We start from the raw sequence: 144,179 nt of genomic DNA, 5'->3' as shown, positions 1-144,179 counted from the left end.
GCATTAGTCATCACGAAAGCCTAGTCACTGAGCTAACAGACACCTATTTAGGGTTGCAATTAAATCAAACTAAATCAAGTTTTTATGAGGTTAGGCTTGACTCTATGAGTTAGTTACAAGACTTGAGTCTCGGCTCTTAACCTCAAGCTTGAACACGAGAGCCTCCTGGCTAGCTTGAGCTTTGCCTTGACAAGCTTCTAACAAGCTGAGCATTGGCTCGAGCTCGAACTCCTCATAATTATTTTTTAAAGACATGATAAATTGATATGTAAATAATTAATAACAATTTCAAATTATAATAAATATAATATTGTTGACCATGCAAACAAGAAAATAAAATTATTTATCTAGTTATTTTTAAAAAACTTGTTTACTAGTCTCTAATCAAGTTTATTAATTTTTATAAAACTCTAATCGAACATGTTCACGAATTTTAAAAATCCGACCTTTACTGATCCTAAATTCAATTCATTTACACATCAAACATCAAACATCAAAGTTCAACTTAAATTTAAATCGTTTATCTTAACAAACGAATTCCAAAAAGAAAAAGATTTTGTCAAGTAGAACATCAAGTCACTCGCAAATAGCTTGGTTCAATTTGCCACCTTACACCTCTGTCCAAGTTAAAACAGATTTATTGATGATAATTTTTGGGGTCACCAAGTCCATTAGGCTTTTTCTTAAGCTTTACTTAGGACAAAATTAGTAATAAAATATAGTGAAAATTTTCCCTTTTTTTAGTATAAGAAAGGACGGAAAGTAATGGAAAAAGCTACGAGAATACATAAAATAAAATTTGTTAAATAGAAAATGACAATTGTACACTCATAATAGATATACATAAAATATTTATATTTAATTTTTTATATAAATATTGAGATTGTTTTTGTTCGCGCACAACAACAAAACTTTTAATCCCGTTCGAGGACAATAAAAATAAAAATTGTGATTACATCTATATTTATTTTATTGTATTATTAATATGTCTAGCAAACAATATGAATTACTTATTTAATTCATCATCTCAATTACATACTATTTATTAGTGTTCCTTACTTAAGCGTCAAAGACTAAATCGAAGATTCGACTTGTAATATCTCGTATCGAGTAATAAGAAGGATTAAAATAACTTATTTTGATGGGTCTATACAAACTTCTCAAGGGGTCACCCATCCTTGAGTTTTTTCAATTCAAGCATCAGAGAATTTTTTGTTTACATTCAGCTCAAAAAATATTAAGTTAATGTTCTTTCATTTTTTATTTATTCTCGATATATACTACCATTTTCTAGACTCTTGAGAAATTACACGACCTCACCCCTTCTTACAGGCATTTCCATCAAAACAAATTTCGATGATCGATTTCAATTATTGTCAAAAACAAATAGTAGTCTATTGTTAAATTAAAAGAAAAAAAGCTGGATGTGAACATTAAATAATTTAAAATTAAAAATATAATTAACATTTATTAAGATAACGTTTGTTAAAATGAATAAAATAAGATTAAAATATTTTTCAGAGTAAGTTATAGAATACTTGAGCATTAGAGACTAAATCAGATATCTAACCCCATCTCTTCTTACTGATATTTTTGTCCAGACAAATTTCGATAATCGATTTTAATTATTATTTTAAATGAATAAAATAATATTAAAATATATTTTTCGAATCAAGATATGAAATACTTAAACATTAGAGACTAAATCAGAGATCCAATCTCAATCTCATCTTCTTACTGATATTTTTTGTCTGGCTAAATTTTGATGATCGAGTTCAATCATTGTTTTATAAGTGTTTTTTCACTTGGATGAATCTGCGGAAAGCAGAGTTTCCCTCCCAGAAGTGGTTCGTTTCTTCCCAATTCAACTGGACCCTCTGATTAGATGGCTTTAATTGTAGAAGGACACCTTCTCTTAAGATCTCTCAGATCCATTGCTTTGTTGCCGGTATATGAAACTGATGTTTAGTTCTTAAACTATTCCCATCGAGTGCGACTGTTGATGTTGCCACTTACCCTTCGCAATCACCGACAGGAAGTTTCAATCCCAAATCAATTGTTAACGTTTGTTAATGCTTAATTTGTGGTACCATCGAAAGCAACGTTAATTGTAAGTAGAAGCACCTAATTAGTGTCCCATAGGTCAAAATAAAGAACATGTTTAATGCCTTTCAGAGTAGTTTATATGATAATTTCCATTTCTTATTGTCAGCATGAGATCAGGGATTTGAATTTTCTAACGTTGTTTAATACGACACTTCTCTGTTATTTCTTGTGTATCAAACAATTAAAGGAAAACGCTTAATATCTTGTTAAAAATATTACTTTTAATATAATCATCAGCTTAAACTTATCAACTTTAAGATAAATTAATCATGCATCATTTGAACTTAAAAGCTTTTGATGTGGACACCCATTGAATTTTATATTTTGGCGGATTAATTTTTAAATTTTCTGAAATTAGTCACGATATATTCTAAACCCTAAACTCTTAATTACTAATAATATTAAGTAAATTGATCATATACCCCTTAAATTTTAAGTTTTTTTGGCCTAAACACCCTCTAAACTTGAAAGGGTGTCCGGGACAAAATCTCAAAATTTAAAGGGTATACAATCAATTTATTTAGGCTCAGTTTGTTTGCATAAAAGTGTTTTTTTTAGGGAAAACAGTTTTCAAAGAAAATAATTTTCATAATAGATTTTTTTTGAATTTTTTTTTCTATGATATGACAAAAGACATAAATATATGAAAGTCTAAAATTCATATAGTTAACCCCATGTAGTGGGATAAAGGCTGGATATATTGTTATTTTTTCTATTATTTGTCTATAATCTAAAAATTTTATTAGAAAATTATTTCTAATGTTGACATTTGCTGTGACTAAACAAAAAGAGAGACAGAATCAAAGAAAGAGCTAGATGAAGAGAGAAAGATTAAAGAGAGAGTGTTGGAGAAAAAGCCAAACAACAACGACAACACATACGCAAAAGGTGACATAGATGGTGATGCAAACGATGAGCTAAAGTAGGTGTATGGCAATGTTGAATTAGAATTTTGAAAAACAATTCCAATTCCAATAGGAAGTCATTTTTTCCAAATTACCCATCTTTAAAAGGTTGGTTTTATTTGGAAGTATTTTAAATTATCTTGTATGTTTTTCTCCTTCTAAACATTGGAAAGTAAGAAAAATGTTTTCTTGTAAAATATTCTCTCTTAAATAAATAGAATTTTAATATCGTTAGAAATTGAATCTTAATATCGTTAGAAACTGAGGACTGTCATATTTAATCTTTAAAAGTTTAAAGATTGATTGAAAGAATTTTAAAATTTAAGAGGTGCTCGAGTTAAAAATTCAAAATTTATGAATATATAATTAATTTACCTTAAATTTTATGGTATTAAATTAGGAGTACTTGTGAATTTGTGGAGACACTAAAATCGATCCAAATCAAAATAAATGAGTTATGAAAGGTAAAATTGTCCTAAGTTTTTTATTCAACCTTGTAAAAATATAAAAATGTTCAAACTTCTCCTTTTTATAGCTTTAAGGAGGAGAATTTCTAATTTTTCTTTTATAGTTTGGATTTTCCAATGAATTTGCAATATATATTTTTGTTGGTATTTATAATTATTTAAAAAATACCTTTTAATATGACCATAAAAATCTTAAATCTATACCTACTATGATTATACTCAATTTCTAGACTCATCTAATTCTCTCTTGTTATTGAATTAATTCTAACTCCAAACTATCCTTAACTAAAAAACGCCATAAATGAAACCATCTAAATAACAAATAATAACTCTTAAACTCACAAAATCTTCAAAATAATAAATTCAATTTACACCAACCATTAGCTACCACATCAAATGCTCATAAATTCACAAGTCAGAGCGGTAGTATAGATAGTTAATTAAAAATGTTTAGAAATTTGTGATATTGAGATCATGAGTTCAATTATGTCTCCATATAAGATTATATAATCATTTGTTTTTATTTTAAAGACTAAACTATTTACGATGAACTTGTTCATATATTTAAGTCGTGATCAAGACGAACTGTAAATTTTAAAGAAAATAGAATAGTATGACTCAAAAATCATATGTGATGATGACTCTTTGAGTTTTTCACATTAAAAAAAATTACCCACTATGGTCAAGGGCATATCTAACATTGTTCAGTGTTGCTTGCATGATAACGTGGGGCGCACACGCACATAATTACACAACCCACACGTTGTGTTGGGTCCATTTCTTCTATGCCCATCTATCCTTTTCTTGCACCCTTCAGTGCATCCTCTCCCCGGCCAATGATGAAACCAAACTGGGCATTCCTTTAGGTGTAGGGTTTATTATGGGGCAAAAAATCCCTTTTCATGACATTTAGATAACTTTGTTAAGATGGTCATTTTATTTTAATTAATTTGTTAAATATTTAAATAATTGAATCTTATAAATTTAATAAAATCTCAAGAATAGGCGAAAGACGATATATTTGTATTTATCATTAAATAAAATTTTATATAATTTGATTTGACATTGAACGACGATCATGAATAAGAATCTCAGATCAATACTAATATTGGACCGTAAAATTTTCTTCTCACTACTAGTTAGACAGACAATCATTCAATGGGACAAATATGCAACACATAAGGTGTAAAAAAAATCATAATTCAAAATTATTATTTAAAATAATAGAGAGAGAGGAGATAATAGAAAATAAAATATTTATTTAACAACTCTCCCATTATATGTTAAGGGGGTGTTTGTTAATCAATATATGAGCTAGAAAAATCAAGATATGAGATGCATTCCGGACTTCTATAATTTTCAACATGTTTGTTAAGCTTATTTAATCATTCTTGGAAAAATCATTAATGATTTCTTATCTTGATATTTCAAGATATGCTTATCTCTCCCCCCCTTAGGATAAATATATTTTGATCTTTATAGATAAGAAAAAAATGACATTTGTGTTCTTTAGTGCATTTTAAAAAATTTAACAAATAACTTGATAAAAATCTTGTAATACTTCTCAACTTTATCTTGACCATTTCATATTTTGATCTGAAAACGATTTTGGATTTATCTTGATATTCCTTTATCTTGCTTATTTTAACAAACGCTGCCTAATTAAATAATGACTTAACTCTCTCTTAAGCCATAAGTAAGTTTTAAAAAATTGATTCACAAATTCTAATAATAATTAGTAAATCGATTCACACATTCTAATAATAATTAGTTAGACAACTATCAATAATAGACGTCGCGTACGTTTCTTATAAAATAATTGATCATATTATTAATTTATTTTTAATAAAATAAAATTATTAATTATTAATAATAATTCACACAAAAATATTTTCAACATAATCTACCCGAGCAATTGGGTCACGCCACTTCATAACAAAAAATGTGAAATAATTGTTAAAATCAACGTCAATTTTGAGTTCCAGTGGTTCTTAATCGACAGGCCGTTGGCATGGATTAGGAGCTCTAATCATCCCCTTTTCTCGCGATCTTCGTTGAAGTGCGGATTATCAGAAGTCATCACTTTCCTTGAAAGGACAATTTACACGTCCCTTTCATTCGGTGCTGTAATTCCGGAAGGGGTTTTTAGTAATTTAACAATCGAGAAAAGTTGCTGGGGCTGTATCTCATCTCATCTCATCTCATGCAGCGGATAACTTTATCTTTACGTCCTGATCTCCTCCCGTGTAACCCACGATATTATAAAGCGAGCGCGAGTATTTTATTACTTTAAATTTTTCCATGATATTTACAAATTACAGCTCTGCTGACGTGGAAAAGGAATTTCAGACACAGGTTGTGTGGGTATTCCAACAACTTAGAGGGGCAGTTTGGGAAACATTAGAAAGTGCATGCAGGTGGAAGCTCTTTGTCAAAGGGGTGGCACGTGGGTTACCTCGGAAAAGCTACAAGTCAAACTCCCAATTCAAATTCAAATTCATTTTCGTTTATTTATAATGTTTAAATATTTTTAATTAATAATATATAATTATTTGAATATTTAAAATAATATATAATTATTATATTTTATTTAAAAATAAAATACACTAAACGGGACACTCGTTAATATAACTTAATTTTTAATTATAATAAGTGATGTAACCTATTGGGAATTTTTGATAGGATTTGTGTGTAATTTGTCATAAAATTTAAAGCGCACTCTAATAAATAATTAAGAAGTCAAAATAAACATATAATTAATTCCTCTAAAAATAACATAAAATCAGTAAATTAATTTTTAAATAATGTTCACTTATATTCCGGCGTAGGAAAGAGCCGTTCGTCTTGAAGACAGCCGAACAGACATTCAAGGCTTCGACGGCTTTAGTGAATTTTAATATTTAATAATAAATTTTAATATTTAAAATTTAATAATTTATATCAATAACACAAGTTATTACATTATTAGTCACCTTCTAGAGTCTGTTAACTTATTAAGTTACTTTATTTTATTAATTTAAAATATTTTAAAATTTTAAAATAAAGTATAATAGGAATATATATACACGTGTATGTATAGAGTAATACAATAGGTGGATTAGTAGAGGGGGAGAGAGAGAGAGAGAGCGGAGGAGGGCAGAGTCGTCATTTCGGTATGGGCGAGATCTCACTTTTTGGGTGGTGCCTGTGAAAGGATTGAACACAGTAAGAAATTGAATTGAACACACACACAGTGATCTCTAGAGAGAGAGAGAGAGAGAGAGAGAATCATCTGGATTTTCTGCAAGTACATTTCTCTTTTCGCTGCCGGTTCGAGCCATTCGGGGGTTTGGAGAGGAGAGCAGAGCGATGGAGAGAACCACTCCGGTGAGGAAGCCTCACACATCCACCGCAGATCTTCTCACATGGTCCGAAACGCCTCCGGCCACCGCCTCCGCCGCCCGCTCCTCCGCACCCCGTTCACACCAGGTTTTCCATCTCATGGAGCTTTGATTTCGCCTTTTTTTTCTCCTCGGAAAATGTTTACAGTATATTGACTTGAGGTTTCGGTGGGATTTTACTTCGATTTCATTCTTCTTCTTGTTTCCCTTTGCGGTTTTTGCGGATAAATGTCTCAGCCATCGGATGGGGTCAGCAGAGTGGTCTTCGGAGGCCAGGTTACCGATGAGGAATTTGAGAGTTTAAACAAAAGGTGAGAGATCGTTCCAAGCTGATGAGATGAAAAACTAAAACAATTCGTTTGGAAGATGTGTGTGTGTGTGTGTGTATATATATATATTTATGCCTGCTCCTAATTTTTCTTAAAATTCATGAGTCAATGAATGCCTTCTTCGGTAAAGTTTCTTTGGAAAATTTGTCTATTTGTTTTGTTTGCTGGTTTTGGGCTCTTATGTGTTTTGTCTGCACGCCCTCAAGGTTTTCACAATGTTCACTTTTGGTTTTCCTATTTATCTTTATAGTACATTTTCTTCAGTTCGGAGATTTTGCACTTTTTCAGTGATCTCGCTCTCTGTATCTGGTGCCGGCCTAAAATTTCTGATCTATGGGGTTGGGTTTGGATGCCCAGATCTTCTGTTTGCCCCTCCGTATGTGGTATAATGTGGTTTCTTTCCTACGAGTTCACTTGATGGGAAGTGAAATACTTTCTTTAGTATAGATGTCTTGGTTGGTTGGTTCTACATCAAAATTGGTAGTATTTTATGTTCCTTAAGTCCTAGTTTTTTTCTAGATCGACCCATTGAGGGGATTGGAGAACGTATTTTTGTAATCCAATTTACTTGTCTAACTTAATTTGTCTTGGATATCCAGGGTGACGGATGAACCTTCCCATTGGCAGGGTTTGGTCTATGTCCCCCTTATGATTCATAAACGTGAACTCATAATTAGAGTTAGTGACTCAAGTCAAGAGTAATGGTTTTAGTTATTATGAGAAAGGCAGGGGCGGAGCATGACATGTCATCATGGGGGCCAAAGAGCTCATTTATAAATACAACTATATTCATTCATACGTTTTTAGCATAGTCTCAACCAAAATACAGTGCTTAAGGTAAAAACAAAAAACAGAAAATGTTTGTGCTTGTTATTTGTACGAAACTATTACACTTACTCTTTCTTTAGTGTTAGATATTGGGGGTCATTCTTACAAAAACTATAAATAAATTCTAAATGCCACGTGAAAATCCATGGTAAGAAAAAATTTTGACAGATAGGGGGCACGACGAACCCCCCCCCCCCCCCCCCCCCGGTGGGGCCCATCCCAACACCATCCACCATTGGACAAGGGGGCGTTGCACTTTCTGATGGGCAAAACTATTCACTTTACAGTATATTGAGTGAAATCAAACGATTTATTTCATATTCTGATTTTCAGGGTAGATTTTTTGATGGATATCTAAGTTATTTTTTGTTCTCTTTTTCCTAACACACTTAAAGTTCTTTTAAAAAAAAAATTTCCCATGGGTAAGACAAAAAACAGGACAAACTGTCAAATTTTTGGGTTGCTCTTGAGGTTTTGAAGAAGAATGATCATTATTTAGCCATGTCTGGACATTAAGCTTTCTAATTATCTGAAAACTATTTTACATAACCTAATCTTCTTAATCCATCCAAACTGAAAGTGAGTAACTTCTAAAGTTTTCATATTTTTCATTTAATTTTGTGGTGGTATCTGGTCTCCCTAATAGTTCAGGTGGCACAATCAAACCTTCTGATATGTCCATCTACTGCTTTTGTATGGCCATTTATACACAAAAGTATGAGGTGGAGATGTAATAGTTCAGGTGGCACATTCTTCTTCTGCAAATTTATTCTCTTTCTTCTTCATTCTTCTCAATTTTATTGGTGTTCTACATCACAAGAGTTGAGGTACTCAAAGTGAACCATCATCATCATAAAGCAAATAAGAGTAATGTATACTACATTTGGAATCATCATAATAGGAGATAGGATATGTTACCTTATACAGGTCATAATAAGCGTAGGGATAACTGTTCTAACCATACCTCTCAGATGGACTACAAGTGAAAGTTTGGCCCTTTTTTGCCTAGTATACCATCCTCATATGCTAAGTCACAATTACGGTGTTTCTAACAATAGGGGTTTTGGAAACTTGATTACTAGTTGTTCACCATTAACTTTCATTACGAGGAACAATAGAAAATAAATAAGAAGGTAGTAGAAGAAAACGAATTTCAGATTATTAACCACTAAGAATCTAACCATGAGGTAACTAGAGGAATTGTTATAGCAGTTAAGGAAATCCAAAGGATGCTCGGAAAGAAGCCTACCAAGAAATTAAAGAATCTCATGATGTTTTTCTGAAGGAATTCCTAAACCACCTTCCCTGTTTGCCTGTTCCTCATCATTCTGTAGATGGTGTCTCATGAGTAATCCTTCCTACTTTGCCTCATTATATAAGGGACTTGTTGAACATTTTGAGTTTTATAAAGCAATCAACAAACTATGGGCTAGTTCACAATGTTTAAATGTTGAGGATATTATTACATATAAATATCATTCTGCTTCTCTCACTGAACTTCTTGTTGGTCCCTTCTATTATTCTTAACAAACTCCAGTCCTATTACAATTACTTTTCTGTTATGCACTCAAATATAAAATTGGCATTGATGACAGCACGAATTCCAGTGATGTGGATCTAGAGCAGTCAGTAGGGTGGCAACAAAAAGCCATCCAACCAATTTCTTTATAATTGGATCATTGAGCAGTAAGGACCACCAGACTGAGGGCGAGTTTTTTCTCCATCAGGGGAGAATGATAGGACATTGTTGATTTTAATTTAGCTAATTTTGGTTTAATTTATCATAGATTATTTTGGTTTTAGAGTTATATTTTGTTTGGATTTTAGATTCTTACATTATTCTTTGGTTAGGTTTTTATCTTCTATCATGGTTTCATTAATTATGTTTCAGTTAGGATTAGATTTCCGCCTATATGCAGGTGTACAAATGCATTCTTAAAGTCACTCCCTAATTGCTCTCTCTCTCTCTCTCTCACACACAGAGAGAGAGAGAGAGAGAGAGAGAGAGCTTTTGCTTCTCCTTTTCTTCTTCAATCTTTCTTTATTTTCACGCTATTTTGCGTCAAGACAATAGGTAGATGGTTTGACACTAAAGGAGTTTACATTTATGTTTGGCTGTGTTTAGAAGATCTGGCTGTTTCTTTTCTGTGTATCAAGATATGATAAAATCTGTAAGGTAAAAATTGAATTGCTTAAGAAATTCAGACCATGTGATTTGTCGTATGTTCAGATGAAATTTTCCCTAGGGATTTTGTATTTCTAGTTTCATTCATCAAGTAGTAATTGATCAATTGAGTCCTTTTCGTTTGTATGGGTTGCTGCTGAAACAGTTAGCTTTACAACATTCCAGGAAACCTTGTTCAGAGTATAAACTAAAGGAGATCACTGGTAGCTCCATTTTTGTAGCTGAAGCAGGAAATGATACACTAGAATCTGATAGTGCTACTCTAAGTAACAAAACTGGATTACGTATGTACCAGGTATGGAAAAAATTTTCACTGTTGGAAATTTACACATTATGGAATCTCAGTCGTCAATTTAGTATATGAACCATGTAGTACATCATAATTCACTATTTATATTTCTAATGGTTGCCTGTGATCAGCAAGCTGTTGCTGGAATCAGCCATATCTCTTTTGGTGAAGAAGAAACTGTTTCTCCCAAGAAACCTATCACACTGCCTGAGGTGGCAAAACAGCGTGAATTGAGTGGGAATCTTTTAAGCGAGTCTGAGGCAAGGTTGAAGAAGCAACTCTCGGATGCAAAATGTAAGGAGCTTAGTGGCCACAATATCTTTGCTCCCCCTCCTGAAATTCAACCTCGACCATTGGCTGCTCAAGCATTGGCATTAAGAGAAAGCATTGAAATTGGAGAACCTGCACAGCGTAATGTGCACACATCTGTCAAAGTTTCTAATGTAAGTGAATTGTGCAGGTGCACAAATGCACACTTTCTTATTTTTTTTGGTTACAGGATATTTAGTCCTTCAGCCAATTACTCCCTCGAGTCTGGAGACAGGGTTTGGTAGGGGCCATCATTCCACCAAGTGAAAGTAAACCTTGTGGACTGATGGCTGGCCATGAGGAGTGTGGGAAGGTTTAAACCTTCAGCCTCATGCTTAGCATGGGGTGTTGGTCACCACTTGGGACACCATTGGTGGTTAAATGCACATTTTTCTTCTGTCCATTTGTTATAGGTGGCAGTAATTCTGAGGTTCACCATGGGAAAATTACAAACACCCAGTGAGAAATGACCAAAAGAAGGTGATGAAAATAGAGGAAAACAAAAGAATAATTTGAGGAGTAGGAAAGAAAGAAAAGAGTTAGAGAAGAGGAAGATGTTATAATCCAAAGGAGGAGAAAAGAGGAGATTCATAACTAATATTTTGTGTATTAATCAATCTTATAAAAACTAAAAAAAATCTTTAGATAGTGAGTTGTTTATAACTCACATGAACCTGCTAAAATTATGAATTCAATTATGACAGGAGTAGGAAAGAAAGAAAGGAATTAGGGAAGAGGAAGATGTTATAATCCAAAGGAGGAGAAAAGAGGATATTCATAACTAATATTTTGTGTATTAATCAATCTTATAAAAACTAAAAAAATGTTTAGATAGTGAGTTGTTTCTAACCCCTGAAGTTCTTAAATAAATAAAATTCTAAAATAATTTGAAATCTTCTTCTGCATCATTTCAGCAAGCTAGTGTTTATAGACTGGAGATACATAGTAACTGATGCCAAACATGGATTGACCTGATTCACTTTAATTTTAAAGTAATATACTTGTATGCTTATGTCTGAGTGTGTAGTTTGATTGGCCATATTTACGTCACAACAATCAATCTTTACTAGGCATGCTGCTACCATTGTATTAGTAGGGATTAAAGATCATGATCTCTTTTGCAGCATATACTTCTTTTATATGCTTGTTTTTTTTTTATTTATTTTTCTCCCCATGTTTTATCTGACACAACTTTAACTTTTTAACTAATTCATAGCCTGCTGGAGGTCAGAGCAGTGTCGTGTTTAGTGAAGAACCTGTGACCAAGACAGCAAAGAAGATTCATAACCAGAAATTTGCAGAGCTGACTGGGAATGATATTTTCAAGGGGGATGCTCCTCCAACATCTGCTGAGAAACCTTTGAGTTCAGCAAAGCTTCGGGAAATGAGTGGCAGTGATATTTTTGCTGACGGGAAGGTGGAGGCTCGAGACTACTTTGGTGGAGTTCGTAAGCCTCCTGGTGGCGGCAGCAGCATTGCATTGGTGTAACCTGTTAGGTCTAACTCAATGACTTCGCATATTATACCTCTCCATCTGGTTTTATCTTATTTAGGAGAATAGTTCTCCTACCATTTGACCTTGTGGGTTTTGTTGTTGTAGGTTTTAACATGTCAACCGGAGCTATGGACTCTCGGCTAATTGGTTTGTATGTCCATAAATCTGTCTTTTCTGGGGGTTTGTCTTACCTATTGGGCTCATTTTATATTATGTTGCTTGGGAAGCTCATTAAGTGTTACCTGTTGCACATTTGAACTAGACATAATGATAAATTGTTCTGTGATTTGCAATCTAGTGGCATCATATATTTCATTCGAATCTTCAAGAGACTAACACACACTGGGTAATCAGCCAATTGATTAGATCCTTGGCTTGTTTCAACTTGCATTGTTAAGCTCCATCATTTGATGGAATATCATGGAGATATGCTTGAATGCTGGACAGAGAGCTTATTGATAACATCCTAGGAAAAATATATTTAATAATAATTGTGTCTGGGATGTGGTTTATATATTATTGAAAATGCATACGACCATAATTTAGGTGGTGTTCTCGTTATGTTTTAGTTTTGAATTTTGAGTTTTGAATTCATTTTGAGTTTTGTGTTTTGAGTGTCTATTTTGAGATTTTTGAAAACGCATTTTTTTTTTGTTATTCTGAAAAATTATTTTTTAAAACAGAAAATTAGAAAACGTGTTTATTTTAAAATTTTGTAAAATACTATTTTATGATATTTTATTTAAAAAATTTCATTTAAAGTAATTTATATCAGTTATAATAAATTATAAATTCAAAAAAAAAAAGAAATAAAAAATCAAATTTACTATTCAAAGAAGAAGTAAAATGAAAATTAGGCATCAAAATAAATTTAGTATTAAAATGAAAAATGAATACAGAGAATATGAGGAGCAGAAGGAAGATGAAGATCGGTGAAGGGAGCTGCGATTCGAATGACAGCAGTGGTTGGGGTGGTCGGTCGACGGCAGTAAGCGACGGCTAAGGTTGTCGAGCGATGGCGGTGGGCGGTGGCGAGCGCGATGGTTGGTCGTTCGACAGTCGAACAGAGAGGAGACAGTGATGTTAGACGCGATGCAATGGGAGCGACGGTGGGCGATCGACTGAGCTCGTACGGTTGGTGGCGGGCATAGTCGACGGCGGTGGTAGCAGTGGTAGTGGCGGATGCGGTTGATGACGATGGCAGAGGCGGTGTTGTGTTTTCGCTTTTGCGATTTTGAGTGTTTTGGAGAGAACTCGAAGAAGAGAGGAAAGAGAGAGAAGAGATGGGGTCTACCAGCGACGGAGATGGCGGCTTTCGACGATGGTGGGTGAGGTCGATGGAGATGGCAGCGTGCAGTGTTTGGTCGAGGCTTGAGAGAGAGAGAGAGACGAGATGCGAGATTGGAGGTTGGGGGTGAGGCGCTGTGTGCGATTGTGCGTTTTCCGTGTTTTGATTTTTTGTTTGTGTTTTCACAGAAAATGCCCAAAACAACAAAATGTTGTTTTAGGTTTTCTTTACAAATTTTTTCTTTATTTTCGAAATTGTGTTTTTAAAAACAGAAAAGAGAACATGTTTTCAATGTTTTAAAAAACTGAAAATTTAAAACGGGTTAAAAACGGCAAAGAGAATAGGCCCTTATCTTTTCTTTTCTTTTTGGGTAACATTGCCTCTATTTGAAAAGATAAATAACGGCTAACCCTTGAATTGACACGTGGTCAGCCACCTCTAGTAGTTTTTTTTTTTTTTTTTTTTTTTAATACAAAGGAGGCGTGGACGGGGAGAAGCTATTTTTAAGAATTTAACAATCATTTCCTCGTCTACTGATGCTTGGGTAAATAAAGGTGAAGGTAAGGTTAAGAATGGTTATTGTTAGTTTGAAAGAAGATAAATATATTTTAAAATTGAGTTAACATGTGTAGTACAATGCATTAAAATATTTAAATTATCCCTTCACCCTCTGTTGAACCTTGTCGATCGACTTCAACCCCTCATAGTTGCTATCGACGTCAGTCCCCCACAATCGCCCTCGTAGTTGCAGTCATCGTCTTTGCCATGGTCTTTCTTTTTCTCCCGTAGCGATCGTTCATTTGATCGGTTCGTCTTCTCTGATTGACAAACTCCTGCAATTGAAGCAGAAAGACGGTTGGAGGCACCGCAAATCCGACTGTCAGTCTTTTTTTTGTCAGTTGACCTCTTGCTTTGGCTTCTCAGTCGGTGGTGCTTTTTACATCCTCTCATTTTTTGCAACTTCATTGCTGCTAGCAGCCTTGGTTGCCAGTAGTTGTCCACCGACTACACTTAATAGGAAGCTTTGCCTCCATTGGCCACTCAGCATGCTCGTTGCAAGCCGTACCTTCATGCTCACTGCAAGTTGCAAGCTAGAGGCTTCTTGTAGTCGCCATCAGAGAAGAAGAGCAACGATGGTGGAGACGGCCGGTCATGGCGAAGAAAAAGGATGACGGCAGAGACAGCTGGTCATGGTGAAGAAGAAGGACCATGGCAGAGATGAACGATCAGAGGCATCTTCGATCTTCTCTATCAACCGATCTCTTGCACACGTGTGAGGGGTAATTTAAACATTTCGACGAGTGAGCGTGTTACACATTCTAACTGAATTGTGTGATTGATTCTAAAATGCATAATTTAAGTACAATGATAAAAATATGTATTTGACCTAAATTTTAGAAAATAAATACATTTTTTCTCCCCATTGTAAGAAAATCATATTCAATGATTTTGCAACATAAAGACGCACAAAAAGAAACACATAGTTTAAATTTCCCCTTCTTCTAAATGATGTTAACAAACAAAAGGGAAAAGTAAATTATGTACACACGCAAACTCCATATAATATATAAACCGCATACCAAAAATAAGTGTGGTTAGGCGTGGGGTTACCTAACATCCCAAACACAATTGTTGCTAATGCTAGGAATATATGTATCACCAACAATTAATATTTTCTACCAACATTATATTTCATCTCCACTTGATGATGTGGGAAATGATATACTCTCTCATCCAATCACGTAACTCCAATTAAGGTGCTTATAGTAACAGTAGATGAGTGTAAACACATCTGACCTTAAAATAACCATTTTCTCTCTTTGGTTTTGGCCTTAGCGCTGGCGATTCTTCTCACCTCCCACTATATATATATATATATATATATATTTGACTCAAATTCGGAATCCAGGTTGCTAGTTTGCAAGTTCGAGACCAACCCCATGGGTTGGTCCATGGTTGAGGTTCAACATTAATGGTTCAATCTTTGAAGTTGTCGATGGTGGTGGCCGACTTTTTATTTTCTATTTATTTAATAATTACATAGATAAGGACAAAGTGATACTTAGAACAATTTCAACGAGAGTTGCCATTCGAGGTGTCATCTGCGTAATTGTCAAAATGGCATCCCGAAATACAAAATGTCCATTCCAACGGGAGTGACATATGAAGTTGCAAAATGATAAATTCCCTCCCCTTATACCATTTTTACAACTCCTAGAGAGAGAAAAATAGAGATTGCATTTGCTAATCAAAAATCCAACGACTATATTTTGTATTATATATATATATATACATGAAATAGTGGAGGGGAGACAGAGCAAGAGAGAACGAAAGACAGAAAGCGAGGGCGAGCAGTGCTAAGCGATAAGAACAACAAGGCGAGGGTGAGGGGGCGAGCTGTGAAAGATAAGAGAGAAAAAGGAGAGGCACAAAAGGGAGAAATGAAGTTTTTGTAGAAAAGCAAAAAGTTATATATAGTCAATTATATATATATATAATTGTTTTTATTTTAATTAATTGATAGAATTTATTTTAATTGATAATTTGAATTTAAAATTTAATAAAAAAATATTAAAATATTAAAATGACACTTCTATTTTTAGCATATGCCATTGGAGTAAATTTATCTTTTAAATATGCTATAATACTATTTAAAATTATAAATAGATATTTTAACATCCCAAAATAGCACTCCCTAGAGATGCTCTTAGTGAATAAAGTTACCCAAAATTATTATTATTTTCAAAGTTACAAGAGTTTTTTTTTAATCTTTTTAATAAACATAAGAGGTGATGGGTGTAATTTACTTTTATAGTTGACTTTAACAAAGTAGCACTCAAGTAGGACTCGTGTGCCATTCATCTACTATCATTAAGCTATCTCTAACACAATTTCTTATTTTACTTTTTATTTTATTATAAATAATTTATTTTCTATTCTGATTTTACTTTAAAAATTATGATTATTTCAACTACGACTCCATATTCTCTGCTCTATTTACCTCCATATTTTATTTATTTATTAATAAATTTCAATTTCACTTATTTTACCTTACTTATAATTCTAACTACTATAAAAATTTATTATTTATTTTATAATTTAATAAAATATAAAATAATCAAATATACACATATATAAAATTAATAATCAAATACACATACACAAAATCAATAATAAAGTACACAAAATAATCAAATACGCAAATACACAATATCACTATCCAATACAAAACCATTAAAAAAATAAACGCAAAATCACAAACCACACGTTTTGCATGAAGAAGACGCTGTTGTTTCGTTCTGCTCGTCGTCGCAGCAGCTTCCGCTGGTTGCTGCCGCCGCCAAATCTAGAGATAATTGCCTGGATCTGCTCTTTGTTGCCGCCCACTTTTGTTATCTGCATCTTGTTTTCGTTGGATCTGCTCGTCATCACGTCTGTAACTTATCTTTTCCAACTGAGTTTGTTTTCCGTCACGTCTGATTGGGATTTATCTTCCGGCATTGAGATGGCGCTTGAGATGCCCAAGCTTGGCGTAAACTAGTTAAATATACCCATTTTATTTTCTAAGAAAACAGGAGTTAGACGAGTCAACGTGAGAGTGAATCACTTCCCACATCGGTTGGATATGAAATATTATGTGAATAGATAATACCATCAGAAATGTTTCTTGTCGGCAATTGGGTTTGGGATGTGAAACACACCGGCAAACGACTTGTTGCCCACACGGTCGGCCCCCGGGGGAGTGGGTCAGCAGAGGGTCGACGCCCACAACAAACACAATCGCTTTTTGGAAGAGGTTTTTGAATTATAGTGTTTCCACGTGTTTGTAATCTGCTTTTTCTTTTTCCTGCTTCCATTTGGAATCAAAAGTTAAACACTTCTATTGTCTATTTATTTTATTTTTATATCTCTATGTCGTTGAACTCTTGAATTTGTCCACTCCAATTGAAGATGAAATATTACATTAATGATAATATTTAATGGGTAATTTACACTTTAATACAATTATTATACTTGGGTTGTAAGTTAATCACGCCTAATTAATTGCAATTGCTTTAGGGGTGTGGTTTCTGGATTATGGAAACAAAAATTAGGGCTTTGTGTGAGATTGCCTCCATTTGGAAACCGAAGTTAAGGTTTTGTGTCTATTTCTTCTAATGTATCTCTAATGACTCTTGACCACTAGTCATTTTTTTTAAGTTGTATAATTATGGAGGATAGAGAAATGGAGAAGTGATGGTTTGATCAATTAAGGTTATTATGATTTTTAAAGGTGTAGGGAAACTTTATATTTTTTTCTCATCTTTATAGGCGTCAAGTATAATTTATTTTTATACTTAACGCTTATAACTTATTTTTAGTCTCTGGGACACATATCAAGTGGTGGGATCATGATAAGTTGGGATTCGTACTAATAGGTTATGAATTCGACTCCTTATTTTACGTAATAAGGCAAAGTCTCCATTTGCGATTTATCTCTTTTGTCGAAATCGAAAGTACAAACGGCGGGACACTGTGCAATGACAATAATTCCAAGTATAATTTATCTTAATCTTCAATTTTAACTATGAAGTGGCACAAGAGCTGAAGTACTCAAGATGACATCGTTCTATTAGTATTGTATGCCTAATGAAAATGTCATATTCTTTAGAAAAATATGAGTTGAATGATAGGATGCAAGAGTATCTATTCTCATATGGATAGTTAGAGATCAAGTATTATTTGTATAGATAATATTCTATACAAATTATAGTTAAGACATTGTTATTGTTGGCGAAGCATTCCACTAATGCATTGACCTAGTTGCGTGGCCAATGTGATTCACCGCCCTAAGCCAAAATATCTAGCGGAATGTCTCTCTAACAAAATCTTTTTCTTATACTTAATAACAATTGTGTTTGAGACATGATTTTATCATGACTACCCACAATTGCTTTTGAGATACCATTTGTGGATTATGGAGTTTGCAAGTGTCCATAATTTACTTTTTTTTTTTTTTCATGTGACGACATTGCTTTCATTTGGAATGAGAAAGGAAGGTTTTGTGTCTAGTTCTTTCAATGTACCATTGTCTCTTTGATTTTGTTAATTCTTTTTTTTTTCTTTTTTAATATAGATGAGAGAAGAGGGATAGATTAAAATTTAGAAGTCATTTTCACATGGTAGAAAATGATGCTTTGGTCAATAAAATCAAGGGAGGTTATTGCTATTTTAAAATAAAATATGGATATTTTTTTATTTTTTCACCAAATTTTAGAGGTGTTAAGTATAATTTATCTTTATTTTTAATTACCAATTTTAAGGAGTTTATTATAGTTTTAACTATTGTACTTTGACATTTTTTCATGTGTCAACTCATACTTTTCACTATTCCAATTACACCTATAGAATTTCATTTTTAAATCAATTTAATTTCTATAATTTGACATAAAAATAGTGTGATATGTATTTTGTATAAAATAATAATTACAATTATTTTAAGATAAAGATTTCTATCCTACCTTTCTTGATTATAATTACAAAAACAATACAAAATTTACTTGGGGCAGCGAACTACAATTGTTGGCTATGTTGCATGAAAACACCTCATAGGTGCTGTTTCTCTATTTCCAAAACATTTTGAAAACGTATCTGATTCTCATTTCGGACCCTATTTATATTTATTTTTTTATAAAAAAGTCTATTTTCACATTTTCGTTTCCTATCGGAAACGTTTTTCGTTTCCGTTTTCGTGCAACATAGATTGTTGGACACCACCATGGACAAGATACCGTGTTTAGCAACATAAATATACACACAAAAAACAAGAAAATAGCCATAATTTCTATTTCCAAATGGAGACAATTTTACCAAATGGAAAAAAATAAATAAATTATGGAAACCTAAAAATGCATAATTGTTAAACTATATCTCAAAATCAATTGTGATTCGTCATGATTACCTCACATCCCAAACACAATTATTATCAAGTGTAATTTGACATGGATATTATCCAATTCATGTTTCCTTTCATCTCCAACTGATGTGGGAACTGATATATTGAATTATCAAATATATTTTTATTTTTTTACAGAATAAAAAGGGTCATTCTCACTAGTCTATCTCAAAGTCTGATTTCTTGAAGAGATCTACAATGATCTTAGATGGGAAATTCCAATTTAGTGCCACTTGAACAATCATTTCCTCATAACATGCGACAAGTGATCGTTTAGTCAATAAAATTAAGGGCAAGGATGGTTATTGTCATTTGCGAAGAAAATAGACATATATTTTGTCTTTTCACTTTTTTCACCACATATTAGAGGTGATAGATGTAATTTTACTTTAATTTTTTAACTACGATTGCGCAGCTCTAAAGTGGGAGTTTTGTGTGTTATTCATCTACTGTCATTGTAGGTCTTCTGGGGATGTCAAAATTTGAGGTAACAAGTGAGATGCACCCCCTTTATTCTATAGAAAAATAGGAGTTACATGATATATCATTTGCCACATTGATTGAAGATAAAATATTAAATTAATAGGTAATATCTAAGGAGAAATTACACTTTTAAAAGAATTTAGTTTGGGTTGTAAGTTAATCACACCACAATTGCTTTTGGGATGTGGTTTTTAGATTATGGAAACAAAAACCAAGGCTTTGTGCAAGATTGCCTCCATTTTGTCTATTTCTTCCAATGTACCTCTAAGTTGTTGAACCCTTGAATTTGTTTGTGGTGGGGTCTGACAATGGCTCTCAACCCCTAGTAATTGATAGGTTTGAATTGAGTTATTTAAAAATTAGTTTGAAAACTTAAAATATTCTTTAAAACAAATAAGAATATAATGCACGTGAGGATATTGAAATACTAGCAATGATAAACAAATCAAATAACACAAACAAGAGAAGTACACAAATGATTTATAGTGGTTCGCTTTAAACCAAATGTAATCCACTATCTTAATTCCTCAATAAGAATTTTATAAACCAAACTATTATAACTTCCTACTCGAACCCAAGTAGGCTCTCTAGTCCAAGATTAGGAATTACAACCTTCTACTTAAACCAAGTAGATCATCTAACTACACAAGTTAGGAGAAACAAGAAATGTATAATAGAGGTTCTAAGAGTATACACTCTTAGTTATAATGTCTCTCAAAATAAGATATAAAAGCTTGAAACTAATTTTACAATATGATACACAAAGTCTTGTTAAAAAAATAAAGCTCAAACACAATGGAGAAGATGAATAAATTTTGCAAGCTTACTTCACTTCATTTCCATCCATTAGCCTCTTCAAGATCATCATTAATTTGTATTTATAAGCATTCTACAAACTTCAATAAAAAACTAGCCGTTTAAAGCCATTAAAAATTGAAAAACTAATTGTTGGAGGCTTTCAGTGACAAAAACGGTTGACAGACAAATAGTATTGGTCTATTGGTTAGTTAAAATTTTAAAATCGGTCGACAGATTAGTGAAAACGGTCTACAATTTCATTGCAAAGGTTCTACCGATCGACAAATCAAAGAAAATAGTCAACGAATGAGAACAAACGGTCAACAAATCATTATATATATTAATTTGCGCATATAAAAAATAAAGAGGTTTATAGGTGGAGTGGTTCCTTGTTTTTACGAAAGTGTTTTGTGAGTACTGGAACGAGCATTCAAGATTTGGGGCTAACACTTTGCATAATCATTTTTCTTTCTGGCTTTTAAACAATTTTGGTATAATATTTTCCATCAAATAAAAATATAATATTTCAAATGACATCAAATAATTTTTCATAAGATCTTTGGCATTAAATTTACAAAAAAATAATTCACATTCAATCATTTTTTAAATCTATTAAAAACATAATATTTTCAAATGTCATTAAGAAATTTATCATAAGATATTTTAATATTAAATTTAATTTTCTTTCAACGATTTTGGTCAAACAAAATATTTCAATTGTTATCAAGAGACTTATAATAAGATATTGATAAAATTATTATTATACTTAATTTATCACATAAAAATAATTTGAAACACTAAGTTAATAATCATAAAAAAATAACTTCATCATCAAGGGCAATTATTTTTCACCATTAAATTACAATTGAAATTTTGTCATTAAAAGATTTTCATCATTAAAATTATGTTAAAGGCAAAAACATCAACTATCAAGAACATACATGGTCTTTTGTTTTTAAAATATTTTGTTTTATTTATCCAATGATTCAAAATCAATTTGTAAAAATTATTTAAGAAATTTTTTTAATTCTTAATACTTGTTTTTGCTAATATCCAACTAATATAGAAAATCATAAATCATTTTTGATTTAACAATCCATTTGAAATTAATTTTTGCTTGAAAACAATAGTGACTTAGGGACTAAATTGATTTTATTTTTCATCATCAAAACCAAACACAAGAATAAAATATCAGTAATTTTTTGTAGCTATAGATGATAAAAGAGCAGGAGAAAAAATGAATTTTTAAAAATTTAACAATAATTTCAGATAGTAGGAGAAGTAATCGTTAGATCAATAAAGTTAAAAGAGGTTATTACTATTTTATAGATACAAAGATACTTTACATTTTTTTTCATTTTATAGAAAAAAAGTAAATTATGAAAACCTGAAAAAACATGATCATTACAAATTAGGTGTGATTACCTCACATCCTAAACACAATTGTTATCGAGTGTAATTTGACATGGATTTTATCTATTCATCTGGAGATAAAATATTAATTTAATAGGTAATATCTAAGGGGAATTTACACTTTTAAAACAATTCAATTTGGGTTGTAAGTTAAATCACACCACAATTGCTTTTGGGATGTGATTTATAGATTATGGAAACAAAAACTAAGGTGGTGTTCTCTTTGTGTTTTAATTTTTAGTTTTGAGTTTTGAATTCATTTTCAGTTTTGTGTTTTGAGTGTCTGTTTTGAAAATTTTAAAAACCCGTTCTTTTTGTCATTCTGAAAATTATTTCTCAAAATAGAAAACTAAAAAACGCGTTTACTTTAAAATTTTGTAAAATGTTATTTTATGATATTTTATTTAAAAAAATTGATTCAAAGTAAATTATAAATATTTATTAATAAGTTATAAATTTAATTTAAAAAATTTAAAATATAATATTAGAGATAACTAATAATTTAATCATATATAATGTATTAAAATTACAAAATACTTCCTAAAATTATTTTTAATTTGACTCAACTATTCATTTCATAATAAATTTCTTTTATCAATAAATTGAAATTATCTACAGATTTAGATTATCACAACATAAATATTAAAAAAAATTATAAATCATAAAAGTTAAGGAAGGAAGAATGGCAGAGGTCGTGTGAGGCGATGAATGAATGAAGAAATGGCAGAGGCGATGAGGGAAGGAAGAAATGGCAAAGGGCGGTGGCTGTGGCGGGCGTGGACGGCGGATCTGGGCGTGGCGGTGGCGGGCGTGGATGATGGATCTGGATGAGGCGGTGAAGGAAGGAAGAAATGGCAGAGGCGGTTGCGGAAGGAAGAAAAGGCAAAGGTGGTGGCGGAATGAAGAAATGGCAGAGGGCGATGGCGATGGCAATGGCGTGGACGGCGGATCTGGGCGTGGCGGTGGCGGGCGTGGATGGCAGTGGCGACCGAGCTTGAAGAGAAAGCGAAGGGAGATGAGAGTTGGAAGAGAAGAGGCCGAGCTTGAAGAGAAGGAGAAGAGAGAAGAGAGCTGGAAGAGAAGAGGACCGAGAGGCGTTTTCTGTGTTTTGGAATTTTTCGCTGGTTTTCACTGAAAACGGCCAAAACGCGATTTTGCTGTTTTGAGTTTTGTGTGTAAATTTTTTTTGTGTTTTGAAAAATACATTTTTGAGAATGGGTAAGTAAACGCATTTTGGGTGTTTTGAAAAATCGAAAACAGAAAACGGCTCGAAAACAACAAAGAGAATAGGCCCTAAGGCTTTGTGCAAGATTGCCTCCATTTGGAAATAGAAATTAAGGTTTTTTTTGTCTGTTTCCTTCAGTGTATCTCTAAGTTGTTGAACCCCCCCTTGAATTTGTCCATATGGGTCTGACAATGGCTCTCAACCACTAGCAATTTTTTTTATAGAAAGTAATGTTTCTTCCAGTGTATCACAAATCAATATTTTGTACTTAGTCAAACCTGAACCCAAACAAAAATCCATCGAGAAAACAACGCCCAAGGCTCAACGCTGGCTGCTAGTAATCTACTAGACAGCTGGACTAAAGGGTCAAAATTTGATGTGCATGCGGCTATGATTTCTTGTGTCTGAAGGGGCAGGTCAAGATTTGGGCGGCTGTTGTTGTGAAATTCCTGCCTCGTTCTCAAACGTGCCTTCATGCTTTGGTTATGTCTCCGATCCAACTTTCCCATAAGAGATAGACTCCTATTTTTTGATATTGATCGAGCTTGTCCTCTTGAGTAAGGAGCGGAGGAAACTGTGCAGCATTTATTCTTCCATTGCCATATTAGCTCGACAGTTTGGGCGTATATTAAGATTTGGTTAGGCATCTCCAGATCCATTTCTACGATTCCTAGTGCTCTCAAGTGAATGAAAAAGGAAGCCAGAGATTCCTCTTGGTTAAGCAAGACAAAGAAGATTGCTCTTGATAGCATAATTTATCAGTTTTGGGCAGCCCGAAACTGTTTAATTTAAGATTAAAATCTTTATATATAAAATAATGTTTATTATGTATCCCTATATTTTAATATAATTTAAAGCTCTTGCTTTAGGTTTGTAGCCTTTGAATTCTCTCCATATTTCTCTGGGTATGTCCAGTATGTTCAGTGACTATTTGTACATTTTGAACTTATATACATATTTATCGATTTGACCAAAAAAAGAAATACATCCGAGAGAAACTCAACTCAAACGGGGTATTATGGACAAAAGCCACCCTAAAAAGTACAGGCCACTTCAAGCGTTGAAGTCAGGAATGGGTGAAATTAGAACAGGCCATTGATTTGATGGAGAGTTTTATTTAGTTATCCTGCTAGAAATAATTTTAATTTTATGTTTAAACGTTTGAGAAGAAAATAATTATTTAGAACATTTTATAAGAGTTAACACGGATCCAGTTCATGGCACAAAACTGGCCAGCGAAAAACGAATGGAATTTTTCATGAACCGTGGCCGGATTGCCAAACCTGTTGAATCGGTTAAGGTTTTATTGTTTATTTTATTTTATTTTTAAATATAAAAAATTTAATATATATCTTCTAGTTGAATACTATCTATTATCTTGTTAACACATAAATAGCTTTGCTGATTTTTGTTGAATACCATCCATCATAATATACTGCAAATCCATTCAGACTTGGTACCTTACTAAGCTGCCTTCTAAAATTAATATATATATATATATATTTTATGAACCAAGTATTCGAGCTTCGCCTGAAACCGACTAATCCTAGAAAGAGCGACTTTCTCCCCTTATTGAAGAGCGACTTTCTCCCCTTATTTGCCTTAGGATTAAATTTAAATACGATCACAATCTATACACACTTCAAGTGAACTTTCAAAAAACTACCCTTCCTGTAAATCCTACCTTTACCATGTGCAGACAAGACCCCAAGAAGAGTGATACAGTGCACCATAACCATGCTTCTTCGTGAGTGACTTGCCTTCTAACTTTACGTTCTAACTTTATTGTTACCTTTCAACTAATACTGTCTTTCAATAATAATTCCATCTTCTAAGACGCCACAAGATACTAACCTTTGATACTCCTGTTATTCTCCTTCTGTTTTATCACTGTGCCACACGCAGGCCTTCTAATATTTACTCCTCCATATAGTGGGCTCAATTGGAGAACCCCTAGAGTAGGAGTTCAAACATATCACTACCACAATAGAGCGGGCATTGTAATGTAAACAGACAAGATTAGGTTTTACTTCTCAATTTGAGAAAGGCCTTGCTAAATCTTTTTTGTCAAGCGGAGAGTTGGAGCAGTCCAAAGATCAATAATACCATGAGATTTAAGCATAAACAGGAACAGAATTCACGATGCAGCAAATAAATAGTCTTTATTTCCCCGAATGATAAGAAGTTCAGAGATACAAGTTGTAGATTCAGCACAAAGACAATCCAACAAGAAATTATAGTCAATAACCTACCTTAAAATTTTGTGCAAACACGTTAGAGGGAAAGCAAAGTAAAGAGAGAAGGATTCAAGTAATTGGCCTATAAAAGCAAATCAAGCAATGCCTGCATATGTTAAAGCGAACTCCAGTGAAAGAATAAACAGTGCTTATTTCGCTGATGGAATTGAAACATACCGAATACTATTGGATGGATTACCATTAATGCAAACTCGATTGAAATTTCCAGTAACAAATAATCACTACAAATTGCATATGATATAAGGTACTAGAAAAATCCAAGTGTAAATTGACCAGAGGCATCAAAATCTACATGAAGCTCAAAAGTTATATGGCAACAGGAAGGACAAAGAAATGGATGCAACTGGAAAAAAAAATACCTTTTCAGAGCAATGCAAATGACTATTTGAGACAGAAAACATAAAAAATCAGGATCTGCAGCACGTGCTGGAAGCAAATGAAACAATGAACAGCTACTGCAGCCAGCTGCACCACAGCTACCATTATCAAGCATCACTTATCAACACGAAAAATAGTAAGACCAGGTTCAACAGTTATCAGCAAGAGGTGCAGCAACAACCGATGTATGAGGGATCGGCTATCACTTCATATCTACAATCACGACCTCACGTGCTGTAACAATATGCAACTAGCATCAGCTTAAGAGCATAAGACTGTTGCATGTGCCAAATTGTATTTCACACATCCTACAGTAATAGGGTAATAATTAACAGCCAAGTCTGAATGTTGTGGGGACTAACCAAACAACAAAATAATAATATCCAACCATTTCAGTCATGTCCAACCTTATGGTACAATATCCCGCCAAGCAAAGGTTATAATATTATGATCGGCAATACAGTCTATCCGGTCCAGCAGTTTAGCTGCATCAGCTACATGTTAAGGCATGTGAACAGCAACCATCTTGTAAGCCATAACAGCTACTACAACTGCCTTCCGGACCCAAAATTTGCAAGTCAGCAAAAATAAGAAGCGACAGTCCAAGTCAAAAGTCAAAATCCCAATGAGGCTTTAATAGCATGCAAGTTTAACCCTTACCACCGATGACAGCATCACAGAAAATTCATAAACACATTGTACTTTGCAACCGCAAAAAATGATATCAACCAACCGCAAAGTAAAGACAGCATCAACAGCTGCTACATCATCGCCCAGTAATCCACATTCACTCTTCTCGAACACAATATAGACAGCCAGTACATGGTCCATCACAAGGAAAAAAATGTTATCTGAGTTGATTCTACCAGCAAGCATACAAAATGAGATGGCAAGAGCAAAGCAATATCACACAGTTACCCCATAAAGATAGTGCAATAGTATCATCAAAGTTAAGCAGGCATCAAGTACAACATCAAAGCAAACAACCTTAAAGATCAGCCAGGGGAAATCAGTTCTAGCATCCAATAACTTTATAATAACAGTCAAAATCCCAAGATATTCTCTCCAGAACAGTTGCAACTAAACACAGTACGATGAGCAGGAACTCTAGCTGAGGATCCACCATATCATATGTCTGCTCCTTTACTCCTACAACACAGAAATTGCAATTACCAGTTAAGTAACAAACTTCTGGATGTACTTGACCATATTAGGGAGATTTATTACTCACATCAGCATCAGAACGTGGAGAGGGGCTCCGGGAATCAGCAGGTCTGCCTTGCGGCGAAATATCTTTGGGACTATGTGAACGTTCTTCACCATTGCGAGAATCAGGACTCCGATTCCTAGATGGAGGTGTCCTACGTGGAGAGGGGCTCCTCTGAGGACTGGGGCTACGACGAGCAGGGGAGGCACTTCAGAGTACACACAAGGCATCAGACAATAGCTCTTAAAAACACAGCATCAAAGCAATATGAGAAACAAGATACCTTCCATAAGACCGACTTGGACTGCGCCTCTCATCATCATACCTCGCTCTCCCACGGTCTTTGCGATAATCAGGACTTACACTGCGGCTCCTACTCCGATGACGATAATCTCTTTCCCTTCCACGCTGCCGGTCACGGTCATACTTACCCCTACTTCTGCTGCGACTTCTCCTCCTGTAATCTTTGTCTTTGTATTCATCCCTATACCTGAAAGGATCTCAAAGAAAAAGACATATGATATAAAAACATGATTGTATCATGTAAATGTATAAAATACTCCAGTATATGTTATTAAAAATATCCAAAAAAGAAATGCATATAACAGAATAGCAAATAGATTAGAAAATGAGGTACCATTCACCCTGCATAGTAATAGCAAAAGTACATCAAACCCCTTTTAACTTCAACAAATCATACATTTTAAAACTGTAAAGTTCACAGTAAACTCAAATTGCCAATAAGGTTTAACAAATCAAATGAATCAACATATCCATTCTAATTTTCACGTCTGGTTCTTCTCATTTCAAATATTTCCATTTCAGCACTCGTAACTGATCTCACTATGTATATTCTCTACCATCATTGTAAAACCCAACCAAATTCCCAAGTCAATTTCATATTGATACATAAATAATTTCCTTTGGACATTACAATAGTCACCCACTGTCACCTTTTCCACCAGCCCACAAGCCCCCTGAAGGTCCAATTAAGTCCTGTGTCTTTATTCAATGAAGCTATGATGATATATTACTCAGAGAAGCTCCATTTACCCCTCACAGGTCCAAATTTTATAGCCTGAAATCATCATTGTGGAATAGAAAACTCCAATTCAATCCCCAAGGACCTATGCCTATCACAATTTAAGAAACTTCAGACATTACAGATTTCTGATGCGCTGCTCCATGGAAGGGACAATGTTGGTAATGGCAGGAGCAATGGTCCGATGTAAAGATTGCCAGCTAGGTACTTGTATCCTAAACTTACTGGTATAGATACAAGTAGGACAATCTGAAACAAGTGTCAAACACAGCATTTGGCATGTCTTAGTTTTTTTTAATCCTAAATTGCTTTACCTTGAAATTAATGCTTATAAAAGCACTTTCATACAGGTGATTCTCACAACAGCAAAAAAATTACAGCAATGTCAGACAAGCACATTATCTAGAGAACACCAAAATAGAAATTGAAAAGGGGAAGCCAATTTTCAATTTTCTTGTTGACTAGATATAGAGAAAAAGCAATTTAGGAATAAAAAAAAAAAACTATGTGCCCTCCCTTGATGGGGCAATCAAGTGGGAATGGGGACATTTGTTAAGACAGCAATAGAAACCTAGATGAGGAAGGGTGGGCTGTGAACTGAGACCAAAACCAGGGTTACAAGGCTACTTGCAGTAATAGGTGCTTTTTTTCACAACAAATGTGTTGTCCATCTTCAATTTGAATCCTGGTACATGCAAAAAAATATAATTCAAGTGTATCCGACACGTGCTGGAAGCACCCGTATTACAAGTTCTTCACAACTTTCAGGGAGATAAAGACTTAAACACTCCAAGTTCAATGTTTTCCCAGTGGAACTTCACTGCATAAAGATAAAGATGACAAAACTGAAATATCCAACACTAATGAAATTAAGATCGGAAAAAAGAGGAATCACTCTTCCCTACATACCTATCAGGATCACAGTACACTAGGGGCAGTGCTATGGGGTTGGGGACAAGGTACCTAAATATCTCATTATGATGGACAACACGAAAGGATAGGCTTAATCAATAGTCTACTTGGGGTCGTGGTATGTTTTGAACATTTACATGGGTGTACTAAATTTATACCAACCAAATTATATATGCCGTTTCTTAATAAAAGTTGATACTTCTATTGATGTTCTAAAATTATCCTTGTGATCTTTGTCCTCAATGTTTGTGTTGTGGTCATCGAGTTCTTTTTGTATGCTATCATAATTTTTTTTTAATTAATTGCACTAAAATTAACATTTTTTAGCAAAAGAGTTGCTCAAAACTTGTCCACAGTAACAACTCATTAATGTAATTGAAAAAAACTTGCTTATTATAATAGCAAAAATTACAGAAGTTCTCAATTCTTGCTATAATAGGTAATTACAAAAAAATTGCTTCAAGATAATAGCAGTTATTTGTTCCCTATTCACTTTCTTTTGGTTCTCTTTTGCAACTAATAAATGCAATTTGAAATTTCCGTGTTGTGTCATGAAGCAAATCTTTTACCTATTAAAGCAAGAATTGGAAAAGAAAGTGAACAGGAAACCAGTGACAGAGAAGAATCATTAAACAAAAACAGAAATTGCAAGAATTACAGAATAGTCGCCGAAGGTAGTTGCCTGCCTCCAACGACACTGTCTGTGAAAACAAGTAGCCGGAGGTACTGCACATGTGCCCGCACATGCAACTTGTTTACCAGCGCATGAGGTCAAAAGCAAACAGTTGCCAGCACAGGAAGTGTCCGACAAACCTCCAGCCACCACCCACAAGTTTGCCTCTCTCCAATCTATGTGAATATGCTTCCATATTGACCCGGAAAAAAAAAGAAAAGAAAAGAAAAGATTCTACAATGACAAATCAACCTAAAACCTTTCAAAAGTCAAGCTGAAACTCTGGATCGCCACTTTCAGCAAAGTTTAGTTTGCAATCCAGAGTGACCCAGGTCATTTTCAACCCATAAATTGGGACGTTCAACTCAATTCACAGTTGCAGGGGTGGTACTGCAACCCTGACATCTATCTGAGAACCAATCTCTCTCAGTACGAGATACTTTTTGACAGCTATAATTGTGCTGTAAACTATTATGTAGGCTTTTCCCACCGTACTATGAGATATCCATGGAATAATTATGGAGGGCCAAGACCATGCTAGAAATGTTCAGATGATGGCTACTTTTGGTGTAGTAGTCATCTATAATACTCAGCAGTATGGATAAATCAATACTAAGTAGTTACAGCAGTGTTGGACCACTGGGATGGGATCTAGACCCCCAATAGAAAATAAGTGATGAAAGCAAAATTTTCCATACCTTGGTCGAGGACTCCGGCTTCTTGACCTACCTTTTGACCTTGATACGGGCTCTAGTATTCTCCCTTTATGACTGAAAACAAAGCCGTGGAAGTTGGTCAAACAGTTGCAACAAGAAAAAAATAGTCAAGCAAAAACTAAAATTCCAGAAACATTTAATATTGGGCTAGAGGATGCTAATGAGAATCTTCCATATCACAAAAAACATAAACATACACGCCAGAAAAAATAGCACATAGGATAAGAATCAATCCCATGCTGAGTAGGCTGTTAATGAAATCAATAAATCCACTACAACATGATCCTTGCCAAATTAAAATACATATTAATGGATTAGTGCAAAATGTTTAGCAACTAGAACCATGTCCCAAAAATCAAGTAAAAACAAAACAATTCCACGATTTCAATCAAGAAATAAAACAACACAGCAGAATAGGATACTCACATTCGTTCAGCATTAGGTCCATACTTAGCAAATTGAACCATTATCTCTCTGCCATCAACAACTCTCCCTGACAAAGTAATATAAACGCCACTTCACAACTTCAGAACTTACCAAACGAGTACTTCCGGTTACAAAAGGGGATAGCAATGTTTTCAGACTCCGAATTACAAGTCGAGAACTCACCATCTAGCTTTTCGACCGCCTTCTGAGCTTCGTCGGCATACTTGTACCGAACAAACGCAAAACCACGCGAATCACCAGTCCTAAATTTAATGCATCACACGATAGCCAACTCTTCAGGACAAGTGCAACAAACTCATTAAAAAAATTGTGCAAACATTTAAATACGCGTTCGAGCGAGAGAAAATTAAACCTCCGGTCTCTCGGGATGAAGACATCGACCACCTTGCCATACTTCTCGAAGAGGGGGAACAAATCATCTGCAGTGGTTCCTATTCATGAAAACAAAAGAAATTCAGACACTAGAAAAATCGAGAAAACAATCAACGCAAAATGAAACTAAAGGTTCTGAAGGATATTACGGAAAGTGATGTTGAGAACGAGGAGCGAATAGGTGTCTCTGATGTCTGGAGGACCAGATCTTCCGAAGTGCGACATCTTCTCCAGATTCTTCCTCTCAGCGAGCGAGAGAGAGACAGAGGGCCGGCTAGGGTTTGGGCTAGGGTTGAGAAATAGGAACTCAAGTTGGGGATATATCTTGTTATAAGGAATGCTCTTCCTTTGCCCTTAAGTTAATTAACAGATTTCCAGTTTTGCCCCTTGTCACCGTCTTTTTAAGTGGACAAAATTCTAGTTTAGCCCTTTCAATTTGGAAAAATGTCACTGCGGAATAGATAACATATTGGATTCAAGAATAAAAAAGAAAATTTTGAATTTATTAGAATACATTTGAAAAGCATTTTGTTTTAAGAAATTCCATTTAGGTCTAATGGAATGGGCAGAACGACTATATGGTTTAGGCATAAGTCAAACTCCTTTAAAAGATTTTGTATTGATTCAATTTTCAAATTGAATAATAAGATCTTTTTGAAAACTATATAAATAGATTAAAACGGTTTTCTTATGTTATTTTTATTTTGGCTAAAGTAAGACAAAACTTATTCTTTTTTAATGGCTCTCTTTTGTTTTTTCGCATATCTATTTTGTCTTTCGTGCAAAATCTAGCATTTCAATCTCGATATATTATCCATATAAACTTTTATATAAAGCAATGTTTGAAAAGCCCTAACCCCAAACACTAGGTATATTCCAATAAATTTTGAATTTTTCATATTCTTAGAAATAAAAAATTATATAAAATAAAAAACATAAAAGTAAATTGGAAAGAATACCTTTGAAAATTGGTGAAATTGCAAAATATCTTTGATAGTTTGATAAATAAGAATAACCACCTCTACTATTAAATAAAGAGGTAAAATAATTAATTTATTTTCACGTTCTCTTATTTTTTATTTAATTGAAAAATAAAAATAAAAATAAAATAACAAAATAATCCATGTTAGCATAGAACACACTGAGATCATAGTCACCTAAAGATGAATATAGTAGTTTTCATGCCAACGTACGATAAATCCAAAAGCTAGAAAAAAAAAAGAAATAGGAAATAGGAAAAAAAATAAAAACTTACCAACAATCTAGTTCAAACCTAGATGATATGAGTTTGATGGAATCCATGCATATACGGTGACCATATATAGATAGAAAAAGAAAGAGAAAAAAATAAAAATATATAATTGAATTCCATAATGCCTTGATGGGATTAAGCATTTGGATTGTATGGACATTTTTTTACCTTGATAATATAAACAAATCTAACAATTCTCTCCTTTCTCAAATTATTTTTATTTTTTTATCTCATTTAAAATAATTGTTTTTAAAAATTTTGATATATTACTTGGATATACTATTTGTAATTAAAATATCTTTTATGTAATCTAAAAATATTATTATTCACAACCAAAAGATATATATTTGTATAATAATTAGAATCTATTTGATTAAAGGGGCAAATTATTTTTTTGATAATTAATTTACGTTAATTTAACATACCAAATACGGGGTTGGCATAACACTCTAGGTTATACCTTTTTTATTAATGTAGTAGTTGTTAATCAAGATATAGATCGAAAAAGATAAAATATGGAACGCATTTAAAACTTTTGTCCTTTTTAATGTATTTATTAAACTTATCTGATAACTCTTGAAAAATAAGTCACATAACTTTTTATCTGACATTTTTCAGATATGTTTATCTCTCCGCTTCCAAATAAACATATTTTATACCTTACAGATAATAAAAAATATAACATGTCTTCCAATGTACGTATTTCAAAAAATTTAATAAATAATTTAATAAAAATTTTATGATACTTTCCAAACTTATCTTAATCATTCTATATCTTGGTTTAAAAAATATTTTAATATTATTTTGATACAATATTATTTTATTTATTTTAACAAACACTACCTAAACTTGAAACAATATTATTTAATTTTATCACTCTTTTATCCCATGATTAACTTTATCTCGTTAGTATTTAATTTGGATAGCAAACGAACCATTATAGTCTAATGATAATGCTTATCAAGTATATTGTTCTTTCTACTTGGCTCTAGCCATTTGCAAAAAGATTATATATGGTTTAGATTAAAAAAATCATAACAAACAAACATTAGAACACTATTAACCAAATGATTGCAAAACACTAAGGATGCTTTAGATTAATCAAGAACAACTAAACATAGCAAAATCCCTTAATTAAAAATCACAATAAATTATTTATCTACAACAAAACACTGTCAACTTTGCTTGTTCAATAAGTACTATATCTCTTCCACTTCAAATCTTGGTAGAATTCAATATATGTGAACACTTGAAAATGTGGTGAAAAAAAAAGATATATTCGACTTTTTAATCTCACTTTTACTTTTTTTTTCTCTCTCAGTTCAAGCCTTGGTAGTCGTGCAACATTAGAAGAAAGAAAATAATTTTTTTTCTTCTTTTCTTTTTGATAATTAGCTACAATTATATAATTTATATATATTTTCTTAGAACATACGGGATGAAAGGAGTTTGTTGTATCTTGGGAGGAGAACACCATAATATCTGGTTCAAGAAGAGGCATTTCTACTCTTAGAACAGTGCATCAGCATAAACAATTTGACCCTTCTATAAACAAAGTCATATATAGTAACCAATCATTAATTCTTGATACCATTAAAAAAAAAATTGATGGTTGGCTAATGCAAGCCTCTTTATATTTGAAAAAGTTTAATCAATTTGACACTTCCTGAAATATAAAATAAAATATGATAAAATTATTTAAAAATAATTTTTTTCTTTACGAAAAAACTTTTCGTTATCAATCAAACAACATAACATGGAAAGAAAGACCATTAATAATTATAAAGATGGAAGCAACTTTGCCTTATATTTATAACAGAAAACTAAAATTTCCCATGATTTTGTAATCTATATATCTATCTCTCTATATATATTAAGGCTGATTCTAACATCTTGATGAATATTTCACTTTTCTAATTTTATAGTAATAAGTGAATATTATAGATTTTTCCTAAATTAGTATTAGATTTTTCTAATTTTATGGTGATTTATAGATTTTTAAATTATTTGTAATTTAATCACTATTATTTTATTAATTAACTATATGTACATCCTTTGAATGTAGTTAGGTGCACACATTAAATCTATCTAATCTAATCTAATAATATTATTAAACTTAATAATTTTTTATTCCACTTAAACTTTACACATCCAATAAATATTTCGTATTCATAAATATTTATTATTATTAAAGTAAGCTGCTATAACCATTTGAATGATTTATACAAAGTATACCACCACCTGCTTAATCACCTCCCACATATTCTCAAGCCTAGACTTTTGCCACAACTCTTTCGTTTCTTTTGAACAATTTTTTCTCCAATTTTCTTGATTTCTTAGTGCAGAATAACTATATGTAAATAATAAACCTGTATTCACTCAGACCACCATACGTGAATAACAAACCTGGGGTCATTCAAGTCACGCAAATATAAGTAACAATGTTATCATTTGTTAGAACATATTTTATTATTCATCTATGAGACAAGACAGAGCTCAGTGTATTGATCCAAATATAAGAAACCTGGACATAACTCATTTGGATTCTAAGAGTTGGTGTAAATTGATCCTTCACGTTTTGCATAAGATGATAACATAATCTGTAAAAAATCATATGTTCTGTTAAACAAAATTATACTTTTTTCCATGAAGATTTAAGGATACATGGCTGCAAGAGAACAACATATATAGAGCAGTTTATATATATAGATAAATAGAAAATACTATATAATGATCCAACCATTTATTTCTGATAGTTTTTCACCAATTTTTTTTAATGTGAATAACCTGGTTATATAAAAATAAAAATATACCACCAGCATAAAATCCACAACATTTGGAATTTAGCCTAACTCATTTGTTTTATTGTTTTCCTTCATTTTTATTCTACAATCTTCTTGGGCCATCTAATGTTTGTGTTTCGTTATTCTTTAAAAAAAAAAAATACATAGACAATTATTTAATTAGAATTTAACCTAATTGATTTGTGTTATGCGATTACGGTTTGTATACATGAAGAAAATGAAGAGCTATCCGGGTAAACGAGCTGAAGCCGCTGCAAATGCAAAGAAGAAAATGATGACGATGGCCCCATGGGCGTAGTACGGTTGATTTTTAGGTAACAAATTGTATTTAAGAATGCAGATTCGAGTCATGACAGTCACAAAGTAAGAATTTCACCATTTTGTGAGGGTGAGTGCAATTTTGTTCACCCCCTTTAACGGGGTGAACATAACTTCCAGCACTTTGAGGGTTAAAAATAACAGAGGGGTAGTATTTTGATTTGCACTTGGGGCTGTCCTTTTATTACTTTTAACCCCAAAGTGCTAGGGGTTATGTTCAACCCCGTTAAAGGGGTTGAACAAAATCGCACTCTGTAGGAGTGGCTCCTTGTGGGTACCATACATTGTGTCTCTTATTCGGTGCACTGTAGTGTATCATGATTAACCTTTCTCACGTGTGTGAAGCAGTGTGTAAGGGGCTCTTAAGATGAATGATTTTACCTTTTGCACTCAAGAGTAAGGACGTTGGTATGAAACTGAGAATATATTATAAAAGTATTTTTACATTGGTCCTAGATATCCATTCCTTGATAGAAAGGATTATATATAGATTTCTACCAAAGGAGAAATTCAAGCGTGATAAAGAAGGCTACGAAATTGATATTAGTTGCTAAGAAGAAGAAATTCAATGCATTAATCTCATGCCTAGAATATGTATCAAATGCTAGGGAAACAAATGTGGGTTCCCGTATAAGTGTACAAATACTACAAATCGAAAAAGCTCTAGACTCTCCAGTTGCATCAGATTGCCCATTAGTGTTCAGTCGTTTCAATATGGTATTTGAAGATGCATAATCATATTTGTTCCAAATTGATAAGAATTGTTTATTGAATTTACTTTTACCAAACATTCTATTTTTTGTTTGTTTAGAAATAAGTATTGCTAAATTTTGTCATACAGTCGTTGTTAGCTCCCGAATTTTCCCGCTAGCATAAGAAATTCGAGAAAAATGTCCATTCAAAATGCATACAGATGCAAAAATACTCAAAATTGTCAAAAATTTCTTTTCATTTTCATATTTACTCTTTATCAATAGGAGCCATAAAAAAAAAATATTTACATCATTATCATCTCGGGTTTACCACTCATATATTTTCAAAATAAAAGGGCACTATGACTTAAAATACAAAATAAAACCCTCTACTCATGCTTTCAAAATTACACTTACAGATCTTGAGGCTGAAACATCTCTATACACAGCTAACTAGAACTTATCCCAAATATCTATCTTCCTCTTTTCTGGAATGACAAACGAAACAAAATGAGCCACAAGGCTTAGCAAGTATATGGCAAATGGAATCATCAATAGATCGATATATGAAGGCATGAATAACTTAGAACCAAAAGAAAATCGCTACATGACATATAGACATCGACTAAGTTCATGCCTTTTACGTTTGACAACAACAACCTCACAGAAATACCATTTCTTACTTCTTTTTTTTTTTTTATCAAAACACATTTTTCAAGGTGAGCCATAAGGCTCGGCAAGTGTATAGAAACGACGAAAAATGGGTATGATTGGACTTTCTCTGAACATCATGCATATCATGCTGTATATAGAAACACACGCCAGTCTCATATACATAAACAACATTCAATTCATGTCATGGGGTTATATAACACGATACATAGCCATAACATAAATGCATAGATGCACACATAGGGTTCTTAGGGCCTACATAAAATGCAGACACTAGCAATTGGCTAGTACACCAGTGTCCCCGGTTCAGTACCCCCAGCCTTTGGCTAGTACACGGTTCCCGGTCCAATACCCCCAGCCTTTAGCTAGTACACGATACCCGATCTAGTACTCCCAACCTTTGGCTAGTACACGGTTCTCAAGTTTAATACCCCTCATGCAATGGCTCTTGTAGTATTAACGTGATGTCAAGACCCCCATAAACCAAATATCGGGCCATACTATGCCCATGTAGGAATTCACACACACGAATGTTTTAATACATATGCTCGCCTAACATACACAAGTTAGCACTCACAGGCCAACTATGTCATGCCAATGCTCACGCTCCCAACAAATACAAAGCATGACCCCCCAATGAATGCAACCCATGACCCAACATCATAATGCGAAACAATATAGTAATACAATGCAATGCACGAAGCCACAAGCAATGTTATAACAAGGGACATTCACACACCCTCAATTTTTGTCCATTAAGATTTTTGGTTATTTCACACAATTCAATATTTAAATAGGTTCTATCACATCAATTAGGGGCAACTATATGATAATATTGATAACTAGATTAAGGTGGAAGTATTCGATTTCCAGAATTAAAGATTGAATGAAATTTTAGGAATATGAGAAAGTTACGAATCAAGTATACCATTTAAAGGAATACCAAAGGCTCAATAGTTGACCAAATGGTTCAAATATTATACCAAATTGAATCTTATCGAGTTAGGGTCGCAATAAAAAAAAAAAAAAAAAAGGGATCTCAATTCCAATATCGGGACAAAAAGTTATGGGCTAAAGAGTACAAGGTGCGCAGTTTGAAATAGAAAGTCAACTTTTGGAATTAGAAAGTCGATTTCTACATCAACTTAGTCTACACAACTGAGAGCTTAACCTACAAAGTCGACTTTTACACAAAACAATCGACTTCTACCCTTACGAAGTCGACTTTGATGATCCTAGAAATGAAAAATACGAGCAACAACACACAAAAACCCTCATGGATGATTTCCTAACCCCCAAGTTGCCGTTTTTTGAAGAAAATATGAGATGAACAAGCCCAACGAGACCAACAACAAGACCCGGCAAGAACTTTAGACAAGTCACAAGAGTTGAGGGAAAAATGAAGAAAATCACACAACCAATACAAAAGTAGTTTTAACAATAAGAATGTGAAGAACAAGAACATATTTTGACATTTCAACCAAAAGAAGGGGAAGACTTGCACAATATAAAAAAAGTGCAAGAGGAACTTGTCTTTGAAGCTTGAACTGAAAGAAAAGAAGAAAAACCTTTCGTTGAAGCCGGAATCCTTACTCATTAAAACTCCAAGTAAGAAGAAAAATGGAAGGAAAAAAAAACAAATAAGAAGAGGGAGAGAGAGTCACGAGAGAGAGATTGGAAATGAGAGAATAAACAAGAAGGCATGGAGAGGTGAGGGGGAAGGAGTGGGCTGCCAACCACCCTCCCCTTGATTTTACCCCTTTGCCTTTTCACATAAAACACACACACATAACACATATCTTTGAACATTTCACATTTCTTATTTCTTATCATTTTTTTTATCAAACCAAATTATGAAAATCCCCTTCTTGCCTTCACCTACACACACACAACAAACAAATATCTAAGCCAATTTTTGTCATTTGTCACATTTCTCATTTTTAGTTAATTATATTGCCCCCTTTTATACACATGGTCCACGCCCAATTCAATGGCCTAATTAAAGAAAATGACCCACTTCCATCTTAGGCCCCAATAGACTTTACAACTTCATTTCACATAAATAAAAACAAAATTTACACTTGGCCTCGACCCAATTTCAAAGCCCACTTCATTAATGAAAACACATAATTTACTTATATATATTTTATCACATAAAAATATTTTTAAAATTAAATTTAATAGAGATAAAATTTTCAATGCTCATGAATAAAATATTTATAAATTTCTAAACCCACTAACAATACGTTACAATCGTACTTCAAATATAGGAAAAAGGCCAACTTGACAAGAAAACGAGGGCAATTATTTGAGAAAGCAATCTGACGCTGGTGCAAATGGGAGAAAGGAAATGATGATGACTATGAAATTTAGAAGAACTTTAAATGGCATTGTAACCATTGGTTGTGGACATAAGTGTATTGGAAAAGTGGATTTTATTGATTCCTCTATGAGGGAGAAGTTCAGATGTGCTAGGAAGGCTAGGAAAATGGTACTGATTTCTAAGAGGCAGAAGAAAAATACGTTATTGTCACATCCAGAATACTTAGCAAATAATAGGGAAAGACTCACGGAGTCCCAAAGAAGTGATAATCCTAAAAAAAGGCTCCAAAATGTGAAAGAAACTATGTTACACAATGCACCACCAATTTTACTTAATAATCCAGGTAATGCAGTTTACCACTTCTATGTTTTGCACCTTTTTTTTTTTTTTTTTTCTTGTTAAAAACTCATTTGTTTTTTTTTTTAGAAATTTGACTTTTTAAATAATTTTTAATGATGTCTTTAATTTTTTCCCACTCATAAGAATATTTTATAGCATGCACCTATCATACATTAATTCAAAGTTGCAACTCCCTCAATTTTTTACCTACATTTTTAAGAAGAAGGTGGAAATTAATTTCAAAAAAAAAAAAGTATTAGTTGCATTAATAGAATATTTACGTTAGAACTAATATAAAGTTTTAATAATTTGCAATATATAACATAATATCATTTGTGATATATTTTCTGTTAATAGTATCAGTAATATATATTTTGTGTGGATTATTGTAGAATTGGAAGTTGAAACTTGGAATTTTGGCCTGCCTGCATGTACATGTGAATATTGTGGTGCTATTTTATGATATGAAGAAAGAACACAAAAGAGAAAAAGTGTTTCTAACCCGAAGTTTTCTATTTGCTGTATGGAAGGAAGCATTCAACTGCCATTACTAAGAGAACTATTGAACTATTTGTTAGGTTCAAATTCAAGGGAAAAAGGGAGCCACCTTTCGACAGTACATAAGACGATACAACGCCATGTTTGCTTTCACCTCAATGGGTGACAAAATTGACACTGCGATTAATCGCAGTAGAGGCCCTTATGTTTTACGACTGAATGGACAAAACTTACACAAAATTGGATCTTTAATGCCGGAAGTTCGAATTAAATCTTGGTTTACAAAGCTTTACATATATGATACCGTAAACGAAACATCGAATAGAATCAAATCTCTCAAGAATAATGAAGATAAGAGAGACATGGATACAAAAATTGTTGATGGCTTGCAAAAGGTATTAATTAGATGATCACAACGTTTTAGCAAAAACGTTTTACGTGGCCAGAGACTTTTAAAAACTGATTCAAAATGCAAGATCCGCCTACGCCTTAAAAGTGGAAGGAAATAAGATGGGCAAGAATACAATCTCCCAACTACTTCTGAACTTGCCGGGCTAATAGTTGGTGATCTCAGGTGACAATTTTGAGCTTGATATAATAATAAAGCATAGAAGTAAGGGACTACAAAGGATTTCCGACCTCCATCCTAGCTTCATGGCACTGAACTATCTATTGCTATTTCCTTATGGTGAAGATGGATATAGGTTAGAAATACTGTTGAAGGGCATAGAAGGCAAGTATTACAAACAGAACATTTTGTCAATGCGAGAGTATTATTTCTTTAGGCTGCAATATAGAGAAAAATAAGGCAAAACACTTTTACAAGCTAGTAAATTTTTGCAGCAATTCATTGTTGATGCTTACATGGCTATCGAGGAAGAAACATTTTGGTTGATGAGAAACAATAAAAAAAAAATTACACAGTGAACTTTATTATGGGCTCATGGATGCTGTATATCGTGGAGATTCTGATTGCAACAAACTAGGAAAACTTGTTGTCCTTCCTTCATCGGATACTGAGAACCAAGATACTATTACAACCCAAAATTCCACGACCATGACCGGCACTATCTCCTAAGAAGCCGAAGACTCCATTAAGGGATGGCAAGCCTGCAAAACACATATCTCTTTAACACATAAACATTTATTTCATTTACAGAAATACTACTATAACATGTATAAAGAAATTAAGGTGTCTTAGGCCCAATAATAAGCACGTACTTACAAAATATTCACAAGTTGCCAATTCGCAACAAGAAGAACTTAAACCTTCATAATATAATTAAAATGCCATTAAGTAATAAAACCTAGCTAGACCCATTGATAATATAATTAAAATTCTAAACACGTCTCAATGGTCCAATTCATTTGGACTTTTTCCACATTTTTGAATTCCATTTGGATGGGTTATCAAATTCTTATTTTCACTTACACTTTATTCCATAAATAAAAAAAAAAATTCAATCCTCAATTAATTAAAGCAAAAATTTTGAGCCCATAATAAAATATCCGAAAACGCTTAAATCCCCTAATGGGTCGTTGCAACCTAAGTGCTCATCGTGAGTAACAAAAATATAGGGTATTTAATTATTTTTGTTTGTGATATTTTTAATTTCTTACCATTTAAACATAGTTTATGCTATTTTCAATTTCTCACCATTCAAACATAATAAACCTTTAAATTTCAACTTTTACCAACAAAAGGCATGTCAATAGTCACACCTTAATTATACACATCCATTTACTATATATGAAAAGATTAATTATTAGGTTAATTTAATAATTAATTATATTAAAAAAATAAAAATATATTTATTTTAGCTACAAAATTAGCGATGCCATTCAATCTCTAAAAATATATTTTTTTAATTTTTTATAACATAGTAATGGAAATTTCGGTCACTAAAATAATTTTTTAATTATTTATTTATTTTTTAAAAAAAAATTTAATATGTTTTAGCTATAGAAATTTCTGTATAGAAATTTTCGTAGTTACAGAAATGTCTGTAGCTAATTTTTTTTAAATTTTGTATATATTTTTTTAATATGTTTTAGTAATGGAAATGTCCGTTGCTAAATGTAATTTTTTTAAATTTAGCAACGAAAATTTCTACGGCTAAAATAAATTTTTATATATATTTTTAATTTTTTAATATATTTTAGCAATAGAAATTTTTATCACTAAATTTAAAAAAAAAATTATATTATTAGCAAAGGAAAAAATTCCATCGCTAATCCGTTGATAAATTGGCGACGGCTCCATCGGTAGAAAAATTTATTGACGAACACTTTAGTGACATATATGTTTCGTCGCTAAATTGATTTAGCGACGAATTTTTGGAATTTAATGACGGAATATTTTTGTCGTTAAAACCTCGAATTCTCGTAATGTATGAAAAGATTGAATGATACATAACTAAAACAACAATTGCATTATACTAAAAACTAAGAGTGTGTTTGATTACACACATTTACCATGAAAAATATGTAATTATTACACATTTTCTATGAAAAACAATCAAACACTCTTAACTTTTTTATAGACAAATATGTATGGTACAAGCATTTAAATTTTCTTTTCATGAAATTCATTTTCCAAGGGGGTGAGATAGTTTTTATTTTCTAGACAATATTACCTAGAATTAAATTCTAGGTAATGCAATCAAACACACCTTAATTAAAAAAAAAAAAAAAATCACACATAACTATAATTGTACTAAATTTATTTTATGTCTATTAAAGTCTTTTTCCAATTGAAAGTATACTATTTATTTTCACAAACTCAATTCAAATCTTACAAAAAAAGAAATCTGCGCATCACGCAGAATAATGCATACTTTGTACAAATACACAATAATATGATATGATTTTTTTGTAAATGATACTGATACATATATTTTGCAAAAAATTCTATTTGTCTCTCAAAATTCCATCTGCATCTTGTAACTGAACTATACACGTTTATTTAAAAAAATGACATGTTTAGATTAATCTTTATTTGATATTAAAAAAATGACATGTTTATTTAATATTAATTATTGATAACTCTCGTGTTATCGTTTAATGTCCAATTAAATTAATCGTTTCCTTCCCCAAGTAAAAAAATGACATGTTTATTTAATATTTATTTGATAACTCTTCCATTTGTCACTCAAAAATGACATATTTATTTGATAACTCTTCTATTTGTCTCTCAAAATGACATCTTTATTTAATATTTATTTGATGACTCTTTCATTTGTCTCCCAAAATGACATCTTTGTTTAATATTTATTTGATGACTCCTCTATTTGTCTCTTAAAATGACATCTTTGTTTAATATTTATTTGATGACTCCTCTATTTGTCTCTTAAAATGACATCTTTGTTTAATATTTATTTGATGACTCCTCTATTTGTCTCTCAAAAATGACATCTTTATTTAATAACTTGTAATTGTTTAGGAAAACTGAGTGTGAGTGTGACATTCGTCCATTGAAGTCATCCTCTAACCACACCCAATAATTCAACTTTTTCATAAATTATTAATTACCATTTCTTCATCCATCCAGTGCATCATGGTGATTTATTATGTTTAATAATCGCTTGTCGTTGTCAAATAACTACAACAATATTTCTTTATGGGTATAATTTGTATTCAATTATCATTTAATTAACCCATCAAATAAGTACAAATAATGAGTTGGAGAAAATCTTAGAAGAATTATCAAATTACAATAATTACAAATACCAGGACTCATACATTCGAACTACAAAACTGGACGATAACAAAGAGGTTCCACTCTTAAGAAAAGGGAAAATAATCATTCTGTTTGGATTGGATGTTATAGGCAAATTGAGGAGAAGAAGAAGAAGAAGAATAATTGAATTCAAAGTAATGGCGTACAGCGCTGTAAACTCCGTGATCCAGACTTTGGCGCCATTGATAGTTAACGAAGCGAGGCTTTTGAGCAATGTTCGCCGAGATGTTGCAAGCATCAATGCTGAATTGGAGAGCATTAAGTCTTTCCTAAAAGACGCTGATCTTAGGGCAGAAACTGGAGATGAAATCGCCATGGTTTGGGTGAAGCAGGTCCGGGAAGTGGCGTACCGAATCGAGGATGTGATCGAAGAATACATGCTTGATCAAGGAAGAAGGCATTGTTTCAACAATTTATTCCGTAGAGTAAACATAGCCTCTCAGATTCAAGACATCAAACAGACGATTGGGGAGATCAAGGAGAGGGCTGACAGGTATGGATTCAGTGTGATACAGGGATTAGGGAGTGAAAGAATTGAACGGATGTGGCATGATCCTCGAGTGGCCTCCCTCTTCGTCGAGGAAGATGAACTCGTGGGAATTGAATCCCGTAGAGATGAATTGATCGGGCAATTGATATCCGAAGAGTCGAAACGAGTGGTTATTTCGATCGTGGGGATGCCTGGAGTCGGCAAGACCACTCTTACTAGCAAGGTCTATGGAAAGCAAACCGTGGCCGGACACTTTGATTGTTGCGCTTGGATCCCTATCTCTAGATCATACAAGTCGGAGGAGATACTCGGAACAATGCTGAAACAATTTTACCAATGTGGATTAAGGAAGTCTACTACACCTCCAGAAATTGATGCAATGGGCCAGAATTCACTCGTTCACAAGCTGAAGGAATTTTTAACTCATAACAGGTACCTTATTGTCTTTGATGATGTATGGACATCAAACTTTTGGGAATTCATTAAACATGCTTTGCCTAGAAATGGGAAAGGGAGCAGGGTAATTATCACCACTCGTAGTGAGGAGGTTGCAGTTTTCTGTAAAGAATCGCCATGGGATCATATCCACTGGCTTCAGCCCCTACCCAAAGAGAAGGCTTGGGAACTCTTTTGCATGAAGGCTTTCCAAAGGGACTTCGAAGGCCGCTGTCCCCCTGAATTGAAGGACGTATCTCTTCGAATCGTTCAAAAATGTGAAGGATTGCCACTTGCTATTGTGGCAATAAGTGGTATTTTGTCCATCAAAAACAAGATTGCATCAGAATGGAAGAGGTTCTACGATAGCCTAGGCTCTGAGTTACAAATGAAACCTGCCCTTACAAGCATCTCAAAAATTGTGTTGCTTAGTTACCATGATTTGCCCTACTACCTCAGATCATGTTTCTTGTACTTTGGCATAATACCTGAGGATTACTCTATTAATTGTGGAAGATTGATCCGGTTGTGGATAGCAGAGGGCTTCATTGAAGAACAAATAGGCAAAACTTTAGAAGAAGTTGGAGAGGAGTACTTGATCGAGCTCATCCATAGAAGTTTGGTTCAAGTGTCAAGTAAGAAACCTGATGGGAGAGTTAAAAATTGCAGGGTGCATGATGTGGTGCGAGAGATCATCGTGAAAAAGTTGATGGAGTTGAACTTTTGTCATATTTTAGGAGCAGAGAATTCGAGTTTCAATGATATTACTCGAAGATTGTCAATACATATGGATTACAATCTGGACAACGTTCCTAAAAGGGTTAAGAGATCCCGAATTCGTTCAATTCTTCTTTTTCGAGTGGCTAAGCTGCCAGAGAAACCCCTGATGAGTACACTTGCAAGAAATTTCAAACTTCTTAAAACGCTAGATCTTAATGATTCTTCTTTGGTTCAGATTCATAAAGAAGTGGGAAATCTATTTCATTTGAGGTACCTGAGTGTAAGGCATACAAAAGTGACAGTGATTCCCAAGTCAATTGGGAAGCTGCACAACTTGCAGACTCTGGATTTGAAATATTCTCTTGTGCGTGAGCTACCTTCTCAAATCAACAAGCTCCACAAGTTGAGGCATCTTGTGGCATTTAACTATGACTATGGGAATTTTAGTTTAGATTCCGTAAAAGGGGTAAAGATGCAAGGAGGGATTGGTTGTTTAAAGGAGTTACAGAAGCTATGGCTTGTGGAGGCAAATCATGATGCAGTCAACTTATTTAAAGAGCTTCAGAATTTGCAAAAGCTAAGGAAGTTGGGCATCCACAAATTGAGAACAGAAAATTGCAAGGATCTTTTTAACAACATTCAGAATATGAAACACCTTAAATTTTTGGCGGTAGGTGCTATAAGTGAACATGAGATTCTAGATTTGGATTCGGTTTCTGCTCCACCTGAATCTCTTGAGCGACTCTCCTTGGGTGGACGTTTGAAAAAGTTGCCATGTTGGATTGCTCAACTTCAAAATCTACAAGTTTTACAATTGCACTCGTCAGGTTTGGTTGATGATCCACTACAAGGGCTTCAAGCTTTGCCTAACCTACTAATGCTCACTCTCGTTAACGTGTATTATGGAGAGCAACTATCTTTTAAGGTTGGATCATTTCCAAAACTCAAGAGGTTAAATCTTCGTTCTCTGAGTGGATTGTGTTCAATGATAATAGAGGAAGGGGCATTGACTCTTCTTGAAGAGTTAACAATTGGGCCATGTCAACAGTTGCAAGAGGTTCCTTCAGGGATCCGTTATCTTAGGAAACTCACAACTCTTTTATTTTTGCATATGCCTACAAAGTTCCTAAATAGAATGCTACCAAACAAAGGCCAAGATCATTGGATTGTGGAGCATATACCAACTGTTAAGTTTGGTTTTTGGCTTCAAGGATTGAAATACAAAGTCTGTGCTTCTAGGGAATTCCAAAATTATGTAAGTGACCTATAATTTAAGGATCGATGAAGCTCAAAATGGATCTCTTGACTAATAACCATCTCTTCTTCTGTTTTTAGATGAGGCCAAAGGAAAAACTCTCAGATCATTCATGCAATGTTACAAAATGGACTCACTAACTAGCCAGGAGATTATTCATTTCAAAAGAGCTGTATATTTGTTTTTGATAATGTTGTAGATAGTGGATTTGGAGATTTGTTGAGAATACTATTTGGACACTCATTTGTAATTCTTATGACATTTATGTATTAATTTATTATATTTTATATTACATGTGTGAATATCCAAATAACATTTTTTATTTCTTTTTAATTGCTTATTTTTTTAGTCCAAAGTGAAGTAAAATCACTATGGGTAAGGAAATTCTATTAGGTGGATCTGAACATAGTTCTAACAAATTCAAACGGCATACCACTCATTCAAATGGGTTAAAATCTAGAGAGCAGATTTTTCAAGTTTTCTATGGAGTGTTCGAATGCCTAATGGACTTGATTCAACTCAGTTGGACCATAAGCAACCATGAAAATGACCCATAACTAGAAGTTCAAGGAGTCTGATTAAGCATGTCATATAGCACATTAATTATGCATATTAAGGTGAACAAGAGGTGTTGCTCGTTCGTGGAAGGTAAGGAACTTGCTCACAAGCATTTCTTTAGTCAAAACTCAAAAGTCTAGATCATCTTGCTCTTCAAATTCAAGTTCCCTTGCTTGCTAGTGTTGTGTCATAGGCAAAAGCTCATTCAAAGGCCAAAAAGCTCAAAAGCCCAAAATAATCTTTTTGGACTAAAAGATATAAATTTTTCATACACAAGGGTTCTCACACAAACACGTAAATTAGATAACTTCGACATTTAAAAATCTCTTCAAATATTCTACAATTATCCATAAGAAATTCTAATTCTAAGAGGATTACAAAATATTGTGATAAGCAATCATCCACAAGAAATTACATGTGTAAAAGGGCAAGATAAACATTATTTATAAAAGATAGATGTCATCTATGACAATTTTGACTAAGATTAATTAAGATAAACATTATATACAAGAATCCTAATCTTGTGACACTTTGGATTACTCCGTATTCCTTTATAAATAAGTAAGCATTCATTCTTAAAAAGAGATGTCTATGATACTAATTTCAATTCTGTTTTCATTATATTTAGTGTTTGACTTAAGTATCGGAATATTTGCGCAGGGACTTCCCTGCTCCCTCTAATTATTTTTTTATTTTTACAAATTTGGGCAACTTGATGACAATGCTTCCAGTCAAATAAAATTATTATTATATTCAGGTAACAACAATTGACGTTGTCTGTGGGAAACGTCCAAAAAGGTTAAAAAAACTACAATGGCTCTTATACAATTTCAAATCGTAGGAAACTTCAAGGGCGGAGCCATGTGAGGCCCAGTGGGTTAGATTTTTTTTATTTTATTTTTTACAATAATATACTACTAGAAATAAAAAAATTATATTATACTTTACTAATAGGAATAAAAAAGTAAGTATTGAAGAAAGCAAGTATATAATGGCCTAGTATTAACCATTACAATATTTTTTTACAATTTGCTCATAATTTTATTTTTTTTTACAATGATGATGCAAATGAAGCTAACTATTGAAAAAAATTGTGAAGTAAAGAAAACAAGTATGGAGGAAATTTATATTAAAGAAAATGAACAAATTAACAAAGCAAGTATTGAGCAAATTAATTTAAGGGTTAAAATTAACAAAAAAAAGGAGTTAAAATTAACGATTGGAGTGCTCCTCTGTTAATTTTAACCCCCAAATCACTTTGAGGGTTATGCCACCCTCGTTAAAGAGGGTGAATAAAAGAAGGCCGGCAGAACTTGCTTCATGCATTCGGCACCTATCGCAACAAAATGGCACTGGGGGGGCACTGGTGGGGTGGGAGGCTGTTATATACTTATCTTGTATGAAAGAGTCAAAAAAGAAGGCCGGCAGAACTTGCTTTATACATTCGGCACCTATCGCTGTCTCGGGGGAGCCGGGCAGAAAATGACAAGACAGAAGGCATTGTTATATTATATCATATATATATATATATATTATACTGTACATTATGAAAAGCTCCTGAAGGAAGGTTGGATGAAAAATAAAGCCTGAAGAAACCAATCAATGCTTAGTTTGGTTAGACGTTTATTCTTTTAGCTTAATGTATAGCTTAATGATTTAGTTGGTTGTAGCGTTTAAGTTAAATAATATTTAAATAGATAATAATTTTAAAAAGATATATTTTTAAACTATTAGTTAATAATTATGTGTTTAGTTTGAAAGAGCTGATAAGTTATAATACATTGATAAAAGATAAAAATAGATATGTTATTAAATAATATAAAAAATATATACATTAATTCTACTGTTATAAATTAATATTGTATTAGTATAATTATTAAAAAATATATATTTTATTAAAATTAATATATATTATATGTTGTATACAAAATTATTATATATATTATATATATACATATATACAGTGAAGAAGAAGGCTGGCAACAGAAGAAGAGATGGGTGACGGCGCAGAAAGGGACGACGACGGCGAAGGGAGGTGAAGTAGGTGGGAAGAGACGTGACGGCGCTGGGCAGCTTGCGGTGGCGGATTTGGAAGTAAAGGTGATGATGGCGATAGAAGCGACTTGCGATGGCGATGAAGGAGCCAACCTGCAGCAATCGAGCTTGGCGACGGAGGAGCTAGAGGCAACGATGGGGGCGACGGCGAGGTTGAACGCGGCGGACCATGGGCGATAGTGGCGGTGGGAAATTAGTTACAGAGGGTTGAGGGTTGAAGAAGAAGGATATGGGTTAGAAATTGGCATTTTGGTTGAGGATAAATTGGTAATTTCTATGGTCAACGCAGCTTTTTCTCTAAGAGCGGTTTGCAAAATTTGAGGAGAAGAAGCTTTTCAAAAAGCTATTCAAATAATATTTAAGCTATATAACTTTTAATTAAGCTATTTGAATTTGTCAAACACTTAACTAAAAAAGTTTAATAGCTTTTAAGCTACACTAATAACTTATAAGCGCTCAAACCACACAGCCAAACGGACTGCAAGAAGAAGCCCCAACAGAAGAGGCCAAGATGATCGGTGGCCGAGCACAGCCACGAAGAACCTACGGCGACAGGGGACGAAGCAAGACCGCGGAAGGCTGGCACCAGAGGGCGAAGCCTGAATGATGGCAGCGGTGATGTTTGGCAGAGCACGGTGGTCGTGAAATCGACGGTAAGGCTCGGCTGCAGACAACCAGCGACAGAGAAGGTCCTACGGCGGCTGTGTGAGATCGATGGCGGATGTTGGGCCAGGCGGCGGCGGCAATAGCGGAAGAAGCCAGGGGCGTGGCTTATTCCGCGACAAACAGCGACAGCGGTGGAGCATGGCCGCGGGAGCCAACGACGAACATGACAATTTCAAAGAGAGAAACTATTCTTTACATATTTTTCTAAACTATTCATTGACTACATGTAAACAGAAATTTATATCTATACATGGTAAACCTAGCTAATTATGGACAATATAATATACAATTAAGATCCCTCAATATTAGGAGAGATATTCTCTTAGCTATAAATTTGGGTTGAGTGAATTAGTTTTGTCCTTGATTGCTACCTGGATCCTTCTCCTTCTTATATCCCCGCTCAAATTGATGATAGTTGTCAATTGGCATCAATTTGCTCACAAGATATGAATAACGTGCATAAGACATAGGCTTGGCAAAAAGATCAGCAATTTGCTCATGAGATATGAGACATGGATAAGACTAAGAATTTTATCTTGAACTAGTTCTATGATATAATGGCTATCAGTCTCGATGTGTTTAGTTCGTTTATGATGGACCGAGTTTGTGACAATACTAATAGCACTAGTATTATCTTCAAAAAGAATAATTGGTTGAGAGTAAGGAACACCAAGTTCCATGAGAAGTCATTGGAGCCATACAACTTTAGAACTAACAGAGGACATAGAGCGATACTCAGCCTCTGTGGATGATTTAGATACCCATTCATGCTTCTTACATTTCCAAGAGATGATAGAAGCACCCAAGAAGACACACCACCCTGTGGTAAAACCCCGAGTATCAACACACCTGGCATAATTTGCATTGGCAAATGCTGTGAGATTAAGAGATGTATTAGAAGGAAAATATAACCCATGATCACGAGTACCTTTCAAATATTGAAGAATGCGATAAAGAGCTGAGAGATAATGCCGCCTAGGATCAAAAACAAATTGACTTACAACTTGGATAGCAAAAGAGATATTAGGATGCGTAATAGTGAGATAAATGAGACTACCCACCAAGCGTCTATATAAAGTAGCATTTGAGATAGGTGCACCAACATTTTGTTGTAACTTCAAATTTTGCTTCATTAGAGTAGAACAAATTTTATTATCAATTAGATTGGCCAGCTTGAGTAAGTCCTTAATGTACTTACGCTGAGTGAGAAGTAAACCATTAGAAGAGTGGGACACTTTTAATCCAAGAAAATAAGTAAGAGCACCAAGATCTTTCATATGAAATGAGTCTTTAAGAAACTGCTTGAATGCTAATTCTTTCTTGATCACTACCTGTGATAATCATATCATCCACATAAAAAACCAAAATAACAATGCCACCATGAGAAGAATGAATGAAAAGTGAGTGATCATTAGAACTCTGTTGAAATCCCACTGAACATTAGAACTCTGTTGAAATCCCACTAAACAAATGGTAGATTGAAAATTTTCAAACCACACTCGAGGCGCCTATTTAAGGCCATAAAGGGATCTGTGAAGTTTACAAACCATATTACGATCAATACGCGAATAACTAGGTGGGCACTCCATATAAACTGTTTACTTCAAGTTTTCATGAAGGAAAGCATTTTTCACATCTAATTAATATAGGGGGCACTGCTTGCATGATGTTATAGCAATAAGGGTACGAACAGTGGTCATCTTGGCAACTGGGGTAAATGTTTCGTTGCAGTCAATCCCATACTCTTGCTTATATCCTTGCGCAACCAAGTGGGTTTTATAGAAATCTAAAGTGCCATTAGGTTTAACCTTAATAGTATAGACCTATTTACTCCCTATCACAGAAGTATGATTCTCCTTCAATGCATCAATTTTTCATCCATGGCTTTTCGCTAACATGCTTGATCCATTTCCTGGTTATAGGTAGAAGAAATATTGAAAAAGTTAAGATTAGTAAAGAGGGAATACCGAACAAGGGGTTTTCCAAAGTTAACGCGGGTGGATCATTTTAATGGTGGTGAATTTGGTGTCGGCACATCAATCAAAGGGGTGGAGATATGACCTTCAAGACCGTGACCAAGAGGGGACATGGTAGATGTTGCGACATCATCCTTGATTTGAGAATCAAAAAAATTGTGCAAAAAGGAAATGGAGGAACTACAGATTGTTGAATTAGGAGATGAGATATAATAATACACATTCTCAAAGAAAGTGACATGACAAGACACACGTATTCGTTTATGTTGTGGATCATAGCAAACATAGCCTTTTTGTTTATTGCTATAAACAACAAAAACACATATGGCAACCTTTGTAGTTAATTTGTTTCTGTCATGTGGAAGGAGCAAGATGAAACAAACACATCCAAAAACACGAACACGGCCATGGTAAAAACAAGCGATTACCTAGCTGTGCAGCGGAAGGTTCGCTCTCTCGACCTCTTAGTTCTCAATTGCTGGAAAGAACACTTACCTGTGATGATAAGAAGCAAATAACGATGATGGACGTGAACCTTTCTACTTATCACCCACGATTTGGCTAATCCAAACTATGATGACAGCTCCTCTGACAATCAAATTTTTGTGAGAAGTTGACAGCGAAGCACTCCAAGAAGACCTGTTCTGAGTTAGGAAGATGAAGCCAAGGAATCATGGAAAATTCGACAATTCCTCTACTTCTATTACTGCAAATTCCTACAAATACAGATTGTGAGGGTGTTTCGCTTATCGGTTTGATCACTTATAAGTTATTGATATAACTTATATATAATAAGCTATTAAGAAAAAGTTGGTGAGGTCTTTAGATGCACCTCACCATCGTGTAAGTTAGGTAGCTTAAATGCTACTACATAGCTTTTTGCAAAAGCTGGTGAGGAAGGGAGAGCTTTTACAAAATGCTGCTTATATATAAGTTGTGTTGACCAATCAATTTACCATTTTACCTTAATCATTTTTGTTAATTTCTAGCCATTCCTTTCTTCTTCAACCTCTGTCTCTCGCCGCTTGTCACCCCAGCTCTTTTGGCCGCCAAAGTTGGCCATCATTATTACCCCCACTGGACACTTCTCGTCGACCATCGCCCCTATCAACCACTACCTCCATCGCCCCCATCTACTTCAACTTATCTTTCGTCACCTCATCGATAGCTGTCCATCGCCATCCCCACCCTTATCTCCTCAACTTGTGCCCCCATCGCCTGCTGCGTGTATATATTTATGTATGTATGTATATATGTATATATAAAACAACAGTAAAAATATTATATATATAATATATATTATTGTTATATATAACATATATAATATATATAATAATATTATATTAATATATTTTTAATAATTATGTATAATTTATAAACATTTAATGATAAAATCTTACATCATTCAACCCTATATCTATTTTATTCTTTTTGTCAAGTTTTGATAATTTATCAGCTCTTTCAAATTAAATATATAATTATTAATTAATAATTTAAAAATATATTTATTTAAATATATTATCAATTTAAACGCTCAACTTTTTAAGCCAAACACCTTCTCTGTTTGGAGACTCGTATGTGGATTCAGGGAACAATAGCCATATCTCTACAATGTTGAAGAGCAACTTTGAGCCCTACGGCCGTGACTTCAATGGCGGCAAGCCGACGGGGCAGTTTTCTAATGGTCGAATTGTCACAGATTTCATCTCCGAGGCTTTTGGTCTCAAACCGACCTTACCTGCTTATTTGGATCCCACGTACAATATATCGGAGTTTGCTTCTGGAGTTTCCTTTGCTTCAGCTGGGACCAATTATGATAATGCTACCTCTGATGTGATGTCAGTAATACCTGTGTGGAAAGAACTGGAATACTACAAGGAATACCAGATGCAGCTACGAAGTGTTCTGGGCAACAAGAAGTTCAGAGGATTGGGCTGCAGCAGGTATGCTGAACAGGGAGTTTGCTTAGATCGACTTGGTTTTCTCAAACTCGTATGACATTCTTTCATAAATCATTCGGAATCCTCACTCTTTTGTGATTTGTATTATAGAGGATTGATCTCTTGCGCCCCCCCCGCCGAAATTACCTCCACATACCTGCGTACATATAATTTTATATATTTTTTAAATATTACTATAAATTATTATTTAAATAAATTATTAATTTTAATTTATTCAGTTAAAATTATAGTTATTTTAATAATTACAATTATAACTATAATTAATAATTTATTTTTTTTAATCGTGTCTATCACATAAAATATATAACCGAATCAATCAAATTATTTAAAGGTGACTGGTGTGATTTAATTGGAAGAGGGAAAATTGGGCGTCTAATTGGATGGTGGTTTCAAATTTGTTATTGGTTGGTTACGTCAGTGTCAGATAATATAAACCGTTTGATATTTTTAATTTTTTAATTTGTTCAATTTGAACATCTATTCGGATTGAATTGGTTCAATTTAAAAAAAAAAAATCGATATGTTCAATTTGAATAATTCGATCGATTCGATTACATTCATATCTAATTGAGGATTATTTTCAGTTAGATATGGATATAACCGAATCTATCGAATTATTCAAATTGAATAGATCGATTTTTTTCTAAAACCGAACCAACTCGATCAAATAGTGCTCAAATAAAATAAATTGAAAAATCTAAAAAATTGAAAATATCGAACCGTTTAGATTGTCTGACATTAACACAGTCCAGTCAATAACATATTTAAAACCCCCCTTTAATTAAACCTCTCATTAACTTTCCCCTCCCCCAACTAAATCATGCCTGGCCCTCTTAAGTAATTTGGTCGCGGTGGGCAATAGATCAATTTTATGTCTTTTTTTAAAATACCCAATGGAGAGAGAGTGTACGTTTCTATCTTGTATATATCCATAGCTCGTATATACGTATTGTCAATCACCATTGGCTATCGTGACTAGTTGTTTTTGAAGATCAGAGGCAATCACCTGACACTTCTATCCCTATTAACTAACATACCCAAAAATCAGCAAGATTCAACGATTGAAACTCCATAAATCTAAACTTAAAAGTTTCAGTCAAACCCAATAAGCATATATACATATATAACATGGATGTGTGCGAGACTTACCTCCTTATAGATTAAAGCAATAGAGACGTGCGACAGACGAGAGAGACAAAGAGAGGGTCGGAATGAGCCTAAGAGACGTCAAAGATCGATAAAGTTGCATGGGCGAGAGATCGAGACAAAGACAACCAAACTCTAGAGGATAATGCTTTCGCCGGACCGACCCAAGGGCTATCAGAAGGGAGAGAGAGCCACGATCGAAACGAGAGGAAGGGTAGAGCCACCGGCCACAAGAGAGAGAAGACAAAATTTGAAATAATGGGTTTTAGGCCACTTTTCATATCACAATATCTTAAGGATGGCATTGAGGGTGGTCGAATAGCATTATCCCTAATATATATACAAGGACTGTGTTACATGCCCGAGAGATTAATAGAGAGGGTTATTGAAGGGGGCAAAAAGACCAAAATGCCCTCGCTTGTGCGCTGCTCTCTCCTCTCCCTCCCATGGCCACCGATGCAGTTGCTGCCTTCGCCTCGTCATCTCGCCTTACCGATTGCCATTACATCCTTGGTTGAAGGAAGATGCAGCGACGATTGGCAAGGAAAGGTGATGGCAGCGAGACAACAATAGCAAGGCGACGAGGTAAAGGCAGCAACGAGGCAACGGTTGCATCGGCGGCCATGGGAAGGGAGAAGAGAGAGCAACGGGCAATGGCCCACTTTGTAAATTTGCAAAGTAGACAAAGATATTTTAGTCCTTTTGCCCCCTTCAATAATTTTATTGTTAATTTCTCGAGCAAAGTAGATTAATCCTACATATAATAATATAAGTCAGGAGGCGGCACATCTGCAAATCAGCTTTCGGGAGCCAAAATTAATTTTGAAGAGACCAAACAAGCAGCAACGGCGACAGCGACCACGACAAGCAGTGACGACGGCAAACGCGACCGAAGGGAAGCAAGCTGTAACGACCTAGAAGAAGGGGAAAGGGTGCCAAAAACATGTCAAGATCAAATCCAGCGGAACAGATTCCAAATCACAAATCACATGGTTGAATCTTACGTCGGCTACTCTTAAAAGAAGATCAAGAGTGATTGCTCTAATTAAAAGACTCATGCATTAAAGGATTTTGATCTAACAGAGGACGAAAACGGCGGAATTAAGAAGCAAAATCGCCCTGCCAAAGAAGATTATTGCTATTAGAGACCTTCTCTGTCAGAAAGAGGGATCCATTTTAGTAGCAATTCAGAAGCTCGACAGCTGGGACAAAGGAGGCAGCATATGTATTGCTGGAGTGTATGATTATGTTCGGCATAAAGCGCCTCGGAGGGTCTGGGCTCCGTATGTGTGGAGTTCCTATATTACTCCTAAGCATTCGTTCATCCTATGGCTTAGTGCCAAATCGAGGCTGCTCACAAAAGATAAGCTGCTTTTCATGGATATTAATCATGCTTGCGCTTTCTGCGGCTGTGCTGAGGAATCTGGGCAGCATTTGTTCTTCCAGTGCTCTACCAGCTTGTCCGTTTGGAGCCAAATTAGAGCGTGGCTGGGTATTTCAAAGCGAATGTCATCGATTCCCAGCGCTTTGAAGTGGATAAAAAGGAAGCTCGAGGAACTTCTTGACAAAGCAAAGTCAAGAAAATTGTTCTTGCTTGCACGGTTTATCAGTTGGGGACAGCAAGGAACCGGCTGATTTTTGAAAGCTTCAGAACAACATCATCAAAAGGATTAAAACACATGTATACAGAGTTATTTTTTTTTTGTATCCTTATATTTTAGTCCAATATGAGTCTATTGTTGTGGTCATTAGTTATGACTCATTTCTCTTGTTTTTCCTGAGTTTGCTCAGTATATGTGTATATTTTTTTATCTATATATTTATCATTTTTCAATAAAAAAAAAAAACAAAATCACGAATAAAAATGTATCCTAAATAAATATCCTACAATTGATTATTTAGCATAACTAACATGATAATGGGACATTTATATGATCGTGTGAATCACATTGCATAGAATGGGTTAAATGCTCCAGTTTATCTTTTTCAGAACTGAAAAAGACAAGAAGGTCAATAGTTGAACTGCACATATTATGGAACTTGAAACATGGGGAGAATCAAGAACATTTTCTTTCTAGTCCACAGGCAGCATCATAACAGAGAACAAAGAGTATTGCAGGTTAAACGAAGTTTAGACACTAATTTCTCTACTTGATCGTAATAAAGCAACAACCAACAGTGATTTTACAAATTTAGAAAGATGTTCCATAAAATTTGACACATATTAATCGGCCCCTTTCTTATAATTTAAGTTTTCTGGATGAGTGGTAAGTAAACATTGTATTAATGCTGTCATTCCAGGAGGCTCTAGATTCAAGTCTTGTTATCTGTTTGTTATCCTGCTATGTTTCTCATTGCACACTCTGCTCTGGATCAGTGTGTTTCCTTGTAGCTACTGTATTTCAGTTGAAATATCAACATCCATACCATTCGTCATAATAAATCCAAAGATGAAAACATTTGTCACTAACCCTCCCCCACCCCCTCCTAGCTAGAATTGTCTTTCTTGAAATTTAGGATAGTATTGTCCTACTTGTAAATACCATTATCTGTCAAAACACGTATATATACTTGTAAAAAGCTTATGCATTAGGTACATTCCAAGCTAAATCAAAGGTGCTTATAGTTCAAGCGTGTTCAGAAAATCTCACTTTGGTTCATAACTCTATCAATGAACTTTAACCAGTTTTCCTAATTAATTTTCATAAATCCATTCATATAAAGTTCGATTCCTCTTGTGCATTTCATCCTCTGAAGTCAACATTTTTTTTTTTTTAAATTTATAAACTAACCAAAAAAAAATGTTACTTTCAAAAATGATAGGCCTCTAGGTGACTTGTTGATTTTTTGAACAAAATAAACACACTATTATACAAATCAATCTCTAAAATATAACTTGAAATTAGCATATAATAGGATTATAGAATGATAGTTCAATTGAAATGTGGTCTTAAGACATACCACACAGAATGCAATCCTATGTGATCGTCTTGGTGGTATATATTTTGCTAGGATTGAGCTCATGATTATGCTCCTTCACAAAACCATATATAACCCACTTTGCGCCATCTTTTGCAGCTATCCTTTAACATTGCATTGCATCCCCCTCTAGAAGCTGGTCTCAAAGGAAGAATTCTGCTCCCTCCATTTGCGTATTTATCCGCACGGAAACCTTCTTTGGAACAAACAAACTCCCGTCCTTTTACTGACTTATCTTTAAGTGATCGACGTGTACGGTTATTCCGTATGGTAAAGCCCACACGTTGCCCATATTCCTTGTAGAATTCCCTAGCATCCTCTGCTGATTCAAACACCATACCAATACATGGTTCTAAAGACTCTAAACTTTGAGGTATATTTTCAAAAGATGGTTTTATGATGTCAGCATTTCCATTTAAGTTATCCATTGTTGTTTCATGACCATCAAATGTTTCAGCTAACCAACGCCTGTGTCAATTAAAGATGAAATATGTTGGCAAATACACCAAGCAAAAATGAGAAAATACAACTCTATCAGATTTCTCTGTTAAAACATAAACATCTTTCCATTGCAATCAAATGAGAGTTACAAAGCCATTTATATACTAGTAACGTAATATATTAATGCTATGAATGTGGACTAGAATATTAATAATAACTCAAATTCTTAAGAGACTTAATACATGCATCCAGAGAACTTATCAACTTCCTAATCAATTAAGCTTTATCTTCAAGATTCATGGAATAATTCTCAATTAACATTCTCCTCCTTGGGAATTGTTCCATGTACTCCCAACATGCTTCTCATCTTCTCAAATCTTGCCTTTTGAAGACTTTTGGTTATGACATCTGTTACTTGAGCTTCAGATGGACAATAATTTAGCTTAATTTCTTTATTAGTCACCATTTCTCTTATTGCATGAAACTTGACCCGAATATGTTTGGCAATGCCATGAAGAACTGGATTTTCTGCAAGAGAAATAGCAGATTTGTTGTTCACATTTAAGACCACAGGTGAACTGACATTTATGCCCAAATCTGAAAGTATTTTTTGAATCCAAATAGCTTGATTTGCAGCATTTACAGCTGCAATATATTCTGCCTCAGCAGAGGATTGAGCAACAATTTCTTGTTTCTTTGAACACCATGAAAACACACCATTTCCAAGGGTAAATGCATAACCTGAAATACTTCTGCTGTCAGCTTCATTTCCAGCCCAATCTGAGTCTGAATATCCCATTAACTCCCCTGAATTTCTGGAGTTGAACCAAATACCATAATTTATGGTTCCTTTCACATATCTCAGAATCCTCTTAGCACATTTAAGATGCCTTTCACATGGCTTATGCATAAATCTTGATAAATAGCTCACAGGAAACATAATATCTGGCCTGGTGTGTGTGAGAAAGAGAAGACCTCCAATGATGCTTCTGAAAAAGGTTGCATCAACCATTTCACCTTCATCATTTTTTGATAACTTCTCATTGCAAGCCATTGGAGTTGAGACTGGCTTGCAGTCTTCCATCTTACATCTTTTCAACAGATCTTTAGCATACTTGGATTGAGACATGAAAATACCTTTTTCTATTTGCATGATCTCCATTCCAAGAAAGTAGTTCATAACTCCAAGATCTGACATCTCAAATTGCTTTTTCATTTCAGCTTTGAATTGCTGAAGTGCATCCTTATCATCTCCTGTTATTAATAAATCATCAACATACATAGAGACAACAAGAGTTTTGTTGTTAGAACCCTTCTTGACATATAATGTTGCCTCATGTAGACTTCTTTGAAAGCCACATCTGGACAAAAAAGCATCAATCTTTCCATACCAGGCTCTTGGAGCCTGTTTCAGCCCATACAAAGCCTTATGAAGCTTCAAGACTTTATCACCTTCTACCTCAGCTGGAAAACCTTGAGAAATATCCACATAAATATCCTCTTTCAAATCACCATTGAGAAACGCTGATTTTACATCCAAATGATAGATTTCCCATCCAAGTTTTGCAGCTAAAGCAACCAGCAGTCGAACCGTGTCTTGCCTTGCAACAGGAGCAAATGTTTCCCCATAATCCAAACCAGCCTTTTGAGCATATCCTTTCACAACTAATCTTGCTTTTAGCTTGTTGACTGAGCCATCTGGGTTTCTTTTCACCTTGTAAATCCATTTCAAACCAATTGGCTTTCTTCCTTTATGTTTGCTTACAAGACTCCAAGTTTGGTTCTTGTTGATCATGAAGAGCTCCTCCTCCATAGCTTGAATCCATCTAGGATCTTGAGAAGCCTCTTCATATGAATCTGGTTCAGAAATGACCAAATTACAGCTCTCATATATATCAGTAAGACTTCTGGTTTTTTGCTTTAATGGCTCATCTTGACTATCAAATTCATCTTTGGCATCTGCATCTTCATTGCTTTGCTGTTGAAATTGCAATTCCTGAGTGGGTTCAGAAATGATATCTTTATGTGGCTTTAGTTCATTCTCATCAAAACTCCAATACGAGCCTTCATCAATCACCAAATCTCTAGTGATAAGGACCTTTCCTTCTTGCACATCATAGACTTTATAACCTTTAGTCATAGGAGCATAACCTAGGAGTATCCCAGGTCGAGACTTTTGATCTAATTTGGATCTCTTGATTGCTGGCACATGAACATAACATCCAGAACCAAGGATCCTCACATGCTTTACTGAAGGTTTATGACCTGTCCATGCTTCAACAGGTGTAACTCCCTTTAAGGCTGAAGTAGGAAGTCTGTTTATAAGATAAATTGCTGTGTAAGCAGCTTCTGCCCAGAATTCATTTGGGAGCTTCTTTTCAGCCAACATACATCTTACCATCTCCATGACAACTCTATTCTTCCTCTCCACAACACCATTTTGTTGCAGGGTATATGGAGTTGTGAGTTGATGCGAAATACCATACTTACTGCAAAATTCTTTAAATTCTGTGGAGTTAAACTCAAAACCGTTGTCAGTTCTGAGAGCCTTGATCTTGCAACCACTTTGAGCTTCAACCATCCTTTTGAACTTCTTGAAAACATCAAAAGCTTGTGACTTACTTTTGATAAAATAGATCCAGGTACTCCGAGTATAATCATCCACAAAAAGGACAAAATATTTATTCTTGTTCAAGGATTCCTTCTTCATGGGACCACAAAGGTCACTGTGAATGAGTTCAAGCTTGTTCTTCGCTCTCCATGTGGCTTCAACAAGAAATGGAAGTTTGTGTTGCTTCCCCATTTGACAAACCCCACACACTTCATTTGGGATCATTACATCTGGCATATTTCTTGCCATGCCTTCCTTACATAATTTAGAAAGAGCATTATAGTGAAAATGACCAAATCTACAATGCCACAACTTGGATTCATCAACAGTTACATTACATGCATCTTCCTTTTGGATATTAAAATTTAACATGAAGGACTTGTTGATCATAGGCATCCTTGCAGTTAAAGAGCCTTCTTTATCATAGATGTAACATGTATTTCCTTTGAAAAGAACTGAATAACCATTCACTAGCATTTGAGGCACACTTAGGAGGTTATGAGAGAGTGAGGGGACATAAAGAACCTGATTAATATATCTTGGCCCAACCTTGGTTTGAACCAAAATAGTTCCCCTTCCAACAGCTTCAACAAATTGACCATTTCCAAGTCTGACTTTGATCTTTACAGACTTGTCCAGGCTATGAAATAGACTCTCCTTCTTTGCCATATGACTTGTGCAACCACTATCAACCAGCCATGTATGAGAATCAGTTTTAGATAATTGCGAGGCAAGAAATACCTTTGCTTCAGGCTCATTTTCTTCTTCTTCTGTGATATTTGCTTGTTGAGTTGCCCCCCCTTTGCCTTGAGCTTTTTTCAGTCTGCAATGTTTTTCAAAATGGCCCACCTTGTTGCAAAACCTACATTGAATGGGAGGCTTGCCTTTGTATCTGCAATCTTCCTCTTTGTGGTTTGTTCTAGTGCAATGTTTGCATGGTGGATAGGTTGACTTTTTGTCTGAATCTGCAGAAATCTGCACGCCTTTCCCTTTGTCTGAACTTCCTTTTGCAGGTTTCTTGCCATATCTTTTGTCTTGCTTGCCTTTGTCCCTTGCTTGGAATGCTCATTCGACATCATCTTCTTCATCTCTAATGCTTAGCCTTTTTTCAAAGGCATAGAGCTTACTGATCAGTTCTGAAATACCAAGAGTCTTGGGATCAATAGACTCTTCAATGGCTGAAATCTTCGATTCATACTTCGTTGGTAGGCTGACAAGAATTTTTTCAATAATATTTTCTTCTGAAAAATCTTGGCCCAAAAATCTGATCTTGTTTGCCACATCAAGTAGCCTGGAAGTATATTCTTTAACACTTTCTCCTTCCTTCATTTTCATGAGATCAAATTCCCTCCTTAAAGTTCTTAAATTGACAGACTTCACTCTGTCGTTGCCTTCAAATTCCAGCTTCAGTTTGTCCCACACTTCCTTTGGAGACTTAATATTGATAATTCTTGTGAAAACTGCCTCAGAGACAGCCTGGTGAATGCAGGTCAAAGCTTTTGGTTTCCTTTGCTTTGCCTTATCATGAATTTTAATTTGATTGAGAGTAGGATTTGCAGGTAGAGGAGGTGGATTAGAATCAAGCTCCACTACTTCCCATAGATTGAGGGCTTCGAGATATGCTTCCATCCTGAAAGCCCATAAATGGTAGTTGTTACCATCAAACCTTGGAGGACCAGACCCAATCTGCTCACTTGAAGACATTTTGGAGTTAAATGAACAGATCCCTTAAGAATACGGCTCTGATACCACTTGTCAATTAAAGATGAAATATGTTGGCAAATACACCAAGCAAAAATGAGAAAATACAACTCTGCCAGATTTCTCTGTTAAAACATAAACATCTTTCCATTGCAATCAAATGAGAGTTACAAAGCCATTTATATACTAGTGACGTAATATATTAATGCTATGAATGTGGACTAGAATATTAATAATAACTCAAATTCCTAAGAGACTTAATACATGCATCCAGAGAACTTATCAACTTCCTAATCAATTAAGCTTTATCTTCAAGATTCTTGGAATAATTCTCAATTAACAGCCTGTAGCTCCTCTTTGAATCGGACCCTTGTCCAGAAGTGCTTGCCATTATGATCTAATCTAATAGTAGATAAGAAATTTCATAGCATCTATCAAAATTCTGAAGTTAACAAATTAAGTATAAGCAACGTGACACTAATTCTTAATAATCATTCAAAAAGAAAACAATAAAAGCACGGATAAGAGTGTATTCCATCTTCCAATCGGACATTCCAACTTCCAACAACAGTTACAAATTAATGAAAATTTACAATTATAGTAATAAAATATCTAAGAGAGCAAGAGTTCAAAATTGAAATTTCTGATTCCAATATACAACTTAATGGCAAAGGGAGCCCTGTTGCTTGAGGGAGGAAATGGCTTGCATGGGGAGGGAATTAGGAGAGATGGTGGAATGCCACTAACTCTCAAAAGTCTTCCTCTTGCCATTGGGTTGCACATGCATGCCACTATCTCCCTTAATTCCACGCGTGGCCCCCCTATGCCAGCCACATGTCTTCCACTGTTGGAATTATATGAAGCTTCCACGGCGTCGTTTTGCAGGGGCAGGATGGTCATTTGGCAACCCGCACTGGCTGCCCAAAACGTTGCCGTTTTGGGCCCATGAGTTGGACGGCCAAAACGGCAACCCTCCCTTGCCATTTTATCAAGGCGTGCCTTCTCTTCCTTTGTTATTTTGCCTGCTTCCATTCCGATCGTCGTTGTTGCCTATATACGATCGCATCCCCACAACTGTTTTCCTCTATTTATTTTCTACAGTGCCTCGAGATTAGAGAATGCATAGCCTCCAATTTGTGTTGCCTCTTTTAGGGTTTGCTTTCATTCTCTGCAAATATTTTCTCTCTATATAGGTTTGATACAAACCTTTTCTCTCTAGGGTTTTACCTCTAATATGTAGTTTTGTGGTTATGGGGCACCTTTGATTAGAGAGTTATTTATTTGTACAGTGAGTATACGAGAGTGAGGTTTGTATATTGAGCCTGTAATAATCTCTTTCCAATAATGCAGTGAGCTCTCTTTACCGGAACTTAAGGTGGGCGTAAGTGGACCTTGACACTAGTAGTACTATTGATGATTTTGACGAAAAAGATTATTTGTGCCATGGTAGAATTTTGAGTGCATTGTCAAAAGAAATCTATAATATTTTTTGCACTACTAAAATTGTTATTGAATTGTGGAATGCACTTGAAATGTCAAGACTCGTTCTCGGATTTACCCGTTAGCATAGGAAGTTCGAGGGAATATTCATTCAAAATGGATACAGATACAAAATCACTCAAAATTTTTCATTTTCAAATTCTCTCACTAACAATAGGAGCCAAAATAAATTATACAACATTTCTTACACCATCATCTTCGGCTTACCACCCATACATTTTCAAAATAAGGGCACAAAGATTTTAGATACATAATGAAATACTCTACTCATGCCCTCAGAACTATACTCATGGATCTTGAGAGTGGGACATCTCTGTACACATCTAACCAGGACTCACCTCAATTAACCATTTTCCCCTTTTCTGAAATGACAAAACAAACAAAGATAAGTCACAAGACTCAACAAGTATATAGCAAAGGAAAATATCAATAGATCGATATATGAATGTATGAATAACTCGAAGTCAAGGAAAAATTATTACCTGACATCTAGACATCAATTGGATTTATGCCTTCTACACTTGACAACAACATCCTCAAAAAAAATATAATTTCTTACAATTTATCAAAATACATTTTCAATCTCATAAGATAACCATGTACATGTGTAATAGATTGGCACACAAGGCCCATTTAATCACATGCATCATATATACATAAACCACATACAATCCATACCATGTGGTTATATAACACGTTACTCAACCATAACATAAATGCATATATACACATATATGGTCTTTGAGGCCTACATAAAGTACATACACTGGTGTCTAAAACCCTGAATACAAAGCTATCAGCAGCCAAAGACAGACTATCAAATTAATCACATGAGCCCAACTTTAATAGACTAAAAAATTGTTCTAAATTGTATTAAAAAACATTGGTCAACCACATCTTAAGTTTGGTTGACTAAACTCAACTACATAAAGTTTACAAAATTTGTTGTCCAACTTTAATTGACTATACATACGCTTTGGTCAACCAAACTAGTTCTTTGAAGAAAACCCTCGCACTACAACAAAAATGATTTGTTGAGGCATCTTTTTTAGGGTATTTTTTAGAAAGTGTCATCTAAAATACCATTTTAAGGCACAATCTAAAAAAGTATCCCAATACAATAATTTTAATGAGGCACAACAATTAAGTGCCCTATAAAATACCATTTTAAGACACAATTTAAAGAAGTGCCCCAATAAAACAATTCTAATGAGGCACGACAATGAAATGCCTTAATAGACAAATATAAGTGTCTTAATAGATAAATCTAATAGGGCAGAATTTTTGAAATGCCCCATTAAAATAATTCTAACAAGACATTCTGATGAAGTGCCCTAATAGACAAATCTTAAGTGCCCCAATAGAATAATTCTAATGAAACTTAGACATACTATAAAAATAAATATAAGCACATATATTAATAAGATGATGTGTAGATTAGGTGGTTACACGTGTCCAAGAAGAATGAAAGGTTCAGGGTTCAAGCTGAGGGAGAAGTAAGTTAGAGTTAAGAGAAGGTCTTATGGGGGATATAAAAAATAAATTTATAGTGATTTTTTAGGCATTTTTAAGTGCCACAATAAACTTAAATTTATAGTTGTTTTTGAGACATTTGTAAGTGTCTCAATACGTTTTTGGGCACAGTTACACGGGGCATTATTATTAGTGCCCTAATGGTTAAAATGCCCCAATAAACTATCTATTAAGATATTTTTAAATGCCTCTTAATTCAAAATTTGTTGTAGTATCGTTGCCCCAAGCTTGGTTGACTAAAATAGAATTTTGGTCGACTAAACTGTAATTAATTTAATAAAATTTAATATTGACTTCTAAAACTTTTAGCAAATATTTTTAATGAAAACATATGATCGTTTTAAGCATTTGAATTTACCAAAACACCACAAAGAAAACTAAAAATATTTGCTTTTTTTTCATATAAGATTAGAGCATTTAAAAATATTTTTCAAAAGACCATTCGTTTAAGAAATATTGCATTTGTTATCATTGAAAATCACTAATTCTACCCTGGAGATTAACAACTTTACTCATGTTATTAGTTAATCATTTAAAAATATAAAAAATATCCTAATTTCTCGTTTCCCTCCACACCCCTCCCTGCTTTCCTATTCTATTTCAGCTACCATGGTTGAGCCAACCATGGCTAAACCTACTTCGATTATGGTACAACCTAGTGGGTTTATTTAGTCACGACAGATTGACGGAAAAAAAAAAAGAAAAATTTTTAACTTTCAACCATGGTTGAAAACTAAATCTAATCACAATGGAGTTCATAATGATGCCATGTAGGTTTGGCCATCGCTACTTTCTCTTTTCTTACTTTTTTTATAAATTCTATATTTTTTTTTTTTTCATCTTCTCCAACAATGATGATGATCATATTTTCTTTTGTAATTGATAGTCTGTCTCCAACGTTGGTTGAATCCTAATGCTAAGGTCTTGAAATAGATAGGGAGATTGATTTTAAAAATGCAAACGGTTAAGTCTTAATCTTTTTAATGCATGGTAGAGGAAGAGGTAAATCATATCAAAGGTCACAAAATTTTGGTGTCTTTTTTAATTTGATTACTAAATTTTAATTTCTTTCAAAGTGATAACAAAACTTTAAAATGTTTTACAATATGGTCACTAAAGTGATTTTTTGATAATTTTCACCAAAATTGCTAATGTGGTAATGGCCACATCATTGCCACGTAACAATTTTAGTTAGAAATCATCAAAAAATCACTTTAGTAACTATATTACAAAATATTTTAAAATTTTGTTATCATTTTGCAAAAAATTAAAATTTAGTGACCAAATTGAAAAAAAAGCCAAAATTTTGTGATTTTTGGTGTAATTTACCATAGAGGAAGTCTTGTCATTTTTAAATACTCATGGGACACCACTTGTACTTTTATTAAATTTTAAAGATATTGATTATAATTTAAGCTTAATATATAACTAGAGAGAATGGGAATGAGTGAAAGGAGAGGGTGTTGATGCTTTCATTTAAAAAAAAAAAATCAAATTGAACCAAAATTTCTTATTTTTATATTTTTAACTTAATTTTTTAATCAAAATTTAAAATATGATAGAAGTGCATACGGCACATTGCGTTACTTTTCTCTTATTTGGATGTTTTAATAATGAAAGAAGAGAGAAAATTATCTTAATTTATCATTGAATTTAGAAAAGAATAACTTACTTTAGGAGATTGAAGGAATCCGATCCTATTTTCAATAATTTTTCTATTATTTTTTAAAAATATTTCAAATAAACATAATTAAAGTTATTCTTGATATTTACATATTAACGAAATGGAAAAGTTAAAACTACAAGGAATAAGAACCTAAGAATGAAAGAGACAAAGTGAGAGGCGAGAAAGAGAGACAGATAGACATAGAAGGAGAAAGATGTTTAAGATTAAAAGAAGGGTTTTTCTAATCAAGAGAGAAGAGAGAGAGGACCTAAGATTAATAAAAGGTTCTCATGTTTTTAACACAATTCATTTTGGGTATATTTTGGTTCAATTTTTAATTAACTTTGATTCCAATTTTGGTTTTATTGATTTTTTTTTTTTTTTTTTTACATTATGTACAAACTAGAATGGGATCAAGATTCTTGATTTGCCAAAGTTGTGAACTAAATATGAATAATGATAAAAAAAGATACTAAAATTGAATCATCTTTCACAAAACTTGAACCAAACAAATTTTTTGAGAGAGATAGATAGGCATAAAGAGAGAAATATGATTCAAGTTGAAAGAAGAGTTTTCCAAATCCAGAGAAAAGAATGAAATGGCTTAAGATTAATAAAAAGTTTTCCCATTTGTAACACAATTCATTTTGGTTTGATTTTTAATTAACTTTGATTTGGGTTTTGGTTTTATTGATTTTTTTTTGCTCTACAAGCTAAAATGGGATCAAGATCCTTGATTTGTCAAAGTCTTGAACTAAACATGAATAGTAATAAAAAATAAAAAAGATATTAAGATAGAAACATCTCACAAAACTTGAACCAGACAAATTTTCTTCCTTAAAGTCGGATTCAGTTTCTCAATTTTGCAACTCATTTGCAAACCTCTTACATAAAAGATTTCAGCCCTTTACTATTCCTATCCTTGGCAGTTTGTTAAATTTTTTTTTCAATTTTTGTTTACTATTTTAAAAAGGGTAAATCAGAAATGAAAAAAGAAATCAAATGGCTAGTCTGGTCAAATTTTAATATTTAGTCTACTAACAGTGTGATAACACCACAAAAATAAAGGAGATTTCTATAATTTATGAAAATTAAGTGGTAATCACTGCATTTTTCATATATTTGGAGAGTATTACACGCAATTTTGAGTCAACAACTTTGTACAAACTGTCAACCAATAGCGTCACCTATTTCGGCTGCCTACGGAGCCCAAAATGGGAAGTGAACTGGACAGCTTTGTGGTGCTCTGAGTGCAAGTCATTTTTAAAGTGCGCGTCTGGATCTCAAGAAAGAAAGAAAGAAAAAGGGAGAGTGAGAGAGACAAAAAGTTGAGGCGGCAAGACAAGAGAAAATGGCCGGAGGGGGTTTCGCCGGGGATGGCCACGCCGGGAGCTTCACCGGCCGGTTGACTGCATCCGTTGTGATCACCTGCATCGTTGCTGCTTCCGGCGGCCTGATATTCGGCTACGATATTGGAATTTCAGGTCTCCTCTCCTCTTTCCTGCCCTGAGTCTTTCTTCATTTTCGTCTCTCTTTTGAATCTATCCATCCCTTGAATGGTGAAGAACGCGTTTGACTTTTCTTTTGAAGAATTTCTTTACAGAAAGTATCATCAAAATAACCTTAGCCAAGTGGTCTTTGAGAATTTATAAATTTGAATTTTATAAGCCCTGCTCTCTTATTAAATCCCGAATTAATGGTATTTTTCTTCCTCATTTTCCCGCCAAAGAAGACTGTCCTTTAGGAGACCCCTGACATCTAATTTGAGATATTAAATCTGAAATAGGAATAAAATAATATTATCTTAAATAACACTTAATTGAGGTTTCTCCTAATGTTTTAGATAACTAATAAAAGTCATTACATTACTCTCCATTAGGAGCGGATCTGGGGCAGAGCTGCAGCCCCGCCGCGCCCCCCCCCCCCCCGGCGGGGGAAATCCGCCCCTGATTATGCTGCTGTCTCTTTGATTTTCTGAATATTCTTTTGTTTAAAAAACGATTTAGTTGAAGTATTATTCATTGACTGCTAGGTGAGTGGTAATAGCAAGCCATCTACCAAATTGAGAGAAACCACCTACCAGATGTCGTGGACCTCGTGGTAGTTGGCATTTCTTGTCAGGGTCGGGTCGGGTCGGGTATTATTCCCCCATCTCAACCCCGATGTCTTAAACTTGCCTTATAAAGTTTATTTAAAAAAATCCAAATCATTCAAAGTTAAAAATAAAATCAGAGTACTATCAACAATAAATTAAAGTGTCACGAATATAAATAAAATTTACTTAACTAAAAAAAGAATATAAATAAAATAATAGCTTCATAACAATAATAAACAATAGTAAAAATATAAATAAAGTTTATAATAACTATATAAATATAATTTAACAATATTTATATTTGTTGAGCCAAATTAGGGCATGGTAAATACATACCATCTCAGTCTCAACCCCAATTTAAAATCTTTTTTTTTTTTTTGGTTAAAATTTAATTTTATTATTTTTTATCAAATTGGGCTAAAAAAATTCTTATTTTTTATTTTTAGGGGGTGTGACAACAATGAAGCCATTTCTCCACAAATTCTTCCCATCGATACTAAGAAAGGAAGCTGAGGCCAAGACAAACGTGTATTGCGTGTACGACAGCCAAGCTTTGACGGCATTCACGTCTTCGCTATACATTGCGGGATTGGTCGCATCCTTGGCGGCCAGTCGCCTCACGGCGGCGTTGGGCCGCAGGAACACCATGGTGCTCGGAGGTTGCACCTTTCTAGCCGGCGCTGCCGTCAACGGTGGCGCTGAGAACGTTGCTATGCTCATTCTGGGTCGAATCTTGCTCGGATTTGGGGTTGGCTTCACTAACCAGGTAACTGGAATTGGATTTGGAGTTGGTAAAGTAATAGGTGCAATAGTTAAACGTTTTGTTAACTTCATCATTAACATTGTAACAATGAAGGCAACTCCTCTTTACCTCTCGGAGATGTCGCCGCCGAAATGGCGCGGAGCGTTCAACACCGGCTTCCAATTCTTCATCGGCATCGGAGTCGTTACAGCCAATTGCTTGAACTACGGCGCCGCCCGCCTCAGCTACGGCTGGCGACTCTCCCTAGGCCTCGCGGGGGTGCCGGCCGCCATCATGACAGTCGGCGCACTCTTGATCACAGAATCTCCAAGCAGCCTCGTGGAGCGCGGTCGGCTGGACGAGGCCAGGCGATCTCTGCGCAAAGTCCGCGGCCGCAGCGCCGACATTGAAGCCGAGCTAGCCGATTTAGTCAAGTGGAGCGAGATGGCCAAGGCGGCGAGGGAGGAGCCGTTCGTCAGCATATTTGAGCGGCAGCATCGGCCTCACTTGGTTATGGCCGTCTCGATACCGTTCTTCCAACAGGTCACCGGAATTAATATCATTGCCTTCTACGCGCCGGCTCTGTTTCAGTCAGTGGGATTCGGGAGCGAGTCGGCTTTGATAGCGGCGATTATACTTGGATTGGTTAATCTCGGCTCCATCCTCGTGTCCACGGTGGTTGTCGACCGCTTCGGACGGAGGCTTCTGTTCTTGCAGGGCGGCGCTCAAATGTTCATCAGTCAGGTATGCAATTTAGGTTTCCTCTGCCTCCAATCCAGAAAAACATACTAACTTTGTTTCAATTTTTAAAATTTTACTAACGAAGGTGGCGGTGGCTTGCGTGCTCGCTGAGACGACGGGCGTTTCCGGCGAGAAGCACATCTCCAAGGGGAGCGCCATACTGGTGCTGGTGCTAATGTGCGTCTACGCCGCCGGGTTCGGCTGGTCTTGGGGGCCTCTAAGCTGGCTGATTCCGAGCGAAATATTCCCGATGAAGATCCGGACCACCGGGCAGAGCATAAGCGTGGCCGTGAACTTCGCCACCACGTTCGTGTTGAGCCAGACCTTCTTGAGCATGCTCTGCCACTTCAAATTCGGCGCTTTCCTCTTCTACGCCGGCTGGATCGGTGCCATGACCGTCTTCGTTCTGCTCTTCGTGCCGGAGACCAAAGGCATTGCTCTCAACTCCATGGGCGCGGTTTGGGAGCGGCATTGGTACTGGCGGAGATTCGTTCAGGCTCAGTCCTAGTAATTAAACTGCTGCCCGGAGGTGTTGTATCCAGGTCCTATGCCACGGCTACCCGCATAAAATCTTCTTCTTTCTTATTTATCGTTACCTCTGCATGTTTAGAAATTACAATATATATAATAATCAGTAATTACCAAAAATATAAATATATATCTACAAATTAATATGTAATTGTTATATTAGCACAAATATGTCACCACACACCCATGGTAAATTGAGTGTTTTAAAAATTAGACCTAGTTTCAAAAAAAAATTACTTGAAAGTTGGTTTTAATATAATGAAACAATAAGTATGAATCAAAATTTGAAAAACTTGGAAAAATCAAAGCGAATAACAAAATTGATACAAGCAATTTATAGTAATTCAACTTAATCCAGCCTAATCCATTATCTTAACTTTTTATTAAGAATTTCAAAAATCACTAAAATCTCCACTCAAATTCAAGTAGGTTTTTTAGCAACCATCTAGGCAATTACAACCTTCAACTTGCACCAAGTAAGCCCTCTAGATATATCGATAGGAAATATACAATAACAATTATAAGGAGATGATTTAAGAGATATATCTCTTAGTTACAATGTCTCTCAAATAAATATATAAAAGTTAAAACAGAATTATATAAATGATATATGTAGCCCTTTGAGAGAAAAATAAAATATTTTGAGTACTTGAAGAAGAATGATATAACTTTGATATTTGCACAAATTGTCAATGAAGAAACTATTAACATATTCTCTAATCGGTCGATTATTTCCATCGAGAAATTTGAAAATTTATCTTGGCTTTAGCAAACATTAGATATTTTTGAAAATATGTCGACTTCTTTCAACAAACGATCAAATATTTTAAACAATAAGTCGACTGTTTTTGGAAAAGGTCGACACTATATTGTGGCTTTCGACAGTTTTTAAACTTACACAAAAATAACAAAGAGTGTGAAAAATCTTTTGTCGACAATTTGCAAGAACTGTCTATCGACTGTTTTTCTTTCAAAGCTAAAAGTGATCAACTTTATTCTCAAAAAGGTCGACAGTTTTTGAACACTTTTTCAACTTATTTGTCTAAGGCACAAAACAATCGATGAGAGATAAACAATTATCGACAATTTTGCCTTGAATCTTTTAAAAAGATGGTATGGCTTTGATATACTATATACGCCAATTTATTTGATTTCAAAATTGTTTTTCTTGGATGGCATAAATGATGTTTCCAATACGACAAATTTGCCATTGATGATTTTGTATGCATTGACAACACATTTGTATCAAACATTATCTTTAGGTAATAATGGGATTTTTCATTTTTAACTTTTAAATATATAAAATGTATTTTATTTTGAAAATTTTAAAAATCCAAAGTCACGAAATTTTTTCATCATCAAAATAATATCAAAAGTAAAAATAACAATAATTACCAAAAAAATAAATATAAAATAGAAATATATAAAACTATATATTTGCCAAATAAAGTAAACATATATTTATATTTTCTAAAAAAGTATATATAAATATAAAATATATTTTCTAAAATACAAATATAAAAAAATCTAGAAATCTAAATATATGTAGGGTTGGTAATGGTTCGATTTGGTTTCGATTTTTGTCAAAATCATAACCAAACCAAACTTAACTTATACTACTAAAACCAAAACCAAACTATTACCCATTGATTTTAAAAATTAAAAATCATAACCAAACCATTCGTTTTCAATTTTAACCATGATTTTTTTAGTTTGATCCATACCAACAATCAAAAACAAACTCTTGCAAATGGCATTCATAAAAAATTTTGACAACTCCATAACAAACAAAGACAAACTCTAATAAAGTTACATTTTTCTTGCATAAAGTTATAAATTAACTTCAAACTTTTTGGATATAATTATTTGATTGATAAAAATAAAATAATTTAAGATTAAGTTTTATTTTTATTTGTTAATTACTTTATAAATGTTAAATATTTTATATATTTGTAATGCATTAGGTAAAATACTTATAAAAAAATATATTAGTCAATATATATTATGTGTATATATAATATATTAAATAAATAAATATCTATTATATATGTATATTCGGTTCGGTTTAGTTCACTTATCCACATATTCAGTTCGGGTTTTGATTTGAATTTAGTGAAAACTATAATCAAACTATACTCGTTGAAATAATATTCGATTTTTGCCCAAATCAAACAATTACCCATTAAACGACTTTTAACCACATTGACTGGTTTGATTTCGATTCAGTTTCCCAGTGTTTCGATTGCAATTGTCATCCCTAAATATATGTAGGTAGATATACAAACAAATCATATATATATAAATATATTTCTAAAAAATAAATAAATACAAAGTAAATACATATTTATATTCTCTTAAACAAATTTTATTTACAAAAAATATATATGTATGTATGTATCGCTTGTTCGCAACATACTCCAGGAGAAAATAAGAAAAATCTTGTTAATGATCATTGCATATGAGGTTAACCTTATGGATGAGAGAGAGAAAGAGTTGGCCGATGAAGATAGAAGATGAGAGAGAATCTTTTACAAGAGTGAGTAGAATTGGAGGGTAGTTTTAAAAGTTTGATAGGCATATTTTTAAGAGAAATTCTATTAGCAGTCTGACAAATTATTCTTCATAGTCTATTCCTTGCAAAATTATTCATTAATTTTTAAATTTTTATTTTAACCCCAACCTATTGCCTCCTCTAACCACCCCGACCATCGCCTCAACTCTCTCTTTTTCTCCCGCACCATATACACATACAAACACATACACCATATATATATATATACACACTCACACACACATACATATATGTATGTGTGTGTGAGTGTGTATATATATATATATGGTGTATGTGTTTGTATGTGTATATGGTGCGGGAGAAAAAGAGAGACCTAAGGCGGTGGTCGGAGAAGGTAATGGGTTGGGATTAAAATGGGAAGTTGAAAATTAATGCATAATTTTGCATGGAATGGGCTGTGAAGAGTAATTTGTTGGGCTGTCAATATAATTTCCCTATTTTTAAAGGTGTTGTTGCATGTCCCATGTGGGAAAGTGTTAGGATCTCAAGTTTCAACCCTTGAGGCTCAGGCCGTACCCGGCTCGGACAGCAGCACGGGAGTTGGCGCAATTGGCGAGAGTTCTCAGCGACCCGATAGCAGTGACAAGCATGCTGCGCCAAGTGAGGCCCTAACCTACCAAGCAGTGCACCAGCAGGCGCCATCTGGGGCCCCAGCCCAGCACCAACATGCACAGTCAGCCCACAGTGCAGCCACAAAGGGCCAGCCTAGCCCAGCATGATGAAGCCCACCAGACCTGGCCCATCACAAGCCCAGTCCAGCAGGCCCATCAGCCCATTTCGTCCAACCATTAGATGAAGACCAAGAGCCAAGTCAGTTCACTTGATCTGACTCCTTTAATAGATACATAATTGCATACATTATGTATTTCCTTTAATTGCTCTTTTATTTTCAGTATTCATGTATCTCTTTATTTCCAACATTGATGCATTGCATTATTGCTTGCATTCATGTAGATGCTTAAGTTACAAATCTGCATTCATGTACTTAGGCATCTAAGGGGTCATTGCCAGCCACTATATAAGGCTTTGATCTCCTTTCATTTGAGGCTAATGAAAAATCAAAAACGTAACCAGTGAAGTGTTCTTCACAATCCCGATTTCTACCTTCTATCCTGTGATAGTTAGGCAAAAATCACCCTTCCGGGAACCAGGGCATCCATCAGAAAGTCCCTTCAAAATAGTCAATGGACTAAAAACAAACATCATTTCAAAGAGAACCTTTTTAAGGTCTGACCATATGCCCTTGAAGAACCATCATTCGTTGGGAACTAGTTTCTCATATTTGCATATTATAGTTTCCCCTTACTTAGCCATGCTCTTGGAAAGAATTCAATGAGACACGTCTACTTGTATTACCCCACATTACCTTGTAGCAACATGACTCGCCTATTTTAGGTCATTTTTCTTTCGAGGAACCTTTCCTATGATAGGGGTTTTTCTCAAAGGCCCTTCCAAGCTTAAATCCTGGATCACGTTGAGTACGGTGAAAAAAATCACGTTTTCATGGAAAAGCTCACCGCACCTCTGCACATGAGTCTCATGTGTTCTTATAGTCACCGACCGTCAAGTTTAAATACCCATCGACTCTTTCATTTTAGGGGTTTTTTTCCCAAATTCTGGAGACTCTTTTAGACATTTGACTCCAGCACATTCACGCATCTAGAAATGTTTTAGAGATTACACATCACTGCGTATCTATCATATTACTTTTTATATTTTTCTACACATAACACATTATATCTGTCATCATCACCATGTCATTGTCTAACTTAAATATCGGAGGGCTTACGCTCATGTACTTGTTAATTGTTTTTGATCTTGTAAGACTTCTTCTATTTACGCCATGATTGTTGTCATCCTTGACGAAGGTCTACTTGATCCTTATGTAAGGGGATTGCTGTAATTTTTGAAAATAAAAGGGTGATCCATGTAATAATTTCACTAAATTTAAAGGAAGAATTACAATTCAAACGTTGACTTAAAATCCAAATGTTGGAGCATATCCGGAGCAAGTGAAATACATATACAGCATTAATTCAACTAATGTGGCGCAACGACCCCACTTAAAATGGAAATGCCACTTCAACACGTATTTATAATATTTTGTATCATATTAATATAAATATATGATATATTAATACACTTATAATTTTAGTTGAATTTTAATAAATTTCAGCATTTAATAGTTAACTTTTATACTTACTGGACTAATCAAAAGGTAAGACGTGGTCGTCACCTTACTAAACCTATGAATCTTGTAAGTTCACCAATCAATGTCCAAATCTTTATTGGCATCAGAATTAGGTTAAATCTAAATATTCGCACACAACATAATAATGTATCACTTCCATGATATTAGGAGATCGAATACATTTATAGGATATTAAATGTATTCGATGATTGATACGCTATTATATAAAATAAAATTATTTGTAATAAAATTAGAATGGCTCTTAATTAGAAAATCTAATACAAATTAAAATCCGAAAACCCGAGACTAGATGAAGCCAAGACCAAGAGGAAAGAAAATGAACCTAGAGATTCAAATACTTTATGTTTTCATAAGTGAACAAATAATAATCGAGACACCAAATATCTGAGTTAAATAGACAAATTAATATATATACTTAAATCTCGTAATTCAAATGGTACAAGATGGTAGTATAGAGAGACAAAAGAGATTACAATCCATGAGAGAGATAGAGAAGAAGGAATAAAAGAAGAGAACTTATCGTTATCGACACCATTATTGTCAAAAAAGGAAAGAAATGGTCGAGATAAAAGATTGAAAAAGAGAGACAAGGGCATTTTAATTGTTTTAAAATTTTAATTAATAAAAATATTTAATAATTTCTCAAATATTAAGAATGTGTCGCTTATTTCGACAACTTCAACCTTGCAAATTAAATAAAATACCTTTTCAAGAAAATAAATTAGGATCGTTGTTTTAATTATTTTTTTAAGTAATGCTATTTATCTATACTGAATCTCTAGTCTAGTTGACATATTTTTATTAAAAACCTATACAAATAAGTCATTTTTAAAAACTTTTTATATTATCGGTAATCAAATTTAATAATTCTTATTAAATGGTCGATTCTTAACAAGTAAGTGTAGGGATCCTTTCTCAATATTTGCAAACATGGAAAAAAGTTTTAGGCCGAATTTTTTTCAAGATTTAGTAAAAGTGTCGAGACAAATGTTGAGAAAAAATTTGTGACTTTTTAAAGATTTTTTTCAACGTTTTACAAATATTATGAAATTCAAATATTGTTATTGCACCGAAAAACCTAAATATTCTTATTGCACAATTTGTGATGTAAAATATAAAATTGGTATTTGTCTAAACTCGAAAAGTGAAAGTGTTTGGACTTTGGAGGGAAACAAATTGAATGAGTTGGTGGTGAATAACGTACGGTATTCTTTTGTATTTTTTTACAATCAATATTAATTAACCTTAATAATATTTTAAAAATAAAAATTGAAATATAATTATTGACTACAAGGAAAGCAACTCAATAGCTCTAAGTCATGGCCGCAGAGACAGGATGAAGTCACGCGCCTCCATCGATCGACCTATTTTTATTCTTTTCAATTGATTAATAAATAGCATTTTCCGACTAAAAAAATCAATTGCTGAAATAGTGATCTTCTTCCCGGCCCTCACCTTTTAAGCCAGAGATCAGAATTTGAAAGCAGAGAGAGAGAGAGAGAGAGAGAGAGAGAGAGAGAATGGAGGGGAGTGAGAACGAAAAGAAAGAAGAAGCTCTGACGTTGCAGATCGCCATTCGTTGTGCGAAAGCCGCAATGTTGCTGTCGGCTCTCAAATGTTCCCCAAGCAGCAGCAGTCCGGTTTCAGCAAATCACAGCGAGAACGAGGTTCCTCTCTCTCTCTCTCTCTCTCTCTCTCTCTCTCTCTCATGCATACACATATAGATATACAGGAACGAGATTGAAATTCGTGCTGTAAATTTTTATGCAACTTCTTGTGGCGTTACTTCCGAATCCAATTCTGTTTGACCAGGAAAGCGAGAAGAATCTGAGGAGAAAGGCGACGGATCTGAGGATGAAACTCGTGAAGGAGAGATTGAAGAATCGAAAGATGAAGCTTTGCAGCATGACGGAGCTACTTCTGCAGATCGCGCTTTTACTCTCTCTGTGGACTCTCTGTTTCATCCTCGCCTCCTATTTCCTCTGAAACCTTTCCCGCGCTCCTCATCGATTACCATGTTAACTAATCCACATCTGACGAGCGCTTCCTCAACTAATGCTCCACCGCGCAAGACGAAAGTAACTGAATGAATTCAATGTCTAGATGTTTTCCAGTAAACTTTTTCTTTTCTCTTTCTGGTTAAGCTCTCTACCTACACTCATAAACCAGATTCCTGTCCACTGCAAAGAAATAATAGGAACAATAATTACAGTAATTAATAATATGGTTTTAGATTTCTTTTTAAATCCTCTCAATTAAAATCAATTTTAGATGAATGGCTTTCAATGATTGGCTTAGTAGCAAGAGGAGCGGATACAGTGACCTCCTATATAACTAGAGGTTAAATCTTTGAGATGAAACCACGACGTCTGCCGAAGAAGAAAATTGAGCTCAAGAGGGTGACAGCTGAGCAGGAGTCCAAGCACAGGAAGATGCTATGAGCTGTTTGAAAAGTTAGGCTGTGTCTTGTTGTACTTAGCAGTTGGAGTTTGTTGTAGAGGTAGTTGACAGTTTGGAGAGACTATTATTTCAGTTGTATAGATGGTCAACTTCGGCTCTGGCGCCAAGAGATCCCTTATATATACATTAAGCGTTCATTTTACTTGGAGCCGGCTTAATCATGAAGACATTTGGCGGCCGCCTAAGACGATGCATTTACTAAGACTGTAAAATTTTGTAATTTATATATTTTTTATTTTTTTAATAATAAATATTTTATTGAGAAAAAATTAAGACCAAAATAAAATTTAATTTTTAATCTAAATTTTACATAGATACACGTACAGACACTCAGCGCAATAATTAATTTGTCTAACAATCAATTTATAATGTTTTATTTTCTTTATTTTCTCTTCCTAATTTTTACGTTTTCTCTTCTCATTATTTTTTATTTTCTCTCTTCAATTTTTACTGTTTATTCTTGAATATCTCATGAACTTTAAAACAATAAATTTATTTTTTATTATAAATCTTTCAATTTGCAGTTCTAAAAAAATCTCTTAATTACAAACTTCCAATCAAAAGTAATAACAATTATCATGCTCTTGTTCTTCTTGTTTCCATTATTTCCTTTTTCTTGAATTTTTGATATTTTTACTTAATTAGCAAATTACCCTTGAAAATTGTATCATTATAAGGTGAGTTTATCTTCTTTACTTCTTATTCTTTTACTTTGTGTTTCGATGAAAACTGTAAGGTGAAGACTGTAATAGGTTGTTTGGCTTCTTTTGATCTTTCAAACATTATATTTTAGTTAAAAATTCATTATCGTTAAGAGATTATCTTATTTTGTAGTTAATTGAACTTTAATTTTTTTAATTTAATAAAAATGATGGAATTTTTCATATAAAAGTGTATTATGTATTTTTTATAAAAAAAATAATATTCTTGAGAAAGCCCTAATAAACTTTTTTGTCTAAGACTCCCAAAGTTGGTTGAGACTGTTATGAATTTTTACTGATTGCAAAACAATGGGAATCCTTATGCATTTTACTAAATTCTGTTCTTTCGCTCAATATTCGTATTTAATTGCATCCACATATACAATCAAGGGTGGATCAACACGTGAGCTGCCATGGGTTGAAGCCCAAGATAGCCCTCAATTAAAATTAATTTTTAATATAAAAAATAATCTTTAATAATAAATTAGTCCACAAAAAATTACAGTTCATCTCAAAATCTGTGATGTACAATTTTACATCTTAAAAAAAAAATTCAGCCTCTCCCTAAATAAATTTCTGGATCCACCCTTGAGCAATAGACAAGAGATAACCACCAATCTAACCAATAAAATCAGCAACAAGCAACAGACAAGAGGTTGTTGACCAGTTCACTACGTAAGAAATAAAAAAGAATAATGTTATCCATCTAGTGGCATATTTTTATTAAATAATAAAAATATGCAAGTGTCAATATTTATTATATATCTTTTTATTACCTAATGAAAAGATGTTACATAAATTAAAAATCTATCTCCAATCTATATGAGTAGCATCACTCAATAAAGAATCGATAGTCTTTTATATGAACTGGACGGTCAAACTAATGACCAAATGTCTTGGGCATGTCCAATGCATGTCTACAGTCAGTTTGACTTTGCTTGTCCAATGCATGTTTTGGCTGCCCTATGTGTTGTAAACCAAGTGGTATTTCAAATGGTCTATGGCCTTTTTTGTCTCACATTGGTTAGATTGAAATCTTTCTTCATCTTTTTATATATGTTGAGTCTATTTAAATTTATGAAAACTATGAGAGAGTTGCAGATGACCTAGTGTACATTTTGCAACCTTTTGCTTGCTTTTTTTTTTTTCCTTTACAAAATCTATCTTAAACTATCATTACTCGATAACGCTTTAAAATAATCTTTAACCTTGGCAAAAAATAGATCTCTGCTGATCAGTTCTTCTCTTATCTTTTCTCTTTCCCTCGTCTTATTTTCTCTTGAACCATTTGAACTAGTCTTCCCCTTGTCAATTTCCTCTCAAGATTACCATTTCTCACCTATAAAAACGGCCTCTTGTTGCACTTTGACATACAAAAAATAGTAGTCATTTCTCATGTTGTTGCTTTGCTGGGTTCATTTATGGTTTCTTGCTGCTTTTTTTCTCCCCAAAACCCGTGAGTGCACACAAGTTTTGGAATAACTTATTATATCCTAGATGATAGCCACCTTAACCTTTGCACCAAGGCCGGTGATGTTTAGTGTCACGCCTCAAGCTTCATACATTTACTATCCACCCTTGCTGAGCTTTTTCCAACACTATGTTGCTGTCATTGATCAAACTAAATCATTTTACCCTTTTTTTGAAACTAAGGTAGCTGCATAGACTGATAGACTGTGAGGATACGTTAATCATACTAATAGATTCCTTCCTAGAAACCTAATCGACCAGATTCAGCAAACTATCTCAGAAAAAATGACTAAAGCATCAGAACCGTAAAGATAGAGAATTATCTTCTAATGTAATCTCCAGCCATGCCAATTCTCATAAGTCATAACAACAGCAATTCCACCAACCACAGATGTGTTCTGTTTCAGATAGCAATAAAACCCCCGCTACTGCAACAATCATATGCTTGAATCTCACAACTCGCAGCTCTTAAAGAATACTTGCCACAGTCGAAGAATATGTCTTTATTCACGAGTTTTTCTTCATTTTCCCATTCTGCATGGTTCCGCCTACGTCAGAGTTCAACAACCTAAACTCCAAGTTCAAAAGTGCCGCCATAGTAGAGAAGAAGCATATCAACAGACGCAAAAAATTACTTGTATGTGTTGCACTATGCAAGTGACAAAAAAAGAATCTACTACAAGCCCGTGCTTAGACAGATGTCATGGCCATGTTCTATCAGCAAAGCAGAAGCACCAACAACAGAATTTTCCAGACAAGGAATAGAACAAAAGTCTGTCTCAATGGCTTGCGTGTCATTGGTTTTATCCATATATGAAAGCATTTTCCTGCAGAAATAAAAATCAAATAAATCATTCAATAAGAAACTGATTTTGATCAAAAAGCTCAGGAAATATGAAACCTTAGGTTAGATACCTACCAGAAGGGATGCAAAGTGAAAAACCAATCTTTTTCTAAAATTGTTTCCTTCAGTTGGCAAAGCTGAGGAAAAGTTTGACAAGGAGAATAAAGGGTAAACAATCTGAACAAAGTTACAGGGGAAATGCTGCGAGTTGAACTCCATAGTAAACACGTACATGACTAGTAAAACACGATAACCTACTTAATAAAGTGGCCAGTTGATGGAACTGTGAACCTGCTGGTTCAATCAGATTATAATTTCTTCTTCTTTTTTTCAATTTTTTAGATCTAATTTAGAATTTTTCTATTTATTCAATTCATTATTTTAAGATCCAGCTTGACTTTGATTCGATTGCTGACCCTTGATCCTTTCCAATTCTCAGTTCAATACCCTGATTCATATTTTAGAAGACATTTTTAGTTTTGGAAAACATTTTTTTTTTTTAGTTTTTTACTCCAATTTTATAACTAAATATGCTTTAACATTTTATGTTTCAAAAAGTGATATAGTATTCATTTTTAGAAAATTTAGAAATCATATTTTTTTGTTTTCCAATTCATAGTAGAAAGTTGAAAAATTGGAAAATTGAATTTTTTGTTTTCTAATTGGAAATTTAATCATTCAATAGAAAATTAGAGTTGAAAAATTAGCAAATATTTTCTACAACTAAACAGGCCCCTAAGTTCCTGCCGAACCTATTTATAATTCCTGAGAGAGATAGTAAGCAGTGACGAAACAAGGAGAAATGAAAATGCGGTAGAATGAGAGTGAATATTCAACCTGTAAACACCTGAAAGTCTCGTTCACATGATGGGTTCCTGCCCAACATATTAGTTAGCTGACTGGGGCTTATAGGTTCAACGCTTAACCATATCAATCTAAGTGTTAGTGTCGATAATCCAATTTCAATTCATTTGTATCACAAGAATAGACTCTTCCATGCAATGATAGGACATTGGAGACTGAAAAAAAAAATGCATTCACTTGGATGCAACAACTTTCAGAAAGATTAACTATTAGTGTCAGGAGAAACAGCATGAATAAATCTGCTTTGATCCAAAAATAAAAGGATGAGGAATAAGATGGATTTTGCTACCTCTAATCAAATGCATAAGGATCATCTGCATATGGATTCAGAGATCCTTCTGTGAACAGATCACCTATGTTGGAAGGATGTGAATTCCCTCCTTTCGTTCCCTGTCAATTGAAACATATCTAACGTTGAGTATGCTAAACATATAATTAATACAGTTCGAGGATTCTGGGTGGTACTGAAAACAATGAAGAGTGCAGCCTAAATGCCTACTAACAATCACTAACATTTGGATAGGAAAATTTTCACTAAAACTAGCTATGGCTGTACCCACCATTCCCAGACAATAGATGTAAAGGCTACAACTGTGCAAGACCAACCTTCTAAAGCAACAAGGAATCAAAAGTTCTACCACCAACGTACCAAAAATGACTTCTATGCTGTGCCCTTATAAATGTCAAATTAAAGAACAAATGGAACTGTTGGAAATTTGCAGTAGAACAGGAGAGCAATATTTCCACTTGCTTAGCTTGGCCACTCGAATAGCTTACATTCTATGCAATCACTTTTACTGGAGTTTAAATACTGTTAAAAGTTACCTTGCGTGACACTCTGGGGTTATTGATTCTTGGTGTTCCTCTCTTATGTTTTCTTGGGTCCTACCACAGGATTAGATAATTATAAATAAAATAGGAAAGCAGCTTGCCATGCTGTGAGCCATAGCATCTTTTATATAAGCACACATGAAAAAAACTGCCTTTAAAATTAGAATGTACATACCCCAAACATAACTGTACTTTTTGTTTTTCTTCGCTTTGTTATTGTCCTGCCATTAGATGTTTCAACTTCATACTCATGGTGTGTTACCTGCCAAGCCATTGAGAAGTAAGAAAGATGGTGGAGATAAAATGGAGTCTTAAATCAGTTAACAGAGGAAAGAGATGGAGAAATCCAGAGAGATGGGAAAAGAAGACAGTCTAGTACAAGTGCATGCACAAGTAAAAATGAATGAACTCAGCCTTCAATCAGGATCGCACGTTATGAGTCTAAGATGAATCGTCTATTTTGGTCATTGCAAACAGAAAAATACAAGTCTAACTCTTTATAGAATTAAAAACCTGTTGCCTACTCAAAATCCATCCTACATGGTTCCACTTGAAACATCTTTGTACTCAAACCAAATCTACAAGCACAGGGCATATACTAAAATATGTGCAAGCAATATGTATATTTGCTAAGTAATGCAAGATGAAGTTTAACTGACCTTCCTACTATGCTTAGGAATACTCATCATGCTTCCAGTGTTCACCTTTTCCACTTTCTTCAACAAATTTGACACTGGTTCCTGTGTTGCTCGTACATAAGGAGAACTCTGCAGTTGACAGAGACCATGTGTTGAGATCAGAATTATTATATGCTTTGTGAGGACCCAAGTGAATGAAGGCAACTTATTGAGCAGTTGTAACTTTCTTTACCACCTCAACATCATTCTTCTCTCTAACAACAGCAAGCTGACTTCTTCTGCCACTATCAGAATTTCTAGTCTTGGTTGATAAAGCAGAATTATTCTGATAAAGAAAATCAAATCACGTTTCTCAAAAGAGCTGGGATGGAAGAAATGCAACATCTTTACTGCACATCAAATCTAACATAGCATACTTTTTTGTTTAACGATTTCATGTCAGTCTTCTTTCATATGGGTTGGGATACCTTGACAGAATCTCAACCATTCACAAAGTAATATTGTCACATTAATGCAAAAATGGACTTTTCAGAAAACTGCTAGAAATGCAACATCTTTCAATATAATTCAGAAGACCCTGGAGGCTAAGAATGACCGGTAAGCTACTGTTATTAAGCCGTATTATATACATTGTTGCATCATATCTATATGTCTTCTTCTATTCAGCATTCCAAATGTTTGCATTGTACATTGAATACAAATACAATCAGAAAATACATGAGAATAAACATATTCCCTCTGATTACCGTAGATTTTATAGTTAATTTAAAGGTGCGGCATGCTCCTATATACTAAAGGCTCATACCAGTACTAAGGACTCCCACTTTACAGAAGAGTTGGGATGGAAGAGCACTTGACATCAGACAACTTTTTCATTCATTTCGTTTTAAGGATAACGGGTAAAATCCAGGCATTCATCCCCACTAAACTTATTGGCAATGTACTCTTATGTATAAGTATTATTTTTATAATTCATTTACTCCAACCTTATCTGTAAATATATGTAAAATTACAAGCAATCTTGTATATTTCGTGACAACTTCCTTCACCTTTTACATTGAAGAAATTGAGATTAGATTTTTTTTCTTTTTGGGGTGAGTTTTGATTAGTTTTATAGGAACTTTTTTTTTTTTCTTTTGACTTAGGTTCAAGAAGATGGTTTTATTTAGAAGAGTTTTTATTGGGTGAGTTTTGATTTAGATTTTATTAATTTATTGTATCTACTATTATTTGATAGAAATGTCAAGATGAAAGAATATAAACTACTAACTATTTCATACATTGGGTAATTATTAGTTCACTCATTTGTAGTTCCCAATAGTTTTTATATTTTTCTCAACAATAAAGCAAACTTTATGATTATAATACATTGTGCATAAAGTTGTTAAGACTCCAACTTTATTGGTTTTTTTATGTTATATTTAAATTTTCAAATAATTTTATGCATGTTTTCCTCCCACTGATAACAAATTTTGAACCAACCCAAGTATGGTGCCTATGAACTAGCTGTCATAGATGTGCAAGAACTGATAACTTTGGCACATCCTATGGATTATCACCATAAAAATGCCTTTTAAATAGAGTAAAAGATAAAATTTACACCAAACTAAAAGAGAAATGTTCCTATGAAGTTAATATTCATGCCACCAAGAAAGATTAATTGTTTTGGGAATGTCAGTTCCCATGTTTTTCACTGCCTGGTGCAGCCAATCATTCCTAAGGACAAGAGGGGAAACAATCTTGTTCTATGGACAAAAGAACATTTAACTCCGAGAATGATTAGCACACAAAGTTCACATATAAACCCTGGTTCGAGCTCTATTATACTATTTAGCACTTCAAGGAGGAGCATATCTAGTTAGTTTTTGGAGCCAAAAACCAGAGTTCCTCATAAATTTGTTAACAGATATTCAGAAAATTTTTCCTTGGTTAGAGTGGCTTTTTACAACTACGTGGGGTAGACTCCTAGCCTACTTGATAATTACACGTCTTGTTTATGTTGCATAAACAAATCAACCATTAGGGCTCTTCTGGACTTCCCAGGCTACCTGTTTACTTGACCAAAAACTAGCGATGCTACCGTCTTAATATAATTGAAAACCATATTGGAAAGGTAAAATACCAGAAGGTTACTCAAGGTTTTTCAATCAATTGTTAACTCTGTGAAGACTAACCTATTTCTTTCTTGACCCTTACTTGATTAAGTTTGGACAAAACTGCTGAAACTTAATTATATGGGATGGGCACCATAAAGCATGTGCCAACAAGGATCAAAATGGCTGATACAATTTGTATGGATCCATGTTGATTATTGTTCTGCAGTCATCAATTGAATGGAACTATGTTGATTGCCACTAACAGTTGCTTGAAATCAGAGTAATTAAGTTAACAGACCTCTTTTTATGTTACATGGTTTAAGAAACAGTTTAAAATAATGAAAACATCTGTGAGTGATTAGCCTTTTCCATATTCTCATAAATGGACAAATATACCAGATGGCTAAGAAAATCTAGACATATAGTTATAATGAATTGCAAAGAATGGAACTATAACACTATATACAGGAATTCATACACACAGAGAAGAGACAAGGAGCAATGTGTCTAACCTTTTTCGAATTTACTTCTTGGTCCTCTTGTGGGTTGTCACTCATTACTCTCCACTGCAATTGCAGCAATGCCCTTTGCTTGTCTTCCTGTTGTATGTTAGATGAAATTAGAAAAGGCACGGATCACCTTATCAGTACCATCAGTAAAAAGAACTATACTTTGGATTTCTGGATTTCCAACTCTTCTTGAAGTTTCCTGCACTCATCTTCATGCTGATACCTCATTGCCTTTAACTGAACCTCATGTTCATTCCTGAGTTGCGTTATTTTCTAAACAAATTCATGAGAATTTAGCATTGGAACAATCTACAGTGTCAAATTTGAAGTTCATGCCTCTTTACTAGCCAAAAAAAAAGCACACCTCTCTCAACTCATTTTCAGATTGAAGTTGAACACGTTTTATCTCTTCAATGTGGTTGGATTTAAGGTTTAATTCCTTCATATCATGCTCCTGCTGTATGCGAGTAACCTACCAAATGGATTATATTACATACATCAACCAGCTACCATGTATACTCAACGGCAAGTTCTCATTTACATTAGCATGGTAAAAAGTCTGCAAAATGGCATCAGGGTCCTCTCCATAACATACACGGAAAGGCATCTCTTTTCCTATGATCAATGACAAGACAAGGCCTGATCATTGATATAAAAAATCGATTATGATTTTCATAGAACATTCATTGTAACAGGATAATGTCATAATTAATTCACAGAACATCTTTAAGGTACACATGTTGCCATTTCCAGAGTGAGTTATTTAGTTGATAGGGAATAAAATGAAAGCAAGGATCATGATCTATCTGTTCTACAGAAATTATGAATTTACTAAGTTATGTGTTGGAATACCAACGAATTCACTGAACTTCTATTGAAACTACTCAATTCCGATCGGAATTTACACAACTCAAAGAAGGAAAAGAAACAACCAGGGCGTTCGAGAGGCCCCAACTCTCTAGAATTCTCTTACAAAATTCAGCACACCTCTCTCTCTCTCTCTCTCTCTCTCTCTCTCTCTTTCTCTTATTTATATCATGTCCTACTCAGCATAACTGCCTCTGGCCGCACATGCTGGTTTGTTACACACAAACCAGCGATTTCCCCTACTACCCTCCGCACCTGCTTGCTGTTACACGAGCCCCACGCATTTTACCCCCCTGCCCCTTGGGCCACCTCTGGTAGGTCCAATGGACCGGGGGCCTATCATTATGCATAAGAAATTTATGAGAAAGGAGGCTCTAACCGTTTCATCTACATCAAGGTTTGAGGCAGTTAACAACTGGAAATAGATAGTCCTTTTCCAGCAAGAATAACTTTTAAAACATTGCAAGAAAGTTGACAATTATTAAGAATCTGTAAGACTCAAGTTTTGATATGAAATAATAAAAAGAAAAAGTGGTCAAACCGATACAATGACCACCAGCAGGGGTAAGGCTGCATGCATCTGACCTCCAGAGATGCCACAGTAGCAAGAATTTTGTCCAAGCAACTACTGAAAATAATAAACAACCATTTAAAGTCTGCTAATATCAAGTTCTGGGCGCACACCAAAACAGCTTGCTCCTCCTGTAAGCGCATCAGATACTGCCGTGATTCTTCCTTGCATTCTGAAAGCTTTTGGTCATATTTTCTTTCAATTTCTTGAACAGCATTATCAGCCTGAAGATTAAGCACGTGAGCAACTTGATTCATAAGCAACAACAACATTGCTACCGAGATAATGATGATCAAACCTTTTCTTTCTCAATATTAATGCTCTCCATCTTCTCAACCTCGAACTTTCTCCTGATATCATTAATTGCCTGATGGAAATACCTCTAGTTAATCAAAAGATATTGACTGATCTTTTTTAAACAGTCACGGACAACAACCAGTGAAGGATGGCACCTGATCATTTTTCTGAGACAATTCTTTCAAATGCCTCGACAATTCTAATTGTTTACTTTCAACCATCAGATCATATTGTTTCCTTGCTTCTGCAAGTTTTCCTTCAGTATCAGCCAGCAATGCATCTGCCTGTGACCATGTATTGCATTCATTACATTTGTGCAAGAGCTAAGAACTAGTTCTATCATTCAATAATTCTAATTATCTATAAAACCTCTGCCTTATGATCTTGCAGCTGCATCTCTCTGTACTTATATTGGAGAATAAGCTGTTCTTTCTCCTCTACGATTGTTTGAAGCCGGCTAACTTGCTTGTCCAGTAAATCTACATTATTCTTATACTTCTCAATCTCCCGTTGCAAAATATCCACTTCTTCTGCTTTGTTCTGTATCTCTTCCTGCAGTTTTTCTTTAGAATCTTTGCTCTCAGACTCCAATGCTGAAATTTTTGAAAGCAAATCTTGCTGCAAAGTTCATAAGAAGAAATAAAATTGTTAAAGAATATCAACATAGCATAAAAACAGCACAATTTAGACATGAATCTATTTACCATTCTATTCTCAGACAATCTTAAACTTTCTGATAAAGTGTTTATTTTCTCCTCTAACTTAGTAACCAACAATTCCACTACGGATTTCTTTGAAAGAAGACTTTCTGCGTCAGATTCCAATCTCCGTATTCTCTCTTCTGATAAGCGGCCTTCCTCTGCATGCTGTACCATTACAGTTTCTTGAACTCTCAAAAGTTCAGAAATCTTATTGTTCAACTCCTGATTTACCAACTGTAGAGCATCTTTTTCTGATGTAATGTGCAATAACTGACTGTGGAATTGATCATATTTTTTCCTAGCACACCCAGAAGCAAGGTGCTTCTCTTCCTGAACCAACTTAAAATAAGAATCATACAAAGATATTAGCTGAACAGCACTGTCAGAAAATGTCAAACTTTGTTTATCCAGTTCATTGAATTTTGTAGCCATCAGGTTCGCAAAACCTCCAAGGTTCTTCATCTCTTGGAGAGCCTCTTCTAATTTTGCAGCAAAGTGTTCATTTCTAGATAGAAGATCACTCTTTTCTTTCTCCAAGGTCTCCTCTGAGATTCTCAAGTGTTTTAGGTCATCTTCCTTTGATCTCAAATCAAAAAGCAACTCTGCCCCCTTTGAGTTTAAGCTCTCAATATCCAACCTATTAGCTGCTACTGTTGCCTCCAAATTCTTGATTGTATCATCTGTGCACAAAAAAGATGCATGTCATCGGATCAGAATCTGGTTCCCAGTAATCATGTGATAGATTTACAATTCCTGGGCCCTAAGCTACATGCTGTTGAACAAGTCTGATCAAAGAGTCACTGAATGTGCATCTTTTCCAATTGGACAGAAACTCATATAAATAAATAAAACTCAAAAGGCTCTATTCAAATATGTATAAACTTCTGGAAGAAAAAGTGCTTCAATATGTATGTGTATGTATACATATCCATGTAAGCATAACCACGCCTGGAAGGCAAAATTTATAAAGCAAAGGGTCAACTGTGCATAAGGCATGCAGCAACCAATCTATATCCTAAAAAATGAATAGGCACTAACACTCCCCTTAGCTATACCCTGGGGGGAGGGGGAGAAGATGGTGGAAACAGGGGTACACTTATATTACATGTTGAAAAGTAGAAGGAAGATATATATATATGTGAAAAAAAAAGTGTAATATAAAACATAACCAGAATGAAACAATCCATAATCACGGGTGTTCAAGTCCATGCATGACCCAACAGCCACGCTAAAAGGGAAGACTTTTCACACATCTCAAGAGTGGGAATGCCATAATATTTCCATGTTGTGATGACTATTCCAAGAAGGGTCAAATTCAAATACAGTACTCCAATATTTTTATGAGGTCTGAACAAGAGATGGAATAATAGCATACTTAAAAAATAGAGAATGTTGAGACTTAGTACACCTATAAACCTGTTTCCCTGTCTGTGAAATGGAAAATTGGGTGGTAACTATTAGTTAACCCCATAAGTGGAGGCATTCAGATTATTCCTATGTATCGGCATTTTCATAGAGATTATCTATGATGCAAGCTTTAAAATGTCAGTGTCTCACTATTTTAATCAGTTGAGCAATAAACCAAGTAATTTCAGTCCAAATGAAGGTCTTTACATTCACTTGGACCAAAGATTTTCAGATCTGAACTTCCATTTGAACAAGCCATCAGAGTGGCCAGTCCAGAATAGGCAATCAAGAGAAGCAATCTATCACAAAATAAATCATTAATTGATGAGTGGCCTCTATAACATATGGCTATGGAGATGCTTACCTTTTTCCTTCATGAGATTAGCTGCCTTTCCCTGTTCGTCTCTGAAATATTTCTCCTTCTCATCCTTTTCAATGCTGATTTCTTTCAACTCTTTTTCACCTATATTCAATATTCAAACAGGTAGACATTTTTTTGGTACATCAAACAGATAAAATTAAATGACATTTTATCTAACAAAAAGAAAAAAGTATAGCAAATTGAAATCTCTGATTCTTTACTGAAAAAAATATGGCCAGTCTCTGTTTTAGTAGCAGAGACTGTTCTCATTGCTGGGAATGATCTCAAAATCTATTCTAAAGAGTCAAGGACAACTAACGGTTTCTAGCTGTTTCCTCTGAAGACTCTAATCTCAGAGACAACGTCTTTATCTCATCATGAAAATTGTCGAGGGCTGCAGCATTGGAAGAGAGATTATCTTCAAAAAATTCCTTATCTTTCTCGGCTGCAGAAGCATATATAGAGCGTATGAGCTATGAGAACAAAAATTCAGAAAAGTCTATTATCAGAGAGTTTAGGAAACTAAAGAATGTCTACCATCTTGAACCTGACTGGCAAGGCACTGTAAGGTTTCAGTTAATTGATCACATAAAGTCTTTGTTGAAGTGAATTTAGATTCCAGTCCTTTCCAAAGCTTCTCGTCTTCTTTCTGCTTCACTTTGAGTTTCGCATTCTCATTAAAGGCATTCTGCAATTTCTCCTCCAAGACATGAATATGCTCGGTTAATTTCTTCAACTTAGAATGCTGCACGCGTCAAAAAATTTTATCAAGAGTATTATTTCATCGGAAGTAAGCAATACATTCCAAACATCTTGATGAAAAGCTTGATATTGTATCCATTGTACAGCTGTAAAGCAGGTGTGCATACACACATTCGTACACATATCTTAAAATGTATATTGATTGAGCGAGGCGAACCATGCAAAGAGAGAAATAAAGGCAAATGAAAAGAAGCTGCATTAATCATACCGCAAATTCGAGATCGGTTTTTGCAGAAGCTTGTTCTTTAATTAGTTTCTCTGAAAATTAACAGATGAATCACACGGTCGTGAAAAACATGAAACTATTTTTCATTTTTCAAAGAAGTAATATTGTTTACAAACCTGCAGTAATCTTCAAATTAGCAAAACTTCCATATGCGATTGATTCTGACGGCCGCGAGGAAATCGAGTAGGTTTTGGTCGCTCCTGCAGCACATCCTGACAAGGATTTTAAATGATCCAAGCTCTTCATGCTTGACAATCCCGTCAGCTTATTCATTTTAGAAATCGAACAAAAATGTAGCCAAACAAACAACTACAAATTCTCGTTCTAGCTCTCGTTGTAGAGCTTATTCTTCAAATGAAAGTCGGTTTTCTAAGATCGCAATCTCATTTGAAAAGTTGAAACTACTCGAAAACGAAACCCTAGAAATTTGCTATCGACAGGCCTCTTCTGCAGAGCTCTGAGAGTGCTGAGCTGACGGTTGAAATGAATGGGGCGCCAAATACAGCTGTATTTATATGTCAAACTGGTCGAAGTTCAATCGTTAAAATTCAAATAAATTTGATTTATTTTTGTTCGAACTGTTCGGTGAAGTATTTGTTACTTTTGCACGTTTTTTGACTTTGCTAGAAAACTTATTTTTATATTTCAATTTTGGGTAAAATTAAATATTTTCTATTATTCTATTTTATTATTTAAAAAATATATAATTTAGTATTCAACCCTTCACTTTCTCTAATTTTATATCTTGATCTGAGATATATAATTTATAAATTATTATTCAAAAATTAAAAATAATAATTTAATATTAAGTCATATAAATTATATACAAACAAAAATAGAAAATAAATACGAAATAAAAATAAAAAAAAATATTATTTAAAAAAAATAGAAAATTGAAACATAATTTTCCCTCCCTAACATTTTCATGGATAAAAACTCATTTCTGATATTTTTTTAATATTATAAAATTATCTCAAAATATTTTTAAAATTATAAAAATAGTTTAAAATATTTTTTATTGTATTTCTTGGTATTTCAGTATAAAAAATCTTTTGAAAAAGTCAAAATTGCACACACAAGATGTTTGCGTGCATCATAATATGTAGGTCATTACAAAAAAGAAAGAAAAAAAAGAAAAAAGAAATGGTGGCAGAAATCGAAATAAAGAAAGCTTAGAGGGACGCGGGAGAATACAACAAACTACGGGGATGTCGATGCAAAAACTGGGAAGAAAAACTCCCCCGGAAAAGCAAAAGAACAAATAATCGAAAAACAAAGTAAAAATCGGGCACTCACTGCCATACGCGGCGGTGGTAGCAAAGCTGAATTTCCGCCATTTTCTTGCTTGTCATTCTCCCACCATCCGACTTCCATTGTTATCCGAAGAAGAAGAAGAAGAAGAAGGCAGATTCTGAGCGTCAAATGAATTCCAAACCCTAGAGGAAACTCAATCCCCCAACACCAACCGTACGCTTCTGCTTCCTATACATACAGACTATATATACAATGTCGGGGCTAAGTGTCTCGTTGAGAAAATCGTTTCCTTCTGAACAATATCAGAGTCAAGTTTCAACGGATTTGGACTGGAATTCAGTTTCCTCCCTCGGCGGACTATTCCTTGATAATACAGTTTCCAGTTCAATTGTTGATGCCGTTGGCACGAGGAGTACTTCGAATGGCGCTTCAAATTCGTTGCATTCTTCTGGTTCCCGCCGTAGTCCGTTTGTTTTAGGGCCTTTCCGGCGGGAAAGTTGGGTTCCGGCGGCTCTTGGCGGAGAATTTTTGTGTGCGAGCTTGTCGGTGAAGAGAGGGGACGAGCTTCTTAGGAATTCGGCTAACTACTTGGTGCAAAATGGAGGGAAGAGCTCCGAGTCGGCGGCGGCTGGCTCGTATGGCGGTGCTAATGCCATGGTTGGAGAAAGTAAGAAGCAGAAACTTGGATTACGGGGACGAAGAGCGATGAACACCACGAAGCATCTCTGGGTCGGTGCTATTGCCGCAATGGTCTCGAGGTCTGTTATATATTTTCTTTTGTTGCTTGCATAATTGCTCTGCATTATCCGGCACTCTGCTATTCTTCTTCGGACCAAAAAAAAAAAAGAGAGAGAGAGAGAGAAGCAAGCATTCTGTTATGTTTTCCAGTTACAAAAAAACAACAATCACAAACCTTAATTCCACTAGATCTTGTTGACCAAAAACAAAAACAAAAGAAAAAGATGATGGACTAACTTTACAAAAGGGAAAAAAAGTGGCTTATTATTTCAATTAAATTGATTAGTAATTCAAATTTTGTTTCTCTTCTTTTCTGTGTTCATTTATTTTTGGATTTGGTTGAAGAGAGAAGGAAAGGAGACAGATTGCAAAATAAAATGAAGAACTGAAGCTAAACTTGTTCAACTTGTTTCTTCTTATTTAGGTTTGAAAAAGGGAGGAATATGAATTAGCTATATTTCTTTTCATGATAAGTCATTTTTTTGGGGTTTAATCGTATATAAACTTACCTGTAGTTTCGGTTCGGTAGTTCTGCTACCATTTGTTAGGGAATAAATCAAATACAGAAATAAAGTCTGGTAACCTATTTGTTTAATGCGATTAAACCCAAAATCAAAGACAAATCAAAATCAGAGATATAAATTTAATGCGATAAGATAATATACCTACATCCATAAGCAGTGAACAAAATCCACTATGAGAATTATGGGTTATAAAAGAGAGAAACACTTACTCTCAAGTTCTGAATCCAAAACTCCAATGCATCCAATCTCACAATCTCATTGAGATTCTAGAATGCTCACAACTCAATACGCAGTCTTTATCTGGGAATCAGATATGTGGTTCTATTTATATATGAACAAGCTAGGTAAAAATCCTAAACTCCTTGAGTTTTGGATTAGGCATGGAAAGCCTATCTCCATCTTACTTTAGATTGGGTCATTCAAATTTGAATCTCAACAATTCTCTACGTTGGCTTGAATTCCATAAACATAGTGCTTTTTTGCTCATTTGCTAGTGGATATAGGCACATTGCCGAACCACATTAAATTTGTCTGTTTTTTATTTTGATCTTGTGTGGGAGTTACAGAATTTAATTTTTATGTTTTTGATTGATTCCCCACAAGTGGTATCTTATCTGAGCTACCTAACACTTCCAATTCATTTTTCTTTCCAAAGAACAAAATTGTATCCCCAAGTAGCATTAGGAAATAGTTACAAAGCTTGTTCTTTTCACAGAAGCATTCCTGGATCCTTGCTATGATGGTTTTTCATTGAGAGCTTTTGTGTGTGTATCATTGTCAATTAGTCTCATGTACATCAAAACAGAAGTGCCTTGTTTCTTCTTGAAAGTTTTCTTTCTTCTTGCTTCTGGTCACAATTTGAAAAATCTTCTTCAGTCTGAATCCAGTGAAAGTCCCTTCTGTTAGTTTCAACAGTAGTTGATTTGACTGAATAAAGAATTCAGATAGGTTTCAACTTTCAAGTGCGAACATCTTTTGCCTTTTCGCATTTGGTACTGTATCAGTTAAATTTTGATGAGAAATGATTTCTGTCAATGCCAAACTTATTGAAAATATAAAATCATCTTTTACCTATAGTATTTTTGTTGTTTATTTGTTCCCATCAACACCAATAGGAAACAAGTCTCTTAGCAAAAGTTAGTTTTTTTTTACTTAGCCAAGCATATTTGATTTTGATATTAGTTTTTACGTGTTCGTTTTTTTTTTTTTTTTTTGTGTTCATTTTCGTTTTTTGTTAAAGAAATAGCTACTAACATGTGTTTGATAATGCTGCCAATTTTTTATATTCTAAAAATAAAAACTGAAAATGATATTTAATAAAAAAATGTTGTGCAATTTATCAAATAATTAAATATATCTAAAAAAAATTATTGCATATTGACAAAAATTCCATCCCCTACAAAAAAAGAAAAAAAAGGGCTGCCCCTAGAGGTTAGGTTAATGAAGAGGGTGTGGCTGGTTGATCACTGAAGGTTAGGTTAATGAAAAAAATGCACCAAACAGCATTTTCTTTTTTTTTTTCTTATTAATTTTTCAAGTGAAAATCAAATAGAAAATTGAAAATGACAGTAAAATTAAGCGGGCCCTTAAAAAATCATACTTGCAGTCCTGTGTAATAGGTGCATGCAAATGTTTTGAAAAATTCAAAGGATTCTTACTTGATAGTTTTGTGCACTATGTAGCTAGTGCATTATCTTTTATCAGAAATATGCTAAACATTATCTTTAAATATGTGAGATTGCACATTTTCCTATATTTGGTATTCTTATATTGGGTGCCGTAAGAACTGTTGCATTTAACATGTGGTCATGAATAAAAACACCTTTATTTAACAATGGATCTTGATTACTGTTTCATGAGCTATTATATAAGAGTCAACCGTCCTGTAGCATTTGAAGATTGCTATGGGCTTGTGTTGGTTTTTCTCTGCGGCTGTATTTAGTACTGTAGTGTAGAATTTTCTGGGGTAGCATTGTGATAAGCCACCAGTGTACCGGACCTACCAAAGACGCCACAAGCAGTAGCAAGCATGAAGGTTAGAATAGGGAATCAGCACATGCACACATGCAGGTGTAACAACCAGCATGTGCGCATGGGGGGTAGAATTGTAATCCACATGCTGAGGGAATAATCAGCATGTGCAGGGGAATTCGGTTAGAGAGGAGCTGAGGAGAGGTGTAAATAGCTGAGAAGAAGAGAGAGAGGATGGCTGGTTTTTGGGTAGAAAATTCTGGAGAGTGAGGGCCTCTCAAATGCCTTGGATTGTTCTTGTTCCTTGCTGGTAATTACTGAAAGCTATTGATATTGGGTTACAAAATTGGATAACTATCAGGGATCTCATCACATTGTTGTCAAATAGTTGGCTCTATTCATTTATAGGCATTTATTTGGTACTATGTACCACTGACTGATATGTTTCCTTCCAGAACTTGGGCACTTCTCCAATTAAGCGTGCATGAGATCTAAATATTGATTTGTAATGAGACCTCAAGGATCTCCATTTTTTTTCTTTCTTCTTTATTTTATTTTAACTTTTTGTTCCATTTTTCTTCTTTCTTTCTTTCTTTTAATTGTTCTCTAAGTAGGATTAGGGTAAAACTCAGAAAAAACCAAAGGAGTGGACAAACTCTAATTCTGTAAACAGCAATGCTAAGTTTATCTTCTCTATCCCTCCCTTATTCATCAAACAAACTGGTGACACTCTTTTTTGGAATCCATCTAGCCAGGTCATCAACAACTGCTATATTTCTTTGGATGGGGTATATGACAGAGGCTGACCCACCTAGTGGGATCTTGATCTGTTGTTATTGGAGTATATGACAGAGTTCAACCTTTCTTTATTTCAGGAAAAATATTATGTCCTAGACCATAGGCTCAATTGACTAGCATATTTTATGAATCCTTCTATAACCAGCTTTAACTACAATTAGTGCATTGCTTCAAAAAGGATAGAGGTTCTAGCTGCTAATGATTCTGCAGGAAGTGTAGAATTAGTCTGGGACCAGTTCTAGTTTGTGCTTTTATGACTTTGCCGTAACAATCTGTCACTATCATTTAACCAGTCTTTGTTCCATCTTTGAAAGAGGCAGGAAGATTAACTTTTGTATAGCCAAATTGAGGAGGCTTTCAAGCAAAGGTGGCTCCAGGCATACATTGTTATAGCTTCACTGAGATGGCAACGATAACCCCTTAGTTTAGCAAGAAGAGATAAGAGAATCTGTAATTTCATTCAAATGATCCTTCAAAATGCACACATTCTCCTTTTTATCCTCTGTTCAATTGGCGCAAAAGGCCCATGTGCGGCATCATGCAAGTCATGTGATCACTTCCAAGGACTTCTAGAGCTTCTGTTACTTACATCTTGAGATTTCTTGCAACTATAATTGGCACAAGGGAAATTGAGCAAAAAATCAGGAAAAAAAAAAAATAGGTCCTCATCCAGCAATTCTCCAGCTTGTAGTTATTTCCTCCTCTCCTCCTCTATCCAATAGTCTTGGCAGTGTCTTCCTCTCCCTTCTCCCTTTCCTTTGAACAATTTGTAAGTGGCCATCTCCAGAGCTTGTGTCTGTTGTTGGGGAATGTAGCCTGTTATCATACATACTGTTCTGCTCTTGTAGCAAGCCTTAGGCTGCTATATGATCCATAGTATACATAAATCTCTTATTTCATTTAACACTTGATTCACTTCTACATCACAATTTCTGCATTTCACCAATTTCTCCATTTCCATAACCTTTCTATGAGGACTGCATTAAAAATCATATGTCATGGTCCTAGGGTTTAGCCTAGGACTATAATGGAAATCGGAAGGATCCGATTCATTTAAGGTCAAGAACAGAATGTATAGAGGGAAGATTGAAGAAGAATGGGAAGAAATTAGAAAGAATGGAGGGAGAATGAGAGAGAGAGATTAGAGAGAATTCTTAGAAGAGAATTGAGAATTCAATATCAAAATCAGCATAAAAATCCATCCAACCTTAGCTAAGGCTTATATATAGCCTAACAGCCTCCCACATACTCACATGTGCAATATAACAACTAGTCTAACTGCCTATAGAATAGGACAAAACACTATAACAGAAAGGAAGAAAAGAAATTACAATTATTGTATATTGTATGCCAACTCCTACTATTATATTTACTAATATATCCTTGGGTAATTCCTAGGGTCATTACAATTCCCCCTCCTTGAAATGTTTCTTGTCCCCAAGAAACTTATTACCACCTAGTTGTTGCTTCTTTATCCAATGTCCACTTTCTCTATCTGTGTAATTCTTCTTTCTTTCTTTCTCCTTCTAAGCTTCTCCTTCTTCGTTCTTAGGTTTCCAAGATTAATTTCAAGCATAAATTAGCCCAGAATTTCAGTAGGGAAAACTTCATCGAGTTCAAGCCCAATACAACCACACCTGGTAATAGATATCCAATCAAGGTTGGTCTCCAATCTATGGACATGATCAGCCACTTCCGGATTGACATGGTTAGTAGCTGAACCTTGGAGTCCAATGGAAGGACTATCCATGTTCACGACTCCTGTTAGTACTTCATTACCGTCCAATACAAGTAAGGAAGGCAGATCTACAGTCATGGTTGTTGTTACTTCTTGGAATATAGAACAAGCTCGGCAAGTACTGAGCTCATCAACTCGTTAGCTCGTTCATTACCGAGCTCCGCATCCTAGCAGGTACCGAGCACGTCAGCTCGTTAGCTCAGTCATTACCGAGCTCCGCATCGCGTCAACTCGGTCATTACCGAGCTCGGCAGCTCGATCATTAACCCGGCAGCCCTGGAAGCTCGCTTTCCTTCAGCTTGGCAGCTCGCTACTCTTTCAGTGGCTGATATTGATTTGTTTCTTATTTAGTTTGTTTCCTTTTACTGTTGTTCTGATTTGTTTCCTTTGTTCTTGTTATCTTATTTATTTCCTTGTATTACTAGTTGATTGTATCTTGTACAATCTTTCCTTATTGTAAATATTTTCTAAGGTTGTTTAGGCATCTTTCTCTTCTTGGAAGACTACCTAACTTAGAATCAATAGTCTGTATATATTCGGTTCCTACGAATGAATTAAGTGATTTTGGATCATTCAGTTCTTTGGTTCTCTCTTTCAACATTACTGTATCCCCATTCAACCCACAGCCATGCTTTGTTGCAAAAATATCAACTGCAACCTCAAAATGCAGCAATTGAGGTTTGTATTCTTTCCTTCAATACTCATACCAAGGTTGTTTGTGAGCATTAACATTAGGAGCTGTTACAACTTCAATTCCAGCTAACGATTTCTCACTGACTAATACCTGGCTTCCATCTCGACCTTCTTCCCTAACATGACTTACATCTAGATTAGGTTGTGCATCACCGGGATCAGCTTCTTGCTCTTGTAGAGTGTGGTCTACCCCCAATCTCCTCATCCAATCTTCTTTCATCTTTGGAATCCTGAGTTTCCATTGACTTGTTCGCTTCATTTACAATGCCAACTTCCTTAATATTGGCTGAAGTTTCAGTCAGAATCTCTTGATTACATGAAAATAATTCAGCAACTCCTTCTTCCTTGTGTTTGCTAGAATTTCCCTCTATGTGAACCTCTCTTTCAACAATTTCAGATTGTCCCTTTGCCCTTGCTGCCCCATCAATCTGTTCATAATAGATTCCTTTTGAACAATGCCATTCACCACCAATTTCATCACCGATGTTGCATTCCTCCTTAATAGTTCTGTTGAAACTGGTATCCTTCTTCCACTCCACGTTGGAGGTAAGCACTGATTCGCTCTTCCATAATCTTAGCTGCTCCATTTCAAGGAAGTCCTCCTTATTAAAAATTCCATGATAATCATCAAAGTATTCCACCGAAAAGTTGTAATGATACTTCTTAATAAGTATCATCGCAAACTCTTGTAGCTTCTCACGAAACATACGGCCAAATTCCTCGCACTCTTCATGAATCCCATTGCTTGTGCCTTTGTCCCTGTTGTTGTCAACTGAAAATGCAGCCTTCTTTAGCTGCTATTGAGGCTCCATTCCAGCTGAAAATAAAGCATTCTTCTGCTGCAATTGAGACTCCAATGTTCTCGTGCGTATACTACTCCTCATGGCCTCACAAGTAAGACATCCCCCTGAAAATGCAGCATCCTTCTGCTGCAATTGAGATTCTCTTGGCTTCATCCTGATGTCATCCTCCATCAGAATTCAAATAGTTGGTGGAATTGCCTAGACTGCTCACCTTCTTGATTAATTTTGATGCAACCAACGGAATTCTCAGGAATTGAGAATCGCTAGTTGCAATAAACTATGAATTGGTTACCAAATCTGCCAAAACTACTTCACCCTTCCACTTCGAGCAGCAAACGACTCGATCCAACTCATAGAGAGTCGTTGGCTCTGTTGTAAACTTCCGAGAATCCACTTAACTCTGTTGAAGTAGCTGCACTGAATCACCAAAATCTTCTGTGGAATTAGCTTCGCTTCATTATGGCTATGATTCGCCCATCCGCTTCAACTGCACCACTCTGATTTGCCTTCAATTTCGGAATCGCAACTGCAGCAACTCGGAAAAATAGCAGCGAATCAACCTGCTACTCCAGAATTCAATAGTCGAACCTTCCACTTTTCTTCCACAACCGAGGTCGCCTTCCTTGATCGAACAACACTTCCGAATTTTTCAAGCCGAGAGCCACTCCTCCGTCGGACTAACTGGAATGCTGGAACTCGCTGATTCCATCATCGTTGCTCGATTAATCCAAGTCCAATTCCTCCTTGCACCGGTCGCCACCCAATCACCGTCCACATCCTCCAATCATGAATCCTCCTGGCTTGCTCGCCTTAAATTCCAAACAAGATTGGAGTCTTAGCTGTGAGCCGACAGCCTCTTGCTCTGATCGCTCTCCACACAAGATTATAGCAGATTCAAGATTGCTCAAGCTCTGTGTGCGATTGCTTCCACTTCGCACCTTCCTTTCTCGCTAGAACCAGCGCCTTTGTCTCACCCAACCGTCTTCGATGGACTCCCTCACCAATCGCGGGCGTTGTCTGTTCGCGATGCTTCAAGTATGCTCGCCTATCAACCCACTCCAATCACGAACGCTCTTGCCAGTAATAACCCAACCAGTGATGCATCAACGCTTCCTTCCTCAGGTTTTGCCTAATCACCGACCTCTGATTGGAATTTCTCCCGAATTCTTGAATCGCTCAAGGCTCTAATTCAATCGTGACTTCCTTTTCCGCCGGTATCAGTGCTCTCGTTCTTCACCCAATCGCCATCCAAGGGCCACAGAACCACTGACTTTGCTGCAAGCTGCACGGAGTCACTGTTGGAACTCCCTTGGCCTGCGTTATCGTCAATTCTGAGTCGAAGCTTGCTTTGCCTTTCAAATCAGAGTTTAATTCTGAATTTAGTCGCTGCTTCTTCCCAATCCTACTGCACTCGATCGGTTTCGCAATTTTTCGCCAGAGTCGAGGGGTTGGCCTAAACTGCCTTCACTCACCTGTTGCTACTAGATTCCATAGTCACCTTCTAATTTCGAGAATCAACAAAGAAAGCCGCCAAGAAACAGTGGCTCTGATACCAATTTGTCATGGTCCTAGGGTTTAGCCTAGGACTATAATGGAAATCGGAAGGATCCAATTCATTTAAGGTCAAGAACAGAATGTATAGAGGGAAGATTGAAGAAGAATGGGGAAGAAATTAGAAAGAATGGAGGGAGAATGGAAAAAGAACGAGAGAGAGAGAGAGAGAGAGAGATTAGAGAGAAATCTTGGAAGAGAATTGAGAATTCAATATCAAAATTAGCATAAAAATCCATCCAACCTCAGTTGAGGCTTATATATAGCCTAACAGCCTTCCACATACTCCCGTGTGCAATATAACAACTAGTCTAACTGCCTATAGAATAGTACAAAACACTATAACAGAAAGGAAGAAAAGAAATTACAATTATTATATATTGTATGCCAACTCCTACTATTATAAAACAACAACATATCCAGCCGTTATCCCACTATGTGGGGTTGGCTACATGAATTCTAGACTTCTATGTGGGTTATATCCCAACAGATAGTTTGTCTAGAATTCATATTTGGATCCGACAGTGAATAATATTCGGGCTTGGGACCGGCAGTGAATAATATTCCCTGGCGAAGTAATGATGAAATCAAGTTTGAACACCATCTTCACATGGAGAAGTTTCATGAGATGGTGGTGAATGAAGATAATTGATATATTGTATGCCAACTCCTACTATTATATTTACTAATATATCCTTGGGTAATTCCTAAGGTCATGACATCATACAATGGGTTATGTTTGGCATTACTTGCACAGGATCGCCATGAATATTCCAATAACAATAACAACAGCAGCAGCACACCAGGCTTTATCCCACCAGGTGAGGTTGGCTGCATGCTTTGCCAATCATCTCCATCGATGACTATATCTGCCATGATCCCATTATAACCCATGTCATGCCTAAGAATTTTCCAATAAGTTTTTTAAGAATTTCCAATCAAGTTTTTCTTAGTCTTCATCTGTCTATTTTGCTACAAACTTGTTCTATTTCATCCACTCTCATAGAAGTATATATTGATCTTCTTCTCACATAACCAAATGATCTTAATCACGTCACACATCACATCCTCAGTGAGAGCTACTCCAAAATTGTTACAGATAACTTCATTTGTAATTTTTCCTTTTATTATATGGCCCTACATTCACTGCATCTCTGTTATGCCCATATTTTGTATATGTTGATATTTTGTTGCCCTACATTCTATACCATAAAACAAAATTAGTCTTATTGTTGTCTGGTAAAATTTGCTTTTAGCTTTAAAGGAATTTTACAATCACATAAAACAGATGAAATACTTCTTTGTTATAACCATCTTGCCTTACGTATTTGAGTAACATCCTCGACAATCACCCTTTCTTTTTGGGTAATTATCTATCCTATTATGTAAGCAAAAACATCCATTTATGGACTATTGAAGCCTTGAACTTCTCAAAATGCTCTCTTCAAAATATTTTATTTCAAAAATGCCCCTGTCAGTTTCTTATTAGATATTGCAATAAATTTAAAATTTAAACAAGAAACTCAATTTGCATTTTAAAATTTCAAGAACCGTCAGCTTGCACAGTCATCAATGAAGATTTATTTAAAAAAGAAAAACTAAATTGCAACTACCAAGCAACACCCTTGAAGGTGAGCTTTTATTTGAAATTTTATATTTCTTTTTAGTTGCACGTGCATAGGATGGGCCAACCCACAATTTCATCCACACTTATATTTTTGCTAGCCTTATGAATATTCCAGCACGCAAACCAAACTGTTTTAGCCACAAGTATAAGGGAAAAAAAATGTGGAAGGGAGTTTCCTCCTGATTTTCACAGAACATACAATTTGTATCCCTGATTTCAAACATACATGAGAGAACTTATTTTGTTGGAATAGCACCAGATGCCGCTCTCCAAATCATAATCTTAAGTCTATTGTGCATTATCAAAACCTACAAATTTGTTCAGTTCTAATAGAGTCTCATGGACAACATTTGGCTATAACCAGTAGCAGTATGATAAGCATCTTTTACTGAAAATCATTTGGAATGATCTGTTCTTTGGAACCAATAATCTTATCTTCTTACCGTAGGGATTGGGATTTTTTCAGTATTTGCGTTACGATCATTGAATTGCAAGTTCTTTCTTGGAACTCATATTTCCACATGTGGTTTGACCAATCAATTATATCTACAACCTCTATAGCATTATTCTGGTTTGAATTGAGTCATATTTGGAACCCAAGGTTTAGTTCATATTTATATGAAATATCAATTCCCAATGCTGTTGTGTACCTCTATTGCAATAGTAGTCTTACATACCAAATTACTTTCCCAACTTTATGAGTCTGATTCCCTCAATTATGACCCCATAAAATCACTGTTCTTGCCGTATTCAGCCCCCAAGTTTTTTGATCCGCTGGTTTTTTTCCTTTTCTTTTCTTTGTTTTTTTTTTTTTTGGTCATTTATGTTCCTCAGGTTTCATCATCTGCAGCCCTAGCTTTGCCATTAAAGCCTTGTTAAAGATCTCAAATTTCCCAATTCCAAGACCTACTTTTTGGCCTACACGTATAGATCCCAATACTTCAAGGCAAGAGCGCCTACATTGCCTCCTTAAGTAAGATCCGATCATGTCCATATTACTCAAATGAAGGGTTTTGTAAGCCTGAAACCAGACTTTATCCATTCCCATTGTCTCTGTTTTTCTTAGTCTATCCTCTTGACACTGCTGTAGTAACACTGAAATGTTTCTGAGGTTCAAAATTTGTAGCTGCATTTGGTTGCAGTTTTGAAACTTGTTTTAGAAACTAGAAACAATCTAGAGAACATGTGATGGGGAGTAAGAGCTCTAGTTAATTCTAGAACTGCATATTCTTAGTTATGTAGGTTTTTAGTTATCTAGGAAGTTTTAAGAATTAGATTTAAGTTTTTGTTCCAAGTTTATTAGGATTAGGATGTTTGATTTTTGTTTCCTTGTTTAATTTATAAATACCTCACAAGTCTAGGGATTATTTATTTTGAATTACTGATTATTGCATACAGGAACTGTTGTTGATTCCCCCCCCCCCCCCTTTCTTTTGCTGTTCTTTCTCTTCTCTAATTGTCTCTTTCTTCTAGTTCTTCTTTCCTCCTCTTCTTCTTCTTTGGTTCTACACCAACATGCTTAGTATACTGTTTTTGCCGGAAACTTGTTCTAAAAACCAGAAATAATCTAGAGAGTGTTTCCAGTGAACTCTTTCTAGGAATTCTTCTGAAAACAGGCCATTTTAGGAACCAAGAAAAAGTTGTTTTTGGAGTTATTAAATCCTCGTTTTATATGAAAGTGAAAATCATAAAAAAATGGCAGTGTTTTTGAAGTTTCCCTCGCTTCCATTTCAGAAACCAGTGAAATAAAAAATAAACCTGAAAAGAGTAGTTTTTTAAAGCCCCCCATCAAGGCCTAATATTTTGAATTGGCTCCTAAGGAATGCAGGATGGATATGGCATCTTGAACTGCTTACCTATTTTATTTCGTTCTATTTTACTTTTTGATTTGTGCACAAATGAATATTGTTTTATCAGAACTTTCGTTGCTCCCCTTGAGAGACTAAAGTTGGAATATATAGTTCGTGGTGAGCAGAAGAATCTCTTCGAGCTGATCAAAACAATTTTAGCTTTGCAAGGCTTGAGAGGCTTTTGGAAAGGGAACTTCGTCAACATTGTTCGCACAGCTCCATTCAAGGCTGTCAATTTTTATGCTTATGATACATACAGGAAGCAACTTCTTCAATTTTCTGGGAATGAAGAAACCACAAACTCTGAGAGGCTAATTTCAGGTGCTGCTGCTGGCATTACTGCAACTGTGCTCTGCTTACCACTGGACACCGTACGTGACAATCCTGGAAATGTTTCATTTCCTTTGCCATGCATTACCACTGGCAATTGCACTATGACTTATTTCTCCTACATGTTTTGAAATAATGGTTCCTTCAACACCGTGAGGCAACTAAGAAGATAAAAAGATCAATTACAATTTGCAGCCATATAATTTTCATTTATAGATTATCTTATTATTCATGGTATGATGTGTTCTTCATTTACATGGTGATGCTTTTTTTTCTTTTTTCCTGTTATTTGGAATCGCATAAGTTTGTTTTAAAAATGACAGGACATGGTAAGTTTGTTCTTTTTCAACCTTTGGGTTTTCTTTGAATCTTAAATGTCTGGAAAAATAAATTTCTAACCACAAAAAATTAATATTTTAACTTCTAGAACTTTATATGCTCAACAGTGTTTTTCGATGCATTCTTCTTCACTATAATCATTCTAAAAATTGTAGGTTTGAGCCTGCTGAAAAATTTTCTTGACTGGGATTAAAAAGTTGTCACTGCTGACCTGTCATTTGGAAGAAAGAAAAGACCCTCAGCATGTTTTCAAGCTTTTCGTATTGATCTATGTTATCTTTGTAAACGAAGTTCTTTTTTTTTTTTACTTTTACAGTTAAACTTTGTGCTAAAGGTGCAAGTTTCTTGCCAGCTATTTGATATGTCTATTTAACATTCAGATCTTTCCTTTGAACTGACTACAGGCATAAGTTTTCCTTCGTTAAACTGAACATAAATTAGAATATTGGGTGCATTATGCCTTACCAATGACCTTATCCATGTATGTACTTGTTCATTATGACTGATACCAAAAAGTTAAATCTTTCAGATTAGGACTAAGATGGTTGCACCTGGTGGGGAAGCTTTGGGTGGTATAATTGGTGCTTTCCGCCATGTGATCCAAACTGAAGGGGTCTTTTCTCTTTACAAGGGATTACTTCCTTCCATTATTAGTATGGCTCCTTCGAGTGCAGTTTTTTATGGTGTCTATGATATATTGAAATCAGCTTACTTGCATTCACCTGAAGGAAGGAAAAGAATTCAGAACATGAAACAACAGGGCCAGGAACTAAGTGCGCTAGACCAGCTGGAGTTGGGACCAGTAAGGACGCTGCTGCATGGTGCTATTTCTGGTGCTTGTGCTGAGGCTGCTACCTACCCATTTGAGGTTGTTCGAAGGCAGCTTCAGTTACAGGGTAAAGCAACTAAATTGAGTGCATTGGCAACTTGTGTCAAGATAGTGGAGAAAGGAGGTATTCCAGCTCTCTATGCAGGACTGTTTCCTAGTTTACTACAGGTATGTAGACATAGTGATCTGTAGTTCAAGTCATTTTTCAGCTAGAATTCCTTAATCACATATTGCCTCATTTATTTTCTAAAGAATATTTCTTCTATTAGAGTTTCGCAAAGATCGTTTTATGGAATAGTAAGATTCTGTTACAGTTAAAAGAAAATTTTATAAAATAACTATAAGACCAACTTTATTATATGGCACAGAATATTGGGCAATAAAGCATCAACATGTGCAAAATATGAGCGAACCAGAGATGAGGATGTTAATTCACTATTTTGTAGGGATTTGTCACAGTGGTTTTTCCATTAATCCTTTTCCCCTCTCCCACCATCATCTTGTTGCTCCTCATTACATGGTAATCCTACTGGAAAAGGAAATTTGCTTCTGTCTGTTTCTAGATCACAGCATGCCTTCAGAAGTTTCTTGGGATGTGATATTTATATCATACCCCAACTTGACCGATTTGTCTGAGTTTCCATTGTACGACTCTTACAACCTTATGAATAGCTGTTTGTTGAGTATCCCAATAGCAGACCAAAAGGTGCTAGGCAATATGAAGCAATACGAAACTCCCATAATGTCCAACATGTTTAACTATTTTCTGTCTTTCTTTTGAAAATTAGGCTTATCGATCCATCTGTCTCTACTGCTTGCTGAATTTATGAAATCGTATAATCATCGACTCTCAATACTTGTCCACATTGCCATCCCTTTTACACTTAGTCCTTCCTTGCATCTCTATGCTTTATATCTTCAGGTGTTACCTTCAGCCTCAATAAGTTACTTCGTATATGAGTTCATGAAGATTGTTCTCAAAGTAGAATGAATTCAGATACAGCTCCTCCATATTCCATACTTTACATCTGTTCTTGGAATGGAATAAATTAAGAGCGCATGTACCGCCAAGCCAAAGAAGAACACGGTTGCGTTGGCACTCTCTCGCAGGAAGACGATGTTGCAGGCTTCATCTCGACTTCCATCATTCGTTAAGTCACTGATACTCTTAGTTCATACTTCGGAATCTTGATTTGGAAGATGAAAATGAAATAGCCTACTCAGGTGTTCTAAACTTGGAGTTCTGCACAAGGTCTGAATCATTGTCAAGTATGTTGAAGCTGTTGTACTGTACTTGGCCGATGTTTGCTTTGCTTTGGGTCAAGAACAAGTTCAGTCATGAATGTATATGGTTTTACCACAGAGAAAACCCTGAAGGGCTGCTCTTCAGACTTCAATTTTATCTTATTTGCAAGGCATTGTCTCAATTATTCATTACTCCATTCTGTAACTTCTATTCTACACATAACAACATTAATTGTCGTGATAATAAAAAACAAATTTAGTGTTTATAGCTTATGATGTATGGAAACACCTCGAAAGTGTCGTTTTGGCATTTTCAAAATGTTTTCTATACTGAAACGTCAAAAAATACTAAAAAAAATTATTTTCGAGTTATTTTTGTAATTTTGAAAACGTTTTGAGGTTGTTTCACAATATTAGCAAAATATTAAAAATGTATTTTTGATTTGAAAATGCGTTTTCGTTCACAAAGAGATTGGGGATATAGAAAATTTTATTTCTAAATTGAATAACTTGTTTTAATAATTTTTTATATTAAAAAGTATATTTATAAAAAAGTTCTTATATTTTTTTTATTTACACATTTTTTTGCGTTTTCGTTTCTAATTTTTTGAAAAATTCTATTTTCATTTTCGTTTCGTATTATATTTGTTTTTCGTTTTCATTTTCGTACCACTTAGTTTATAGCAACAAAAAAAATATCAATTTATTATAAATTTTCTATATCATTGTTCCTTCCTGACCGAAGAAGGCAATCGGAGGCGAGGCGCGGGCTCCGGCGATGGGTCCGTCCAAGGAGAGGCTGGCACCTGCAAGCACTCTGACGATCGAATGAATAAGAGAGATAGTTTATCAGTAAATCAGGGATCAGAACATACCTTGACTCTGAAGAGAGCTGGTTGATATAGAAGGAGGAGATATCCTCCTGTATGCATGCGTCATGTGTTTACAAGTGATGGGACTGGCTATCCGACACCGGTAGAGGTTCTCAGGCTGCAGCATGGTGGTGACGGGGCCCTCATTAATGTGGATGGAATCTGCCATTAATGAGGACAGGGTCTGAGACTGTCGCGCTGATATCCAGTGAGATTGTAATGATGCTGTGGAAGGTTGGCGCTGGGCCAAGGTTGGGTCCAAAAGGAAGTCTAGATTTGGTCGAGATTGGGCCTGAGGAGAGGGCCGAGATTGGGCCTGAGGAGAAGGTCAAGATTAGGCCTAAGGAGATGGCAGAGATTGGGCCCGGACAGTCCACAGCCCCCTAGGTCGGAGGCTCGAGTAACGAGCATTCCAGCTAGAAAATGGAAGTTCGAGTAAATTTTGCTGTGTGGCAGTTTTAGAGAATCGAATTAAGTGGGATCGAGGCCGTTGGTCAAGCCGATTTTGTCTTTGTTGGGATGGCGATTCTGGAGTCATTTCGAGGTTGGCTCGAGACAGTTAGGCAGGGTAATACTCTCTACGCGCTGACTCACGCCACGCATGGCTTCGAGATTCGAAGATGTTCGTCCTAGGAGGGGAAGGCGTTAGCTTGGTGTTGTCCGAGTGTGCAGGGCAACTAGCCACTGTGAGTATGTGTCAGTAGGGCCTCGTACTGCAGAGATATGTCCGGGGTATGGTCGAGTTCTTGCTTATGTATGCTATCTAGGTTTAGGAATGAGAGGTTGCACTTTTCCTAGTGAAGCTTTGGGTATGTCTTTAGGGCTCTAGCCATAGCTAAACTCCGACTTTTGTAGGGTGAAGATTGATCCTAGCGGCGGGGAAAAACTCCTTTAATGCGTACATCATGCGATACTTTGGGATATGGAGTGTTATACCAAAAAGATGCGTCGTCATGGGCATGCACGGCAGCTTCTAATTTCCTTGAGAACTTGAATGCGTGATAGGTACGTGACAAGTGGCGCGCCCCTAATGCTTTAAGCGTTTGATGGCATTTTGTTTTCTTCTGGGTGTGACGTACGGGTTAGTTTAAAAGGTGCGTCTCTTGCTTTTGTGTTTTTCACTGTTTCTTTAACAAAGGTGCGTTATTTTCCCGACCTCTATCTCAGATAGAGGCAGTTTCTTGCTTTAGTAGAAGGATGTTGAGGGTTAGCCCTACTAGTCATCAAGGGGACACTAGCAGCGATGCCGAAGGAGGTGCCACTTCTCCGTTCGTCGGTCTGATATCCTCCATTATCAAGCCCACTCTTCTGGCTGCTCATGATGAGAGGCAACTGTCGACTGGGAACCATCAGAGGGGTGCCGGGGGGGCTGAGTCATCTACTGGGGTGCCATCTACGGGTGCATCCGATCCCCCCGCCTCGGGGAACAGACAAGCGGCGTATCGTCGAATGGAGGATCGGGTTCTAAGGGTTTTGGTAGAGTACCGGGCAGTGGAGTTCGGATTTCGCTCGGAGGCCGTTGCTCTCTGGCAGTCGATGCCCTCTAGCGGTCGCACCAAGAGGAGGTAGAGCCCATCCAAGAGGCAACGGAGAGGGTAGCCAAGGAGACGGCTGACCTATATCAGTGGCTGGAGGAGTTGGAGGCGTAGCGGACTCGTTGTCGCAAGGTCATAAGCCGTCTTGGCCGCCAATGTGAGGATGCCAGAGTAACGCTCCATGATTCAAGGGCGGAGGTCGTTCGCCTACGAGCAGCGCTCGAGGCTACCCAATCGATGGAATAGGCTGGCAGGACTTTGGTGCTGAAAGCCGCGAACGAGTATTTGGAGGGCTAAGAGGAAGCTCTTCTACATGTTCAGACTTTGTTCCCTAGCTTAGACCTGCAGCCCTGCAAGCCGTATATGAGGGTCGAGGACGGCTATCTTATGGACCCAATCAAAGGGACGTCGGCCAGGACTTTGAGGGAAACTCCCGATGTGGGTCGAGCTGGGGAAGGTGTGGCCGATGACACTGAATCCCTAATCGAGCTAGGCTAATTCGCTCTTTCGTTGCAGTAGTGTAGACTTTCTGTAATATTTTCTTGATTTTGTTTGGTCTTGTGTTATTGTGACTTTTTCGCTGCCTTTGGACTTGCCATTCGTGATGGAATGTTCCCTTTCTCTTCCGCAAGGCGCCCTCCTTGTTCCTTTTTGTTATGTTTTTTTTTTTTTTTTTTATCGAGCCAGGGCGCTTGTTGGCAGACCTGGTGGATCTTTGAGTTGGATGGTTGGGTGCCCAATTCTAGGATTCGGGGTGCCAACTCCATGAGTTTGACAGAGGTTTGGAGGGGCTGCGCGTGCAGCGCAAGCTTCGAGGTTATAAATGAGTCGACGTTTCGGCGCTGAACGTATTATTTTTTGGTGAGACGCTTTGTCTTTCGGGGGTTGTATTAACACGCGGGGGCGTTGATTGATGAGGGTGGGAGTGGTGCGATTTTTCATTTTCCGTGGTAGGGATATGATTATATTGATGGTGTGATTTTTCGAAGTCCAACCGTATTTAATTGTTTGGGAGACTGTGGGGGTATTCTGACCGTCGGGCAATCATGCTTATAAAATGGGAAGGGAAAGCTCTAAATTTCATTGCTTGTTTGCATCTTCGCTCTAAGAGACTAGGGAAATGTGGTTAGTGTTTGACGGTGGGAATTTTGAACCCAAGTGCGGTGTTTTGTTGATGACCCCGTGAGTGGCAACTTCCTGAGTGGTACAGCGGGGGCCGAGAGGTTTATGGTTGAGTGTGTTGAGACGAGGGCAGTACTAGGATGAGTGAGACATGTCGTGTCTAGAATAGGTGATGTGACTTTCTCGGAGTTCAACTCTAGTGGAAGTATCGTGTTCCAGCGCCTGAGGGTTTGGGCCATTAAAGTTGATATTTTCAGGCTGGAGTCAGGGATCGTCTGCCAGCTCCAAGCTTGAAAGTTGGAAATGTCGGGATCACCTAAGCGGTGGGTTGTCTCGGATTTTCATCAGGAGCAACGGCCATGCTGGCAGAATTCGACCCCTTTGGAAGTAGGATGTCAGGAAGTACAAAAGAGGTCCAGCCATTCTTGGGCGGTTTACGGGGGAAACAATTGCTAATGATTCAGAGGAGTGCGTTATGTAGTGACCGCCGCTTGGCCCTGCTTTATCTGTTTGCTTGTCCCATGTTAGGCTTCCAGGCATTTGTATCATACGGTAGATGCAATATGATAGCCCAGTATAACATAAGATTATTATAGATATAAGGCTTATAATCAAATGTAAAATTTTGTAATGGAATGTAAGTGTTTTTTGGGTACCTTATGTCCTGATGTAAAATATTCTAGGGTCGAACCAAGGGAAGCTTGAAGTCCGACATGCCTGTCTGTTACAAGGCACGACTTTGGGGTCGGACCGAGGGAAGCTCGAGGTCCGGTGTGCCTGTCTGTTACAAGGCAAGACTTTAGGGTCGAACCGAGGGAAGCTCGAGGTCCGGCGTGCCTGTTTATTACAAGGCATGACTTTAGGGTCCGACCGAGGGAAGCTCAAGCCGAGGTTTTTCGCGAGGCGGACTAACCATGTCGATCTGGGTCTTAAGCACGGCTTAAAGGAGGACCGAGTCTAGCTTGAGGTCCTGTGCGCTTTTCTGATACAAGGCGTGGCTCGATAGGGCCGAGGCGGACTCGAGACACCTAGAGTAATGACGAGATTGTGCCTGAGGTCCGCGCGAGGCGAACTGACCATGTCGGTCTGGGTCCCGAACACAGCTTAAAGGAGGACCGAGTCTAGCTCGAGGTTTTGTGCGCCTGTCTAATATAAGGTGTGGCTCAATAGAGGCGAGATGGGCTCGAGGAGCTTAGAGTAATGACGGGGTTGTGCTTGAGGTTCGCGTAGGGAGGACTGACCATGTCAGTCTGGGTCCCGAGCATGGCTTAAAAGAGGACCGAGTCTAGCTTAAGATCCTGTGCACCTGTCTAATATAAGGCATAGCTCGATAAGGCCGAGGCGGGCTCGAGGCGCCTAGAGCAATGACGGGGCTCGTACCTGCATCTGAGTTTATTTTCATAAAGTGTGGAGTTTTTAGCATACCTCGTTACTTCACACCCCTTCGGTGGTGGTTTGCCCGAACATTTGTCCCTACTTCTCCATGCGTACCAGGTGAGTCAGCATTGCAGATGGCTTGCACTTCGTATTTAGTTTTATCAGGTAGGGTCAAGGCTATGATGAAATGGGATTACGCTAGGATTTATTAGGGAGTATCAAAGGAAAATATGTGTTTCCGCAAGGGATATAACGAATAATAAGTTATGACGAGTAATGAATGGAAGCAACTATCTTATTTAGCAAAGGATATCATGATAATGAGTCCCTAGATGTAACATCCCACTTGAGCGATAGGAAGAACCGGAACAACTTACCCTGATGGGCTTACACAAACTTCCCAGGGGGGTCACCCATCCCTGGATTACCCCAGGTTAAGCACGCTTAACTTGGGAGTTCTTTGCCAACATTCAGCCCAAAAGGTATCCAGCTGGTGTTGTTTTCTTTCTTACACTATCCTCAATATATTCTAACTTTTCTGGGCTCTCGGGGTATTACATTCTCCCCCCCTTAAGCACATGACGTCCCCGTCATGCGACCTTACAACCGATCCCAGATCTCTCCCCCCTTGCATGGCCGATGTGGGATTCGCCTAAGGTGCCTACACGCACCCCCCATAGGGGCCTCACGCCCCCCTCGGGACTCAGCCTCCTCGCTGAGGTTTGCCCCACCACCGCGCTCAGAGGCTCGGGAGTCGGCTTTGATACCACTTGTAACATCCCGCTCGAGCGATAGGAAGAACCGGAACAACTTACCCTGATGGGCTTACACGAACTTCCCAGGGGGGTCACCCATCCCTGGATTACCCCAGGTTAAGCACGCTTAACTTGGGAGTTCTTTGCCAACATTCAGCTCAAAAGGTATCCAGCTGGTGTTGTTTCCTTTCTTACACTATCCTCAATATATTCTAACTTTTCTGGGCTCTCGGGGTATTACACTAGAAGTATGGTTGCTTGGCCGGAGTGTGCTCTCCCTCAATGCCATTGATTTAGCTAGGTGGCAGGTTTTACTGCTAATATTGGCTCTGGGAGCGATGCTCGCGCCACAAATAGCTTGTTTTGGGCAGGAGTCTAGCTTTTCGAGGCGGAGTTTTGTCTCAGGTCGACGTTGGTCATCTACTGATCGGTTTTGTTTTTCTAATTCTGTTGTGTGTCGCTAGAGTGAGGGGCTTGGTCGTTTGTCCCTACTGCTTGACCATTATTCCCGGGAGTGCCGCTTCCCCTACTATCTTTATTGGGCTCAGGACTTCGAATCATGAGACTGTCGTGGTAACATTGACAGGCCTCTTTTTGGTAGGCGTGAATGATTCCGACCTTGGTGTTTGTTACTGGAAACTTCATAACTAGGTGGGGAGTGGACACTATTGCGTCTAACTTGTTGAGAGAAGGGCGGCCAAGCAACGCGTTGTATGATGTTCGACAGTCAATGACTAGGTATCAGATGTAGATTGTCTTGACGAGGGGAGCTATCTCGAATGAAGTTGGTAAGTCGATGTAGCCCTTAACGCCTACCTATTCCCTTGAGAACCCAATCAGGTTTCTGTCGAATGGTCTTAATTTCCTTTTGGGGATTCCCATCTTTTTTTGGGTTAGTAAGTACATCAGGTCGACCGAGCTGCCCTGATCTATAAGGACTTTCTTTACCCAAAAGTTGGCGGTGACAACCGAGATTACCATGGAATCGTCGAGATTTTGGTTGGTACCTTCGAAATCCTCTTTGGTGAAGGGGATCGTGGGGTGGTGGGGAATTCTCCTTGGTCTATTTTCGGTGTTGTTTATGGACATCACCGCCGGGAGATGTCGTTTTCTTGTCGAGCTTGATTCTCCTCTGCCTGCGAAGCCTCCAAGATGGTATCAATAACCTCGACTATCGGGTTTCCTAAAAGTGGCCTAGCGTTTCGCCTATCGACTGCTTGGTGCAGCGTTTGAGGGATGTGGCTCCTTTACCTTCCCGAATTGTCTTAGGGGGACTGTCTCCGGTCTGGTCGGTAAACGTATTGACGGAGGTAGCCCTCCCTAACCAGCCACTCTATTTGGTCCTTTTGGGTGGCGCACTCTTCGGTCGTGTGTCCAAGCATGCGGTGGTAATCACACCACCTACTAGTGTCGGTGTTGCCGTGAAGGGAGTCGTTGTTCATTGATATTCGAGAGAAGGATGATCTTGGCGTTGTAAACTTCTTGAAAAATTCGATCCCACCTTATTGTGAGGGAAGTGTACGCATTGTAGTGTGATTGGGGTGGCTCAAAGGCCTGAGGCGATCCTCTTCGCCCTTTGCTATGATCCCGGCTTTCTTGGTTTCGATGGGGGTCCCTCTTGTGGTCGTGTTGATGCCGGGGATGAGGTCCCTGCTGAAGGGTCGATGGCGGTTGTGCTTACAGCTTGGGCGCAGGCTCCGATGACGGATCCATTCAAGGGGCGGGTGGCACCTACAAGCACTTTGACGGTCGAGTGAGTAAGAGAGATAGTGTATCAGTAGGTCAGGAATCAGAACATACCTTGACTTTGAAAAGAGCTGGTTGATATAAAATGAGTAGATGTTCTCCTACATGCATGCATCATGCATTTACAGGTGATGAGACTGGCTATCCAGAGCCAATGGAGGTTCCCAGGTGGCGGCATGGTGGCGACGAGACCTTCATTAATATGGATGAGATCTATCATTAATGAGGATAGGGTCTAAGACTGCCGCACGGATATTCAGTGGGATTGTAATGATGCTGTGGTAGGTTGGCATTGGGCTAAGGTTGGATCCAGAAGAAAGACCAAATTAGGTCAAGATTGGATCTAAGGAGGGGTCGAGATTGGGCCTAAGAAGAAGACCGAGATTGGACCCGGACGATCAAATCTTTATGACTATTATAATTATATTTACATAATTAAATTGTGATTACGAGATAACTATGAGAGTGAGAGACCTAACATGCAAATTGTATACATATTAGGGCTCGACTTTATTTAGATTTGGAGCATACCATTGTAAGCTAAATTAGCTAATCCATCCATGTTCTATTTTTCTATTTAGTACGGCATTCATCATATTGTACAGGGTGTTAGATACTTGTCACATACTATTTTAGGCTAATTCATCCATGTTCTTATTTTTATATTCTATCTCTTTGCATTATATCATAATTTTTTTTTTTTTTTACATTTTAGTCACGAGGCATTAGCACTCTAAAGAGTATTGTAACAGCCCTACTATGTTAATAGATCATGTTATTTTATATAAAAATTTTGTATAGTAATTTTGTGAAACTAAATAAATTCACTAGATTAAACTTCAATTATAGAGAAGATTAATATAATTCATTAAGATAATATTTGTTAACCAAGATATAAATCAAAAAAAATAAAATATGAAATTTATTTTGAACAAAAATATTTTTCATTGTATCTGTTAAATTTATCTAAAAAGAAGTTATGTGACTTTTTATTTTAAATTTTCTAAATAAATTTATCTCTCACTCCTTTAGATAAATTATTCTGGATCTTACAGATAAATTATCTTTATGCAATTTTATCTTACTTATTTTAACAAACACTACCTATATAAAATTACTTCATTGCAACCTATTACTAAGATAGTGTTTGTTAAAATAAATAAGATAAAAGAGTATCAAGATAAAAATAGAATGCTTTCTAGACCCCGATATAGAATTATCAAAGATAAAATTAAAAAATATTTTAAATTCTTTATTAAATTGTTTAATTTTTTTAGAATACACTAAAAAACACAAATGTTATTATTTTTTATTTGTGAAGATATGCTTATCTTGCGAAAGAATAAATAAATATATATTAAAAAATTAAGTTAAAAAGTCACCTAATTTTTTTAAAAAATCATTAAATAATTTTAATAAACAAGTTAAAAAGTATAAAAATCCCGAATACTTCTCATATTTTTCACTCATTAATTAACAAACACTGTTAAATAAAATGAAATGAAGTTGATAGCATTATTAATTATTAATCCTTATAGAGCTCGTTAATTCTATATTTTAACTCATAATTATGGTGGAGAGACGTAGTAAAATCATTAATTCTTCACTTAAATTTATAAATTACATGATAAATTCAACTGACAATTCACTTAAATTGGACATGGTAGTTGTCTGTATGTACGACGCCTCAATCATCATATACAGAGTCTCTCTCTCCCGTCCCGTCAAATTGTTTCCCTTCTCTCTTTCAAAACTTCCCACCAAGTTATCTGCAGCGCAGGATGTTCCCGGCTTCCTGAAACCCTAGCCTCCGGCGGCCGCCATGTCGCCGTGCGGCGACGGAAAACGCGCTAGGGGCGGCCCATGCACTTGCGCTTCTCTCGACACCGGAGGCGATATCGACGACGGCGGTCTCGAATTGAACGACAATCGTAGCTGCTCGCATTGCAGACGCTCCGATCTTCCTTCGTCCTCGTCCTGCGGATCTTTGCTCAGCTTCGATACCATTCCGGTGAAGGACTATGATAAGCTGTCGAGGATCATCAATGCCTCCGTGAAAGGTTTCACTATTGGAGCTGGTCTGAAAGGTGGCCTCGCTCTCTTCGCCGTACTCGCTCGCTTCAGACGGAGACGATTATCCACCCCTGTAAGGTAATTGAGTACGAATTCATATTGGCGAGGTCTCAGATCTGATTCCGTGATTAAAACTATATCGTTTTAATTAAAATTCTTCGGTTCAGGAAGGTCGGAATGGCTTCGAGCAGTGAGGATGTGATTTTGGCAGTCAAAGAAACTCTTCGATATGGCCTATTCCTTGGCACCTTCGCTGGTACATTTGTTTCTGTGGATGAAATTATTGCTACTTTGGGAGGACACCGCAGGCATTTTTCACATACTCTTCATCTCTTTGCTTGCATTCTTAAATTAATCTTTTTTCTCGTAATTTATCAAATTTACGCTTAATCAGTCTGGTAATCATCATCTGTGCTGTTATGCATAGATGATTTGGATCATCCATGTGTTTGGTTATTGATTGGTAATTTGATTGAAGTGCTGTCTTACTATCAGGACTGCAACATGGAGGGCTTTGTTGGCGGGTGCTGTTGCAGGACCTTCGATGCTTCTGACTGGACTAGAGACGCAACATACAAGTTTGGCCATTTACATACTCATGCGCGCTGCTGTCTTGGCATCACGCTGCGGAATCAAAGGCAAGCGATTTGGGCGCATTTGCAAACCTCTTACTTGGGCTCATGGGGATATTTTCCTGATGTGTCTTTCCTCTTCCCAAATTTTGTACGTCCACTGGGAACTGAAGTTTTCCTTTCTTTTATCCTCCCCAATATTAGAATAGTTCAGTTTTTCTCTAAAGATTTTGATCCTCTATCAATTTCTTCTTCAATTAGTTTGTGCGTGCTAGTATCTTTGCCAACTAAAGCAATTCACTTTTTAAGTTTCCCGGGATTATTCTGAAGAAAAACCACGTGTTGTTTCAAACTAGAAAAAGAAAATGATTACTTCTTGAATGATCTACATTAATCTTGTTTTTGAGTAAATTGTTACTGATTTCTTGTGGCTTATCCACTTGAAATGTGTTGATTTGTCATTGGAAACCCTTAATTTTCATGAAATCGTAAGCACCTGCGGAAAGTGACAGGAAACAAGCAATCTTGCCTTCTTTTGTTTAACTGCTATTATAAGTAAATGATTTGTATTTTGCACTGATGCTTTCATTCCAAAGGATGGATAATTCAGAACCAATGCCAAAGGATATATACTGTGAGCTTGGTTTGATAATTCTTCCAGTTTCCAATTTTTGTTATCTGTGGTGAAACTTGTAATGGCAGTTCAAAAATTTGTAAGAGTGTTGACAAGAGTAACTCTTTTTATATGTAGTGGTGGTGCTTTTATCAGTTATTTAACCTCCCATATGAAGAATGTTGTATCCCAACATTTTTTTACCTCATAATTTCCAGAAGACGTGACTTTGGAATACAGTCTAGTCTCTATATTTTCCTTAAAATTGTGCATATTCATTTCTTTTGATGTTATTTATATAGAAGGTTATTCTTTTCAGGTCTGCTTATATACTGAAGCAGGATAGTTTGCCTCCATCCTACAAATCTTTTCTCAATAAACATGGTGGAAAGGATCCTGTTATCCTGCAGGGTGTGAAAGAAATAGCATGTGGCATGCCTTTTACCAATTTGGAGGTCATAGAGAAGTACTACAAGGCCACAGGTGTGGACATGAAACTGGATCCGCAAATGAAAGTCCCATGCTCGGTATGTCTTCCTGATGTTATGACAGTTTAGTTTTATCTTCCTCAACCATTCATAGTTTCCTCATTTTCATGAGTTGGAATAAACTTCTATTGACATTTTGCTAAGGATCCAGTATTTGCTATTAGTGAAATGAACTTAGCAAAAATAAATAAATAAATAAAACAAACTTAGCCTCTCAATTTGTATGATATTTTACCAGCATATGAATTGAAACTGATATGAGTCTATTGTAGAAGAACCTTATCGTTAATCACTTATTGAATTGCATGTTTATCCACATGCTCATAAAGTTTTAGCATGTTGACTCTACAAGGATAATCTCAAAAGATTATGTGCAAATAAGGAGCAAAACACTACCTAGAGGTTCTTTGTTGATGTTGGACACCATGCATGGCGATAACATAATGGTTATTTCGTCATGATTTGCTTTATACAGAACTGAATACTTGATGACTTACATGTACATTGCTTATATAACTATAGTAGACAATTAAGAACCTAGAGATAAAATAAGAAATATGAAATTATATTTATTTCAACTTCTAGAGTTTTTGATTTTATGAACATTAATATGAGAACTTCTAATTTGTTTATGAATAGACCTATCAAAAATTTATTTTTCTCCTGTTCTCACTTCTTTCTAGTATTGGAAATTTGACAAAATTATTAGGGTTTTTATGTATAGACATAAAAATGCTTATTTATTTTTTATTATGTGCCTGGCTGCCCTGGCACGTGCATGTCGTGTATTTGTGTCTTAATCTTTCTTAAACCATGATGTTTCCGTGTTCATGTCATGTTGTATTGGTGTCCCATGTCTTTACCCATGATTTTAAGCATACAAGTGGTACTTGTTGTTCTTTGAATCATGATTAGGGGTATAAATGAGGCCCCAGTTAACCCCATTTACATGCTTATTTTGCTAAATTTTTAAATGAGCCTTGTACCTATACCTCATTTTTGTACTTGCTTTCACTTTAAATGAGGTTAATTGGGACCCATTGAGGACATATTTACATCCCTGATCATGATGTGCTAGCACATGAATTGTCCAATGTAAGTTTAAGTGCTGTTCAAATGCTTTTAGAGGATTGGAGCATTCATTTGGTCTAGTATTTAGTCTTGATGTATGACTGGAACCTTGGAGATGAAAGCTGAGAATGAAAGCCTGACTTTGAATTTGATGTGTACTGATAAACGTGTCAAAAGTGAACTTTGAGAAGAATTTCAATGTATACTTGCTTAAGTTTTCACCTTTTTGCCACAACTTTTAGAGTTTGCTTTCATGAGCATCTTTCTGCAAATATGAGTTTATGGCATCAATTATGCAAGTTGGTAAATCAACTAAATATGTTCTTAATATTTGGACTATGATGCAGGGAATCTAAGAAGTATAGCACATTTTTAAGGAGCCATGTCAGGAACACGGTTTCGGACACTAGGGATATTTTTCCAAGCATTTGTCCAAATGTTTCCTTTTAAAAAAAGAAAAAAGAAAATTGAGAATCAAATACTTTTGAAATCTTGGGGTTCCAAGTTGTGGATCAATTATTAAAAAAAATCAATGTGGATTTATATCATTTAGTGCATCCTCCTTTAGAATTTTTAATTCTAGAACACTTGAAATCAATAATTTTATCATCCATACAGGACTTTTTGCTCACATTTCTTTCCAAATATTTATGATGTGAAAATAATTTATTATTATTTTGAAATATATATTTCTTGTGAAAATAAACTGCTTATTATTTTCATTGATATATATATATAATATCTATCTATTAACTACATGTTCCTAGCATGTCATGTCCCTTAATTTTCTTTTTTGAAAAACGACAAAAAGAAAGAAAGAAAGAAAAAAGGGGGGTGGGGGAGAAAAGAAAGAGGGATATTGCTATCACAGCATTTCAGGATCATCTCTGCTCTTCTAGTAAGCTGTTCGTCTACGTAACACAATCCTCCTAATTTATCTAGGCCTGGGACTGGCAGTAGATTTCCCTCAAGTAAGCTAGTTTTAGTGCATCATAAGAGGTTTGATGTTGATTAGGTATTGACTCCTCCTTAGGTCTGATATGGCATCCAAGTGCAGTAGTTGAAGAAGTTTGACCCTGACACTTTTGATTAAATTCATGTACTCTCTTCCACAGTCAGAAGGGGGGGGGGGGGAGGAATTCATATTTGGTAATTTTGTTATTCAATTCATTTGATGGTGCAGCACCAAATTCTTATATGTTTTTCAGGCACATCATTTAGGCATGCCACTTGAATCAGTGCAAGTTTCTTGTTTAACCCATTTATCTTCTTTATATCTAGTGGAACAATTTTTAATTTGGTTGTGGCTAATGATTACCTGCATTATGCTCCATGGTATATTTCTGAACAATCTTAGATTACTACTTTGTTCATGTCATCATTATGCGACTGCAATTGTTTTTCATTATTACATAATCATCATGAACGATAATTCCTTTTCAAAATGCTTGCAGATTATTCATGGAAAACAATCATGTGGTGAACACTTCATTTCGTTTCTTCTCCAAGCCTACAAAAGAGCCTTACCAGTTTATCTTCCAGTTTATTTGATCCCTGCACTAATAGTTCATCGGAAAGGTCTCTTGAAAAGGTAAAAGTGTTATGATGCTCTTTGGACTTCAGAATTCTTGATTCGTTGGTATCATGGATGTAGCAACTATTGGACACTAATTATCATCTACAAATTGATGGTATTCAGGCCATATGGGCCTGGCTTTGTACTTAATAGCATCGTCAATTTCTTCAGTGTATGTTCTGTGCCTTTAAGCCACAGCTAGGTTTACTTGGATAATTAATATGCGAAAAAAAGGTGGGGGTTAACTGTCACGACCCCAAGGCCATAGAAGTAATTCTTTTGTTACATGTATTTTTCTTTGTTGTACCTTAGGTTGTTATGGTGTTGTACCTACAATTAGTTACTAATTGAAGGGATGTAACAGTCTATAAATAGGCTGAAGAAGTAGAGAATGTCAGCTGATGAATGAGTTTGAATTATGTTTCCCTCTCTTAATTCTTCTAATTCTCCTTCCATTCTTCTGAATTACCTCTTCTGTACTCTTCCTCCCTTTCTATTCTCTCACTCCCAAATTCTTCCATAATTCCATTCTACATCCTTGGAAAACCCTAGGAACGTTACATTTGGTATTAGAGCCGATCATTCCTTAGCTGTGACTCCGGCAAACCCATAGCGATTAGATTTGGAATTTCGATGTGTGAGTTAGGAAGTCCTCAGCTAATAAAGCAAATCAGGAAGGCTACTGTGGGAAACAAATTCTTGCGCGATTGTTGAACAACGAATTGCTAATCAGAAGTGATCCTCGCGAAGTAGATCCACTTGGTTCTCTGGAAGTTGAGCAAGAGGTGAGTTCTAGGTGATTTCTGACTTAATTCTGGTGGATTTTATTGGTTGCAGCAGAATTGACCAACATAGGAAGCGGATCCAAAGCAGGCGATCAAGAATTGGGAAGCAGATTCATAAGCGACTGCGATCTAGGTAACCCAAAGTGATTCATCTATAGTAACCGATCCTAGGTTGTTGGTTGGTGCGGCAATCGATTCTCATTTCGGAAGATAACAACAATGTTCGATAGGCAATCCTTGGAAATAGATTAACAAAGAATTTTGAGGTTTGATTAGAATTTAGAAGCATATCAAAAACAATTCTTGGAGGAAGTAAAATGGCAGAAGGCACAAGGATGAAACAGCTTGAATTGAGGATGGAGGCACTAGAAATGGGGATGTTACGGACTCAGGAGGACGTGACCCGCAGCAAAGAGGACATCTCTGCTATAAGGGAGAACATGTGAGAGGATTTCGTTGCATCTTGAGAGAATATGCAGAGGGAATTGGAAAGGCACCAGGAGATGATGGATCAATATGGTCAGAGAATAGACAACGTGTTCAACATGTTGTCGACATTACTGCCTCAATTTCATTCCTTAGCAATTTTTCTGCTGAGGTCGGTTCTCGATCCAATCCTGCTTAGTGACCGACTTCTTCCTTGACTTTTTGGGTTGGAGTTTCCGCTGAGATCCGCTTCTAATCCAATCTTGCATGGTGATAAGATTCCTCCTCAAGCTACAGTTGAGGGATTACCAATTGAAGAGCCAGCAATATAGGTAAAAGGTTCTTCTCAAACTACCCATTATACTACCATGCCAAGGTTGGAGATACTGGTTTTTGAAGGATCCAAACCAAGATGGGGGATCCACAGATATGAGAGATTTTTTCAATTTTACAATGTGGTTAAAGATCAGAGGATTAACTTGGCAACAACTTATCTGAATGATACGGCTGATTCTTGGTACCAAGGGTGGACCAAGTCTAGAGGGACTGAAACCACGTGAATTGACTTTGCTGAGGAACTGTGTAAACATTTTGAAGAGAGGAATATGGTGGATGTAATTGAGGAATTTGACAAACTGAAGTAGGAGGGATTGGTGATTGACTATCAAGAGAAGTTTGAGGAGCTAGGGACTCTAATGTGGAGCTCCCAACCATCCCTCACGAAGCAATATTTTGTATCAAGCTTTATCAACGGCCTTAAAGATGAACTAAGGTCCATAGTCAAGATGATGATGCCTACTACAGTGAGACAAGCTGCTGAGAAGGCAAAGCTACAGGAGCTTACATTGGAAGTGATTTCCAATAAGTACGCGATCACAACGGAAATTCAGCCTTTGTTCTATCAATCATTGGAAGGGAATCAAGTAAGTGTGAATTCTAAGGTTTATCCAAACCCTGATGCAGCAAAATCATCTACTATGGAGCAGAGAAGGAAGTTAGGATTATGTTATAAGTGTGGAGATAAATTTAGTCCCGGACACCGATGCCAAAGACAATTATTGAACATGGAAGGAGTAGAGGATGGAAATGAAGAAGAAGAACCAACGGGAATTGGGTGACAAAGGAGGCACAGCTATAATAAGTTTATTGGGAACAAGAAACCTCTCAAGAAGGGGGGAAATGTCATGACCTCAAGGGCATAGGAGTAATTCTTTTGTTACGTGTATTTTTCTTTTTTGTGCCGTAGATTGTTATGGTGTTGTATCTACAGTTTGTTATTAAATGAAGGGATGTAACAGCCTATAACTAGGCTAAAGAAGTAGAGAATGTCAGCTGATGAAGAATTTGAATTCTGTTTTCGTCTCTTAATTCTTCTGATTTTCCCTCCATTCTTCTAAATTTCCCCCTCTTTCTTCTGTTCTCTCACTCCCTTTATATTCTCACTCCCAAATTCTTCCATAATTCCATTCTACATCCTTGGAAAACCCTAGGAACGTTACATTAACTAAGAAATTTGTTCCTTCTTATTATGATCTTATGAACTGATATGTTACTTGTTGGGTTAACTAAATCGGCATTTGGTGGTTGTTGAGCAATTTTTTATTACATTTCTCTGTTAACATCTGATCTTTAGAAAGCCAATTTCCCTACCTCAGCCTCTTTTAGTGGGACTGCATCTTTTGGTTGTTATGAGCGCCTAAGTTTACTGGACTTTGACAACAATTTTATGCGTCTTCATTGAGATGAAACGTCTATTTTTGTTGGGTAATTTCTGTTAAATTGATTGTACTAATATCTTTAATATCTCTGAATATTACTTCTCATTTTATTAAACCTTATACAGACCTTGCACAATCTTGGGGAAAGGTCTTCTCGGTACTGCAAGATCAAGCTTGTTTCTGTCCATTTATTGTTCATCTGCCTGGTAAGCTTTAATTTTGATACATTATACTAATAATGTTGCTTGTGATCCTGATCTATGAGCTCATGGATGCGTTTGGAATTTGTTTGAGCTGCATTTTACCCAAAGAAGATAGGAAGTGGGTATATCTCTAGGGTAAAAGCGTGGATGCGTTATATCTATGAGCTCGTGGATGCGTTATATCTCTAGGGTAAAAGCGTACATGGTAAATTAGATTACAAATAGAGTACTCTTCAATTTTGATACTTAAACCTGGTTTTGTATGATCATTGGCACTGAACCCTCATGCTCAAGCAGATTGACTTGAGTTGAAACTCTGCACACACAGTTGCTTCTATTGTTAGAATTGGCATGGCACCAATTCTATTAGGAAACTTTCTACAGATACCTTCCTTGGGTATTCTCTGCTCCTGTCTAGAAAATGATTATATGGATACTGCCATCTGCTGCACTTTCTTGCATGGATACTTATCCTGGTCAAGGGTCTTCAGAGACAATTTGTAACCGTTGGCTTAGCCTCTTATGTACTTGGTAACCAACCCACACTCTTACCTGAAAAAAGTCAGGGAACCTTGCAATTGAACTCTTGCTGGAACATTTACTAGTTTAAATGGCCGCTCAAATATCAATATTTTGTAGGTGGAAAAAACATTCTTAACAAAGATTTTTATGCTCTTGTTGGGTCATTAGGATGTGGACGTGCTTCCTGTTCAGGCTATTCAAGATGTGTAACATTCCTATGGTGGCTATGGGAACGGTAACATCCGGCTAAGTTTTCCCTAGATTAGCAATATGTATGCACATATATAAGTATGTCGTGCTCTTGTGATGAGGAAACATTTCTATTTTTGGCAGTTCCCAACAGGCCTGGCCTTGGGTATCGAGAAGAAAAGCAGACGGATTGAGATATCGCTTTACTGCTTTGCTCGGGCTATCGAGAGCTTCTTCACATGCATGGCTGATGCAGGATATGTACCGCCCTCAAAGAGAGTGAAGAGAGCTGATGTACTAGTTTTCAGCATTTCAACCGCGATTATCATGCACTGCTATGCCATGGAGAGGGACGTCTTTCGATCCAAGTACCTAAACGTTCTTGATTGGGTTTTTGGGGTGCCCTTATCGCCACTTGAGACACCACGCAAGCTAAGCTAAATGTGAAGGGCATTGGATTCCCAGAGAGGTTGCAGTTGAAGTGAACCTAAAATGGCATCAAGTTTTAGTGATGAAGAATGGTTAATTTATATTTTGTCAAATAATATTGAAGTAGATAAGATCATAATATAGACTTTTTGTTTGCTTGTTTATCGATGTATTCTTTCAACTTATTTGTGAGAAATAGGACTGTGTTAGGTTATGGGTGGTCTTGAGTTTGGCTAGTTCCAGTTTTCTATTAACTCCTGTTTAACCTAATTGTGATGGAGTATAATTCTAGACTCAATTCCCCAACTATAAGATAGAATCAAATGAACTCAATTAAACTTTGGGTTTGTTTTTTTTGGGCTCATTATTGCGTTTGATTTAGTCTGTCCTAATGCCCTAAAAAAGAGATGACCGGAGAAAATAAGATGTGGTGGCAAGATTCAAGTCCATAGATCTAACTAGACATGTAATGGTAACTCGGATCTGAACCAACCAACCAATCGACTCAGTCACCTTTGTTAATGAAAGGCGGTAGTTGGGCTAACTGAGTCAGTCGACAAGATTGCGCCTTTTACAATGCAACAGTATCAATTAGAGTTTGCCCACTTGGCCGACACAACTATCGTTATGATGTCGAAGAATGCAGTCTTAATTGATCTCAAAGCAAGCATTCTATTAGGTTCAAGAATATATTGTCGCTTAATCATATGATAAGATCTTGTAATTATATTAACGAATATAATCACCTTCAAGAATAATTGCTGCCATCTAATCACATTTATAAAAGAATTTTTCAATCAACAAAAATAATCTCTAAATTTAACCTCACTAACTAAAGCTTCGAGCAAATTAATGGTTTTAAGGCACCAAGATTCATGCAGGCGCAAAATAATTCCCCAATGCCTCCTAAATATCTGAAGTCGTTTTGATCAGAGGAGAGACTAGAAAGGTTACAAAATGATGTATTGCCACAAAGATCATATGAAAATTAATACATCTTGAAGCCAACATAATTCTTAAAAAAGTTAGATGAATTCAGAAATTAATGTTGATGAAAATCTCTCTTTATTAACATTGGCCAAATGCATAAATACATAGCTAAACTTTCACCTTCTTTTATTTTGACACCCTTAACTTTACTCCGTTGCATTTACACACTTAAACTACCTATTTATTTCTTTTACATACCTAAACTAGCAATTTTCACACCATATTAACCCTCAGCCAGTTTTGCTCACGGCATTTGTTGTTCATGCCCCTGGCAGAGAGTCACCGGTCTACGTAGCCGGCCTTCGCTAGCTGTCGACCAGAACCACCACCGTCCGATCCCTGTCCAAAACAAGTTGCTTTCATTCGGTGCTTCCAAATCGAAATCACAGCAGAAAATTATGTTCTCACCCACGAAGAATATAGGGTTTTCGGCCAAGGAGGGATTGCAGGGAATGTAGCAATGGTTGACAATGAGAATCAAAAGGGGCGCTCGCTTGATTGCGTTTCTAGCGATTTTGAGCGCTTTTTCTAGGTCAGATGGTCTCGAGCCCTCAACCTTGGACCAGAAAGCGTTGCGTGCGATGTGGAACGAGATGGCAGCGATTGGCAGCTGGATGGAAGCGCAGATGTGGAGCCGAGCGGAGCCGAAAGACCGCCAGTCGGGGAACCCTAGCCCGACAAGCAAGCCAACAGAGAGTAGGTGTTAGGATCTCAAGTCTCAACCCTTGAGGCTCAGGCCGCACCCGGCTTGGACAGCAGCACGGGAGTTGGCGCAACTGGCGAGAGTTCTCAGCAACTCGATAGCAATGACAAGCATGCTGCGCCAAGCGAGGCCCCAACCTACCAAGCAGTGCACCAGCAGGCGCCATCTGGGGCCCCAGCCCAGCACCAGCATGCACAGTCAGCCCACAGTGCAGCCACAAGGGGCCAGCCTAGCCCAGCATGATGAAGCCCACCAGACCTAGCCCATCACAAGCCCAGTCCAGCAGGCCCATCAGCCCATTTCGTCCAGCCATCAGATGAAGACCAAGAGTCAAGTCAGTTCACTTGATCTGGCTCCTTTAATAGATACATAATTGCATACATTATGTACTTCCTTTAATTGCTCTTTTATTTTCAGCACTCATGTATCTCTTTATTTCCAGCATTATTGCTTGCATTCATGTAGTTGCTTAAGTTACATTCTCTGCATTCATGTACTTAGGCATCTAAGGGGTCATTGCCAGCCACTATATAAGGCTTTGATCTCCTTTCATTTGAGGCTAATGAGAAATCAAAAACGTAACCAGTGAAGTGTTCTTCACAATTCCGATTTCTACCTTCTATCCTGAGATAGTTAGGCAAAAATCACCCTTCCGGGAACCAGGGCATCCATCATTGGTGCTCTCGTTGAGAGTCTGCCCACAGTCTCTTTTCGAAGCTCGGTGCTTGGAAGACGTTTCCAGAAGTTGTCTATCCAACAGTCATCCAACAATGGCGGGAGGACAGACGCACAAGGACCGTATTGAGAATTTGGAGAACATAGCCAACACCATGGACGAAAAATTCTCACGATTGGAGCGGACGCTACAAAATCTGACCATCTTGGTGGAGCAGCAACAGGCGCCAAGGCGCAGCAGTAGCCGCTCATCTTCCCACAGGCGGCGATCTGTTGCATCAGCAAGCCACAAATCTGAATCGGGCTCTGATGGTGAATTCGAGACAGACGCACGAGGCGGCAATTGGAATCCCACAAGCACCAACCGGCCAGCCTTCAAACCGCGCCTACAGTTTCCCACATTTTCGGGTGAGGATCCTATCTCTTGGCTCAACCGTGCCAATTTATTTTTCAAGTCACAAGACATGAGCAGCAAGGAAAAGGTGGAGTATGCCGCCTATTACCTTGAGGGCGAGGCAAGCCATTGGTGGCAGTGGCTGTCACGCACCTATGACAACCAAGGCAGGGGCATCCGTTGGAAGGATTTTGAAATGGAGGTACGCACCCGTTTTGGCCCTACCGGCTTTGTGGACTATGATGAAGTCCTGTCAAAGATGCGGCAGACAGGATCCTTGAGGGACTACCAGCGGGAATTCGAAAGGGTGGCCACACAAGTCGAAGATTGGCCAGAGAAGGCCTTGACGGGGCATTCATTGGGGGCCTATTTCCAGATATTGCTGCAGAAGTCAAGCTTCACCGACCCACCACGATGCGCCAAGCAATTGATATTGCTCGGCTGAAGGATGATCAACTGCGCGCCACGCGCAAGGCAATGGCATACAAAGGGCCAGCCATGGCCGGATCCAGTTCTGGGGCGCCCAAACCCAAGCCACCACTTGCGCCACAACCCGCAACCAGCAAGCGCATACCACCAGGCGTCAAGCGCCTATCATGGGACGAGATGCAGAAGAGGCGTGAGCAAGGCCTCTGTTTCAACTGCAACGAAAAATTCACCCCGGGCCACAAGTGCAAGGTGGCCCAATCATTTCTGATCGAAGTTGAAGAGCCACCAGAGGAGGAGGAATATGAAGAGTCAGACCCACAAATGCCTTATGACATGCCTACAGCCAACAGCGGGGTGGAGGCCGAGGATCTGCCAGAGGTGTCCCTTCATGCGCTGGCAGGATCCGCTGGGCCACAAACCATGCGGGTGACAGCGATGCTCAAGGGCAAAGTTGCCAGCCTGCTGATCGACAACGGCTCAACCCACAACTTCATCAGCACCAAAGTAGCCCACAAGTTACAGATTCCGACTACCATCATTGAGCCATTTGAGGTGCGAGTCGCTAGCGGGGAGCGCCTGGCATGCACACAGCAATGCAAGGCAGTGAGTCTTAAAATCCAGCACATCTATATTTCTGTTGATTTATATGTCATACCCTTGGCCGGAGTAGACATAGTGCTGGGTGTACAGTGGTTGGCCCAACTGGGCAAAGTTATCTTTGATTACAAGCAGATGGCCATGGAGTTTACTCTAGGGGGCCGACAGGTTCGCCTATCCATGCAGCAGGGCACTCCTAGGGCAGCAGAGGTGAACGTGGTGCAGAAACTGATTAGGGCTGACAATGAGTGCTATGCCATACAGATAGCATCACAGCCACGCGCATCCGACAGTTTCCAATCCACCGATGTACCGCAGCTACCCACAGATGTTCAGGTGGTCTTGGCTAAATTCCCCACAGTGGTGCAAGAGCCCACAAACCTGCCACCAAGCCGGCCTTTCGACCATCGCATCCCACTCTTGGATGAGCAACCCATCAACGTTGCTCCCTACCGTTATGCCCACCATCAGAAAGAAGAAATTGAGAAGCAAGTCAAGGAGATGCTTCAGAAAAATCTGATACGGCCTAGTACCAGTCCTTTCTCATCACCAGTTTTGCTAGTCAAGAAGAAGGATGGGACATGGCGCTTCTGTACAGATTATCGAGCCCTCAACAAAGCCACAGTTAAGGACAGATTTCCGATTCCAGCCATTGATGACATGCTAGATGAGCTAGCAGGATCCACCATTTTCACCAAGTTAGACTTGCGGGCAGGCTATCATCAAATCAGGATGCACCCGGGAGACATACACAAGACAGCATTTCGCACGCATCATGGGCACTACGAGTACATGGTTATGCCCTTTGGCCTGTGCAACGCACCATCCACATTTCAGGCGGCCATGAATCACATTTTCCAGCACATGCTACGTAAGTTTGTGCTAGTATTCTTCGATGATATCCTGGTTTATTCGAAGACTAGGGACCAGCATTTGCAACACTTGGAGCAAGTCTTGAGCATACTGGCCCGAGAAAGTTTCTGCATCAAGCTGTCCAAGTGTGCTTTTGGGCAGACCGAGTTGGAGTACTTGGGGCACAGGATCTGCCCTGAAGGCGTCAAGGTAGAGCCACACAAGATTACAGCCATTCAGTCTTGGCCGAAGCCGAAGAATGTTTCCCAACTGCGAGGATTTTTGGGACTTACAGGCTACTACAGGAAGTTTGTGCAGCACTATGGGGCCATTGCTAGGCCATTGACGCAGCTATTGAAGAAGGATAAGTTCCAGTGGACAGACGATGCTGACCACGCCTTTGCCGCATTGAAGCAAGCCATGACATGCACTCCTCTCTTGGCCATGCCAGATTTTGCACAGCAGTTCGAGGTTCACACTGATGCCAGCAACATTGGCATTGGCGCAGTATTGGTGCAGCAAGGTGGACCAGTGGCCTTCCTCAGCAAAGCCCTTGGCCCAGCCAAAGCCGCATGGTCTGCATATGCCAAGGAGATGTTGGCGATTATTGAGGCAGTGAGGGTATGGAGACCCTATTTGATGGGGCAACGATTCAAAATCGTGACTGACCAGCAGCCTTTGAGGCATTTATTGGAGCAGCGCATAGTGACCCCAGACCAGCAGAAGTGGGTGGCAAAGCTGATGGGGTATGACTATGAAATTGTCTACCGACCAGGGGCGCAGAACAAGGTTGTTGATGCCTTGTCTTGACGAGATGACAGCCCTCAGCTACTGCCTATCACGGGGCCAAATTGGGCAATTTGGCAGCAGATCAGAGATGCCTTAGCCACCGACCAGCGCAGTCAGGACTTGATTGAAGCCAGCAAGGACACTGAGACTGCCAGCGACTATGAGTACCGCAACGGGCTACTGTTATACCGAGGCAAAGCTTATGTGCCAGATGCTGATGACCTACGCACTACCCTTGTGCGGCACTTCCATAACTCAAGGGAAGGAGGACATTCCGGAGTTTACCGCACATGGCAGCGACTCAACCGACTATTCCATTGGGAAGGCATGAAGCAACAGGTTGCTAGGCACGTGGCGGAGTGTGACACTTGCCAGCGCGCCAAGAGTGACTCGACCCAGCCTAGCGGTTTATTGCAGCCATTGCCCGTGCCGGACCAGATTTGGGAAGACTTGAGCATGGACTTTGTGGAAGGCCTGCCAAAGTCACAAGGGTACTCTTCTATACTTGTTGTAGTTGACAGACTTAGCAAGTATGCCCACTTTATACCCCTCGTGCACCCCTTCACTGCAAAGTCTATTGCAAAAGTATTCATGCAAACAGTGGTCCGCTTGCACGGCCTACCTCGAACCATCGTGACAGACAGGGACAGAATTTTCACCAGCCATTTCTGGAAGGAGCTTTTCAAGACTATGGGGACCGAACTATTAGCCAGCTCTTCCTATCACCCACAAACCGACGGTCAAACTGAGGTAACCAACAGAACTTTGGAGCAATACTTGCGGTGCTTTTCACAAAGCAACCCGCACACATGGGCCGACCGTATCGCATGGGCAGAATATTGGTATAACACATCTTACCATCAGTCTTTGGGGCGCAGCCCGTTTGAGGCAGTGTAAGGGCGAGCACCGCCAACATTGGTGTCTTACACGCCGCAATCTGCCAAGATGGACACTGTGGACCCGAGAGCTTATTGATCGAGATGAGCTGCTGGAGGAGCTCAAGACACACTTGTCCAAGGCACAGACCCGAATGAAGAATTACTATGATCAGGGGCGACAAGACCGACAGTTCCAAGAAGGAGACCTGGTCTATGTGAGGCTGCGACCACGAAGGCAGAAGAGCGTCACACTTGCAGCCAAGATGAAGCTTGGCTATCGTTATTATGGGCCTTACAAGATTTTGCAAAAGATTGGGCAGGTTGCATACAAGCTGGACTTGCCAGCTGATACTCGAGTCCATCCGGTGTTCCACATTTCCCAACTGAAGCGCAAAGTAGGCAACTTGACCGATGTGGTGCATGACTTGCCAGAGCTCAACGAAGACACTACACTGCTAGTCCAGCCCTTGCGAGTCCTAGACTACCGTGTGGTCAAGAAGAACCAGAAGAAGACACTTGAGGCATTGGTTCAGTGGGAGAACATGTCACCAGATGAAGCAACTTGGGAGTCAACCGAGTACTTGGCCTACCAGTTTCCGCATCTGCACCTTGAGGACAAGATGCTTCCGAAGGGGCGGGGAATGTTAGGATCTCAAGTCTCAACCCTTGAGGCTCAGGCCGCACCCGGCTTGGACAGCAGCACGGGAGTTGGCGCAACTGGCGAGAGTTCTCAGCAACCCGATAGCAATGACAAGCATGTTGCGCCAAGCGAGGCCCCAACCTACCAAGCAGTGCACCAGCAGGCGCCATCTGGGGCCCCAGCCCAGCACCAGCATGCACAGTCAGCCCACAGTGCAGCCACAAGGGGCCAGCCTAGCCCAGCATGATGAAGCCCACCAGACCTGGCCCATCACAAGCCCAGTCCAGCAGGCCCATCAGCCCATTTCGTCCAGCCATCAAATGAAGACCAAGAGCCAAGTCAGTTCACTTGATCTGGCTCCTTTAATAGATACATAATTGCATACATTATGTACTTCCTTTAATTGCTCTTTTATTTTCAGCACTCATGTATCTCTTTATTTCCAGCATTATTGCTTGCATTCATGTAGTTGCTTAAGTTACATTCTCTGCATTCATGTACTTAGGCATCTAAGGGGTCATTGCCAGCCACTATATAAGGCTTTGATCTCCTTTCATTTGAGGCTAATGAGAAATCAAAAACGTAACCAGTGAAGTGTTTTTCACAATTCCGATTTCTACCTTCTATCCTGAGATAGTTAGGCAAAAATCACCCTTCCGGGAACCAGGGCATCCATCAGTAGGACCCTGAGATCGAGAAGGAATGCAAATCCGAACTTTGCTTCGGCTACCACAAACTCAGGGTCGGACAAGCCGAACTGGACCTGGATTACGGAGCTCTTCAAGTGGGTGATAACTTTGTCTGTGAATAGTAGCGAATGAAAGCAGCCCGTTCCGGACAAGGAGCGGCATCGAAGGTGGCTGAACGGTAGCGACTTTGGCCGACAGCTGGTGGATGCCAACTACATGGGCCGGGTTCAGACTGATCATTCTCCGCTAAGTGCGTGAACAACAAATGCCGTGAGCCTAGCCAAAAGTTAATATAGTGTGAAAATCACCAATTTAGGTGTGTAAATGGAACAAATAGCTAACTTTAAGTGTGTAAATGAAACTGAAGAAAGTTAAGGGTGGCATAATTAAAAAAAAAATTAAAAAATTTAAGTGTGTATTTCTGCATTTGGCCCCTAATATTTTTATATATTAGTTACTTAGATATTCTAATTTAATCTTTTATTGCGAGGCTCAGATATCCCCTAACTTAAAGCGATGGGCTCTTTCTGTTTAGCTTCAATGAACTTCTTACTTAAAAAAAAATTAATAATCAATTTTACAAATTAGCTCCCCCCCCCCCCCCCCCTTCATAATTTGGTGCAGATAAATGATAACCTATCAACCATAAATGATAACCCATCTTCAACAGATGAGGAAACCCAGGGCATTTTGATTCTTCTCTTGTGAATATGTTATAGAACTGGATCGGATCAATTATACAAGTTGCTGCAAATCCGCAATAACTGATAACATAAAGCAGAATTAATTATAGTAATCAACCACCATCCCTAACAAAAGACTGTTACGATACCCTAACCCTAACCTCAGACCTCGTCCTCGTGGAGGAGCATGTTGGGGATGCCCTTGTTGACGGGGAAGCGGCGGCCGGTCTCGGGGCAGACGAGGGCCCCCTCCTCGAGGTGGAGCTCGAGAAGGGCGTGGTGGAATCGGCGGAGAAATTCCTCGGAGTCGAGCATGGCCGCGGCGGCGGCCGCGGCTTCGGGGAGCTCGGCGTAGCCCAGGGCCGCGGCGGCGTCGACGAGGGCCTTCCACTCGATCTTGGGGAACATGTTGCGGAGGAAATCGGAGTTGAAATCCACCTGCTTCTGCAGCACCTTCTCCGCTTCGATCCGCAGAGGGAAGCCATTGGAGACGCCCTTGATGTTTGATGAGAGCATGTTGTGAGTGAGCAGCCTCATCTTGTCGCCGCCTCTGGTTCGCTGCCTTCGTGAAAGGCCCTTTATAGGGAGCAAAATTGCCTTGTGTTCATCCAAAAACCCTCGTGAAACCCTCCAATTAAAATACTTGTTAATAATATTATTCTAATTTTATTGACAAACTTAAAAGGGTAAATTATGAAAAAAAAATTGTTTGCCTTTTAGTTTAATTTTAATTTTTTAATAAATTTTAATTTTTTTAATTGTGTGTAACTTATTTTTTGGTTTCAATAATATGACACTATTATTGAAGTTAGTTTTTGTTGTTAAATTACAAAATTTGACATTAGAGAAGAGAAAAATAAATATAAAGTAAATGGATTTGGATCCTCCCCTGCTATTAGTAACATGATAGGTCAATTTACTTTAATATCAGTTTTTGATTAAGATGGTGTTTGGCTTCTCGTTTTTTAAGATGATTTTTAAGTTTTTCTACTTAAAAAGTGTGTAAAACTTGAAAGTTAGTTAGCATTTAAATTGATAATGTATTTAAATAATTGTGATTTGAATTATTATTTATATAGTTGTGTTTAGTTTGAAAAATTAATAAATTATCAAAATTTAATAAAAAAATTAAAATAGACATGTTATTAAATAATATAAATAAAATTTATAAAAATAATAATTTTTAATAAAAATAAATTATAAATTTATGTTTAATTGATAAAATTGTTATAACTACATATTAATAAATTATATGCAATTATTAAAAAATATATTAATATAATTATTAAAAATATATGAATTTGTTGGAAGCTGAAGCGACAATGGAAAAGCTAGAGGTAGTGGTCGCGATGGAGGAGCTGGAGGCGACGGTCGCTACGGCAATGGGGCTGGAGGTAAGAGGTGACAATGGAGGAGTTAGAGAAAGAAGACAAAAGAGATAATGCAGAGGAATAAAATAGAGGGTTAAGGTTGAAAATATGATAGTTATTTGAGGATAAAATTATAAAATAGTTGGTCAACTAAATAAGCTATAAATAACATTTTGAGAAGAGTTGAAAGGAGTTTTTCTAAAACGCTGTTAAATAGTATTTAAATTTTTTAATTTTTAACAAACGTGTAATTAAATAAGTTTATTATGTTTAAGCTTCACTAATAGCTTATAAGCGATCACACCACTAAGCCGAACATCCAAGGGCAGAGCCAAGATTTACGGTCAGTGAGGGCAAAGAAGAAGGAGGAAGTTGGGAGTGGGAGGCCTAATGGGGTGGGTAATGGGCTTGGCTCCCCTTGGGTTGGGCCTTTCTAAAAAATGAGGCTTAAAAGTTAGATTTATAACTTCGTCCAATAACAGTTGCCCCCACTGGACCCCATGTGGCTCCACCCCTCAAACATCCTCTTAGAATAGAAGATTAAGATTTAATTAATCATTAAAATATATTTTTATTTCATCAAATATCTTAACCATTTATTCTTAATCAAAGACTGATATTAAAATAATATGACTTCTAATGTTATTAGGTTCGATCCAAAATAAATACACTAATATCAGTGTATCACCAACCTGTCATGAGTTCGTTGATCGAACCCCAATAATGTTGCTAGAGTTTGTTTTCCCTCAAATAAGCAACTACAAACCCAACCTCTCGGTAATGGAATTAGCTACAATGACAACAATATTTTTTAGAAAGAGGATTAATGGTGGTGTCTATAGATAACAACAATGAAATGTTATTTGCTTGGTCTCTCTTGAGCTTTTAGACTAGATAACTAGCAATCACCCAAGTAATTGTAGGTAGGAATGGTAATAGGGTTGAGTGGAGTTTTAAGTTTTTTTTGTCCCATTCTAATTTTGATGTGTTATGTGCCTTTTTGAATAATAAATTCTAAAACTTATTCTCGTCTTCAATGAAAATAATGAGAATTCTCGATATGTCACATAACTTGTGAATAATAATAACAATAATAATAAAAAAAATTGCTTCTCGATAAAAAAAAACTTCTTGTAACGCATAGCAAATCTTCTATAACAAAAAAGAATAATACTATTCGGCCACCCTCAATGCCACCCAAGAGAAAATTACAATTTTAGCCACTATTATAATTACAAATATACCATCAATATATATAAACTCTCAACTCATCTTTCTCTCTCTCTCACTCTCTCCCGTGCTTCATTTCTTTGCATACTTCTTCCCCCTCTTTCTCTCTTTCTCTTGCCCATGCGATCAAGCTTCCTCAATTGCAGCAGCTCCAACCCTCTCTCTTTCTCTTTCCCGTCTGTTGCATGTCTCCATTGGCCCTGATCTAGAAAGAAGTAAGTCTTCTAAACGTATTTAGGTTTGACCGATACTTTAATCTTAGATCTACAGAGATTTAATCGTTAGATCTTGTTGATTTTTGGGTATGTTAGTCGATGGGAATAGGCGTGTCAAGTGGCTACCTTTGATTGTCAAAAACGACCGGCCACGGTGGCCGGTGGCCACTGGCAGTGCATATATACACGCTTTGGGTTTGGCCGAAATTTTAAGTTTAGATTTATGAAGATTCGATCGTTGGATCTTGTTGGGTTTTGGGTATGTTGGTCGATGGGCCCTTGGGTGTCAGGTGGTTGCCTCTGATCGCCAGAAATCACCAACTACGGTGCCCGGTGGTGGCTGGCAGTGCTTTTTATGTTTGATCGAAAATTAAAAATCAGATCTATTAAAATCTAATCGTTAAATATATCTCATTTTTTTGTATGTTAACTCTCTTGATGTGGTGTTTCTAATAGTAAACTCCAATAATGGGAAGCATCGACCGACTGTGGTCACCAGTGACGTTGGTGGTGGTAGTTGTGACTCCGTCTATATATGCATACATATATTTATATATATTTACATTTTTTTTGTAATTATTTTAATTTATATCGTAAATTTTGATATTTAATTATGAATTTGTATTGGAGATGTTGAAGTTAATATTGAATTTGTGATATTTGAATATTGTGATGGTTAAAATTAAATTGAATTGGTTGAAATTTAAATATTAATAAATTGAATTAATTTGTATTTGTTTTGTGAATTTTTTAATTGAAATGATTAAGTTTATTTAAGAATTGAATGGTAAGTATCTAAATTCAAATAAAATTAACAACAATTACTTCCCATTCCATTCTCAAATAAACTTAATAATTTAAATTCAAATAATCACAAAACAAATACAAATAAATTTAATTTATTAATATTTAAATTTCAACCAATTCAATTGAATTTTAACCTTCACAATATTCAAATATCACAAATTTAATATTAACTTTAACATCTTCAATACAAATTCATGATTAAATATCAACATTTACAATATAAATTAAAATAATTACAAAAGAAAATATGTAAATATATATAAATATATGTATGCATATAAAGACATAAATCACAACTGTAGCCACTGGCGACCATCGTCGACTGATACTTCCCACGATCAGAGTCTACCATTAGAAACACCAAGTCAAAAGAGTTAACATTCAAAAAAATGGGATAGATTTAACGGTTAGATTTTAGTAGATCTGATTTTTAATTTTCGGTCAAACTTAAAAAAACACTGCCAGCCACCACCGGCCACCGTAGCCTGTGATTTCCGGCAATCAGAGGCAACCACCTAACACCCAAGGGCCCATCGACCAATATACACAAAATCCAGCAAGATCCAACGATCGAATCTCCGTAGATCTAAACTTAAAATTTCGGCCAAACTCATAGCGCGTCTATACCCACTGCCAGTCGCCATCGGCCACTATGGTCGGTGGTTTCTGACAATCAGAGGCAACCACCTAACACCCCTATCCCCATCGATCAACATACCCAAAAACCAATAAGATCCAACGATTAAATCTCCGTAGATCTAAGGTTAAAGTATCAACCAAACCCAATATATAATGCGTATATGTCTTTGCTGATAAAACTAAAGACTTGCCTCCTTATAGATCGGGATTGGAACGAGCCCAAGGGACGCTAGAAAAGCTGTTGCACGGGGTTGGAGAGAGATATATATGGTCGAAATGAGCCCGAGGGACGCTGGAGGCTTGGTCAAATGAGCAAGAGAGAAAGTGAGAGATGATCTGAACAAGAGAAATGGAGGAGCATGGGAGAGTGAGAGAGAAAGAAGGCCATAATGAAAGGAATGAGGGTCACAGAGAGAATGTGAGAGAGAAAAAAAAGAATTTGTCATCTTATCTTAATTGAAAATATCACGATATCTTTTAGATAGCATTGAGAGTGGCATTGTAAGCGGCCGAATAACATTACTCTAAAAAAAATCCTTCATATCATTGCCTTCACACCATTAATTTCTTTTTTGTTATAGAAGGTACATGAAACTATGAGAAATGTCTACATCAATCAATATTAAAGGATGAGAGAAGATTAGAATTCACCATTTTACACGATAGATGAATGAGACTCTTTTATATGTAATTTATTACTAAAGTCAAATTGTTTGACAAATGTAACAACCTAGAAATAATAAAATAATAAAAATGAGATTATTGATAGTTATATATAGTTAGAATTCAAAGAGTAACAGTAATATGAAATTAAAACTCAAAACACTAGTTATATAAATATCAAATAATCAACAAACTTGTTATTAGGAGTGGACCATGCATGGCAGTGTCGTATTAGTCTTTCACAACCTCTCTTAGCTACGTGTTAAAATGCTGTCTCTATGAGTGCCCAGAGGTCACGTCCATGGCCAACTATCACTTGTGTCACTAATACATTTATCATGAGCGTATAATTATTTATAAATTACATGTATAAAATAAATTAATAATTATATTTGGGACCGATCACCATAATTCTTCCTCTATGCAAACACTTATAAAAAATATAGGTTTAACTTTTCTCATATAATATTTGATGTTCAAATTAGTAAAGTAAATAAATAATGAATGTATAATAAACAATACGACTCTCCTCCTTTACATATAGAGATTTTAGCTTTTATATAAGTAATACTAATCTGAATACTTAAAAGTCATATCTAATATTCCTAGACTAGCAACAAATTTGTCGAGCTAAAATTATCTCTAAGATTTTTGGACTAGTGGTGAGTCAAGTCGAAATTGCCTCTAAATCTTTTGGGTCTAATTATTGAGATTAGGTTCTTTAAATTTAGAATTCTAGAGTTATTTTGGACAACGCCAAGGATCATAAGGTTGTTTGTAACTTTCTATAATATTTTTGAATAAAAATATTATCAAAATGACAAATAGTTATGTTTTTACAAAAAAAATTTAATGAGTATTTTATTATTGATTTATAATTATTAATGAATTGATACAAAATTTATGTAAATATTTTTATTTTTTTATAACATTTTTAATATTTAATTTTCATATATTAGAAATATAAAAATTAATTTATCATTTAAAAAATTAGAACATATGTTTCGAAAGAGGAGAGATGTCGTAACTTCTTTTGTTTAATTCATGTTATAGAATAAGACGATAATAATTTACGAAAATTCTCAAGGTTTATACCCTTAAACCCGAAATTTTTAAAATTTTGTATAACTTGCAATATAGAACAATATTATAATAATTTGTAAAAAATATATATATAATTAGTTTTTTTACATTTCCAAATTAATAAGAAAAAATTAAAATTTATTTTAAGAGCTTTTAAATCTAATTTAATTTTAAAACTTATTATTTTTCTATATCTCTACTTTTTATTTAGAAAGGTTTTATATTTTATAAAATCGTTTCAATTCACTTTGGATATCATAGTACTATTGGTGAAAATCATAGTGTGGCCACAGTGATATTCGTCCAAATTATAGTGGTCCAGCTAAAGGACACTATGTCCTTGGTTCTAGGACATTGTCCCTATTAGTAAGATTTCATTGCATGAAAAAATCTAATGCAATTGTAACATAATGTTATTATTTTCTTGTGGTACTATGATACAAATTTTGAGCATGGATGTAGTTTACTTACAAAAGAGAAGAATATTTATATGAGTGTAGGATAATTTTATCTTTATTTTTATATTTATTCACTTAATGTTATTGGAGATCCAACTTAAATGACATACGTACGTCTTGTCAAATCATTATTGGTCTTGTTTCATTAATCAAACCACTCTTAACTTAATCTAAAATAATTAAGTTGCTCACAGCTTTAATATTTTACTTGAACTTGTCTTAACTTAAAAAATGAGATTTTCTATAAATTTGAAGAAAAACTACCTTTATTTAAAATTAAATTACCCAATTCAATTAAGATTCCCTATAGAATTAAGAAATACCTCATGACTTGGAATTATTATGATTATATTAAATATTTTCTCTAAAAACATGAATAGAGGTGTAAACTATGTGTTCTACACGTGAATTTTTAAAATACTTGAAGACTTACAGAAAAATATCATTAAATTTTAAGTTATTTAATAAATTATCTGTAAGTTTTTTTAAATTTCAATTTTATTCAATTTTATTATATATAAGTTCTTTTTGGTATATTATAAATTGCAAGAAATATCCACATTAAGATGTATAAAAAAAATTTGAATCCACGACGGATTAAGCATCAATAAATGCACTTTATTTCAAAGAAAGTATATTATTTACCCCTACCTAGAATATATGTTAGACAAATTAATACCTTTAATTGGGACACCCCTACCTACAATACATGGTTGGCAAATTAATGCTTTTAATTGGGACAAGCTGTGAGAGTATTAAATTACTAGGGTGCCCACATTTTGTAAGGAAAAAGGCTTCAAAATTTACTTAATTTAGTTAAGACTTATAAACATTGGTTTGGCAATTTAATGCGTTAAGGGGTGTTTGGTACAATATTTTTTTTTAAATTCTTGTGAATGTTAGATTGAGAATCTATATTCTCATATTTGATATAATTTTTTTTTAAAATATTCTCAAAAAATAAGGTTGCGTTCTCTTTATTGTTTTCAGACTATTTTTAGTTTTAAATTTTCTAAAATAATAAAAATACGTTTACTTTGTCATTTTTAAAAATATATTTTCAAAAATAAGAAATTTTTTTATCAAAAAACTCAAAACAACAAAAGTTATTTTTAGTCAAAATAATCTCTAAGTTCAAAACATAGAAAACACAATTCATTTTTTATGTTTTGGATAAAAAGAAAAGAAAAGAAAATTATTCTTAAATTTTAAAAATAAAATTCTATATTTATTTAAAATTTTAAAAATATAGTATATCTATATTATAATTAAAAATATAGAATAATATATAATATATTATTAAGTATATTACACATATTATGCATAATAATATTTAATATAAATTATCACTCAGATATTAATAATTTATTAATCAAATTTATTATTTTATAATAATAATAATTTTTTATTAAAAAAGTTATTTTTATCATTTAATAATCAAATTCATTTAATAAAATATCGTAAAATAATTTTTCTCAAAATTTTAAAATAAACGTATTGTTTAATTTTTTTAAATAATTTTTTAAAATGACAAAAAGAACACATTTTTAATTTTCTAAAAATAGACCATCGAAACATAAAATTGAAAATAAATTTAAAACTTAAAACTGAAAATTACAAACGCAAAGAGAATGCAACCTAACATTTTCAGAATTTATTTTTAATCAACTTTTCAACAAAAAAATTTTCATGGGGGGTTGAGAATCTTAAATTTTCATGGACTTGAGAAAGTTTTTAACAAATAAAAATTCTAAAACACTTCTTACGATTATCTTTATCACAACATCCTTCTTTGTAATATCCCAAAAATAATAAAAGTGTAAATTAAATTTACCTAAATTAAATTTAGTTAATTATAATGTTTAAATTTGTGTGGTTGTGCATGTGTGCTTGGAGAGCAAGCATAAAAAAAAAAATCATAATAATAATTAACTGTAAATCAAATCAAATTAACTTAACTTAAATTAAATTAAATTAATATGATAAATGAGTGGTTGTGCGCATAGGCTTGGAGGCCAAGTTTTGCACAGTGCCACTCTCTGAAGATTAAAATAGAGAAGAGAGAGAGAGAGTTGGAGAGGGTGAGCTCGGGAGTGAGCAGAGAGTGAGAGATAGAGAAAGGGATGGAGATGGAGATGGAGAGAAGAAGATCGGGAGCTGGTGGTCGAAGACTGGCCGGAGGCAGTTGGGTGTGGTTGCGAGCGGCCATGGAAGCTAGTCAAGTGAAGCTTGGCCATGGCAGCCGAGCGAAGCAACGAGCAGCGGTAGTTGCGGGCGATGGAGTAGACGCAACCGAGGTTGGTGGCGGAGCTGGGTCGCGATGGCGCGAGGAAACGACCGAAAGCAAGCAAAGCCATGGCCATGGCAGCCATGGCCGCGAGCTTCCCAGTTGGGCGAGGGGGGCGACGCAAGTAGCGGTGCAGTCGTGGGTGGTGGCGCCGGTAGCAGGGTAGCCAACGGTGCCGTTGGCAGGGGGCGACGACGGCCAATGGGTGTTGGGTAGTGGCGAGGGGTTGCTGGTGCGCGCAAGGAAGAAGGCGCAGGGGAGAAGCCACAGTGACGAAGAAGAAGAAGAAAAAGGAGGAGGAGGAGGAGGAGGAGGAGAAGAAGAAAATGAGGAGAAACGAAAATAAAAAGAAAGAAAATAAAATAAAAGAAAATGAAGGAAATATGGGAAAAATGAGGCGATTTCAGGATGGTCTTGACATGAAAAATGACCAGGTACGTGGGTAAAATTTATTAGAAGTGATCTATGTTTAAGAATTTTA

At 36.0% G+C, this 144,179-nt stretch overlaps 11 protein-coding genes across 21 annotated transcripts in view; 6 read left to right on the top strand and 5 right to left on the bottom strand.

The window, feature by feature from the left end:
• Positions 1-12,614, top strand: part of LOC127808159 (uncharacterized) — a 25,660-nt gene extending 13,046 nt beyond the window's left edge. Inside the window, exons 2-7 of the mRNA XM_052346568.1 lie at positions 6,745-6,946; positions 7,096-7,169; positions 10,366-10,495; positions 10,621-10,932; positions 12,015-12,295; positions 12,399-12,614. Coding sequence (XP_052202528.1) covers positions 6,827-6,946; positions 7,096-7,169; positions 10,366-10,495; positions 10,621-10,932; positions 12,015-12,287 — 909 coding nt within the window. The 5' untranslated portion in view covers positions 6,745-6,826 and the 3' untranslated portion in view covers positions 12,288-12,295; positions 12,399-12,614. The remainder of the gene's footprint in view (positions 1-6,744; positions 6,947-7,095; positions 7,170-10,365; positions 10,496-10,620; positions 10,933-12,014; positions 12,296-12,398) is intronic.
• LOC127808158 (uncharacterized) overlaps positions 1-12,614 on the top strand; it is a 25,585-nt gene extending 12,971 nt beyond the window's left edge. The window contains exon 6 of the mRNA XM_052346567.1: positions 12,399-12,614. The gene's annotated coding sequence lies outside the window, so the exon portion shown is untranslated. The remainder of the gene's footprint in view (positions 1-12,398) is intronic.
• Positions 12,615-25,835: 13,221 nt separating this feature from the next.
• Positions 25,836-31,757, bottom strand: LOC127807906 (serine/arginine-rich splicing factor SC35-like). Of its 5 annotated transcripts, none has more exons than XR_008024830.1 (11): positions 31,590-31,757; positions 31,421-31,499; positions 31,231-31,310; positions 31,048-31,114; positions 30,604-30,675; positions 27,562-27,768; positions 27,303-27,486; positions 27,059-27,220; positions 26,732-26,863; positions 26,434-26,626; positions 25,836-26,305 (listed from the first exon to the last, which is right to left on the bottom strand). XR_008024830.1 is itself a non-coding variant. In XM_052346125.1 (8 exons), exons 1-8 carry the CDS (start codon positions 31,663-31,665, stop codon positions 27,215-27,217), a joined length of 771 nt encoding a protein of 256 aa, XP_052202085.1. In that variant the 5' UTR covers positions 31,666-31,757; the 3' UTR covers positions 26,959-27,214. The 5 variants fall into 5 exon arrangements, 1 of the variants encoding a protein (XP_052202085.1); XR_008024828.1 differs by having other exon boundaries at positions 25,836-26,379; positions 26,479-26,626; XR_008024829.1 differs by having other exon boundaries at positions 26,479-26,626.
• Positions 31,758-44,214: 12,457 nt separating this feature from the next.
• Positions 44,215-49,770, top strand: LOC127807707 (disease resistance protein RPM1-like). The gene is made up of 2 exons (XM_052345746.1): positions 44,215-46,977; positions 49,522-49,770. The coding sequence occupies exons 1-2, from the start codon at positions 44,215-44,217 to the stop codon at positions 49,768-49,770; spliced, it is 3,012 nt and encodes a 1,003-aa protein (XP_052201706.1).
• Positions 49,771-58,365: 8,595 nt separating this feature from the next.
• LOC127807705 (protein FAR1-RELATED SEQUENCE 12-like) lies at positions 58,366-58,746 on the bottom strand. Its single transcript, XM_052345745.1, has one exon. It carries the CDS (start codon positions 58,744-58,746, stop codon positions 58,366-58,368), a length of 381 nt encoding a protein of 126 aa, XP_052201705.1.
• A 3,689-nt stretch (positions 58,747-62,435) lies between these two features.
• Positions 62,436-63,074, bottom strand: LOC127807703 (uncharacterized). The gene has a single exon (XM_052345742.1). It carries the CDS (start codon positions 63,072-63,074, stop codon positions 62,436-62,438), a length of 639 nt encoding a protein of 212 aa, XP_052201702.1.
• A 5,895-nt stretch (positions 63,075-68,969) lies between these two features.
• LOC127807264 (sugar transport protein 5) lies at positions 68,970-72,020 on the top strand. Its single transcript, XM_052344964.1, has 4 exons — positions 68,970-69,254; positions 70,312-70,631; positions 70,722-71,351; positions 71,434-72,020. Exons 1-4 carry the CDS (start codon positions 69,122-69,124, stop codon positions 71,854-71,856), a joined length of 1,506 nt encoding a protein of 501 aa, XP_052200924.1. The 5' UTR covers positions 68,970-69,121; the 3' UTR covers positions 71,857-72,020.
• Positions 72,021-81,486: 9,466 nt separating this feature from the next.
• LOC127807235 (synaptonemal complex protein 1-like) lies at positions 81,487-92,797 on the bottom strand. Of its 6 annotated transcripts, none has more exons than XR_008024623.1 (20): positions 92,382-92,795; positions 92,248-92,297; positions 91,815-92,022; positions 91,597-91,722; positions 91,281-91,379; positions 89,513-90,189; positions 89,178-89,426; positions 88,964-89,092; positions 88,810-88,878; positions 88,625-88,735; positions 87,438-87,545; positions 87,236-87,346; positions 87,077-87,163; positions 84,701-84,793; positions 84,490-84,597; positions 84,006-84,092; positions 83,825-83,884; positions 82,973-83,389; positions 82,211-82,272; positions 81,492-82,118 (listed from the first exon to the last, which is right to left on the bottom strand). XR_008024623.1 is itself a non-coding variant. In XM_052344917.1 (19 exons), the coding sequence occupies exons 1-18, from the start codon at positions 92,536-92,538 to the stop codon at positions 83,291-83,293; spliced, it is 2,628 nt and encodes an 875-aa protein (XP_052200877.1). In that variant the 5' UTR covers positions 92,539-92,795; the 3' UTR covers positions 81,495-82,118; positions 83,289-83,290. The 6 variants fall into 6 exon arrangements, 4 of the variants coding, with proteins under 4 accessions (XP_052200879.1, XP_052200876.1, XP_052200878.1 ...); XR_008024622.1 differs by having other exon boundaries at positions 81,494-82,118; positions 83,289-83,389; XM_052344917.1 differs by lacking the exon at positions 82,211-82,272 and having other exon boundaries at positions 81,495-82,118; positions 83,289-83,389.
• A 738-nt stretch (positions 92,798-93,535) lies between these two features.
• On the top strand, positions 93,536-108,821 carry LOC127808753 (probable mitochondrial adenine nucleotide transporter BTL3). Its single transcript, XM_052347338.1, has 4 exons — positions 93,536-94,277; positions 105,880-106,183; positions 107,011-107,478; positions 108,233-108,821. The coding sequence occupies exons 1-4, from the start codon at positions 93,772-93,774 to the stop codon at positions 108,299-108,301; spliced, it is 1,347 nt and encodes a 448-aa protein (XP_052203298.1). The 5' UTR covers positions 93,536-93,771; the 3' UTR covers positions 108,302-108,821.
• An 8,819-nt stretch (positions 108,822-117,640) lies between these two features.
• LOC127808268 (uncharacterized) lies at positions 117,641-126,841 on the top strand. Of its 2 annotated transcripts, none has more exons than XM_052346732.1 (8): positions 117,641-118,113; positions 118,203-118,343; positions 118,531-118,758; positions 119,540-119,747; positions 122,234-122,370; positions 125,410-125,490; positions 126,178-126,244; positions 126,343-126,841. In XM_052346732.1, exons 1-8 carry the CDS (start codon positions 117,785-117,787, stop codon positions 126,637-126,639), a joined length of 1,488 nt encoding a protein of 495 aa, XP_052202692.1. In that variant the 5' UTR covers positions 117,641-117,784; the 3' UTR covers positions 126,640-126,841. The 2 variants fall into 2 exon arrangements, with proteins under 2 accessions (XP_052202692.1, XP_052202693.1); XM_052346733.1 differs by having other exon boundaries at positions 117,976-118,113; positions 118,207-118,343.
• Positions 126,842-134,932: 8,091 nt separating this feature from the next.
• On the bottom strand, positions 134,933-135,537 carry LOC127808269 (multifunctional methyltransferase subunit TRM112 homolog A-like). The gene has a single exon (XM_052346734.1). The coding sequence runs from the start codon at positions 135,481-135,483 to the stop codon at positions 135,109-135,111; it is 375 nt and encodes a 124-aa protein (XP_052202694.1). The 5' UTR covers positions 135,484-135,537; the 3' UTR covers positions 134,933-135,108.
• Positions 135,538-144,179: the final 8,642 nt, after the last annotated feature.

The sequence above is a fragment of the Diospyros lotus genome, chromosome 8 (genome assembly GCF_014633365.1).
Source record: "Diospyros lotus cultivar Yz01 chromosome 8, ASM1463336v1, whole genome shotgun sequence".
NCBI lineage: Eukaryota > Viridiplantae > Streptophyta > Magnoliopsida > Ericales > Ebenaceae > Diospyros > Diospyros lotus.
Note: the sequence above shows the minus strand (reverse complement) of the source record. Positions and strands in the feature narration are given on the sequence as shown.

Bases quoted from the DNA above. Each gene is read 5' to 3' on its own strand.
- LOC127807906 (XM_052346125.1), bottom strand. From the start codon at position 31,665: ATGTCGCACTTCGGAAGATCTGGTCCTCCAGACATCAGAGACACCTAT. The intron at 31,115-31,230 runs GTGAGTTCTCGA...TTACTTTGTCAG, and splicing joins GGCGGTCGAAAAGCTAGATG to GGAGAGTTGTTGATGGCAGA. The intron at 27,487-27,561 runs GTATCTTGTTTC...TGTACTCTGAAG, and splicing joins CCAAGTCGGTCTTATGGAAG to TGCCTCCCCTGCTCGTCGTA.
- LOC127807707 (XM_052345746.1), top strand. From the start codon at position 44,215: ATGGCGTACAGCGCTGTAAACTCCGTGATCCAGACTTTGGCGCCATTG. The intron at 46,978-49,521 runs GTAAGTGACCTA...GGCTGGCAACAG, and splicing joins CTAGGGAATTCCAAAATTAT to AAGAAGAGATGGGTGACGGC.
- LOC127807705 (XM_052345745.1), bottom strand. From the start codon at position 58,746: ATGGATAACTTAAATGGAAATGCTGACATCATAAAACCATCTTTTGAA.
- LOC127807703 (XM_052345742.1), bottom strand. From the start codon at position 63,074: ATGTCTTCAAGTGAGCAGATTGGGTCTGGTCCTCCAAGGTTTGATGGT.
- LOC127807264 (XM_052344964.1), top strand. From the start codon at position 69,122: ATGGCCGGAGGGGGTTTCGCCGGGGATGGCCACGCCGGGAGCTTCACC. The intron at 70,632-70,721 runs GTAACTGGAATT...GTAACAATGAAG, and splicing joins GGGTTGGCTTCACTAACCAG to GCAACTCCTCTTTACCTCTC. The intron at 71,352-71,433 runs GTATGCAATTTA...TTACTAACGAAG, and splicing joins CTCAAATGTTCATCAGTCAG to GTGGCGGTGGCTTGCGTGCT.
- LOC127807235 (XM_052344916.1), bottom strand. From the start codon at position 92,538: ATGAATAAGCTGACGGGATTGTCAAGCATGAAGAGCTTGGATCATTTA. The intron at 89,427-89,512 runs GTAAATAGATTC...TGAACTTTGCAG, and splicing joins GATTGTCTGAGAATAGAATG to CAAGATTTGCTTTCAAAAAT. The intron at 84,093-84,489 runs GTCAGTTAAACT...ATGGCTTGGCAG, and splicing joins TTCCTAAGCATAGTAGGAAG to GTAACACACCATGAGTATGA.
- LOC127808753 (XM_052347338.1), top strand. From the start codon at position 93,772: ATGTCGGGGCTAAGTGTCTCGTTGAGAAAATCGTTTCCTTCTGAACAA. The intron at 106,184-107,010 runs GTACGTGACAAT...TAAATCTTTCAG, and splicing joins TCTGCTTACCACTGGACACC to ATTAGGACTAAGATGGTTGC. The intron at 107,479-108,232 runs GTATGTAGACAT...TTATATCTTCAG, and splicing joins TGTTTCCTAGTTTACTACAG to GTGTTACCTTCAGCCTCAAT.
- LOC127808268 (XM_052346732.1), top strand. From the start codon at position 117,785: ATGTCGCCGTGCGGCGACGGAAAACGCGCTAGGGGCGGCCCATGCACT. The intron at 118,114-118,202 runs GTAATTGAGTAC...TCTTCGGTTCAG, and splicing joins CGATTATCCACCCCTGTAAG to GAAGGTCGGAATGGCTTCGA. The intron at 118,759-119,539 runs GTACGTCCACTG...TATTCTTTTCAG, and splicing joins CTTTCCTCTTCCCAAATTTT to GTCTGCTTATATACTGAAGC.
- LOC127808269 (XM_052346734.1), bottom strand. From the start codon at position 135,483: ATGAGGCTGCTCACTCACAACATGCTCTCATCAAACATCAAGGGCGTC.